Source organism: Aspergillus uvarum (assembly GCF_003184745.1).
Source record: "Aspergillus uvarum CBS 121591 unplaced genomic scaffold BO82scaffold_96, whole genome shotgun sequence".
NCBI lineage: Eukaryota > Fungi > Ascomycota > Eurotiomycetes > Eurotiales > Aspergillaceae > Aspergillus > Aspergillus uvarum.
In genome coordinates this window covers 1-110,973 of record NW_020291393.1, presented here as the reverse complement: position 1 = coordinate 110,973, position 110,973 = coordinate 1, and the positions used below count along the sequence as shown (strand labels likewise).

Below are 110,973 nucleotides of genomic sequence, written 5' to 3'. Positions count from 1 at the left end.
TCCTGCTTCAACAACAAATTAAGCAGTTCCAATCTATACAAGCGAGTAAAAAAGGAAAGGGAAAGGCCTCACGCCGTTATATATAGCAGGGAGGCACTTTAACAGGCCAAGAGGGCTTTGATATAGCTCAGATGCGAGAAAATGAAGCAATTCAGGCCGCAGTACCGAGGCCGGCCAGGGCACGCCGGCCAGCCCGCTGCAGTATATGTGGAAGTGAAGGACACAATCGTTTAAAATGCCCTCATGAAAACAACAAGAATTGATGTATATAGCCTTTTTTTGGTGGTTGAATAGCCTTAGGAAGCGGCCAGCGAGGCAGTCAGCGAGGCGGCGGCAGACCGCCGCCGGCTCGGTGTCGCGCCGGCTCGGTGTCCGATTACGTTACCTGCAAACAAATCACTAAATTGTTTTCCTTTACCAGTCACCAACCTAATATGCAGTTGAGCACCAAGAACTAGAGGAATCAAATATATTTCTACTTGCTAGTACTCATTGCGTACAAAAAAAAATCAGTACTGTACGTTCTTCAACCTCAAGATAGCAAGTCGAGCGTTATTAGGTTCTAGGTTCTGGGTTCTAGGTGAGCTACTAAAAGTTTTGGGGCGCGACAACTAAGTTAGGTAGAATACTGACTAGTAAGTTATATATGTGGGGCCTCTGATCTTTTGTGGAAAGTTCTTTGTATGTTCTTCGTCGTAACTCAGAAAGGACTACATACTCCACCCTCGCATCAAAGTCCACAGCTTCAAGTCTCTACTCATCTAGTAAACTATCTAGTCACTTGAATTCGCCACTGTCGTCTCTTGATCTGGACATCTCGAAGTACCTTTCGTGGAATCAGCCTATGAATTCAGCATTAACCATCTGGAAACAATGGACCTGCAGACCAAAGACTTCCACCACCCTTACTCGCCCTATAACATTCAAATTCAGTTCATGAGAGCGCTTTACACGTGTCTTGAGGATGGAAAAGTAGCAATTTTTGAATCCCCAACGGGTGAGTTGGACTTCGTGACTACGCAAAGGCCTTGCGACCCCCGCTAACTTGGTGGTGGTAGGCACTGTGAGTGAATCCAAGTCACCTTACGTAGCTTAGGTCATCGAAGGAAATCACCGCCTAGAATCTCTGAGAGGCTCGACGTGAAACCTGCTTCTTACTGGATTTGAAAGTGGTCAGGAGCCATGCAAATGAATCGCCACTGACATATTCCGTAGGGTAAATCTCTAAGTTTGATATGCGGTTCCTTGACTTGGCTGCGTGACCACAAGCGTTCTGCTTTTCAATATACCATTGATCACACACTTAGTGAGAACTGCGAATTTACATAACTATGCATTGCTATTGCCTCTGACCTTAGCGATAGGCAATGACGAGAGTGAGCCAGACTGGATGCTGGAATTTGCCAAGAGCGAGTTGAGTCGCTCAATGCTCGAGAAAAGGAGGGAGCTCGAGGAACGTTTAGAGAGGACAAAGGTCAAAGAAGAGAAGCAAATCACTGTGGTGAAAAATCCAGAAGGACCCCGAAAAAAGCAGGTAGGTTCACTGTTAAGTCCTAGTCGCAGAATAATGAGACTGAAGACTATCAGAAACTAAGCAAGGCATCCACTGGGCTGCCCTTGCACGAAGATCAATTCCTTCTAGATGAATATGATAGCGACAATGATCAACCAGGTCTTTCAACCAAGCACTTGCGACCTGACAGTGGACTCTCTTCCAGCACACTTGAACTGCTTAAAAGGTTCGGAGGGCAATCTACTGCTAAATGCGATGCAGACAGTGACCAAGACGATGAGATTAAGATCTTCTTTTGTTCTCGGACTCACTCTCAACTATCCCAGTTTGCAGGTGAATTACGACGCATTGCCATGCCATCGAGTATTCCAGAAGATATGGTACCTAGTAGTGATGGAAGCAAGGCCTTGGAGGAACGCATTAGACACCTCTCCCTCGGATCCCGGAAGAACCTTTGCATCAATACACGGGTATCTTCACTTGAGAATCCAACAGCAATCAATGAACGTTGTCTCGAATTGCAGCAACCTGGAGTAGCCACAAAACACAAATGCCCCTATCTTCCGTCAAAAGAAGACGAGACACGTGCTATTAGGTTCCGCGATCATGCACTTGCGACTGTGAAAGATATTGAAGATTTAGGAAACGTCGGAAAGGAGATTGGAATATGTCCTTATTATGCTTCTCGATCGGTCATTAGACATAGCGAGGTGGGTCTTCCGTTGAACTGTTTATTCAAAACACACGGCTGAAATAGGGCAGATTGTCACTCTTCCATATCCTCTCTTGCTTCAGCGATCAGCCAGAGAAGCACTTGGACTGTCAATCAAGGGCCATATCATCATCATTGATGAAGCACATAATCTGATGGATGCGATATCCAACATTCATTCCGCAACTGTGACACTTTCCCAATTCGAGTTGTCCATCTCACAATTGACGGCCTACGCCCGCAAGTTTAAGACCCGTTTGAAAGGACGAAACAGGAGCTATATTGCTCAGATAATCCGGCTCCTCGGCTCAATTACACATCACCTTCGCTCTGTGCTGGCCGGCAATGGGCCACCTGAAGGGCGTGTCCTGCCTTCAGAGCTCATGTCTGGGAAGGGCGTGGACCAGATTAACCCCTACAAACTAAGTCGATACCTCCAGGAGAGTAAACTCGCCAGAAAAGTCGATGGGTACGTCGAATTCACGAAAGAAGCAACAAGAGCCAGGGCTTCTGGGAAATATAACACACCTATACTGTTCCACATACAGGAATTCCTGCTGTCATTGATGAACCCGTCTGCTGAGGGGCGATTATTTTATCTGAAAGACAAGGATGAAATTCAGTTGAAATATATGCTTCTTGATCCGACAAACCAATTCCGCGATATCGTTGAAGATGCCAGAGCTGTCATACTGGCTGGTGGCACGATGTCCCCGGTAAGACCCCGCTGCACATGTCTAGTGAATCGTCTTTTGGATTTGTCCGTCTAACAGCTTTCGTAGATGGCAGACTACATGAATCATCTGTTCTCATATGTCCCCTCTGAACGAATCAATACCTTCAGTTACGGCCATGTCATTCCGTCGGAGAACTTGACTGTACACACGTTAGGGCGTGGCGTACAAGGCTTGAATCTCGAGTTCACGTATGGGTCTCGAAACTCCGAGGCGATGGTAAGTGATCTGTACAAAAGCTCATGGGAGAACGTTTCGCAACTAACCGGCGCACCTCTTTGATGCTTCTGGGCAATCACTCAGATACTTGACCTCGGTCGAACAATAGCGTCCGTCTGCAATGTGATTCCTGATGGCGTTGTTGCCTTCTTCCCCAGTTACGATTACCTGGGCCAGGTGTTGAACGTGTGGAAAAAGCCGATAGAAGGCGAGCGGGGCCAGAGCGTATACGAGCTAATCTATAGAACGAAGCCGGTCCTCTCTGAGTCACGAGAAATGGCTGAATCAACAGAAGAGTTGCTTCAGAGGTACGCCGAGCTCATTGATTCGAGTAGTGGTGCGCTACTATTGTCCGTGGTGGGTGGGAAGCTGTCCGAAGGGATCAATTTCTCCGATCGACTTGGACGTGGCGTAGTCATCATCGGACTGCCGTTTCCGAACATTCAGAGTGCCGTCTGGCAAGCAAAAATTGAGTATGTTGAACAGAAAGCGTTTGACCAAGCAGTTGGTTCCGAAGCCAGTCGGCGGTCAGCCGCCAAAGCTGCAGGGAGAGAATATTACGAAAACGCTTGTATGCGGGCAGTGAATCAGTGCATCGGACGAGCTATCAGGCATCGCAATGACTACGCCGCTATTGTCTTGATGGATAGACGGTATGATCGAACCAATATCAGTGGAAAGCTTCCGGCCTGGATCAAGCAGAGCATGGCCACTGCTTCTGTTAATCAGCCCGCAGGTAAGGCGATTCAGAGCCTGTCTGATTTCTTCAGAGGTGATAAGCAACGTGTAAACAGCAGAATGCGATGATTATGTGAGCAATTGAAGACCAAAGCAATATAAAAATAAGTCCCTCTTAGCACTCTGTAGTTGACTGGGTACAGATACGTACGTACCTGTAGTTACCTTACCTAAAGTAGTAGCAACTTGGAACACTATAGTACTCCGGGCCAACTACCGAAGTTAGTGGACGAAATCGCCAACTGGCACTGGCCGATCCGATGCCGATCATACTAGAGTCACGTGATATATCCGCCCCAGGACACGCCAAGGCTCATCTGAAGGGCAGGGCCCTAAGTTAGGGCAAGCAAATTAGCGCACATTCTAGCCCCCTCCCCCAAGCCTTGATTTCAACATCTGAGCCCAGCACCCACGACCGCATCCCCCCCATCGCCAAACTCTCAGACCGGTCTTGTCGAGCTCAGCACCGTCGACAAGATGCCTACCCGTTTTTCGAAGACAAGGAAAGCGTGAGTCGAAAAAGCTTTCCCCCCCTCCCCCCTTCGCCTTAATGCCTTCCGATCGTGATCTCGCGGTTTTCGTGGTGGAATGCGATAGGCATATGCTTTGTCCGGCGCTCTCCGGAGAAGTGCCGAAAATATCAAAAAGAAGGATAGGAGACTGACATTTCTGTTTTCTAGCCGCGGTCATGTTTCCGCCGGTTACGGTCGCATTGGCAAGCACCGTAAGCATCCCGGTGGTCGTGGTATGGCCGGTGGTCAGCACCACCACCGGACCAACCTTGACAAGTACCACCCTGGTTACTTCGGTAAGGTCGGAATGAGATACTTCCACAAGACCCAGCAGCAGTTCTGGAAGCCCACCATCAACATCGACAAGGTACGTTACATCGGCGGAGAGAGGGAGGATCGGAATCAGTCCGGTGAACGGTGGTCAAATCGGTGGGATTTCGATAAACAAGTCTGGATGGAGACATGACGGCATCCTCACTTGTGAAGGAATAATGGGGCACCACGAGTAAACGCTAATCCGTTTGTTTCTTTTACAGCTGTGGTCTCTCGTTCCCGCCGAGCAGCGCGATGCTTATGTGAGCGGCCAGAAGACCGACACCGCCCCTGTCATCGACCTCCTTTCCCTCGGTTACTCCAAGGTCTTGGGCAAGGGCCGTCTCCCCGAGGTTCCCATTGTCGTCCGCGCCCGTTACTTCAGCCGTGACGCCGAGAAGAAGATTAAGGAGGCTGGTGGTGTCGTTGAGCTTGTTGCTTAAATGTGGAAATAGGCGTTTCTGCTTGAAGGATTAGACTGGGACAGGTGCTGCGCTGGCTACGGCTCAGGGCATAGAGGGTCAATTATCTCCCCTGGTGATGAAAACTTCAAATGGGAGCTGCGGATCGGGCACCTTGGTCCGTGTATCTACAAAACAAAGGGTGATTAGTTGGTGACGAGCTTTAAATGGCCGCCAGACAATTTCACGACCAAATTTTATCGAACAATACCACGAAGGAGGATTAAATTTTTTTTCACTACTTTCTCTCGCCCGTTGGACTCATCCCTCGACTGTTGTCATGCTCGTTTCGACTTGATGTCATGGGCTATTCCGCTTCTCGCCGTCGATTCCCATCGCCATTCACTGATGCGTTGTCATCATCCGCACTAGACCAAATAGTCCAGTCAACATTGCCCTCTATTATCACTAAATGTGTTCGAGTAACATGAGCCTGCTCAGTTGCTTGACTATCCTGTGTGCCTTCACAATTGGACAGCAGGATACGTAGTGTTTTCTTCTACGTCTGGCAGTAGCGAAATACGTAGTTGTATTCGATCATCTTGTGGTATATCTAGATCTTAGCCTCTCGTACGGAACCCGTCTTGAGACACGCACTATTGGTCTCGAGTGTCTCGCGAATGAACCGGACCGCTTCATTGACCATTTTGGGAGTTACCTCGTGTCCAGCGTGCTCATCAATAATATCTTCAAAAATGACCAACCCATCAGCAAACCACCCACTGGATGAGACTGCCTGTTTCAACCAATTCAAAAATGCGCTTCCTCGGTGGTAGGGTACCAGTTTATCCATCCCGCCTGATAGGTTAAGGATTCTCTTCCCTGCTAAACAACGTTCAAGTAAAGGACGTAGGGAGGCCTTCTCACTTTCTGTGGTATCCAGCAGGGATTCGTTGCGGAGAGCGCTAGGTATCAACGTTGAGTTCATTTGGCTCAAGAACAAGCTCGCAGGGTCATATTTACGAACGGCATCGAGCAAGGAGACCGGGAACTCCTCAGAGCCCAAGAAATTGGAGCCAGGAGCTTCGCTGTCTGTCCAGGACGGCAGCTTGGACAATCTTGCGCGATCGGCCATGAGATTCACATAATCAGGGCAACCAATGATGACAACGCCCGCACTTATGCGGGGCTCATGCAGGATGCAGCTCCAGGCAGCGTGTCCGCCTAGAGAAACACCCAGAACCAAGTTATCGTATATCTTGCGTTCTGATTTAGGGAAGACAAAAGATGGGATATAGTCGATCAAGAGAGACACATCACGGGCAGTGCCCTCTACAGGACAGAGATTAGAGCTATTGTTGGTCTGGATCAGCATACACAGTGCGCACTCACGGAAGATTGAGAACATGTCTTGGGCATGACGAGGGTTTCCTTGTTTCCAAGCTTCGTTGGCTAGGGGATCAACCAGCCTTGTCCCATGGTTTCTTTGGTCGAACGCTACGGCAATAAGGCCTTTGACAGGGCGACTTGAATCGGAGGAAGCGTCCTGGAACTTGGAATTCCAGTCGGCGATGACTGCCGTAGCGATACTGGTCATGCGTTCTTGGGTAGCCAGTCTTGGGTGTAGTAACCAAAGACAGGCAACCTCAGCCGCTTCTGACGGTAATTCTTCGAGACCGAATACCGTCGTAAGAATTCCCGCGATGGCAAATTGCCGATGAGACACGGACGACGGCGCGCTGGTGTTGTCAAGGTCACAGCGCGGCGCTGCAGCCAGAGGCTTCATGGGGTCCGTCATGTTCTCGAATGAGTCGATGTTCCTAGAAGAACACTTTGCATATATATTTTTCTTGCTGACGCGTGGCCGCAATTGCGGTCTAGTGGATATTGGGGGTCTTTTCCTTGTGGTTCGTCTTTGTTTATTGTTCGGAAGAAGATGGAGGGGTGGAGAGATTTAATATGTTCAGGGAATGAGGAAGTGATATATAAATACTACCTTAGGTACAGTACACACCACTCACTCTTCATATAGCAGTTTCAACCTTGGGTTAAGTACTGTACTGTACAGTGGACAGTAGCCGAGGATAAGTAAAATACATTCGAATACTGTACATACCACTTGTTATCTGCGTGACGATCATCCATTCATTCCTGCAACTACTGTTCTCTTGAGAGTTCTCTCAGTTGGTATGAGATCTACCTGTATGCATCTATCTGTATGCAAGCATTTGTAGTGTATCATACCGTATGGTACTGAGGCTGCCTGGTTTGGGGGAGTGAGTAGCTTTAAGCAACATAGGAGATAGGATATTTCCGAACTGCTTGTTGAGAATTAGACAACTGTCTCGTGGAGAGAGTGAAGCTTCCCAAGCTGTACAGTCCTAGTCCTACAAGTTCTAATTTACAGACAGATTGACCAAAGCGGGTCTTTTGGTCTTTTGGTCTTTTGTCGCCATTCCAGATTCTATCCACAATTCGTATCTACTTATACTTGTAGTACGGAGTACGGAGTACTGTACCTAAGATACCGACCGTATGGGGCAAACACTCCACTCCACCCACCACCCTCGGGAGGTTTAACCTACTAGTCTAACTTTCCTCCTACAAACATCGCCCAGCATCCTCCCCTTTCGCAATCTAATCTCTCTCTTCACCACCACCACCACCACCACCACCAGCCCTCCCTCCCCTTTCTCTCGTTCCCTCCCCTTTCCTACTATTCTCCTCTTTATTCGTCAGTCCTGGTTCGAACAAGCATCATCGATTACGTCGTCTAATACCTTGAACCTCGACATTGATCTTCAGATCTAGAATGATTAGCACATATTGAGCTCCGTGGCCGCTTCCGACGGGATCACTTTGATCCGCATGTACGTCTGTCTCTGTTTACTCGTGTCAATCTTCGCTTGCTGAAACTGGTGCTTCACTGCCAGCATGACAGACCCCTTAACAGAACCCTCTGAGGCAAGGAGCTCGGAGAACACCCAAGCTCGACATTATTGGAGAAGGCCCGAGCCTATATCGCTATCAGACGGAACCAAGCTCTCTTCTTCAAATCCATCGTCTCCCTCGATAATTCCGAAAACAGACACGCAGCATTTAGCGGAGGAAGAGGAACACGATCAGTTGAATGACTTGCCACCTCTGCAGGACACGGCGGAAACCTTAACAAAAAATAAATCCAAAGCGCGTGCAGGACAAGCTAGCGGCTACCCGGAGGATTGGACGACATCCGGGAATGCTATCTCTGGTGATAATCCTGGCTTGTTGATGCCTCGAAGAATGAATGAGACGCCCGAGGGATCGCAAACGTCCGGAAGTAGGAAGCCGCAACCGCCACTGCCAGCCGCGAGCCGCCGTCCGAGCGTTCAGTTTACTCGAGACCCTCCCGAAGTCGACCCCCTCACCGAGCTACCCAGTTCTAGGCCGCCATCAGTAAAGGGGGATGACACGGATCTGGGATTGAGAGGGAAACAGTCTTTACTCACGAAGTTGAAATCATTCGCAGCCTCACCCTCGTTCGTTTCGCACTCCCGCTCAGCCAGTGGCGCAACCCTGAGCGATTTTAGAGCGACCAACAATGATCTAGCAACTCCAAGTTCGGAGCGGGGCGAGTTTCGTTTCCCAAACACCCTGGAAGAGGAGGGAAGCGACATTGATGCCGATGCGGAGGAGAGCGCAGGGGAGAACCGTGTCCACCAGCCAAAGAAGAAGAAGAAACAACGCAGACGTCAAAAAGATGAGTCGACCTCGCAAACGCAGCCAAATACACCAAAGGCTACTACTCGCCCGTCGTTTCATTTGCCCAGCTCATTTGCACCCTTCGAGAATTACCGGTCGAACTTCTTCCCGCGCCGGGGGAGCACTGGGAATTTTATCCCGCAGCAGCGGGAGGGAGTTTCGGAAGATGAGGGTCGCGACCGGTTGAACAGGGATACGGCATGGAGGCGAAGAAGTGTCTGGCTTGCGAATGCGAGGGGACTTACTTATGGCGGACGTCAGCTGGACACTCCGACGAACCCCGACGAGAGAAGACCGAGCAACCTCAGAAGACTGACAGGGCTGGCTGGCCCATCTGACAACACCGAGGGTACCGCGCCACCTTGGCGGCGCCACCGGGCTGATCGGGGTTCTAGCCTGAGCGCTCAAAAGTGGCGTCAGATCAAAGCTGGACTTAAGTTGATCGGGCAGAGACGCAAGGTGGATAATACGGTCGATCATGCAAAATCAGCAGAACTTCTGGCAGAACTTACGTCCGGGGTGCCGGCCGCCCTCATTCTAGCCAGCATGTTCCAGAGGGACGAGCATGGAAGCAAGCGCATTCCAATATTACTCGAACAGCTCAAGGTGCGGGTCACCGATAGCAAGATCGATTCACACTCCGGCGACCGTCATCTGGTTTTTCGTATCGAGCTCGAGTACGGAAGTGGAATGACCCGGATGAAGTGGATTATACACCGTACCTTGAGGGATTTCGCCAATATTCATCTGAAGTACAAGCTGCACTTTGGAACGCAGAAGTACATTCAATTACGGAACACTGAGAGTGGACAGAACCTCCCGCGCTTTCCCCGCAGTGCGTTTCCATATCTTCGAGGTGTGCGCGGCTTAGAAAGTGACATGGAAGATGAGGAGGACGATGGTGGATATGAGACGGCGGCTGAGGTAACAAGCGGCAACGAAAGGGGCGGTAAGAAGCAGCACCAGCAATTACCGCGGCGCCCATCTGGTGGCATGTCTCGCAGACAGTCGAGTGCGACAATCCCAGATGGAGAGAATCCTGCAGGCTCATCCGGGCCGGTAGAAGCTGGGTTCGCTAACAAGAAAGAGACTTACCCGGAGAGGCAACGAAAGAAGCTGGAATCGTACCTACAGAAGCTAATCCGGTTTCTTATCTTTAAGCCAGATAGCAACCGCCTGTGCAAATTCCTCGAGCTTTCGGCACTGGGTGTCCGTCTTGCCGCCGAAGGGAGTTACCATGGCAAGGAAGGATATCTTGTTATCCAGTCGTCCAAAGGCCTTGATTTCCGGAGAGCCCTGACTCCAGGCATGGTAAAAAAACGCCACTCACCCAAATGGTTCCTTGTGAGGCACAGCTACGTTGTATGCGTCGATTCGCCGGAGGAGATGAATTTGTATGATGTGTTCTTGGTAGACCCCTTTTTCAAACTCCAAACTCAGAAGGTTAGCTTGCGCAACCAAAAGGCAAAGGACTTTGCCAAGTCTGCAACGGAGTCAGCTCGACACCCGCAGCATCACACTCTAAGGCTCGAGAATTCGGAGCGAAAGCTCAGACTGCTGGCCAGGAATGAGCGGCAACTCCACCAATTCGAGGACTCGATACGGTTCATGGTCAATAACACCCCCTGGGCGAGACCGAATCGATTTGAGAGCTTTGCCCCTGTACGGCAGAAGTGCTTCGCGCAATGGCTGGTGGATGCGCGTGATCACATGTGGGTTGTGTCTCGCGCGATCAACCAGGCCAAAGATGTCATCTATATTCATGACTGGTGGCTCAGCCCTGAGCTTTACATGCGCCGACCGGCCGCTATCAGCCAGAAATGGCGCTTAGACCGTCTCTTGCAGCGTAAGGCGCGTGAAGGTGTGAAGATTTTTGTGATCATGTATCGGAACATCAACTCCGCCATTCCAATCGATTCGGAGTACTCCAAGTTCTCTCTTCTCGATCTACATCCGAATGTCTTTGTTCAACGCTCGCCCAATCAATTCCGGCAGAATACTTTCTTCTGGGCACATCATGAGAAGCTATGCATCATCGACCACACTCTGGCCTTTGTTGGGGGTATTGATTTGTGTTTCGGAAGATGGGACACACCCCAACATCTCTTGACGGATGATAAGCCAACCGGCTTCGAGACACGGGAGGGACCAAAGGACGCGGATCATTGCCAGCTCTGGCCTGGCAAGGACTACTCAAACCCTCGGATACAAGATTTCTACGATCTTGACAAACCATACGAAGAGATGTATGATCGGAATATCATTCCCAGGATGCCTTGGCATGATATCTCGATGCATGTAGTGGGTCAGCCGGCCCGAGACCTCACGCGCCATTTTGTCCAAAGGTGGAATTACATCTTGCGCCAGCGAAAACCAACCCGTCCAACGCCATTCTTACTCCCACCTCCTGATTTTGATGCCGCTGATCTGGAAGCTCTCGGTCTTGATGGGACCTGCGAGGTCCAGATCTTACGTTCTAGTAGCATGTGGTCGACAGGCACACCGGACATAACCGAACACAGCATCATGAACGCCTACGTGAAACTCATTGAGGAATCCGATCATTTCGTATACATTGAGAACCAGTTTTTCATCAGCACCTGCGAGATTGACGGTAGAAAAATCGAGAATCAAATCGGCGACGCATTGGTAGAGCGCATCACCCGGGCTGCAAAGAACAAAGAAGTATGGCGTGCCGTGATTGTCATCCCCTTGATGCCTGGTTTCCAGAACACTGTTGATAGCGAGGGTGGAACTAGCGTCCGCCTGATCATGATGTGCCAATATCGCAGTATCTGCCGTGGGGAGACGTCAATCTTTGGACGGTTACGAGCATTAGGAATCGAGCCTGAGGATTACATTCAATTCTTCAGCCTCCGGTCATGGGGAAAAATCGGTCCGCAAAAGCAGCTCGTGACTGAACAGCTGTACATTCATGCTAAATGCATGGTCGTTGATGACCGCGCGGCTATCATCGGTTCCGCGAACATCAACGAACGGTCGATGCTCGGATCACGCGACTCAGAAGTTGCGGCGGTTGTTCGCGATACGGACATGATATGGTCTAGCATGAACGGCCGTCCCTACCTTGTGGGCCGTTTCCCGCACACCCTTCGCATGCGGCTTATGAGAGAGCATCTTGGTGTCGATGTCGATGAGCTGATGGAACATTCTTTGGCGACCGAGGAAGAGCTACTAAGGATTCAGATTGCCGAAGAGGGGTCCAAGCCATCTGAGACCAACGAGGCGCCTGACTCCGAGTCTCTCATGCTGGAGAAGAGGGACGAGAGAGACATGATTGAGCGCCGCCACCGCATTCAGGACGAGTTTCTCTCTCGTTCGGAAGACATGCACAGTTTCAATCATGACGTAGACTGGGAGCAGGGGAACAATCCCAATCTCAAGTCGAATCGGAAGCTCACTGCAGACCCGAGGGTAACCTCTAACCCAGAACACAAGAAAGATGTGGATGGTCTCGGGCCAGACCGTTTGCAAGTGGCTCAGGAGGCCGGCCTCGAAAAGGGCCGAGATTCCGAAATCTTGGAGGACAAGGCCGAGGTTCTGATTTCGCCTATTGCATCGGAGGGTAAAGGCACGCTGCAACAGCCTAAACGTCCTTCACAACGCACTGTGCGGCATACCAACCCTCATAGCACTAATGATGCCAGGCAGGCACCATCTGGTCTGGTCGCGCAGGGCAATGAAGGCGCACACGTTGTTGAAGGCGTGGCAAATATTCGACACCCGGCGCTAGCTCCGGAGCATGAGACAGAAACCAGCAACAGCGGCAATCTGACGGCTTCACGAGACATTGGTGATAACGCTAAGTCTTACCTGTACGCTCCTGAAGTGAAGCATATATTCATCGACAAAGATTGTATGAGGGACCCTATACTTGATCTCTTTTACTTGGATACCTGGTCTGCCGTCGCCGAAAAGAACACCAAGGTCTTTCGTAGTGTTTTCCGCTGCATGCCTGATAGCGAGGTGAAATCCTGGAAGGAATACAAAGAGTACACTGCTTATGGGGATCGTTTTGCTGAAATGCAGAACCAACACGGTGCCAAGGTTCAGCAGCCTTCGAGTCAACGACAAACTGGGCCCCCAGGCACAGCTGCCGGCTTCCCTGGAGCAGCCGCCGGCATCAAGCACAGTGTAGCATCACACAGCCACGGTACCGAGGCCCATAAGGTGGAACGCAAAGAGCAAACCACCGTCGAAAAACCAGGGAACTGTGAGAGTGGATCGGTACAGGGCCCGAACGAGCAACCACATGAGATGGCGAATCACGAAGGACTGTCGCCTATCGATGAAAAGTCTGCCCTAAATGCAGCCGACGGCTCAGCATCCCGGCGGGTGCAAAATGGACGGACTGAGGATAGCGGCTCCTCTGGAGAGGATGTCGAGAAACACCGGTCAGATCGCCCGGCCATCGATTATTCTGACGCATTAAACAGAAACGCTACCGGTCAGTCTCGGCGGCGGAGACGACGAGCAACAACGCTCGGGTCGAAGCGTGACTTCCATGCGGATGAAGTGATGGACAAACAGCGAGCGGAAGACTTGTTAAATCAGGTTCAGGGTCATCTTATTCTCTGGCCTTACGACTGGTTAGTGCTTCACGATCCCCAAAACAGTTATCTTCCGAATTCGCTGACCCTGCTAATTCGAACACAGGCTTGAAAAAGAAGAACAAGGCGGGAACTGGCTCTACACATTAGACCAAATATCTCCACTGGAGATCTAGTGCGTGTCCCTTTCTCTGCTCTCGACTTACGGCTATGGCTATCCTCTAACTGTCAAACAGCAACTAGCACGATTCCTCAACGCTTCCTGCTTCTTCCTTCTGTTTTCGAAACGGCTTTCCATGGCCCTGGGCCTTTCTGAACCTCCGCTACCATCCGGTACTTTTTGCAGATGCTCTCCCTCGACATGTATATATACCCATCACGATATCAAGACGGACCACTGGATTAGGTGACATACACTTCTATGCATACCTAAGCAAGCGAGCCTTCTTCTACGATAATACTTCTCAATTCACCTATGATATCTCGTCCCGTGCTACTTGGTAACAAAGCGGATGCATCTGGAGTTGTCCATGTGTAGACACAAACAACAAATGAAAATGCCTATTGTAAACGATGAAAGCAGGTTATTATAAATTCCCCTGGGCTCCAGCCAAGCGTACAAGGTACACAAGTGAAGTGAGAGTTTAGTTGCTGCGATGGGGTGAGAGCTCTTTTCTAGATGCGAGAAGATCGCGCATCTGTTCAGTCTTGTCGAAAGGTGTTCGGATGACAGAGCCCAGAAGATTCCTGGTTGAAGTGACGGGCCCCCCCGACCATTTCGCAAGGCGGGTGCGGAGCACTTGGTATGCGTCCCTGAAAGTCATTTGTACGAACGCCGTGTGCAGACATGGCACGCCTATGTCCACCATATAATGTGTGGGGTCCTGAACACATAGTCGCTGTGCTAAGGCGAAGTTGCCCCTCTCCAGGGCAGTTTTCCTTTGATTCAGGAGGGAAAATTGACCACGAAGGTGAACGGGCCAATTGGCTTTGGCACCATGCTCTTGATAGGCTCTTCTTATCATGCGCCGGTCGAAGATAGCAGGAGGGTCAGCGGCGACCCCGGACTTCTGGAGGTCGACCTCTAGTCCGAACTTGTGCAAGAAGGCGAGAAGTTGCTCACCCAAGTCATTGTTTCCGAGAAACCGGCCATGGCTCATCTTCAAGAAGTTTGCGAGGAGAACGGCGAGCGCAGGGTGGGTGATCCCTGCACCGGTTTTACCATATAAGATATTACTTTGCAAGATAAGGCGACTTGCCACAAACAAATACCGGAACGATGGATATTCCGCCTGCCAATTCTTTATATGTTCATACAGGTTGTCGTATTTCTCACCACAGTGGAACGACAGCCTGAGACGGGTTTCACGGTGGCGTACGTCGAGGATGCCAGCTTGATTTGACTTAACATTTGCCGAGGTGTGGCGCAGTACTACATAGGACGGATGACGCTGAAGTTCATTTTCGACCTTTCTCAGGAGGTCTGCGTATTGGCTGACCATATATGGCCGGGTGGGACTCGGTTCTCGTACTTGTCCTGAGCGACTGGGGTCAGGAACGAGCAGACGAATAGGCATGGCAGACAAAGTCGTCCCGAGTCCGAGGCTCCGAGCCCCTGACCACTGTAGCGGATGCGACACGACCCCTTCGAGCAACTGAGAAATCTCTGCAAGAATCTGCTGAGCCTGTTCCTCCTCGACGGCAGTCGGCATGATGTAGTCCCCTAACGCTCGAATCTCCGCACTGAGTTGCGAGCCACCATCTTGAAAGCATTGTGGTTTATTCGGATCCTCCAGGTTCTTTAACCAAACGGCACGTAATCGTGGAATGCGTAACGCGCCGAAGCGTAGGCTCGTGCCCTGAGTAGGAGAGGAGGTTATTGAGGCTGCTGTAATCGATTCAGCACTAGGAGGTAATGGTTTCAAGGATTCTCCATGACTGGTAGTATGACTTTGTGGACGACTGGGCCGAGATCCGCTCTTGACGGTGCTTGGGACCTTGCGAACCGGACTTGAATCCCCGGTATAAACTCTGCGAATCAAACTTGCGCGGTTGGCGTCGCGGTGCGCATCCAGAGTTTTCTCCAGGCTATCCGGAACAATCGCACCATTGTCTCTCCTGCAGTCGACAGTCTGATGCAAACGTCGACAGGGGATTGTCAGCGGAGAGGTGTACCAAGACGCATAGTTGCGTGAAAGAAGTGATTTTCGTTGCGGGAAGCTTGTCATGGTCGAGCATCAATAAGTGTAAATAAATTACTCTTATGGGGAAACCATGATGAGGGAAATTCATGTACATCATGCCCTCGTCACGGGACTGTACATATTGCATAGATGAGTCAGCACCATACCATGTATCTTTCAATTAACCTTATGCGAATCAATCCTGAGTTTTTCAGGTTCACATCATGGATGTCACTCACCCGTTCCAGATCGGGTAAGGACTATTTTTGTTCCTGAGTCCGCCTGGGGCTTCCCTTCTTCCCCAGTCAATAATACGTAATAGTAGGTAGGGCCGGTCATGATGCTCTTCCATCCATCATTCATATTGTGTACATCCATAAGACTGAGTAGTACCAGGACCCCACTGAAAAGGAAGGTACTACTCAGTATTCACTATGTCTCAACCTTATCAAGGCAAGTCAGGTCAGGGAGGCTATATCCATGGAAAATAACCGGGATCGATCGTCGGGTTCCTACACGGGACACGAGACCCTGCACAGCATGCCCGACCATTCTCGATGTGCATCGACAATAGGCTCATTCAGGGACAAGGGACATGAGACAACAACGCGGCCATGGTACCTAACGTCTGCCGTCGAGTGACTGTGCTTGGGTCGCAGTTAAGAGATGTCCGGCACCAGCGCTCCGGTCTGGCATCTATCTCTCTCCTCGAGTTATCAGTCCAATCAAACCTACGTACCGATTTACCCTCAGGTCTACCTGCAGCTTCGGATCATGACGTCAAGGGGGAGGAGGAAAAGTGGGCGGTTTTCCAAAGTGGGGTGGTTTCGTGCTCTTGTCTCGAGGGCTCGAAGGTCGATTCCATTCTCTCTTGTCCTCTGACTCCGGTTTTCTCCCGATCAACCATCCTGGTAGGGGGAATCTTCTGTGCGTCGGGCCAATTTCCCGGCCGCGATGTCTCGCATGTCTCTCTCGAATGCATCACCAATCCCTCATCTTTTCCAGCAGGCTTCGGAGACTGAACCGGTTCCTCTCTCTCTCCCTCTTTCTTTCTTTTCGCGCGCGCTTTTTCCCTCTCTCTGCCTTTCCCCGTTTTGTTCTTCTCCTCTATATTCTCCACCCGTTATATGGTTTCTTTCCCTTTCGAGTTGCCAGCCCCGCGGAGCCTGGAACCTTTTCGGCCCATCCCATGCCATGCCTCCTATTCTTCCCTGGGTCTCTTTACCCTTCTCCGTCTTTCTACCTCACTCGTGCAGGAAGGATTGGAGGTTAGAAGCTGGTGGTAGCAAACCACCTTCCGATGGTCACCGGGCCAGCTGATTGCTTGTTGGCTTTGCTTGAGCGCTCCCACATTTTGCAGGTGTCGTCGAAGCAATCCGATGAATTTACCTTTTTTCTGTTTGATGTTTCCACTCAGTTCTACTCAGTAACTATTGTACATTGCGACAGGCTCTTTTTCTTGAATTGGGAGTCTGGCTAGGTTCAGTTAATTCGCTTGTCACAACAAGAACCTGATTGGGAGAAAGAGGGGGTGGACTATGAAGATGCTGGCTATAAGATTAATATGACTTTTGCTTCGTCTCCCTTTTGAAAAGCTCTTGCCTTTGGCAATAAAGTCGGTCATTCATCGTCATCTTCATTCATCGAGCGAGTACCCAGTGGGGTATGTACATACGTAGTCTGCCCAGGAAAGATCCCAACTCCCCAATACGTAACCCCCGCGCACCTCACCGCCTCAGGCTCCAAAGCCTTCGCGCCGGTCTCTTCAAAGTGAACTCTGCTTTCTCTCCTTCCATTTCATAGTTTCCTTTTCTCCTCTTCCTCTTCCTCTCTTCTTCCTCATTTTCCTCATCCTCAATCTCTCTTCTGCTACTTCTCGGTGAACTCGATTTGATTGTTTTTTGCTGTTCTTATTTTCTGTTATTTCCACTTTCCTGCCAGCTTTCATGGCCTAATTCGCAACTTTATCGCCGGTCTCCCCACAACACCAACAACCCACCGTTACTACTTTTAGCTTATCTTTTCCCCTCCCAGGGTAACTCGACCCCTCTTCCTCCTACAAACTTAACTCATCGTATCCCCCTGCCCCCCCCTCCTCCTCCTCCTCCTCCTCCTCCCTTCTGCTTTGCTTCATTCTATATTTATCACCGCATCTGGGTGAAAATAACAGAGCTCATTTCCATCTCCTCCCTCATTCTTCCCAAAGTAGAAGAAAAACGCATTGGGCGGGCACTAATCCGGGAAATCATTCCAGCATCCGTCGTGTCTCCCGTTCCTGTCCGCTTCCGTCATCATGGCCTCCGAACACCGGGCTTCCACCAACTTGCCCGATGACGAGCCCAATCCGGGCCCCATTGGGTCGGGCCTGAGTGTTCTGGGCGAAGACGCTTTCTTACAAGCATCCAATGCCACACCAGACCTGGCAGTTGAATCGAAACAGTTCGTCGTCTCCGATGGTCCTTCTTACTTCTCCGACGTCGCGACCAACTCACCGGCCGCCACTTCGTCCGTTGCCTCTCCTTCCACGCCTGCTCAGGCGGCTAGAGAAGCAAAATCAGGACGTGAATTACTGCGTCGATTAAGTCTGGTTGGCACGCCCACGTTGTCAGACATGGATCCCCGTGAGCAGTACCCGGGCTTGCACCTCACCGGTCGAATTATTAGTGCTGCCTTCTGTGTTCCGTACAAACTCTACATGCGATCCGGTTCAGACTGGGTATGTCAGCCCTCCAACCATCAACTCGCATATCTACTTTTGGGTGGACGCTATCTCTACACTCCGAAACCCAGCTGACTTGGCTTCAGGAATTGAAACCGCGCCCCGGAACATCTGCCCTGTTTGACTCTCTGGCCTATCTCGGCTCTCAGGACTCGAAATGGTCTCACACCCTCGTTGGCTGGACTGGTGAGGTAGAACCAGCCCAAGAGACGACGGCACCTCTGCAACAGATCCCTATCAACACCAGTGCCAAATTCCCTACGGCCGTAAACGGGTCCACCATACCTTTGAACAAAGCAGCAGCTCCAGTGCCCGTCGATGCTAACCAACGGCTGCCAAGTCACCCTCTCCTGGAAGGACTCCGGGTAGGGCAAGCCGATCGAGATCAACTCGATAGGCAAATGAGCTCCACTCGCTATGGTAAAATCGCCCCTGTGTGGCTGTCGGCTGAGTCGGATGTCCCCGAAGAACCCATCCTCTTGGAAGACCAAGGACGGTGGAGACGTTATGCCGAGAGGGAATTATACCCCCTACTTCATTACAAGCAGCATGGTCCTACGGATGGAAGGTCAGAGCGCACGTGGTGGGCCGACTATGTCCGTATGAACCGGCTTTTTGCGGATCGTATTGTGAAGGAATACAAGGAGGGTGACATTGTCTGGATTCATGACTATCATCTTTTCCTTCTGCCGAGCATGTTACGCCAGCGCATCCCTAACGTCTACATCGGATTCTTCTTACACGCACCATTCCCTAGCAGCGAATTCATGCGCTGTCTCGCCAAGAGAAAGGAGGTGCTCACTGGAGTCCTCGGTGCGAATATGATCGGTTTCCAAACCTTCTCCTATTCCCGTCATTTTTCGTCCTGCTGTACCCGTGTCTTGGGATTCGACTCTAATTCAGCTGGAGTCGACGCATACGGTGCCCATGTGGCTGTTGACGTGTTTCCCATCGGTATCGATACCAGTGCTATTCAACGAGCAGCCTTTGACTCCACCGAGATAGAACAAGCGGTGTTGGGAATTCGCAAGCTGTACGCCGGCAAAAAAATCATTGTTGGTCGCGATCGATTGGACAGTGTCCGAGGTGTAGCACAGAAGCTGCAATCCTTCGAAGTCTTTCTCGAAAAGTACCCGGAATGGCGTGATAAGGTGGTTTTGATCCAGGTGACCAGCCCCACTAGCGTCGACGAGCAGAAGGAAGAAAACAAGATTGCTAGCCAGATCTCGAATCTAGTCTCTACCATCAATGGGCGATTCGGATCTCTGAGCTTTTCACCCGTCAAATATTATCCGCAGTACCTTTCCCCGCACGAGTATTTTGCATTGCTGCGAGTGGCCGACGTGGGCCTGATCACGACGGTTCGGGATGGGATGAATACGACCAGTCTTGAATATATCATCTGCCAGCAGAACAACAATGGCCCTTTGATACTATCTGAGTTCTCAGGTACTGCGGGAACACTCTCCAATGCAATTCATATTAACCCATGGGATACGGTGGGAGTTGCGGGCGCGATCAATAAAGCTCTCTGCATGTCCCCTGAGGAGAAAGCATCACAACAGCAGAGACTATACAAGCATGTCACTGCCAACACCGTCTCGGCCTGGTCTAAGCAATTCCTCACCCGTCTGCTCACGAATTTATCTTCCTTTGATCAGTCAGTGGCAACGCCAGCTCTCGATAGACTCAAACTATTGAAGCAGTATCGCAGAGCTCGTAAGAGGTTGTTCATGTTCGATTATGATGGGACCCTTACTCCGATTGTGAAGGACCCACAAGCAGCTATTCCATCTGACCGCGTTCTCCGCACTCTCAAGACTCTCGCGGCCGATCCACGGAATGCAGTATGGATCATCAGTGGCCGTGATCAGGCTTTCTTGGATGAGTGGATGGGCCATATTCCTGAATTAGGTCTAAGTGCCGAGCATGGATGTTTTATTAGGAAGCCTCATTCCGACGACTGGGAAAATCTGGCCGAGCGAAGCAACATGGGTTGGCAAAAGGAGGTCATGGAAACATTCCAACACTTCACTGAACGAACTCAAGGCTCCTTCATAGAAAGAAAGCGGGTCGCTCTCACGTGGCACTACCGGCGCGCCGATCCTGAATATGGTGCATTCCAAGCTCGCGAGTGCCGGAAGGCGCTTGAAGATACCGTAGCCAAGCGGTGGGAAGTGGAAGTTATGTCTGGTAAGGCCAACTTGGAGGTCCGGCCGACTTTTGTGAACAAGGGCTTCATTGCCACTCGCTTGGTCAACGAGTACGGAAATGAGCCAGGAGATGCACCCGAGTTTATCTTCTGCTCAGGAGACGATTTCACAGATGAAGGTATGTCCCCCACCCCCCCTGCCGCCACCAATCTCAGCAAATACTCGGTTGCTGACTGCACTCTTCGTTCTCAGACATGTTTCGTGCACTGCAGGGATTCGACTTGCCACAAGATCACGTTTACTCCGTCACTGTTGGGGCAAGCTCAAAGCAGACAGCCGCCAGCTGGCATCTTCTCGAACCAGCGGATGTGATTGAAACGATCTCGATGTTGAACAACAGCTCTTGCTCTCAAGACTACTAAAACACTCCACGCGCCTTTCATGACCGGGATGCAGCCCCACATTTTCTTCCCCTATTATTATTTTTCATTTCATCTAGACTTTAGCTTCGCTTTCATGCTTATATAACTCCATGTTTCGTCCCGGGGCGTTGATGCGGGGCAGCGATGGTGATTGATTTGTTAGAGCTCAAGGCGATTGGGAAGAGGGCGCTCTTCAGCCATTGAGAGGAACTTTCTCGAGTTCTTCTTCTGCGGCATCTCTGACAGAGGGCCCGTTTTCTCTTCGCTTTCGAATCTAATAGCCGTTGATACTATTTCCTTCTTGAACTGCTTTATAGATGGCCAAAGCGAAGATGACGCGCTGCCCCTTCATATCCTTCTATCGTTGTCTAAAAGTATCGTGCGCTCCGAAGAATTTAGAGAGAACACAGAATGCAGTCTTAAAAACCATTACGAGTCGACGCTGAATAGCCGAGGAATCATGCCGTTCATGTTGTCTTGGCCCAATTCGGTCTTCTGTGCGAAACCTAGAAACCCGGCAGGGAAAGACGCGCTGTTCTCCACAATCCGGGGTTTTTCGGCCTATACTCCGCGCCCGCACTGAACTGACTGGTTTACCCCTCCTACTCTGACGGGCATGTCTCTTCTGGTCCAAGTTCGCATCCTCTTATGATGTTTCTGCCCTTCACGGACGTGGTGTCTTGTGCTTCGCCAGCCTTCTAGGAGAGTCCGATAACAGATTGTGAACCTGAATCATATTTATTGTCGATTAGAACATCCCCACGGGTATCGAACGGCTATGAAGACAACCTCACAGCTACCGTGCAGCGTCGATCCAGTCAGTCCAGCGCATGGAGCCCCCTCCGAGGAGAACTCCAATGTTCTCTATAGAGAATCTAGAGATCACGTGGGAGATGGTGAGGAAGATGTTATCGACACCCCACGGCCGAAGGAGCTGTCCCAGACCCCAACAAATGTGAGCCATTTCGAGGCCTTGACCACTCGAAGTTTGACGCTCGTTCGGACGAGGGAATCAGGCAAGGATTCGGGGCCCCCTCCGGACGGCGGCTTCAGGGCATGGTTCCAGGTGGGCCTTGCCCATTTTGTTATCTTCAATACCTGGGGCTATATCAATAGCTTTGGCGTCTTTCAAGACTACTATACCCAGACCCTGAAGCGACCGCCCTCTGATATATCCTGGGTTGGCAGTATTCAGATCTTTCTACTGTTCTTTATTGGGACTTTCTCGGGACGTGCCACCGACGCCGGATACTTCAAAGTCATCCTGATTCTCGGGGCTATACTCGAGCTATTTTGCATCTTTATGACTTCCCTGTGCACTCAGTACTGGCAACTGTTTCTGGCACAGGGGGTCGGCCAGGGGATTGGCTGCGGGCTCATGTTTTGCCCGACTATTGCTCTGATTCCGACGTATTTTACTAAGAAACGAGCCATCGCGATTGGCATAACAGCCTCGGGATCGGCCACAGGAGGGCTGGTCTTTCCGGCGGTGGTCATGCGGCTTCTACCCCAGATTGGGTACGGATGGACGGTGCGAACGTTGGGCTTCATTTCGCTAGCTACGTTGACACCTTGCTTGATCTTTCTTCAGCAAAGGCTGCCACCCCGTCGTAGTGGACCACTGATCGAGTTAACCGCCTTCCGGGAGACTTCCTATGCGCTCTTTGCGCTGGGAATGTTCCTGAACTTTTGGGGTCTCTACGTGGGGTTCTTCTATATCAGCAGCTTTGCGCAAGAAATCGTCCGCGTCTCTGAGTCTACCTCGATTGATGTGCTTCTGGTGATGAATGGGGTAGGCCTGGTGGGTCGCTTGATCCCCAACCTACTGGCGGACTGGTACACAGGCCCGTTGAATATGCTCATCCCTTTCAGCCTGATAACTGGAGTAGTGGCCTACTGCTGGGCGGTGGTAGGGAGCTATAACGGTCTGTACGCTTTCAGTGCCTTCTATGGGCTTGCAGCGGCCGGCATCCAATCCTTGTTTCCTGCCACATTAAGTACATTGACCACCGACTTGAAAAAGGCAGGAGTTCGCATGGGGATGGTGTTGAGTGTAGTGGCAGTGGCCGCCCTTATTGGCCCCCCTATCGCGGGAGCTCTGGTAGATCGAGACGGCGGACAATATCTATACGCACAGATGTTCATGGGGAGTGCCATTCTAGCGGGCACATTGACTTTGATTGCAGCGCGCACAAGCAGATTAGGCCTGTCCTGGCAACGCGCTTGAAGTTGATTCATGATTTCAGGAAGGGAGGAAGGAGGGAGAAGAAAATTCAACAGAGAAAAACAATCTAAGTACTGGGCTTGTCTATGATATAAGAGCTCGTTAACTTGGATAGAACATGACATATTAGGTTATCGAGTATCTAATGATACAGTATAGTACAATACAGTACATACTGTATTCGAAATTGGAAGCAAAAATTCAAGTGCACCAATCTCCCCCCCTCCCCCCCCCGCCTTCCGGGAGAGCAACAGAGCGTGCCAGGTGCCTGACTGCCTGCTCTTCTCCAACTTCATCTTCATCCCTCCCTCCCTCGCCAACTCCCTCACTTATACACATACACACACACACACACACATTCTCTCTCTCTCTCTCTCTCTCTCTCTCTCTCTTCCTTCCCTGCCACCACCGCCACCGCTCCTCCTCTCCCATAACAGCGCAACGCACAACAACTCCCTTCTTTATTCTCCATTCACCATGGCACCCCGCGGTCGCGGAAAGTTTTCCAAACCTTCGCGAGGAGGTACGTGCAAAAGCTAGACACCAAATTTTGAGAGCGAATGAAGCGGACTTTCCCTCATCAGCATCACACCACAAGAGAAGGATATTGGCCGCGACTGACCCGGTGCAATTTTCCTGCGCACACATCGAACAGGTGGAAAACATTTCAGTCGTGATGTTCAACCCATTGATAAAGATGGAAATCCTGTTGGCCTTTGGAGGGTTCGTATGCCTTTTCTCTTTTTTTCCCGGACTATCCTAGTCTACCTGGACTCGACCGCACCCCTGAATGTCCTATTCGAACCCCCCTCCTGTTGTAACCTACTCCAAATCCCATCTCCACTAATTCCGAGACCACATCACAGGATCCCGAGGAGAACAATCTCTCTTCTGCCGAGGAAGAGGAATCTTCCGAATCAGGCTCCGAAGAGTCATCCGACAATGATGATGATGAACCTTCCAACAACGCCAGACCCGGTCCGTCTTCCATACCTGTTGCGAGCAGCAGCGGTACGAACGAAATGACGCGTGAGGAGCGGCGTGCGGCCGCCAAAGCGAAAAAGCAGGCTGCCCAGGCTCGCCGGATGCACACCGCCGCTCAACCGGGTGACCTGCCCCCTTCGAACTCAGACGAATCAGGCAACGATACCGACGACGATGACGACGACCTACCAGCCAATCCCAACCACACGGCCAAATCACGCTCCCAGCTCAGCGACAACCAGGAAGACGCGCAAGAGCCGCAAGGCGATTTATCGCAGTTGTCGCGGCGGGAGCGTGAGGCGATCGAGGCTCATCAGGCGCGACAACGCTACTTGAAGCTTCACGCCGAGGGTAAGACAGAGGAGGCTCGCTCCGACTTGGCCCGCTTGGCGATCGTTCGCGAACAGCGTGAGGCCGATCGGCTGCGCAAGGAAGCCGAGAAAGAGGAGAAGGTCGAGCTCGCGAAGCAGCGCGCCGCCGAACGAGATGCCAAGTTGCAAGCTGCCAAGGGTGGGAAGAAGAAAGGTGCGCCAAAGAGAAAGTAAACGCTACGCAATAGACATCTCCAATTTGGTTTTACTTCCCGCTGCCGCTGGTGCACGTCATTTACATTGATTTTGTATAGGTTTTGGAATCATGATTGGCCTTACTTCCCCTTCTAGTCTCCTTTATCAAATCCTTGGTAGAAATATAGAGCTACACACGTGACATAAAACCATGCATTATACCTATTCAGGAGATGTACTGTCCAGTACGATAGTACTTCTATTTTCGCCACACCTCTACTAAGAGGTGGGACGACGGATGTGCACATCCATTAGGACTAGGTATCAGACAAAATACCCTGCAAATCCTTCAGGATGAAATCCGGGCTCTCCTCTTTAAAAAGAGCAGGCGAAAGATGTTATCATAAATCAGCGATCCATGACTGACCGAGTGGTTGCAGCACCAACACAAGATGACATATATGCCAGCGCTGAGCAGAAGAATTTGAAAGACTTACATACGTTGCAACTATGGTCATGAAGAGGAGATGCTCTCGAGGAAGAGCAGCTCGAGCACCAGCCCGAGCAAAAGGCAGTGCTTATGCGCCCCAGACCAAGACCTCCAGGATCCGGCCTTGCATGACCAGACTCCATCCGGCGACTAGGCTAACAAGCCACAAGATCGCAAATGCCAGGATAGGAAGCAAGAGTAGTTCGGTGTTGTGCAAGAAAGGAAGGGCATTGTATCCCAAGAACGTGATATAGGTGTAATATGTCAGTGCGGACAAGTAAAGTGTGTTGCCGAGGAACGTAGCCAGGAAATTGCTTGGACTGCGGGTGAGCAGTGGCAGAAGAAGAAACTGCACTACATAAAGATGTAGATAAAGGGGAAAGTATGCCCGGTTCGATACCTAAGATATGCGAGATTTAGTTTCCCTGCTCGAAATCCTGGGCCCTGAGACAGGTTGAAGTGACTTACATCAAAGCAGTAGCCAAACTCCAGCTGGTCCTTTTCGCCGGGCTGCGTGAACAAGCCCTGCGCCGCGCCACGCCGCCGACCACGACTACCTCGAAATCCCGTGAGGGAGACTGCGGCGCCGTCAGGGCCGAACAGGCGGGGAATCATGAGATATCCCAACGTCGAGACCAGAAGCGAGGACCCGATGAAATGAACGAAGATGAAAATCAGAGACAGCCGAACAATGGATCCAAACGACGGCGCATAGGCGAGGCCCCACGCGAGGGCTGTGAGAAGAAGGAAGAAGGAGAGCAGGTAGGTGAAAGAGGGATCCGGGCGATGCCAGGTATTCTTCGTTTCTGGAAATGGGTCAGTTCCTCCCCCCGGCAACCTGATCGGCTATGCAGAATACGAATACTCGTGACAACCTACGTTTCTTTGAGCCAGACAAGGCGTCAGTAAACAATCAACATTTCCTGTTGTCTGGGAACAGGAATAACGCACATGATAGTATATTGACTTGAAGACTTTCTTAGGCGCAATCAACAGAGAGGTCATCTCCCAAATTGCCATCTCGAAATCCATCTGCGGGAACTTGAATAGCCTAACCCACAACGAAGAAGGGAGGGGTACGATCAGTGATGGGCCGAGGATGTCGATAAAGATCGTCCTGGAAGCTCCACGCCGGGCTATACGCCGCGTACCGAAGGCTCCGAGTCCGAATTGAAATGCCTACCTTTTGAAAAAGCGCGGCATCCGTATATTGGATCTACGGCTGGCAGGCGTTGTGCCGCCGAAATTCAATGAACTGGCATGTTGGCGGGGAACAGATATATGAGGGTTCATCTTTCAGAAAGTGGACGAAGGGAAGGGGAGGTCCCAAGTCGCGGGACAGCACCACGTAAGGGGAATGAGACTCATGCAAATTGAACGTGTGACGAGCTCCAGAGGCGAAGCTAATTAAGTCACAGCAGATTTACGGGTGGAGAAGGAGGAGGATAAGGATGAAGAGGAAGAGGTAGAAGGGAGAGGAGGAGGAAAAGAAGAAGAAGAAGAAGAAGAAGAAGAAGAAGAAGAAGAAGAAGATGATGATGATGATGGTGACAGTGGAAACAACGCATGGGATGTTATGTCATCATCTGATCTGGGGTCTTCTTGCCGCGGAGGAATTTGGACCCGTTAGGAAGTCCTCCGTAACTTACTGTCTAGTACAGTACATGTACATGAACTGTACCGACTCTCCGTACTCAGCGTTAAGTGATAACTTACTGCATACTACACCTACAGTACTCCGGACAGTACACTAGGTCCTCTATAGACTGGACCTCTACTATGATACAGATTTTAACGGTTAGGGAATCGAAGAAAGATCAGACTGATGGTGACTCCCGGAGCAGGTGGGACGTATCACTTCCATAGTTTACTGTGAAGTTAACTTAGTTTAGTGGACTACGGGGGTAGTAACTTACTCCTTACAGTACTTTGCAAATCATGAACCGGTGCCTGCAGCCGTCGATTAAGTGGCCCCTGAACTGGAACCGCTAAGCTAGAGGGGTCTTTAGATCCAACACTATTCCAATTATTCTTCTTGTTGTTTGTTGTATTGATTCTTCCTTCTTCCTCTCCCTCCATCTTGCCAGGGTCCCTGACTCTTTCAAATGATCGAGCATGCTGTGTCCCTCACCTGATTATCCCATGTCGACTACAATTTCCAGTGTTTGATTGAGACGCTGGCGCATGCATTAACATGCAGTCGATGTAGCTTACGAGGTACTGTTCTGTTTTGTTCTGTTCACTTTCCTCCCCATTTATCCTTTCCTCCCCTTCCCTCCAGCGTTCGCGATCCTCGTGGCCAGTTCGCTCTCTCCACCCCCACACCCACTCATGTCTTGACCTTTGTTTGACTTTCCATATCCCTTGGGTCGTCTTGATCGCGGTCTCCGTTTCCTCGACCTATTGCCTGTCATCCATCCACTTTCTCCCTGATCCATGAAACACCCTCTTTCTTCCCGCCCCCGTCTCTCCAAATCCACATCGATCGATCCCTCATTCTTTCACCCTGACTGATGACTGAAGGAAGATAGCAGGATCGATATAGCTCGCTTTCAGTCATCACGCACTCCAATTGCAGCACTCGGCCCCTCCCCCCTACCCTCCCCCCTAACACCACCAATTCACTTCTCTTTCCACCTCTCGCACGATGTTTAGCTGTTGGTGAACTCTGACCTACACTGTGCTTCGATGACGGCGACGGCCATTTTTATGCCGCTTATCTAATGTCCGCGAATTGGTTCCCGGCACATTCTTGAAATCAGGAGAAGGATCAGAGCTTCTAAGCCCCTCTAAGGCGAACGGTGACGCTCAATAATCCACCGACCAATTGCTCCAAAACGGACGCTCTGTCTCGCTTCCACGACTGGGCACAGGTCCTGCTCTTTCTGATCTCTTGTCTTCTCTTTTCCCTTCCTCTTTACGTTCTTTTTAGCCCCCGTCGCTCGCTTCGCATTAATGCCACGAACCCCGGCCATTCGCAGAAGTCTTCTTCGATGAACAGAACCTCTCTTTTCGATAGTCGCACAATGCCTCCGCAGCACGCAAGCAGTTCACCCCCTCAAACCCCTCCGTTCGAACCAAGCGACCGCATAGCCGCGAGAAGGGGAACCCACCCGAGACCTTCCGTGCGGGAGACCTTTCTGGACGACTTCAATCCAGCTGATAATGCCAACGACAGCAATGAATCGGGCGACGAGCGCGACCCACATGATTTGTCGCTATCGCCGAAACATGCGGCCCGCACCTCAATTGTGGATAACATGCTCCTGTCGTTGGATCAGTTTGCTTCGGGCTCTCTGCTGGATGATTATCGCTTATTCAATTCGGTGTTTGAGACTGACTTGTGCGGCAACGGTTCGCCAGAGTCGATCGCGCAACGCCGCTATCGTGGCCACACGTTCTCTTCCTCCGTGTCCTCGGAGGTAGAATGCACGTATGATGAGAGCACTGGCCGTTATGCAACACAGCCGGCGAGAAGCCGTCGAAGCAACAGCAGCTCGAACTATCATACCAGCCTACGAAGATACGGCAGCACTCGCAGTCGCGAAGGAACCGGCTCCCGTGGTCAACTTTACGATTATAGGATCAATTCGAACATTGCCCCCCCAGCGAATACCCGAGCTTCTCGGAATGGAAATCGAGGCAGTTCCTCGCCCTCCACGGATCTTACTTCAATGCAAACGGGACGACTGGAAGCGGCCGGCGAGAGGCGTTCTGCGAGCTTAGACTTCGGCACGAGACAGCCATTCATCTCATTTCCGGATCTCGTCTTTGACTTGGACTCCTCATCGTATGGAGGGCTTGATGCAGCGCCGACTCCAAGCGTCCCCGGTGGACCAAGTAAATTCCACTCGTCTCCGCAGGCTGAATTTGCAGGCACCTCTAACCCCCAGCAGTCAAGGACGACACCTGTGGCATCGCGCCGGAACAGTGTCAAATCTCCGCGGTCGAACGACAGTCGAAAGACTCGACCGGAAAATCTGGGCACGGCGACGATCCGGAGTCATCATTCAGATCTGGCCAACCTCGGGGAGAGCGGACTCGAACTTCCGCCGACGATCCCTGCATCGCTCGACCCGCCCGCGCCGAGCCCAACCATTTCCTTCAACAAGCCGATCTTCCCCGCGCCACCCGACCCCGCTCCAGCAGCCAAGGAACGGCCAGGGTTCTTCCGGCGTGTGTTTGGCTCCTCAAAGGTGTCGACCGCCATTTCAAGCGAGTACCATCCTTCCGACCACGTCTTTGCCCAAGAAAACGACCACAAGGATCCCAGCGGATTTGGGCCGAACGCCAAGAGCTGGAGACAGCCATTGAAGAATAGTGCAGCAGGAATCAACTCGCACCGCGAAGGAGGAACGCACCAGGTGGTGACCAAGAAGTCTTCCTTCTTCCGTCGGCGCAAGAAGTCTGTTGCTGAAAGTGCTCCTCCCCCCATCTTCTTCCCCCCGGAGCTCAGCGGCCATCTCCGCGTACTGGAACCGGCCAAACCGGAAGCTATCTCGGTTAGCAGTGTAGGGAAAGGGATGAACCCTTCTTCCACCGCAGACCCCGGCAGTAGACCCTTGGACCGGCGCCCAGCCGCGGAGGCCCAAAACCTGGGAGGTTCGCCGACGCAAAATCAGAGAGGGAGTTTAGTCACAGCAACTCAGGGTCCTTCAAAGGCTAAATACAGCCTTTACCCGACGGTTCCACCGAGCAGCGCTCCGGAGGCATCATCACTCGGCCTCACCAGCAGTGTAGATGAGGCGTCGACCATCATCAGACCGGGCAGCTGGGATCCGAGTCATCCTGCCGACCAGCGGCAAGAACCGGAACACCCATGGCGTGGAAAGGGAGTGGACTCGAACAGTAATGATGTAGATAACGGTTCTGGTGCTAGTACTCTTCAAACAAAGCTGAAACCTGAGGAGATACCCGGCTCCTCGCTTTCGCCTGTGGTTGAAAGCTTCTCTCAGACAGGTGCCGTCCCTGAGGAGAACCTTGATGATATCGCCCTCCAGAATCCACCGAAGTTGAAAGAAGCCCACGGAGTCTTCCCTTCAGATGTGTGCAGGGATAATGAAATGGGGAGGAATACGGCTGCGGCTGCGGCTGGCTTGAACGAGTCCCCACGGGTTTCAACCTCGGAAGTTTCAAACTACTATACGGCGTCAGAAGCTCCCACCGCATTGTCAATTGAGCCAAAGCGCATAGATCCCCTCAGAGAGGAGTCTCATCGCTCAGACGGTTCCCTTGGCGACGAACCGACAGATTCCGACCGGGAGCAAGCGAGGATGTTGTTCGAAGGCCAGGAACAAGTGGTCGGGAACGAGCCTGCCGCCGCATGGCTTGGGGATCCCGACCGTGCTTCGATACGCAACGCATACATGGAACTTTTCGACTGGTCCAACCTCAACATACTGGCAGCCCTGCGAAGTCTTTGTACTCGGCTAGTGTTGAAGGGTGAGACTCAGCAAGTGGATAGGGTCCTGGATGCTTTTTCTACAAGGTGGTGTGCGTGTAACCCGCGCCATAGCTTCAAAGCTGCAGGTAGGTTCAGCCTAATTCCAGAATTGAGCGCCATGGCCGGCTAATGGGTTGACTCTAGATGTTGTGCACACGATCTGTTACTCTCTCCTCCTGCTGAACACCGATCTACATCTCGCCGACATCGAGCAGAAAATGACTAAGACTCAATTTGTTCGAAATACGATGCCCACGATCCATCGGGTGGCTACCGAAGCCGCCCCTGACGAAAGTCTCAATGGTAAATCGAGAGCCTCAACGCAAGACCCGATGTCACCCACCGACGACCATGACCGGGGTTTTGCGAGCATGGATAGGCCACTGAATCAACCGGCAAAACTAGTCAACCGACTGTCTCGGACTGATCTGTCTGCGAAGATTACAACTGATCCCGATAACGAAACTGGCCCGCTTGTCAACACGCCTTTCATTGGGTCGATGAGGGTATGGGAACAACAGGTCGAGGCTGTTCTCCGGGACTTCTATTCCTCGATCCAGAAACAGAAGCTTCCTCTTTACGGCGCGTCAACAGAGAAAGAAGGACCGCGGTCTTCAGCCAGCAACTTGCTTGGCCCTTATACTAGTGGGCTCCGCCGAAGTCCCAGTACTGTGAGTAAAAGTGGCTCTGACATCTATCCTCGTGGTCGCTCTGCAGATTCCCGCTATGGGACTGCGCGGTGGTCATCTAAGCCTCGTTCGCGAGCGAGGCTATATCCTCCGTCTACCATGGGATCCAGTAGGACCAGCTTGGACGACCAGGCATCGCTCTGGAGTCCTTCCGCATCAAGTACTTGGAGTAAGTACTCCTCCGGAAAGTTGACTTCGGCATCAGTGGATTCATTTGGGTCAGACTTTCCGCGCGGGGACTATCAGCAGTCGATAGGCTTCGCCAATGCCTTGAGTCAAGCCATTATCCGTGAAGATTCGGCCCATTCAATCACAAGTATCGAAGATGCTGAGAGAGATACCCCGCTTTTGGAGGACGAAACTCTACAGCTTGCCGGCGCCCCTTGGGCCAAGGAAGGCAGTCTGAAGCATAAACACCACCTGGACTCAGTTGATAAGAGGGCCAAGGATCGCAATTGGAACGAGTGCTTTGCGGTCATTCAACAGGGCTGGATGCGCCTTTTCTCTTTCAACGCCTCGGTCAAAGGCGCCCGGCAGAAACCTAAGCAGCGTCACCCGGGGGGTCTCGTGGTGGGAGGCGGAAACTGGACTGAGAACGCAGAAGAGACTTGGAAATTTCTCCTCCGTCAGACCATTGCCAGTGCGCTTCCACCTCCCGGCTACTCCAAATCTCGCCCCCATGTTTGGGCTCTAAGCCTTCCAACCGGTGCGGTACATCTTTTCCAAGTGGGAACCCCGGAGATTGTGCGCGAATTCGTATCAAGTGCCAACTATTGGAGCGCCAGGCTATCCAAGGAGCCCTTGATCGGTGGAATCAGTAATATCGAGTACGGCTGGAGTGATGCCGTCATCAACAGCGCTCTCATCACGGCCGAGAGCAGTCGGACGCCACCTTCTTCATCCGGGGCTCGACCCAGCATCCAAAGTTCGATCCGGAGCTCAATCGATCAACAGGGCATTCGACCTCGGTTACCAGCCGATCGGGTCCTCATTAGCGACTGGGCCCCTCCCCAGCAAAGCATGGTCGCCTCGGCCCTTCCCGAGGCTGACCAACTGAAAGCTTTGCAGGCGTATGTCAAGAATGTTGAAGACGAGCTGCAACGACACAATGAACTCCGCTCTGCCATGATCCTAGCGTTTTCGCCTCGGCACCCCAATGCTTCCAAGGCGTTGGCGAATTGGGAGCGAAAGTCTTCATACCTGTTGCGTGAAATCGTGAAATTTCGCACATATATCGATTCGTTGTCGGGTGCACTGGAGCAGAAGAATAGGATCTATGCAGCCCGCGAAGAGACTGCGACAGAGGAGTGATTGGGGTTTCTTGTTCTTCTGGCTCCTTTGGCTTGTGGCACCTAAGCTCATGTTTTTCATTATACCCTTATTTCCTTGCAGTTGCTAAGTAGTTATGCATTCCAGTCGCTTTGGAAGCCGTGTTCTCCTGCACGCTTAATCTTTTCGTCTGCCTTTGTTCTTTTACCTTCATTAGAAAATTTTTTCTTATTACCGCTATCAATTTCTTTTTTTTCTTTCTTCTTCTCTAGATTAACACATGATGGGGATTGAATTTGTTGGACAGCTATTAGAGACCTTTTTTTTTTTTTACTCTTTTTTCTTCTCTCATGCTGGTGGTTTTATCCAGTCGCTTAGAATAAAATCCGAGATCAACTTCTCAACTGCTCAGGGTTTATAAATGTATTGTACAATGTCTGGGAGGTACCACCTATTCTCCGCCGACTAAAGGTTTCAGTTTCCCCGTTGTTGTTGTTGTTGTTGTTGCTGTCGCTGTTGCTGGACCCGGGCTTGGCAGCCCAAGGTGTCCATTCAGCACCCAAACAGTAAATACAACGCTGAAAGTTAAGGCATCATCTGGTCCCAACCTTCACTTTCCAACTACTCAGCGCCTAGCCAACCTCCCTCTCCTCGCTTCTGCTCCTCCTGGGTCTGCTCCACTCCTATGTGATTTATCATATCATCTCTTTACAGGATATCACGAAAACCTATGCGATCACATCCACCAATCTGAAAGTTCCAGCCCCTCCCCCCCTTCAAAAGCGTGGGGGAATCTGCCCTCAAAACACAATGATTACCATCGGCTCGGGCGGCGAAGCTGATCGCATTGACACTGACACTGACAAAGCACCATCTCATATGATCAATCAACCCAACCCTGCGATTGTTACATCTTCCGCGCGACAGCAAGAACCCGATGATACAAACCTTTCTCTGCCCCCTTTGCCCGATAATGACGACAGTAGCCTACTCCTGTCGAGCGAGGATGGCGACCACGACCGTGCCGAGGATCAGACCTTTCTCCAGGAGAACGAAATGCGGAGACGACTGATGGACATGGAGTCAAGTTTTTTACCTGACCCTTCGACCATTCAAGCCACAACAACACATCGAACCATCGGTGCTGATGATACTTCCATGGTTGAAGCGAATCGCGGTGATGCCTCTAGTCCTTCCGGTCCGGAAAATTCTCAGATATCCTTTATGGTACCGGATGAGTCAAATATTGACATTACATCGGTCGGCGATGAGGTTCCAATTCCGCAAACTCCTAGTCCGCTTCCCGAAGAGGCCGACGATGAAGCCATGGACGCGACATCCGCAGCTTCTTCCGAGCAGCACGCCGACAATACAATAACCCGAATTGAGGGAACACACTCGTCGCCTTCGGCGGCGGCAGCTCTTAGGACAGCCAACAGGAATCCGACCGCCTCCCTGAAAGATCCTCGAGATGCCAACCAAATCTCTTTGGGCGCCATTCAAAGAGAGCACTTCTCCACACCCGAGCCCAACCAGTTGCTGCAGTCAATGGGGCAGAATTCTCACAGCGAGCCGCGCAACTTATCACCTGGGCCATCGAGGCTCTTCCAAGAGAACAGCGGCGGTGACGCAGAAGCGATCTCGCGCGCAAGCAGTCGCAGAAGTAGTAGGCCAAAGTATTTGGCCAGCCGCCAGTCGGCACATCGGCTTTCATATTCATCGGTCACAAGCACCGGCACAGAGATAACAAATAGCGACGCGACATTGGGTGCTGACTATGCCCTTCAATCGGGCGGTGCAGCACCTGGCATGACGAGTAACATCCAAGCTGGTCAGCGCAACACACTAGCCCGATCGGTGAGCTTGGGCAGCATGGCTTCAGGCATTTCTGGTTACAGCGATGATAACGTCTTTGATCGTAAAGGGCCCAGTGGAACTACAGAAGGGGGTCTCCACACTCTCAACGAGGAAGACGGGCCCTCAAGGTCGCGCCCAGGATCATCTTCCCAACACCATCACACCCATCAGCCTGCAAATCATGAATCTGAGCAATCGAGTACCCAGGAAGCTGCAGAGCCCATGACACCGAAGGCTAAACACCGCAATAACAGCTTCCCCACGGATACAGCCATTACCGAACGTATCAAAGATGTTCAGATCCCAAGCACATTCGTCAAGCAGTTTAGGGAGGATCATGGCAGCCGTGCACTGTCCCCGGACAAACGTACAAGCACCACTCCCGGCTTTACGAAGAGTGGTCGTACCATGACCCTCAAGGAGCAAAGTAGTACCATCGACCGTCTCTCAAAGGAGAATTTTGATCTGAAGATGAGAATCCACTTTCTGAATGAAGCCTTGAACCGGCGCTCTGAGGAAGGCATCAAAGAGATGATTTCCGAGAATGTCGAGCTGAAATCAGATAAGTTGAAATTACAGAAAGACAGCCAGAATCTGAAGCGGAAAGTCCGTGAGCTTGAAAAACAGCTAAAGGACCAGCAATCAGACAAAGAATCTATGGTTAATCACGACCCTGACGGCTCCGAAGATGAAGACCGAGATGCAGCACAGGACGAAGAGATACTATTCTTGAGGGAACGGATAGAAACCTACGAGCTAGAGATTGAGAGGTTCAGGTCAGAAAGCATCGTGCGTGAGAGCGAGAAGAGAAGACTTGCTGAGATGGTGAAATCACTCAGCGATGGAAGGAGCGAGGGAAGGCCCATGGGATCAGACGTGGGAGCAAGGGAAGAGAGGGTCAGTCCATGTTGACTCTGCGGACAACTTCTTCGAGGTCAACCCTACTGACGTTTCAAATTCCAGGATATGTGGAAGGACATGCTCGAGGCCGAGGCCGCAGCACGTGAACAAGCCGAGGAGGAGAACAAGAGATTACGGGAGGAGGCCTTGCGCCTAAGGACCGAGATGATGAGCTTCCCACTGGCCTCCGCGCGGCCTGGGCAGCGGGACTGGGTTGGATCGGTGGCCTCATACTCAGCCGCTTCTGAAAGAGATTTCGTTCGGAATGCTCATACTGGGAGTTCCTCCAGTTCCACACTGGTCATGGAATTGGAGCTCCTGAAACAGGAGAATGCAGAGTTGAGGAAGGAAGTGAGCGCGCAAACCTCGATGCTTACATCTCGGAATCGGGAGAAAGAGCGTCTATACCAGGAGATCGAAGAACTAAAGTTAGGCCAGCGCCGCGACGGTAGTCGATCAGTGGCGGGCGATAGTATATTCGATCGCTCGGCATCCCGAGCCCACAGGAGGCCTTCGTCTCGTGCCAGTGATGGGACGGGTCAATCTCCAGGCGACGAAGCAGAGCGGGAAGATTTGGAAGTCAGGATTGGAGAATTGCGTGACCAGGTCTCGGCCTTAAAGCTCGATAACCAGGCTGTTCGTGAGCAAGCTGAGGAGTACCTTCGAGAATTGGAGGCTGTTGACAAGGCTTACCAAGCAGACGTAGACCAAGCAGATGAAGAAATCGAGACTTTGACTCAGGAGCGCGATCAGGCCTTGCAGGAACGTGACCAGGCCTTGCAGTTGGCTGAGGAACGCAACGAAGCTTTCCAACATCTGAGATCCGAAGCCCAAGAGGAGATAGACACTGTTGGGGAGGAATTAGATCAGAAGGTGGAAGAGTGCCAACGATTGGACGAGGAACTCAGGGTGCAAGATGAAAACCTAAGGGCTTTGCAGGCCGAAATGCGATCGGCAAGTGAAGGTATCATTCGGCTCGAGGAGGATGCGCAGAACAATCTGCAGCGGTACAAGGCCGTTCAGCAGGAACTGGAAGACTGCAACCGTGAGATGGAGACTCTGGGGAAGAGTCTGTACGAATCAAACACCAAGGTTCAGCGACTAACGGTTCAAATTGAGTCGAGTCAAAACGAGATTGCGTTCCTTCGGGAAGAGCAGGACGGCGATAAGATCAGGATTGGAGACCTCGAGTCAGAGCTCAAGACATACAAGCTGGCACTTCAAAGTGAAAAGGACAAAACTAAGGAACTAGAAGAGCGTCTGGCCGAGGAGCGACACCAACGGGAAGTTGTGGGCAACAAGGAGAAACAAGAGGTTCAGCGCATTATCAATGAGCTAAATCGTGAAGCGTCTACAGCTAAGGAAGAGGCGCGCAAGCTGAGGAAAAGCCTCTCGGCACAGGAGATCGACACGAATACGTGGAGAGAGCGGCTGATGGACTTGGAGAACAACCTGCGTGAAACGCTGGGTGATCTGACCGGCAGTCGCTCTAGCCTCATTTCCAACATCATGAAACTGCAGAAGGAACTCGAATCGACTGCCCTAGAACTTGAGAGTACCCGCTCCAAGCTCGACGAGAAGGAGTCGTTGTTGCGAAACCGGGATGCGCTACTGGAGAGCCATGGTCTGGAGTCACGTAAATTGGCCGAGCTTCTTGATCGCGAACGCCAGGCTCGCCGCGCCGACAAGCAGTCCTTCGATCAGGCCCTCAAATCACATCACCAGGCGTCCCGGACCATCACGCAAAACAACTCGCGCATCTCGGACCTTGAAAACGCACGGAATCAAGATCGAAAGCGCTTCACGACTCTTGAACAACAATTCAAGGACCAGCTAAGCGAGAGGAACGCCATGCTCTTAGCGATCTGGAAGCGTCTGTCCTCGATGTGCGGACCGGATTGGGCTCACTCCAACAGCCTGATCAATGGCAATCTGCCTAGCCAGGAAGTCATCGGAAATATCCTATTTTGGCCCGGCTTCAGCCGCAACCTTTTGCTTGCTCTCAAAACCCTGGAGAACGTGGTTCTGGGGTTCAAGGCTCGCATCAAGGGCGTTGAGCGCGATTTAGCCAAACAGTATCAGTCGTTAGAACACACTTTCAGCCTGCGAGTTAAGAAACTGGATCGTCTGGAAGAATCGATGATGAACATGCGCGCGCAGCAACACAACCGCAGCCTGTCCGGAGTGTCTCCGGAGACCGCTAAGCTCCGTGGAGAAAACCGGCTCCTGAAGGCCGAGCTTAATCTGCTACAGTCTCATTCGCGCAGTCGGGGGTCGACGTTGGCCGAGGCCACAGACGGTGCCCTTGTACACGGCTCGCGCACCCATCCGCTAGCGGCCGACCCCGCCAATAGTGAGAGGTGGATCCAGCGGCTGCGTGAACTGGAGAAGAGACTCAAAGCCGAACGGGAAGCTCGGATCTTGGACCGCAGCGGGGCGCGCAAGCGTCTCGAGGAGCGTGACGCGGAGAACCAGCGACTGCGCGCTCAGCTGGAGAGACGGCATCTACATCACGACGTGTCGACTAGGACATCGTCGCTTGACGGCGATGGCGGCCATATGCGCGTGCCAGCTCAACGGCGGCTCGATAGTTCTGACCCCGGCACGAGCGACGGGTACGAGCGCCATCGCGATGACGAGCCGAGTTCAAGTGGGGAGGAGGGCATATACGTTGATATCGAGGTGTAGGCTTGCTTGCTGCCAGCCAGCCGTCTTTTTTTCCAGTTTCCAATTTCCCGCATCTCCCTCCTTTCTTGAATGATCATCCATCGTTATCTTGTTTATTATTCCCCCCACGCAAATGTTCTGCTCATTCAACCCAGCCCGTTGATAGCGATGTTGTATATTGTTTCGGTCCTCTGCGTGTGTGCGTACCAGATACCCTCTCTCCCTTGGATTTTAATTCTTTGTTGGCGCATGATTTAGACACGTGGAGCTCTGTTGATGTGGAGCAAAGTTGAACCAGAGAAGGTGGCCGGCAGAAAGTAAAGGGGGCGACGGTGATTGGGCAATTTCTGAATGAATGAAGGTGCAAGTCTGGCCGGTAAGAACAAAAGACGATCGAGACATAAATCATTCGTCCCAGTCTACAAAGATATACAGTACACGACGTAGCATCGTAAACCCCCAACTTTCTCCCCTCCCGGCGGCGCAACACGGGGCACCGACCGCAACCAAATCACCGCAAAGAGACCTTCAAAGAGAAGTCCACGATGCCAGTACCCTGATGAATGGAGCTAGTGGACAAGATGTCGACGTCGGAACAAGCATACAGCGCGGCATTCTCCTCCGTCAACCCACCACTGACCTCAATCAAAAACTTCCGCTTACCCGCCCAATCCGCCTTGAGCTGCCGCGCAGCCTCGCGCACACCCTCGGGCGTGAAGTTGTCCAGCATGATCACGTCCGCCCCGGCAGCGATGGCAGCATTCGCCTCCTCGAGATCCCGCACCTCGACCTCGACCTTGGTCGCAAAGCCCCCAACGGCCTTGGCGGCGTCGACGGCGCGCGGGATAGCGGCCGCAATGGACGACGAGGCGCCCGCGCGGTCACCGACCCCGCCGTCGGCCGCGGCCCGATTGTTGGCACAGGCCCAGACGTGATTGTCCTTCAGCATGGTCATGGCGCTCAGGTCATGGCGGTGGGGGTCGGCGCCGCCTACCAGGATGCCATACTTCTCGACGACGCGGAAGCCCGGGGTGGTCTTGCGGGTGCCGGCCAGGGTGCCGGTCCAGCCCTGGGCGCGGACGGCGGCGACCAAGGCGGCGGACTTGGTGGCAATGCCGGAGCAGCGGGCGAGGATGTTCAGGGCGACGCGCTCGCCGAGGAGGATCTTGCGGATGGGACCGCGGACGGTGGCGCAGTGGGTTTTGATCGGGTCGGTGGTGGTGGTGGTGGTGGTGGTGGTCAGGGAGCCTTCGGGAAGATGCCACTCTACTCTGTTGCATTGAAATCAATTGTTGAGGTGATCATCAGTGGGGTTTTGTGGGTGGATATGGTTTCAGAGGAGGAGGTATAGGGATCTGACGTACGTGCACCCCAGTTGCGCAAAGACTTCATTGAAGAACGGAACACCTGCAATGATCCCCTAGACCAGGAGCCTAAGTCAACGGAAAGAAACAGAAAAGGAGGAAGGGGAGCCGACTACATACTTTGCTCTTGCCTAGTAATCGGGCCTCGCCCTCCGATTCCCCGACGACGAAGCCGCCATAGTCGAAGCTGGGACAGTCCTCTTCCAACCAAGCGCTGATGAGGCGCTTGTAATTCCCGGGAAGAAGATGACTGAGGTCACCGTACTTGGCAGCCATTGGGGTCTTGGGGTGTCGTCTCGGGAGGTTGAGTATGGAGGGGAGGTAATGTTGATGAGGGGAGGTGGAAGATGGAAGGAGATGCAGGAGATGCAGAAGGAAGTTGTCAACGAACCCCACGCGGGGCAAGCAATTTCCCTCGGGTGCTTCCGGGGAAGCGCAGGAGAGAGGGGTAGATGAGTCAGGATTTATGTAATCACTCTTATCATTGTAATCACTGCACGGAGTACTGTATTACCGAGATATGTCCAGTAAGTTACTCTGTACTTCCAGAGCAGAGATCTCAATATTCCATATTCCCGGAAACGTGTAAGGGAATGACAGTATACAAACCAGCAGATATTGTCTCAAGATACCGAAGACAACTTCTCTATGCGTGTCTAACTTCGAATACGAACACGAGGTTGCTACGTCGACCCGTGGATCCTTCCTTGCACCGAGCTCCCAGAGAGATGATGACATCTGTCAACACAAGAAGAAGGGCTTGGACGCCCATCCGATTAGTGATCCCAGAGCAGCTCAATACTCTGCCAACCCACGAGTAAGTTGACAAGTGTCAATTCTCACTTGCCTTTGCTGCATGGGAGCTGTGAACAATTGCTGACGTCAAGGGCCACTCGTTAGTTTAGTGACAATCGACTTCTCTATTGCTAGTTCTTAGGCAGCAAGATTGTATTGAAAAAGGAAAAAAAGATAAAGAATAAAAAAACCAAAACAGTAAATGAGAAAAGCACGGGTTGTCTCGTCCTTAAAGAGTGTTTGGACCCGCTATTGTAATCAGATGTAAATGTACATAACTATGTGTCGAGATGATGAGCCCACACTTATGGCAGGGATCAGGCATCAGCACCAGCAACTGGGGTCTGTCCTTCACCGTCCATACGCTTATGTGGGGTAAATTGAGGTTCGGTTTGTACTTTGTAGTCACTCAATGCCAGAATACTCCGGTCACGGGCAGATGCAGCTGTGGGCTGTGCAAGTGCATACGGTGGTGTTATGCATTATGATCAGGCCGTGGAGAGGACCATGCGGTTATTCCACTCCAAGCTGCATGGGTCGTGTGATGACTGGATGGCAGTTAACTAGTAGTCTGGAATGACTTGGCCAGCTGTGAACCATATGCCAATCGTTATATAGTTAGAGCTCATATCGTACATAATATTTTGTGCTGTACATAACTTGTGTAACCTGGGAAATGCGCAGTCCAGCTTAAGTAAGGCTGATCCGCACGCCAAGCTTTTGCCCGGGACTGGAATGTTTCCGTCTCCCGCGCTTTCGGCCTCCGAAGTAAAAGTTACTGCACGGTATGTACTGTACAGCTCCCTCGATCATCCGTATTTCCGGAAAACATATGCGGTTTTTTTGCATTCGAGATTTGATGACAATACCAATGTTATTACCACAATGACAGGGCTCTCCTCTCCACACTGATGTACACTTATTGTAAGTTACAGTAATAGTTGATCTCTGTGCTGCGACGAGCCTGTGCATAGTTGTATCAAAATCACTATAGACATGAGAATAATCTCAAGTCACCTTAGTCACTGGGTGTATACATGATGCTCGACCCATCATGGCGCATGCAAGAAGAAGCAGACCTCTCTGCCAGACTTTGCATTCAATCATGAATCATCCTCTTACCTCCCGCGAAGTTAATCAATGCTTCTAGTGAGATTCCAGAATGCCTTGGCGCCTCGATTGAGCGATTTTTTTTCCCCTGTCCCATGATCCATCCCATCCCATCGAGTCGTCGACCAATGTGCCCCCCACCCCAGTGGAAAGAGAAAGAGCGAGACTGCGAGAGTTCCGAGGGGCCGAGAGAACTCTCCAGGGTTTCAGAAATGTCAAACCAACTTTTCTCTACCACGACTTTTTCCCGTGTTGAGTATCATTTGACAGGAGTAGGCTAACTCACTCAGGTTCGACTGTAGATCATGTATGCGTGCCATTGAAGCTAGTATCATTCCGCCTCCAAATGAAGGAAGATGGGAACTTTGGCTTCTCGTGAGGCCTTTTCGCCTGGTCTTTCCTTCTTCCATTGCTCAGGTCTGGTGGAGTCGGGTTCCCACTACAGAGATCCATTCTTCTCGAGACCCACGCTGCTTCGGATACATATCACGGTGATAAAGGGTAAATCGGCACACACAAACACCAAACGCCAGGGATGTCGGCCAAGGTAGCTTGAAAAAGAAAAATTTTGATTTCCATTGTGAGAAATTGAGCGGAAATTGTTCCGCACTTGAGGACAAATTACTTGTTACGTGTGCAGATAGGCACTGATCGGAGTGTAAGATGCCGAGATCCAAGGCCCAAGTTCAAATCTACCGCCAGTCAAAGGTCAACAGCGACAATCATTCAACCGATCAGTGGTCTGACTGACCATCAAACCTAAACCCCATTCGTTCCATCTCCATTGCCGCGGCAGTTCAGCGCGGGTCTTTCCATGCCTTATAGGTGATCTTGCTGCCGTACTGAGCTCCCTTCTTCAGGACCACCGTGTGCCGCCAGGCTGGTTCGTTGATCGCGTTGACAAAGCGACTAGGCTCGATACAAAACCCGGCAAATGGCCCGCGGCTCGGGTTCCCTTCCGTGGCCGGCACGTCGATGCCCTGTCCCGTGTAGAATTGGAATGCAGGCTCCGTGCTATACACCTGCAGGTTCAGATGCGAGTCCGGGTGGCGGAATTCAGCCTGCAGCTGGAGGGGCTGTCCGCGTGTATCGAGGGGCACCCGGGCGATCTCGCGTTCCATCACGAAAATATCGTCGAACTGATTTTCGGGCCCGAAGGTGAACTCTTTCGTCACCTGGCTGGGATACGGTTCGACTGGGCCGCGAGGGATCCCACCCGCAAGGGGCAGGTAATCTTGTGTCGACAGCTTGGCGATAGTCCCTTCGGTGGTTGCGCCGCTACCCAAGTTAAAATAGCTATGCTCCCGCACAAGTTGGTCAGATAAAGTGGATTCAATGGCGGGCAGCACACCCCTCCCCTCCCCTCAGGTGATAGTGCCTGCATACCTGTGGTTGGTCAGGTTGATGACGGTCTCCTCGCACTCATCGCCCACCAATTCGGCCTCATATTCAATATCCAGCACGGATCGGGTGATGTTACCCTCCTTCTCCTCGCTGACCGTGTAGAAGACCTTCAAGTCCACCGTACCCGGGTACCCGGCCTCGTTGTGAAGACTCCGATAGGTGTAAAGCAGGGTGTCCTTGCCATGCCGCTGCAGGACGGTTGGGCCCTCGAAGTTGCGTCGGCCCCAGCCTTGACTGCCGCCATGCAGGGCATTGGGGGCATCGTTCTGCTCCAGCTGATATTCACGACCGTTGAGATTGCGGATGATTCCGTCCTTGATCCGATTGGCCACCCGGCCAATGTTGGCACCGAACCAGGGACTGTTGTGTTCCTCGTATAGCTTCTGGGTTGTGAATCCCTGGACTATGTTTTGACCCCCCACGTTGAATTCCTGGATGATGGCGCCCAGAGAGGTGAACTTGACGGAAGTATTGTCACCCATATTGTTATTGTTCTCGGGCGATCAGGTAGACTTCCGGAAGTAATTGTTGCTAGTCAGGGCGAAGGCTAACTGAGAAAAAAAAAGAGAAAGATTGGGACACGTATAAGCTTATCACGGCCCACGAGATTAAAACCAAGTCAGTTGAAACTTGAAAGGGCACCCACATTCGTCTACCCCGCAATTGCCTGTTTTTCCCCGGCGCTCGACTTGGCGGGAGAGTACGGAGTACAGTAAGTGAGACCCTGTGGCTCAAAATTGCTCAATGGAAAGTGAGGACTCGCTGGGTCAGAGAGAACATTAGCCCCTCCTTATAACCATCTCAGATCGGATAAATAGCTCCACGAATGACGAAAGTCATTTGGCATAGAGCTAGTTTTCGAGGCGCTAGGTTCCTCTGCAGTAAGTGACAAGACTCGAGAGAGGGGGAAATGGACACTGAGCCCAGACATTTAGGCTAAAACACCTTGTTTGGGTAATCTTCCGGGGAAGCCAATGCCTCAGGCCGCAGCATCAACAAACAAACAACCAACCTACCAACCAAGCAACTAGTTATGTGAGCAGCTACAAAGCTTGACAAGAGCACTCGAGAGCAGTGAATCATACGGTACAGCCTTAGACAGGTATATCAACTCCATCCGCCCATAGGTTTTCTCGCCGCGTACTGTACTGTACTGTACTGTATGTCCTGTATGCACATATGAAAGACGGAGAGCGGCCAAACACCAGCTTCGGGTCGGTCGTGACGGAGTACGTGGAATTCCGTGCCGAGATCACGTCCGCTGAGTCAATATGAGGGATGCATGCACAAATATCTGGGGCACTCAAGTAGGTAAGCTATGCGACGTTTGTCTGGGAAAACCGCTGCATACGGTGCGCTACTTTTGACATCTTGTGCCCCTTCATATTAGGGGGCTCATTACCTTCTTCTGACTCCGAACTCCAGATTCACCGCCACATACATCAAACACACACTGGTACTGTATGTACATGTGCATTTGCGGATTACCGACTCGACATACGGCTGGCCCGTGCGGCAGCAGATATTAATCGCTCAGCCCACCTCATTTGGTCAAACGGCCTGCAAGAAGGACTTTGAGCCTGCCAGTGGTAAGTTACTCGATAACTTACTCGTTACGCGTATGTTCAGACGATAAATCGCGTATCCACCGATCCTAAACCCCGTCTTCACCCCGAAAAAAGCTGGGTTGTCCTTTGGTCTAGGTCGAGTCCTCCAACTTCGTCCACTGCTCCAGCCAGGCTGATTAATGATTCGGAAGCTTCCAGCGGCTCGGGGACTGATTAGTCAGGACAATGAGAGTTGGACACGACCCAAAGTGGTAAACTCCGACCCCATGAGGCGCGAAATCGGTGCACTCGGGATGGAGCCCCTGGTCGGACATATCGGACATATCGCCGGCCCTTTCTTTGCCTTTCTTTCTTTTTTTTGTTGGGCGGGGACAGTTTCCACGTCTCCATTAACCATCTCACGGAATTCATTTTCAGTCGTGAGACTAAAGAACAGAAGTAGCCTGAGCCTGGTTGTGGTACTCGTACCTGAGTGGCCTAGGGGAACTGACCACAATCAAAACGAATTGACTTCCACATTACCACATGATTACAAAAAGAGACTTAGACTCGAAGGCTTGAAGAGATTGTCGCTTTTGCGTTCGATGAGCGCGCCTGTGCGTACATAGTACATCTAGAGCTCTATACAAGGAATTGCCAAGGAGCCAACGCAGACCACGAAACAATCCTGAACAGATCATGAGTCGATCATAAGACCTAGAAAGACTACTTAACGAGCTGCTATGGATGAGAAGTAAAATACGGAAGTGTTTGCTGTCAACGCCAGCTCCAAACCCCGTTTGTGCCCTGGCAGTCAGTTGGCCCGTCTACTTTTGACCAATACTCCAAAGGTAGTCTCCATCCATCAAGAGAACCCAGGCATGCAACCTTGATGGTGGAAGGTGGGTGCAGAACCTAGTGGGTAAGGAGCAAGAGAAATGGCCCAAGGGGGAAAAGGACAAAATCAGATTGTAGTCCAGCTAAAAAAAAAAAAAAAAAAAAAAAAAAAGATGTCAGAGCCCAACAGACTAATAGCATAGTCTAATGCACATGGATCACGGACTTTGGGATGGATTATGGAGCTGGGATGAGATTGAGAAACCTCCGTAATCCGGAAGTAAAAAAAGTTTTCAAAACAAGGTTTTGGCAGGCATGGACAGTACACTCCATCGATTCGCCGGTATTGAGTGTGGGATGCCGAGACTTAGATTATATATGTATGTTTGGGTAACATACAGTACAAGGAACTTCAGTGCTCAGCGCACAAGCGGGTGGTCGGCATTGTGGATTGAGCTTTCTTTTTCTCTCCTCTGGTTCTGTGACAGTTTCGGGATCGGAGGGACGAGACACACAGGCTGCTGGAAGATGGACGAAGCCGTCAAGCCAAGATCTCTCTCAGGAGTTCGCTTGGGCTGGGCTCCATCGAGAACCAAACTGTGTGCAGGTGTTAGCGGCCCCGTCGCATTGCTGGTGGGGACTGGACCCTCCCTTTCTTTCTTTTCTCATCATGATTCAACGCTGCACCACCAGTACTCCTCAAAATCTGGTGCGGGCCCCTATCTGCATCAGAACAGCAGCATCTGGATGCGCCCAAGCGTAGAATTAGCTAGTCTGCACCTACCCCGTTGAGAAAGAACGAATTAATGCTGTGTGCTATGCTGTATTGGCTTCACTACCTCCGGAGGAAAGCCACGGAGATAAGAACGGGCTGACATCTATTAATAATGGTGACGTCCTCCACCGCCGGTTTGAGTCAGGGCGGTGTCTCAACGTCATCCGTCCAATTTCTCTAGTGCCTGCCTCAGGCCCAAGTTCGGTCACTTCTCGGTAATTTGGTTCACCTCACAATAATAAGATATATTCGGTCGCTTTATGGGGTACGAAATGGTAAAGACTGCAATATATCCAACACCCGGAGTTCAGACACCAGTGCAGAGAAAAATAAGATTGACCCGGAGAAAAATGCACGTGGGGAGTCAGTCCAAGAAGCCTAGCCACTGTTTTGGAAACGCCAACGCCAGTATCACCCAAAACACCCAAGACACCATCATCACCACAAACCCTTGCCAAGACCCAATCCAAATCCGAATCCCAAGACTCAGAAACAATATCCTTAAAATCCAAATGAAAAGGAAAGAAGGGTGAATGACCCAAAGAAAAAATATCCAAAGGATAGCTGTGAACTAGGATAGGATGGGGCTGTATGAATGCAGCCACATAAAAGAAGAGAAAATCACACTGTACAGTCTTCCAATCGCCCTCTGTCGCGATGAAGAAGGCATGTGGTCATCGAGAAAAAAGGAGTAGCACCAGGCGAGACAGTTAGAAGACACGTCATACATGTATACTGTACATGCGTCACGTCACGCTGGTGAAACTCCATCTCGCCCCAACAAGACGTTTGCAAGATTGCGGTATGTTCAAGGGACTCATTAGGTAGACGCGATCTCAGGCGGGTTCGCGTTTAGAAACTGATTGATGTCTTCGTAATCGCTTTTCGTGTCCATATACGATGAGGTCAACATGCAACTCATGGGGATCTGACGGTTAAACATGGGCGAAGGAACCTGATCATCGAAAGATAGGTTCGTGTAGTCCGAGGCACCTATCAGATCGATATCCTCGAAAGAGCTGAAATTGTTGCTGGGCCATTGTTGCGGGGTCTGAAGCGCCAAGGGGTTGACCACGCCTTGCATGGGCATGGAAGCTGCGAACGTTGGGTTCGAGGGGGCCATCTGCGGTTCGGTTTTGATCGTGGGTCCCTGTGCGCGAGATGCGCTGAAGGTCGGGGTGGGTGGCATTTGGTGCGCAAAGGGATCCGAAAATCGAGTGGGAACAGTGGGCGATTGCGCGCTATCGGAGCTTCCATCTGACGAATCTTGGCGTTGCATGTGTCCGGCATTTTGCATCCACAGCTCTTGCTGCATGGCCTCCGTGTTCTCTTCGAAGCGCTCGCCTTTCGTCTGATCCAACGCCCCGAGTCGAGTGAGCAAGTCGTGCGTCAGCGGATGGCCGTTTGGTTCGCATTGCAACGGCTCGCCGGGCCAGCCTTCGCCCTCTGTGGCTCGTCGGTACAGCTCCTGAAGTCCATGGACAAGCCATGCCTGTTGCTGTTCAAGCATCTCAACATATCTGTCACGCGAAGAGTCAGTCCCCGATTCGAACACAAGGAAATCCATAGCAAAAGCTCAAGGCCAAGGAACGCGCTCACCCCTTGGGGTACACTTTATCGTGGGCCTTCTTTCGCTCGCCAAAGACACAGATGGCATTGTCCGTCCTACACCGACCACATGGGTTGGCTCCGTCACACTGCACCGGGTCAGTGCATCAGGCCGAAGCTGATGCGTCGAGCCATGGCTTTAGCTTACCTTGGATTTCTTCAGTCTACACCGATCGCAGGCCTTGCAAACCCTCTTACGGATGTTGCCGTCCGAATGTGAGTGATCTGAAGTCGGTGACGATTGGCGCGCTGTCATTGTGTGTGTATGTGTTTGCGTCTATATATGTATATAGATATATATAGGTGGGTTGGTGTATGTATGAATGGATGTATGTATATGGTGATTATAGTTGATTCGGCGGAGTTCGTCGAATGGCAAGGCGCAAGAAGGAGAGGAAGTATGAGGAGGAAGAGAGGTAAAGATAGACGGAAGAGGGGGAGGGGCAGAAGAGAGAGATGATGATGATGATGATGATGATGATGATGATGATGATTGATGATATTAGCGGCGCCAGGTACCGGAGGTGGGGCCTTGTAGTCAAGTAAGTCGAATGTCGTTTGCTTTATCTCCCTCTCCTGTGAGAAACTCCTGCAGCGGAATGTTGTAATGATCCAAATATCGACGGGGAGTTGGTTAAGGTTGATCGATGATACAACGATCTTAGGGCAGGAAAGGTTAAACCGATGGAATCACTTCTATCTCAAGTTCCTCAGCCAATGTAAGGCACATAAGTCGATGGAACGCCGAATGAATAATTTGGATCGATCCAGAAGACTGGGTAGGGTTGCAATGAGCCAGAGTCAGGAGAACTCAGGTTGATCGAGATAGGGTTAGCTAGTATAGAGTCGGTAGTATAGAATACGACTAGTATTCGAAGGAGAGAATCCGCACGGAAGACAATGAGCTTGAAATCAAGAATCAAAGGAGCTAGAGGTAGAAACGACTTTGGAAGCTCTTTAGAATTCAAGAGTAAGAGAGAAGAGGGAGGGGGGGTAAGGGCAGTTATGGAGAAATTATCATTATTATAATGATTTGAAATGGTCTAGTCGCATCTCAGTAATCAAGAAACTCGAAGGATGTTCCAGCACGGGTCATCCGTAGTTTACAGTTTAAAAATTACAGGATGCGGCCGTAACGACCAGACCCAGACCGGCTTGGTGGAGATTTCCGCATCGATACCGCAGGTAAGAAATACAATCTATGAAGATTGCATGGCTTTGCTGGATATTGCTACGAAATCAGAACCTTCACTACATACACTGGGCTGACATTTATTGCAAATCAGACTGACATCATCTGGACCTCCCTTCTCAACGCTTCTTCCTCTGCCAAAAATTCGGGCCATTCGACCTGGCTGCACTTCTGAGGAGGAGAGTCGCCGAACTGTATGGCCGAGTATCCGTGGGATGTAACTGCAATGAATCACGCATTCATACGATCATACGTTGATACAGTCATACAGACCTAATACGATAGGAACGTCACTCAAGGGTATTCTTACCTGATACGAATCACGGATAACGGAACGGGAGCTGAGCAAGAGAAAGCCCGCGGCAGAGAGGCTGATTACCTGAATCGGTGTGTCGCGGGCCTAGCCTCGGACCCCGGGGTTGAAAAATCCCTTTTGGGGGAGGGAGGAGGAGGGGACGGAAGTTCAGGTCAGTTTGAGGTTGAGTTACTTCATCCCGAGTCCACTACTGTTTGTACATAATGATCACTACACTGTTCTGGTTCCATCTTCCGTCCCGCCGGGAAGGGTCTTATCGTCTACTGCAAATGAAGGGCAATCGCTACCGTTCTGGTGGATCACTTGGAAATCCATTGACTGCACTGGAAGCCGTATATCCGACGGTTGTTCACTCTTTACATGGTAGTTGTCAGTAAGTAGTATATCCGGAAATAAGTGACAGGAGTAGAAAGGGTGTTTAGTGTCTAGTATAGGTGTCTGTCTACCATCGAAGAGATTTTCCCTAGGAAAGTTCTCAGCTTGATTGAGGCCAGGCTCGCAAGTAAGGCAATGGGAAGTTAATCCTGTTTGTTCGTGAACGTGGGTGGTTGTCACCATGACAGTAACTCGAGTCAATCGAGTAAATCGACAGGAATCATTACTATTACCGCAAAGGTATGTATGAATGAGAATGACATCTCGCGCTTGCATAAGCTCGGCATTACGGCACAACAACCGTTCTTAGTGCAAAGCTCACCTGGGCAGTTCTCGGCAAAGACATGCCGAACAAGAGCAGGAAACCGGGAGCTTCGACAATAGTCCACTTCAGGTCGTTCTGCAGACGGAACTTACCACAAAGGGGTTGGTTGGTTGGCTGCCAAGATCGGCGATCTGAAATCTCTCATTCCTTCATTCATTCATTCATCAACAATTACAGCAAGATTAACCATTTTCTTGGATTCATTGTCTGTCTGTCTGTCTGTCTGTTGCATCTTTACTGTCTACTGTACACTGCACCTACAGGACTCGGTTGAAGTGTCGCCCAGATTATCATTATCCTCCGGAAAAGCTTAAACCGGCAGCCTGCTTTCTATAGTGTACTTTAGTAAACTACCGCATGTTGCCACAGGCCACTACTACTCGTACTAACCACCAACCAAGTCATCGGGAGGAGAGGAACAAGAACAGCATCGATAAGCTTTGATGATCTCAGACTGTCGTTTGCTGATCGGCACTTTGTTCTGCCATTTTCCTTTCCAGTCCGAGGAGAGGGGGAGGGGCAAGGGGAAGGAGAGAAAATGCTTGATCTCCTCCTCCCCCAGCTCTTCCACCATGCGATGAATGAGGCCATTCAGTCAATGACGTTAGCATGCCTTAGTTCAATGAGTCGATATCGGGTCACCCACGCTGGATGTGTCCTGTCATTCGCGCCCCCGATTGGCTCTCCCCCCCTCAGAGTATCCATTTCTTGGTACGATCACGGCTGCTGTTCGCAGCTGTGAGAAGAACAGAAGGAAAATAGAATGCGATAGTGTCGGAATTTGACTTTCGTGGTTACGCCACTATCGATACCTCGTTGATTGTTTAATAGTAGTACTATGTTCTCAGCAATAGTACTATAGACTACCTACCTAGTAGATTAACTTTTCCCCAGCCTTGCAATCAGATCAATGATCCAAAGACCTTGGTCAAACTCCTTCCTTTCTACCTGCCCCGCCTCCTTCTTTCTACCTCTATGCTTCTCCTCTCTTCTTCCCGCGGATTTTGTTGATCTTTTCCCCCAATTTGACCCGGTCCACCCCTCAAGCTCTCTCGAATGGACAGGTTCAACATGGTTCAGGTTTATTCATTTGCAATCATCCATTGACCATTTCCCCCCCAAGTTAGGGGCCACGAGGGATCGACAGACCGGAGAACGGGTAATGGCTCGAATTGCCGATGATCTACTCACTACTATGCAAAGAAAACGATTGAACCGTACCCTTTACGCAAGGACTCCCCTGCCTACAGTTACGCAATGAGAATTAAAAATTGACCCGGGTTTACCTGCGAGTCTAGAACCGGCCCCATGCAGCGTGGGTGCTTCAGACCATAGCGTCATTCCGCATTCCTTTTCCGACGGGTTCCACTCACTCACTCCCCCTCCATGGAAGGAGAGAGACGGACGTATTCTAAGATGAAGAGGCCTCAGGGAAGAGAACATGTCCGCGCGGATAAGCACATGGGCAAGCACTGGCTGCTCTGGCTGATATGTCATGTCATCACGGCCGGCGATAAGATTTGACTTCTGTTCGGTCTCACGATCTGGACTCGCCCATGGCCCATGACCTCATACTGCCTCGCAGTCATGCTGCCACAATTACTCGATGACCCGCATGTTGTTCATCTCGTCATGAGCTAAAGAGAAACCTTGTTATCGGAAGTCAGTGATGGCGAGAAAAGGTCCTCGAAGGGGCTAGAGCAACTCGTATTTTTTCAACCAATAGCTTTTCTGGTATCAACGTGTGAGACAGGAGGGTATATGAATATAAGACACGCTTTAGAACGCAGGCCGGAATGCAGACCCCGGGACCCGCACAGACCGGCCAGACCAGAATCTCAAAAGCACCACACTCGTCGCCAGGTTCTGGCTGCCGAACGATTTCGCTGCTTCTCGCGATGCGATGGCATGGGAGGATTGGACTTGCCATAACGATACCTATCAGCCTGTTGTTGATGGACTCGTTTCCTTTCCCGGAGCCAACCAAAACCTCGCTGTCGGGGTGCTACGTGTTTAGAGGGCAGTTCCACGGAGGGCGAGTGGACGATCGTGCTAGCTGTTGAGTTCAATTCTGGAAGCCAACCGCTGCCATGAACCGGCTCTGGGATCAAGGCCGTCGGATGATAAAAGGCCTGGCGCGCCTCAACCACTCGGCGGATTAACACTGATGAGATGTTAGCTTTTGGGCGTCTAGATCGAGTGGAACGAGGCCTTTACAGGAGAAGGTCTCCTCGATGTTGACCATCTCACGAGCGCTGGTCTCCATGAAGCCGCACCCATGCCTGCGGGCATACTCCAAGCCCTGAGGAGCCCCGATCACCCGACTCTCTTTCAGATCGCACTTATTACCAGCTACGATCTTGATGGGCGGCGGCATGCCCACCCTCAGGCCCGCCGCATTGTCTCCCAGTTCTTGTCGCAGGCGGTGACTCTGTTCGGCTCGCTGTTCAGTCTCGATCTCAATCATATCCATGAAGGAGTCCAGGGCGTGCAAGCTGTGCTGATTGGTGATATCGTAGACCAGCAAGAAAGCATCTGATTTCAGGTTGGACGCCGTCCATAGTCCGCGGTATTCCTCCTGGCCCGCCGTATCGGTGATAGACAAGACATAGGGCACTCCATCCACGACACGCGTGACAGAATAGGAATCCTCTGCAGTTGCCCTTCCTTGTTAGTAAACGCTCAAGTGATTGCCGGGAATGGTGCGGTGAGGGGGAGAAAGAGCGTTACCGATTGTCGGATCGTACCTGATGCCGCGCAGTGGATTAGTTTATGTTGTGCAGGTAGACGACCGGACACTTACTCATGCGTCCACTGGCTGCGCACCAGTCTGAGAGTGATTGAAGACTTGCCTACACTGCGACCAGCCCCGATCAGTGATGTGAGCACGCATTGAATTGTATTGTGTTTATGAGAAGAGCCATGCGCATGTGAATGGGGCAGCGCAGAGTTATTACCTCCGCTTTTTATCGCCCCATCCACCTCATGCATGAGTCTGTGATTCGATGGCACGTACCGCATCCACCATCTCCACAGATCGTGATGGAGATTTTCTCCGGAGAGTCCGGCATTGGTTATCGCTAGAAGGGAAACCGGGCGGTGGGGAGGGGGGAAAGGCAGGAAGCTTGAGAAATGATAGCAAGCTTGCACAATCAACCGCGAGCAAGTGGGATGGGATGATATGTGACGAGATTTGCGAAGTCATAGAAGAAGATTGGAGGAGGGAGAAAGGAGATTTAAAAGAAGTGATCGGCCGACTCAGTGGGCCGAGTGAAACGTTCAGCAGGAACCCCAGGCACGGGTTGGACTGGATCCTTGAACCAGGCCAGGTCAGGCCAGGCACAAGAGGGGATTAACCAGGAATGCAACCGGCTACCTTCCACCGTTCAATCACACCAGTAGTGCTGGGTTTTACGAGTGACATGATCTCCTTCCACGAGGGGGAGTCGGAGGGCGGGGACCAAGGGGAGGGTAGTGAAGGTACATGAATCCCTTCATGATGGGCATGGAATGGAGGATGCAAGTAGAGGGAGTAAAGGGGGTCGGGAAGGAACAACAGGAAGGATCATACTTGTACGGAGAGATGGAGTAGTCAACTAGGTACGGAGTAGATAGCATGCTGGATCTTGGAGGGAGTAACTACGCCCCTGGGCCCTAAGGGAGTAGGTAAGGTAAGGTTCTGTGACATCAACCCCCTTGGCTTACTAGCGATTCCGCAGTCAAGCTATGGTCGAGGATAGATTGATAAGGGGGAGATGAAGTAGTGCAACAAAGAACAATTGAATGGACAGGGCCCGTTGACTGATCTTTTTACTTCTACGGGATACGGAGAGGACTTGGTACTTGTTGTCCTGCACCACAATCGTACTTTTGGTCTTTGTTTGCCCCTGGAATGATGCATCGTCATCTGGTTGGGTTTGGGGCCCGGGGCCCGCCCTGGGGCTTATCTTACTTCGGACTTAGCCTGTCAAAAAATGTCAATGCAAGTAAGTGTATGGGATGGGATATCCGTCTGTGTCCACCTGCACTACAGACCAGTCTGTAATTGAAGAAGATAGACGGTTGCCTCTCTCTTTGGAGGTGGATGCATCAGATTTGATAGATCAAGGTGGTGTTGTTGGTGTTGTTGTTGTTGTTGCTTCTTCCATCCACCAGTTGCCTCCCACCGCCTTCCTTTCCTCCCAGCTGTGCGGACCATCTTCACTTTCCCTCTTCGGTCTCGTGTTTCGCTCTCTCTCTCTCTCTCTCTCTCTCTTTCTTTCCCCTCTTTGCTTCCTCGCCTGCAGCTTCAATCTTTGCCTCTTCCTCCCTCACAACCGAGAAAGTTCCAGCCGCTGTTCACTCCAAGTGGAGAGGGAGAACATCAACGACTATTTCATTGTGGGCATCTTCATGCGAGATGTCGACTAGGCTGCCAGTCAACGTCGTCGACAATATTTCTTTTCTTTTTTTGCCCCTCCTCCGCTTTCCCGACTCTATCTTAGCGCAGACGCTCGCCCTGTGCCTCGTTTACCAATAATAATATAGATCACTTCGCTTTCTCTCGCTCGGCGTCTCCCTCCCTCTCTTCTCGTGAGAGAGAAATAATCGCGAGGGCTGACGGTCGACTTCTTATATTAAAGTCCCCCCAAAAAAGAACATGGGTTGACCACTCACCGTGTCCCTTCTCTCCCCCCCCCGGTCTATTAGTATCATTACTACTGAGTACTCCTATTATTATCTGGTATCTTATTATTTTGATTTTCGAATTCCCATCCATTCTGGTTCCTCTTCCTCCGCTTCCTCTACTTCTTCCCTTTCCTCCCCCCGCTCTTCTCTTTCTCTCTTCTTTTTCGCCCTCTCCTTCTCCCGCCCCTCCTCTCTCTCCTCTGCACATTCCATCCGCTATACTTCCTGGCCTTGACTTACATGGGGTCTTTTTGAGTCCGGACCGACCTTGTTTGTCCTTTCCTGCGCAGTGCCGCGGCTTCGATGCGACTTCCCCATTGGCCTGCCGCCTGATCTCGAATCGATCGGACGTGGTCCGTCGACCGCTGGAGTCGGCTTGACCCTCCTTCTTACCACCGCCCACCCCATTTCCCACCCCCCTCTCATCCGCCATGGAAGGTTTCGACGACTCCTTCTATCAGGCACACTATCCCATACAGGACCCCCAACTGGGTCCTCCCTCCGATTATCCTCACGCCCAGCAAACTTCTCTGCTTCCGCTAGCTTACCCCAGTTCCGATCAGTTTCACCCGGGAACTTTTCCCTACCAATCGCACCCCTCAGATCTCTTGTCCAACGGTGCCCCTGGTGCCCTGATCCCATCCCATCCAAATGCATTGGCTCTGCATCAAACCGGTCTGCACGGCCACCATCCGGCCCCGCCCCGGACACCTGGTCTGGGAGGCCGAATCCCGAATGCTTCGATGCACGCTTACGATCCGATGAATGTTGCGGGCCACGGCATGGTCATGAGTATGGAAGCAGCAAATAGCTTCGCTTACGATGCCTCCACCTTCCAAACAACCGGCGCTTTAGATCCCAATCTCGATCGCCATTCTACCGTACAGCGCCCCTCTTTGCCTACCCAAGTCATTGATCTAGATCCTCCCGTTCCTGCGGCATATTCCATTCCACGGAATCAATCGGCTCTCGCCACCGCATACTGGGCTCCGCCTGTGGCTCAGGATCTAAGCGCTCCCGTGCAACCTGTAGTCGCCGCCGCCGTCAGGCCCTCGATCGAAACCCCCTCCACATCTACGGCCCGCCCCGCGCGGGATCAGAGCGGCTCGCGGCGTGCTGGTGCTGCTGCACAGGCCGAGGTGCAACGGCAGTCCTACTCGCAAGCCTCGAATGCTACCGTATCCCATCGATTCATCCAGCCAAAGCGGCCTTCACCCAAGGGTGGGTATTGCTCTCTTTGATTCCTATCTGAGTTGGAAGGCTGATGCGGATTCTTTACGCTTCTTAGCGGCCGTACCACCTCGGGCCAAGACCGAAGTGGGTAGCGGGTCTCCATATTCCAGCATTTACTCCAGCAGTGGCTTCGATATCATGGGAATATTGGTAGGTTCAAGTGCTGACCCGCCTACTCACCGCCATCGCCTACTGATCGACTTCCTTCTAGGCTCAAGTAGTGTCCCGGCCGGATGCTAAGATAAACATTGGTGCGGTGGATCTGTCCTGTGCCTTTGTGCTCTGCGATATCACCCAGGATGACCATCCCATTGTGTACGTCTCCGAAGCGTTCGAACGGCTCACTGGTTACACCAATGATGAGATCGTGGGCCATAACTGTCGGTTCCTGCAAGGTCCCGACGGTGTGGTGTACCAGGGCATGCAGCGGAAGTTTGTCGATGAGAACACCGCCTTTCGCTTCCGGTCAACCATCGAAGATCGGGCCGAGATCCAGGCCAGTATCATCAACTACCGGAAAGGTGGACAACCTTTCGTGAACTTGGTTACCATGATCCCAATTCGATGGGGTGGCCCGGATTACCGCTTTTACGTCGGCTTTCAGGTCGATTTGGTCGAACAGCCCGACGCTGTCACCCGACGAAACCCCAGTATGACCCTCTCAGGAACCGAGCTGTTCGTTGTAGCTGGACTAACATGGCTCTTCCGCAGATGGCACGTACATGATCAATTATCAACGCAGTCAATTGCCCAACTATATAGTCCCGTCTCCGGACATGTACCGAGTTAACCCGGAGCTGATTACCATGTGGGCCCCGGAGCAGGTGTCGACGATTCTCGACAGCCTGAACGGCTCTATGCCCATCTATCGAGAGTTACTGGATCGGGTTTTGGTGGAAAACACGGACGACGTCGTCCATGTGCTTTCGTTTGAGGGTGAATTCCTCTATCTGTCCCCGTCTTGTCACAAGGTCCTGGAGTACGACGCGGTAGAACTAGTTGGGAAAGGCCTGTCGACCGTCTGCCATCCGAGTGACATCGGTCCTGTGATCCGCGAACTCCGTGCCTGCATTACTCCGGAGCCAGTGAGTGTGGTTTATCGCATCCGGAAGAAACATAGTGGATATGTCTGGTTCGAAAGCCACGGGTCGTGGCACATCACCGACCGCGGACGGCAATACATGGTTCTGGTGGGTCGTTCCCGGGCCGTGTACAGTCTTGATCATGTCGCTGTCGTTGGCCGTGGGGGTTTGGCAGAGAATGACCTTTGGGCCAAGCTGTCGATGTCTGGAATCGTCCTCTATGTTTCATCGAAGACGCGGCCGGTGCTAGGTCGGTTGCCGGAAGACCTGATTGGTAAGAGCATTCAAGACCTAATGGGAGCGGATACGCGACCACAGGCCTTGCAGGCGCTCGAGGCAGCCAGAGGTGGCCAACAGGTTTCGTTCAACCACAAGATCCGTCACCGCAAGGGCCACATGCTCCAGGTGCAGACGACGCTTTTACCCGGCGATGCAAAAGAAGGAGCGCCGCCTTCTTTCCTGGTGGCGCAGTTACGCTTCCCAAAGATGTCCACGCCGGGAGCATCTGACGAACCGGGTTCATCGACGGACTTGGGGCTCGCGCCAACCGGGGTGGACTTATCCGGGCTGGTGGGGACCAACCGGTTGCCAGCGGGCAATCAGCAATTGGCCTCGCTAGAGGATAACACACTGTTCACGGAACTGGCGCCCACGCGGGGTTCCAGCTGGCAGTTCGAACTGCGGGAACTGGAGAAGCAGAACCGCACCCTGTCGGACGAGATGCAGCGGTTGATCACACGGCGGAAGAAGCGCAAGCGCAAGCAGAGCACCATTGTGGTGGAGAAGAGCTGTTCGATGTGTCGGACAAAGACCACCCCGGAGTGGCGGCGGGGACCCAGTGGCAACCGGGATCTTTGCAACAGCTGTGGACTGCGCTGGGCGAAGCAAGTGCGGAACGCGGCTCAGGCGACGGCCGGCGCGGTCCGCCCGGGCGTGACCTCATGATGAGTGATGAATTGTTTCGTTGTATTTGTGGATCCTTGGATATTATCAATTGTCTAGCGGTTGCTGCTTGAGTTTCTGGAAAGTCTTCTGAGCATTTCATTCCTGAGATACCATTTGTGAGTAGGATGGTTTGGTCTGGCTTCCAAGGGGCGTGGGCAATTTTACATGGAAGGATTGGTTAATTATGAGAGAAATGGATGGATGTGCATTGCTGCGGGCGGCGTGTTCTTTTGGTTGCGTGCGATGCCTTTGAATTGTATACTACTGGGAGGGTTTGGACTTGGAAATCAAATTGTGGCGGAACCTGCAGAAAGCCGAGGAGGAAACCGTTTTGGACTATTCGGTGACTTGTCAATACCGTTGAGTGTCTAGGTTGTGTAGCAAATGACACCTGATATATTTCAACCGTTCTATAAATCGATCGGTGGCCATTGGAGGGAGTCGAGGGAGTCGAGGGAGCTTTACATAGGATACATACTACTATACATACCAAATATACGTCACAGTACCCACCTAGTCCTTGTATATGAATTGATGGAGTCTACATGAATCGAGGAACTACTCAATCCCTCCATTGCAACCACTTCTCTAACCATCGTCTCTCCTCGCGTTCCACCTCCCATCCGGTTCGCCCATTGCCCCGAGAACCGACCCCAACTCCGCCGCGTTCCTCCACCGCAATGCGGACCTCGGCCGCTTCCATGGCCTGAACTCCGCCACCCCTCCGGATCAACTCGTCATCCACCTCCAGATAATTCAGATATTGCTCTAAGCGCCGTCGATACAGCGGGAGCACCGGCCACGCCAGGCGATCATGCGACCCGGCCAAGCCGAACACGGCACACGCGCGAGCGACCGCCTCCCGATCCCCGTCTCCACTCGCGCCCATCAACCACCTCAGGCTCTTCATCTCCTTCTCGCTGCCGACCTCCGGCGCCGTGACCGTCCCGCGATCGAGGAGCAGCGCCCTCTTCTTCCGCTGCACGCGCTTCGCGCGCTCCTTCTCCAGCTGGCGGGGCACGCGACACGTGCGCGGGGTGACGGCATTGCCCAGCGCCAGGACGACGAGGGGCGTGAACTCGCCGCAGACGATGAGGAGGAGGGTGAAAGGGATCATGCGACGGATGTCGTAGGTGGCGCGATGGAGGAGCTGGAAGCTGGAGCGCGAGATGGCTGCGGGCCTGTTGTTGTTATTGTTGTTGCTGCTGCTGTTGCTCTTGGCGATTTTTGCTGTTATCGTTGTCGTCATCGTCGTCGGAGCATTGGAGCTAGCCTTGCTCGCCACCAGGGACTCTTTCGTCACGGCCAGATAGGCGGAGGTCGGGAGATGGGCGGGCACGCCCAGGGCGCGGCGGAGGGGCACCGCGGCGCGGTGGTTGTGGTAGACATTCTTGAGGCCCGTCTTGTAGAAGGTCAGGTAGGCGCGGCCGACGGCCAGGTAGTGCTTGAGTTTGTCGGCGGGCGAGGCCGAGGGGCTGAGGGCCGTGGGGAGGGTGAGGTCTGCTGGGTGGGTGCTCGCGGGCGGGTTGATGTTGGTGGAGGTGAGCGATTGTGGAGGTGGGGTCGGGGATTTAGAGGATGGTGAGGGAGAAGAGGTGGCAGATGTGGTGGAGAAGTAATGGTGGTAGTCGGATTTGCTGAGCTGGTGCTGGTGGCGGAGGAGAAGGAGAGATGTGATGCTGCTGCTGCGGCTCAGGGAGGTTGTTGGCGGTCGTGATCGGAGGAGCACTCGGGCTTGGGGGGTACGGAGGGAAATCGGCATTGTTGCCGGGGGGACTCAATTGACCGAGGTAGCAGGAATTGAAGAGTCAGTGCAGGTGAGAAGGTCTAGAAGAGGGATGTTAATTCGTATGATTGTTGAGGGAGGAAGGAAGGAAGGAAGGAAGGGAAGAAGGCAAAGTGCGGAGTTGGGATGGAGTAACGCGGAGGAAAGAATCACCCAAGGCAGCAAGGCAGCAAGGCAGCCATCCTATGCCTAAGGCACCAGACATCGTCATCGTCATCAGATCCGTTGTCAATCGGCCAGCAGTAAGCAACTTGGAACATTATATCGACTGGCTTAGGATATTCTCTTGTTAGGGTTCATTCTCTGCTACCCTTTAGAGCAACGTTCCAGTTTGATTTATCATCAAAGATCAATTGATAATCAGTAGTTAACTGCGGACCGCATGTGACTCACCACCACGATCTATAATACAACTATAAATCATCTCACCAACGAAAACTAAACAATATGAAGACACCGCACCTCCTCAACCACCTAACCCACCACACCCATACTCATACTCATATCCTCCACGAGTCAACCAAGACATCATCCACCATGACCCCTCGCAATCCCCCAATAACCTTCACCCACCCCACGGCGCTCCTCCTCATCGACAACCAAACCGCCTTCACGCATCCAACCCACTGGGGCCCCTCACGATCCAACCCACTCTACGAGCCCAACATCCAGTCCCTGCTGGTCGCCTTCCGCGCGGCTGCCGCAGCGCAGACGACGACGCCCACTCCCACCATGGAAGTCATCCACGTCTTCCACACCTCGACGGAGCGGGACTCGCCCTTCCATCCGGCCGCCCCCGTCAACGGGCGCCAGCCGCTCGACTTTGCCGTCCCGGTGCCGGACGGCTCGGAGCCCGTCTTCTGGAAATGCGTCAACTCGAGCTTCGTCGGCACGGGGCTGGAAGCCCACCTGCGCGCGCGCGGGATCCGCCAGTTAATCGTGACGGGTCTGACCACCGACCACTGCGTGTCGACGACTGTGCGCATGGCGGCCAATCTCGGCGTGGTGGATCGCGGTCGTAGTGCTGAGGGGGCGGATGGTCTTGTCCCCGTGGATCAGCGCACGGGAGCGCATGCGATTACCCCGACGGGGGATCCAGGGCGCATCCTCTTGGTGGGGGATGCGACGGCGACGTGGGCGAAGGGGGGCTTCGATGCGGAGACGGTGCACGCGGTTTCGTTGGCGAGTTTGGATGGCGAATTCGCGGAGGTGGTCAGGACCGAGGAGGTAGTCCAAGCTCTGAGGAGGCTTACATAGTTTTCTTTACTGGGTTTTCTTCCCCCTTACAATGAGGATACATAGGGAGGAGGATTCAATAGCGTAAGTAAGCTGGGGATAAGATAATGATAAGAAAATAGTTTCGCTTGAGTGTAGCCTCTTACAACGGCACCTCAACCGCAATGATATTTTCCGACACAAAGCCTGTCACAAACAGCATCGCCGTCTTCGCCGCGGGATCCTTGGGCTCCATGGGGAGCAACAACGCGGTGCTGGCGGATCGGATGGCGCTTCCGTCATCCTCGAAAATGAGACGCTTCTCCCATTCCGGGTTCGCGGTGTCTCCGAAATGACGACGCAGGTGCCACACCATGACGCCTTCCTGAGCATGCGGGTCGTTGTGGGTTCGGCGCAGATCGACTGCCCGCAGCAGACCACCGACCACGTATCCGCTAGCGTCATTCTCGGGGGTTGTATAAGGATCGTGATAGTAGGTTGGATTATCGATTGTGCTCTCGAACGCAAACTCATCCAGCACCAAGAGGGTGCGGTTGCTGCGGTCTGCCCTTGCACGGTACATGATGCCTCCCGCGGCACTGGAGAGCAGCAACTCCTCCTGGGACTGCCCATGGCCCAATCCGTTGATGTTCAGGTATCCCTGGGACGCTACGACGGCATCAATGCCTGTATCCGCGCTATTGGACTGGATATGGTTGACATTCACATGGATAACATTGGTCCATTTCGCTAACGGGAGTATATCTTCAACCGTGCGCATGATGCCTTCTCGATAGAAGTGGTCGTTCGTGACATAAATCGAGTGCAAGCTCTCGGCGTAAATGTCGTTCGGGGTCACAATCAAGGGATGAGATATGGAGCGGACATGGCGAACGGTGCTGGATCCCAAGACATGGTGAAAGAGCTCAATCTGGGAGTGGGCCTTCGGAATGCCTTCAGCCGAGGGCTTCTCAAAGTAGTGCGGGTTCGATAAATGGTTGATCGCATAGATGTAAATGGCACCCTGGCGATCCGGATCGTCGACAAGATCAATCCCATGCGTCACAAAGGGCCCGTGGAAGTTATCAAATGCAAGTCGCCGGGACTTGAGGGTCTAGTCGTATGCCATGAGCCTCGCGAGCATCACCATCATGCCGACTGGGCACGTCTTACCTTGGTATCGATGACATGAAATGAGCCTGTCGACTGAGCCGGGCCCTGTAAATTTCCCAGTGGCGGAAACCACTTGAACCGGGGCAGGAGGGAGTCTTCACAGGCTGCAAAGATTTGGCCAGTAGGCTGATAGTAATGCATATCTTCGCACTGCATGGTGTCTTCGATCTTCTGAATCATCTGGGCCTCGATTGTCACGATGTCAGTGGCTGCCCGGAAGACTCCCACGACGGTGAGCCAGTGACAGACGGGTCCATAAAGATTGGCTGCCATCAAGACAAGGATGGCGAGATTGAAAGAGCTCTTCATAGTGGAAAAAAGATATTCGAAGCTAGGCTAGCCAGCGTGGTCAGTCTGCGTAGCCGTGACTGCGCTCCTGTTGAGCGGAGTGTGTGTACGTGTTAAAATATCCCATTGCTCGGAACAACCTTCAAGCGGAGCATTGAAAAAAGGAAGGAAGGAGGACAAGGATGAGGAGGAGGAAGAAGAAGAAGACGAGGAGGAGGAGGAGGAGGAGGAGGAGGAGGCAAGGGGGGGGGGCAGGCAAACTGATTAGCAAACCTCACCACCCAAAGAGGAATGCGGGGGGTGGGGAATTATTTGGGCGGAGAAGAAAGAGATCGAGCCAAAGAGAAAAAGCTGGTGTGTATGTGTGTGTGTGTGTGCGACAGCAGAGAAAGCACCATGTAGAGAGATGAAGCATTTATGGATGAGGTGGGAGAGCTGAGGTTGAAAATAGAGCAAGGGGAGTACAATCATATCTTAGCATAGCACTCCTTACTTTACTGACTCTACTTCCTCTACTGGTCCATCACACACTTTTTGCAATCTGAGAATTGGAGTTGAGTCTCTACTACAGCTAATTTCATTCCCTAATTCATCTCCCCGCCCCGGTTTTCGTTAGGTTGGATGCAAACCCCTTTTCCCATTCAATCACAGAGCCCCGGATTTAGCTTAGACAGAAGAGAAAGTGCGCAAATAGAAACATAAAACCCAAAAAGCACCCCAGAAGCGCTGTCCCCACTTCCATTCATCGCTAAGTAACTCCGTCCACAACCCAGAAAGCCCGTGCTTGGAAGAGTCCCTATCTTGAACCAAGCCACTCCACTAATGCTGGGACTTGGCCTCAAGGTACTCTTGATCACTGGCATCCAGGATGTCGTACTCCTCGTCTGTCAAGAGGCCAACGTCCGTCTCATCATCCAAGGTCAAACTGTCCATGTCATCCAGAACATCCTGCTCCGAGCGGTAGGACACCGAAGGAGCCGTGGTTGCAGCCTCGTGCGTGCTCGATTCCGGAGACTCCTTCTCCAGCTTGGGAAAGATCATTTGACTACCAGTAGTCTCAGGCTGAGCAGCTTCCATAGCGGGTGCCGCTTGGACACCCTCAGACGACGACGGGGTATCAGCCACCGGGTTCACGTTGCGCACTTGGATATCACACCACAAGCGGTGGCCAAATGGCATGCCGCTAGGAAGCTTGAGTCGCCAATAGGAAATGGCAGTGCCTAGACGGCTAGGTGTCTTGAGGGTCACCGTGAAGTCGGCACTCTGACCGGGCTCCAAAGGCTGGCTCAACTTGTTGCTCTCCATGGCAGCGGCGATGGAGTTGAGGCTCAATGGGTGGTTGGTGTCCACATTGAACATTGAATCGCCACCGACGAATTGCACATCCGTCCCGGCAGGCCAAGCCAAGGGACCGGGGTTAAACAGTGTCCATGTTTGCTGGAAAGGAGTGTTGGGAGCCATGGCCGTGTCATCGGGGATAGTGTCACGAATAAAGAAAGCTTGGTACCCCGAGGCGGGGTCCACAGCCAGAGTCTGTCCAGCTGGGGCTATGGTCGTGTCCACAACAGGGCTGGCATGCTCCACGGGAGCCGGCTCCTCAACGGCCTCTTTGACTGCTTCGGACGCTTCCTGGACCGTCTGCTCAGGCTCACCAAGAATGGCGGATTCAGTTGAGACAGACTTTTCCAAGCGGTCACCGATCATTGTCACTCCTTGCTCAGATCTATCGAAGGTGCTGACCCGGACGTCACGCACGGGGGTCTTGAGCATGAGCAATGGGTGGGTTCGGTTGTGCGTGTTTGTCGGATGAACCTCGCAACTGGCGCAGAAATCGGTATCATGGCACACGGAACACTTGTACCTAGTACCAGTGATAAATATGGGACAGGGCTTGGCCCGACATAGAGGACCATCACAGTAGATACCGTAGTGCACCTCGTGGTTGATCAAAGGCTCGGCGATCGAATCGTAAAGGGGGGCGAACCGGTGACCGGGGTGTTGCTGAGGGACCTTCTCGTAGCATTCGGTGCAGTAGTCCCAGTCCGGGCAAGTCAAACACTTGTGGCGGACGCCAATGATACGCTAGCACAATCGTTAGTTGACTCTAGACAACAGATAAGAACCAGACAGAACCAAGAAAAGTACCTTCTCGCATCCATCGCATATTGCCGCATGGTGATGATGACGCCCGGGGTTGCAACGCGACTGAACGATACTCTTTAGAGCAAACAGGCGGTCCTGAACCAGAGCGAATGTGTGGGCGGGATGATGACCATGTGAGTCCTTGAGAAGGCAGGTGATACAGAGATCGTAGTCATCACAGTCAGCACACGAGACCATCTTGCTCTCATCGTGTTCTATGGCTAGTTAACATCTCATTAAATTCAGGATGCAGACAGGAGGTTTACCTTTAAGGCAGTCATTACAGATACGCAGACTATTGAGCTCTGGAGCAGCCGGAGCTGAGGGTGGAGCCGAAGCCGGAGTGGGGTTGGGAGAGAGCTCGCGGACTGGTTCGGGAGCCGATACTGTAGGCGCCTCTTTGGCATCCTCAACTGCGATCTTGCGAGGAGGAATCTTCTCGGTGGTACTGTTGGTGACTTTGCCGTCTTTGACGACCCGTCTAATCAACCAATGCTCTTCATTGAGACAGGTCGCTCCGCTGCTCACACATTGAGGGCAGAGATCATAATCCCCATCATCGCAGATGCTGCAGTGATAGTGTTCGTTCGGAATGGACAAACCGCAGCGATTGCAATCGATGCAGAACACTCCGCTGGGAGAGGCATGGGACACAACCGGGAAGTGGGAACCGTCGAACACGAAGTCACGGAAGCTCGGCTGTGTAGAAGGCTCAGTCTCCCAGTGAGCAGATTGAGTCTCTGCTGGAATGGGACTAGCCACATTGTCAACCACGTCGGTGGCTGATGCGGACGCCGTGGTAGGCACAATTTCAGCCTGGGATTCAGGGAGGGGGGAACCCAAGACAGTTTCCAAGTAGCTATATCGAGAGGCATTCTGTTGTTCTGACGAACCTTCCTCCATAGGAGGTTGGGAAGCAATCTCATCGGCAGTAGTGGCCTTGATTCGCAGCTTGAGTTTCGCTTTGGCTGCCCGGTAGAGTTGTTTGTAAACGGCCGGGTTCTGGCTGTCCAGGTGCACATAATTGCCGGCACTGTCCGAGTACCTCTCAAAGATCACGTTCACATCGTCTGGAACACTAAGCAGTTGGCGGAGCTAGAGCCAAGATTAAGAGATCAGCATGCGGTAAGCGATGGTCGCAGCTTGCACAGGTGATCAGAATCCTTGTTACGAAGGGACAGGATTATATAAAGGCATGGGACTCCAAATGGACGGGACACATATACAGGGTAGGAGACATCATTCTAGCAAGGAAAATGGTTTTTGATAAAAAAGACACTGGGAGAGAGACGAGGGCAGAGAGTAGCGGAGTAAAAGGGCAGGTTTAAGGTTGATGGGGGAGGGGAAGCGGAGGAGCTCCGGTCGGAGGTCGAGTGGGGACTGGAAACTTACATTCTGGGGTAGAGTACGAGCTCCAAGCTCTTTCAGCGGGATCTTGAAGCGACGAGTGTTGTCATTATACAACACCTTGACTGTGATCAAAGTGCTGGGACCCACAGCTGAAGTGGGAGCAGTAGGAGTAGCCATGGTGATAATGATAATGTTGGTTGACGACGATGCCCGACCGTGTGGAGGAAGCTCTTGCTTGGCGTAGAGATAAGAGGGTCTGGACCTTATGGATCAGGCAGCACGGCAACGCTAACGGGCTCGGGCGCGATCAAGTAGTAAAAGTGACCTTGAAGTTCAAGTGGCACAGGACTAGAGCACCACAACAGCCCAGCTGAGATGATGTTATTGAGATAGAAAGAGAGGATGGAAGGAGGATAGGTAATAGATAGATGTAGAGCGTGGATGGATGATGGATAGATGGCTGTGGATGAGATGGTGGTTGATGATGAAAGGAGTGGGTGAGGAGTAACGAAAGGGAAAGTTTGGGAGAGTGGGAGAGAGGGAAAGTAAGTACGGGAGGAGAGAGGGATAGTAAAGATTTGAAAGACTTGGATGGGGAGGGGGTGAGGTGATGTTGAAGAAGGGTAAGTTGGGAAAGATGAGAGAGGGATGGGAAGATGGAGAAATGACGGAAGAGAAGGGGAGAAAGAGAAGAGGAGGAGAGAAGGAGGAGAAGGCGGAGTTAAAGAGGGAGAAGGAAAAAGCAGCTGGAGGTCAGCTGGTTGCTTGAAGGCAGCCCTGTCAGTCTGCGCGTCCGCGGTTGCTGGCTGGCTGCATCCGGCCGAGGCGGTGAGCCTGCTCTTTTCAAGTAGCTACAATACTATGTAAGAACCTAAGCAACTGACTTAGTTGACTACTGTAAACTAAAAAATAAAAAACTAATCCATGATCCTTGTTTAACTCCCTTCCTTCCTTTTCTTTTCCTTGTCTTGTCTTTTTTTTTTTTCTTTTAGATGGGCCCATCACTCTGTTGACATGATATACATTCACATACTGAGTACATACTATGTTTGATGGCTTCAGTGATTGTCAATTGACCTACCAGGGACAGAGACCATGTACTATGTATGTATGTACTCTGTCTCCCTTTACACTGTCCGTGTTGATCTGACAACGTCAACTGGTTCGCGAAAGTCTTGCTACCCCACCTCTGTAATCATCATTGCCTATCTGTACGGCACGGATCTCCGGTTCTCTTCCACTTACCCCGACTCGGTGACTCCACAGAACCAGTGGAATGGCTATCGAAGTACCTGCTAAGTATTCTGTACTGTACTGTACCTCCTCTGCCCCGGTGGATCCGATACCTGCAGAATAATGAGGCATTGCTGTGGCATCTCTTCGGGTCTAAATTTGGAATTCCTCGGTCCTTTTGGTCCATCCCCCTAAGGCAGTATGATTTCATCCTGACCGGGGGGAGGAGTGAACAACACTGCTGTTGCTAATGCTGCTGCCAGTCAGTGGTAGATCCTTTCTTCCGGGCCCGTTTTGACATCCAGCGCTGACGTCACGTTCAGATCGCCTGCCGGGGGATCACCCAGCAATTGTGCAATAATGCTTGCGATGCGATGCTATGGTCAGTTCTATGTAAATTCACCATTCAACAGAAAGAGTGATGCAGTAATGCGTCCCTCCCTATTTCTCCATAGTCCTCACCTCGTCTGGCTGTTCCTTCTTGGATCTTCGCTCTGGATAATTCTTGCATCATGCGACTCAGAAAAAAGCTACTATACGAAGGACACTCCTTGACAACGTCTTGGCTCTTGGCTGGCGGCGCCGAGAGCTTGCCACTTTCCTCTCTCAACTGACAGGCACCCACCGAACAAGCTTGGCCGCCGATCAGACCAGCCGGGTCTTTCCCATCACTACGAATAGGTATCAACACCACCGAGAGTAGTGAGAAACATTCAGTACACTCATTATAGAGACCATGAAAACTGGACATGCAACGAGTTCATGAGAAATAAGGGCCATGGTCATTCATTCACCGCGTGAGTACATGGAACAAATATGGTATCCGTACACCGAGAGGAGTGGTGGTGTCCCGCAGCAAGCAACCACTGGCGGACAGACCACCCGGGAAAATAACCATGAAACAAGAAAGAAGAAAGGAAGAAGCAGAAATAGAAATAGAAAATAAGGCACCGACGGGAGAAACGGCAAGAGCTATAGAATTATGAGGAAATTCAAGGGCGAGTGACGAGGCGGGGAGATCACAAGAGTCGCTAGTAATGCAGAAAAGCCTAATCTAACCACAACTGAAAGACAGCCCGAACGGCATAAACATGCTCGGCGAGCCTATACCACGGAAAGATAAAACTGGACGAGTGAGCATAGGTCACATCAAGAAGAGCCGTGGCAGAAAAGAGACATCATCACGTTTTCGAAGACAGGTCAAAAATCGGCGCGTTTTCGTGAGAATGAAGATATGAGGGAATATAGAAAAAGAATAGAGAAAAAACATGGTCATCAAGGAGGGGAGGTCAGAGATTTTAGAGTCGGTAGTATGGAAGGGATTTTGAGAAGATAGGACGAAGAGAAAGGAAGAGAAAGGAAGATAAAAGAAGAGAAAAGAGACGGAATCAAGAAGTGAAGCCTTTAGTGGGTTAATCACTGCGAGGCATAATAGATACCGCCCTGGGACTGGGCGTAATAGTAAGTTGCGCCTGGGGGTGTTAACATCCCACCCATGCCAACCACTCCACCAGGCGCGGGAGCATTCTGTATTCCGTATGACGAGTTGGGATACATCTGGTTGGCATCATAGAAGTAGACCGTCCCGCCAGCCTCATGGGCAACCATTCCTGGCTGCGACGCTTGTTCACCTGACGAAGGCGCCGCCGGCACCATATAGGAGGGCCCATGTTGTCCCTGGGGGAAGGCCGGGGCGGAAGCTCCTGGAGCACTTGCCGCGTTGAAAGTGGGATAGTCTGTACCTGAACTCGGGTAATAGACGGCAGCCGCCGGGTATGATGCAGGGTAGAACACCTGAGGTTGCTGAAATCCGTATGGTTGGAACGGCTGCGCATGGATCGCGCGGTCGGGAATGTGGGACACAGGCGTTGCAGATGTGTGAGCAGCAGGTGCGTGGGTAGAGGCCTCCTGACCATAGACGGGTCCGTTGGCAGGCATCGGCACCTGGTGATGGAAAGGCTGCTCCTGTTGGGGCTGGGGCGTGTGGAAGGGAAAGGCTGCCGGCATCTCGATGTCGGCAACTGAAACAGCCTTCTGAGGACGAGGCTGATGCATGGGAATGGGAGCCGGGCGGCTCTCACGGTACGCGGGTGGCTGCGGTAAAGAAGACAGAGGAGGCGGTATTGCCGATGAGGCGAGTACTGGACCAGCAGGAACCTGCGGGATTCCTAGAGGCGGTCGTGGAGGAGGTAGGCGGACGACTGGCTTTCCATTTTCAGTGGTAATGATGGTCGGCCGTGAGAAGACCGAGCCGGCCGGCGAGTGCCATCCCTCCTGTGAGGGCGGCTTGCCCAAGGATGATCGTCGGCTGATACTGACACTAGGGGCGTACGTCGAACTTGCATAGATGCTGGGGCGTCGCCCCGTCATAAAACCGCCACGACGTCCGCGAAACGCCTGCTGATTCGGGCGCAGAGCCCGGGGGATGAAGATGAAGGACCGCTCTATGGCGGGAAAGATGTATCGAGGAGGTTGGCCCGGAAGCGAGATCCGGACGGGTTTATCGCGACGTAGCGGAGGGCGATGCTGAGGGAGTCGAGTGTGTTGCTTTTTTGTGACTGCTGGATAAGAGATAGGCTGCTCCATACCCGGTAGGAGGACCACCACAGGCACGTTCCCGATCAACGTGGTGCTCGAAAAAGACCGATTCGGCGGGGATGACCTGGGAGCCGTGGGAACAGGTCGCTGGGGATAGTTCGAGAACCCTCCTGGCACGGTTGGGGCCTTGGCTGTCGATGGACGGTCTCCAGCGACGGTATCGTGGAGATCATGAGTCCACTGCCCTTCGCTTGCATCCGGCTTGACGACGTTGTGTCTACGGCAGGTTAGCTGGTGTGACGGGAAGCGACCGGGCTCTACGAGATCGGAGTCTGGATATTGACGCACCTGCGCACATTACCGTCCACGATAAGTCCATATGGCCTAGATTTCGATTTCGTAGAAGCCTTGTGGCCATTCGTCACGGTGTCGATAGAACGCTTATCGTGAAGAAAGAAGCTCCCTCGGGTGGGCACCAAGGCAGGGTTCTCATCCTTCTCTTTGGTTATGGCTCTCTCCTGCTCCCGGCGTTTCTTCTCTGTAATGGTCTCCCTTCTCGGTTCCGATGGTGGTGCCGATGGGGTCCTTCCCGTTAGAGGGCCAAGCTCCCCTTTCAAGTCATCAAAATGAATCTCCGTCTCCCGGGTGATGTCTTCCGATAGTTTCATGCCATTCATCATAGCCTCTGTATCTGACATCGTGCTAGCGATAAGCCGTCTGCTCGGAGATGTCGAATGGCGGCGGCGTCCCGGTTTCTGGTTTACTTCGGGCCTTCGCCCATTGAGTTGCGAAGCACGAGTGTGCGAAGATGTTTGCAGCTCGTCGTCGCTGTCGTCGCTGCCTTCTCCATCGGCGTCTTCATCATCTTGGTGACTGATAACAGAGCCTTCGCTGAGAGAGTCATCCTCCAGCTCACCATCCAGTGAGCCTTCATCTTCGCCTTCCTCGTCTCTTCTCCTTCGGCGGCTAGCACCGATGTTGTGACGTCGTGGGGCCATCTCGACGAAGCCAAATGAATAGAAAGAGGGTAGCTGTAATGATCGAGGATGATTGCGGTGTAGGCAAACGAGACGAAATATAAGAAATGACCGAAGTGTAGTGACGGCGTGCAGGAGCAGGTGTTTGCTAGTGGTGGTGGTAGTGGTGATGATGAGGATGGTGGTTGGTCGGTTGTGGTTAGTGGTGGTCGGCGGCGGGTGGGAGGACAGAAGTCAAGGCAAACAAAACGGGGACCAGGAAGAAGAAAATAATAACACGCATGTGAGAAGAGGAGGGGGAAGAACGGGGAGAAGAAAGTAAGAAGTGGGTGGGGGGAGGGGAGGAAGGAAGAAGAAGATGATGAAGAAGAAGAAGAAGAGAAGAAGAAAAGCAGAAGAAAAACGAATTAATCGGGGTAAAGAAAAAGATGGAATACTGCACCTCTACAAAGAGGGCGAAGGAGAGATTGAGGGAAAAGAAAAAAGCAACAACAGCACCTCTCAAGCTAGTTGGAGTGGCTAGTTCAGTTCAATTCAGTTGGGGGTGGGAGGAGTTGGTGGTTTTGAGCATTGCGAGATGGAGAGAGCCATGACATCTCTTTCGATGTCAACCACCTCAATCCGGTTTAGTGCCCTCCACGACCACCTCAGCGATTCTAGAACGAGTACGGAGTACTTCATAGGTTGGTAGGAATTAAAGGTAAGTAAATGGAAGTAAGTCCAGTAAGTCCAGTGAGTACACTGTAGGTAATCGCTCCAGGAAAAAGAACTGACCGAAACCAGGAACGAACCACATCGATTTGATCGACGCGCGGTCGCAACTCCCGAGTTCCCCATAGTCCATCCAAACTTCCAACCAGTGGAACTGTTTGGTCTTCTCCAAGTCCATTCGCACTTGAATGTACTACAGCAATGTACTGTACATACTGTCCAGTACATATCGAGGACCTCTTTCCTTCAGGAACATACATATGTAAATTGGTTTGGGGGAGGGCTATACTGTACATCCATACGCATCTCAATTCCAACATCCCACATCCACATCCAGACAATGTAGGTACTTCCTACACATCCTCAAAGTGGAATAAGAATAATGATAATCATCATCATCATCGTTGGTCAATGGTGGGTATGAAGGGTACTGCTGACTAAGGCCTTGGCAGGTGTACTGTATGTACCAAGCTTATCCTGCTTTAATCTCACTCGTTTGCGACCCAATCAGTCGAAATTTGATGGACTTGTATAATGTATAATAGTGAGATAGAGATTGTTGGCCCTCGACCGACCAAATTTGATGGGTTTGTGATATACATGACAACAATTGCAATGATCAGCTGATTCTTTGAGATACGAAACTAATCAGTCATTTTCATTCCAGAATCATCGTAAGGGTATAACTCCCGTCTTCCTGCAAACTGCCTTGGATCCACACCCTCCCCCTTCCCTTCTGCTACAGGTCTATATACATACATGGTACTTATGCGTACCAGCAGAAACAGTGGGGTATCAGTTCAATGGATGGAGTCGAGGAAACACTTCCTTCCCAGTGCATCTCAGACAAAGCGACATTCGACTCTCGTACCATGCAAGGCTTGACCAGCTCACAATCTCGCGCGTTATCGATGACAACCAACGGCCAGAGTACACACCCAAGGGTCTCCCTCCAGTATCGCGCTTCATCCAAGGCCAACAACCGACCCTCAAAGCCTGTCTGTCGTCCACTTGCTTGCTCTCATCGCCTCACTGACCACCATTAATCGAAGGTGGTCTTCTTGCCCTTGGATTCGACAATGGCACCACTAAGCTTCTGCACTGTGTCCTGGTCGTATCTTGTATATTCGGGCTTCGCTTGCTTGGCTCTAGGAGGTCGTGCTTGGCGAGGCTGCTCTTCGGTGGCTTCGAATTCTCCGGCCTCGGCATCGCCGGTCTCTGAGTTGTTGTTTTTCTTGCCCTCGCCGTCCTTTCCGAACCGTTTCTTGTAGCGAGTAGTGGCGTCTTCGGCGAACTCCATACGCAGCCGCCGTCCCAGAAGGAAGTTCACCCAGATCTTCCTCTGCCGGGGCTTCCTGGGCCTTTTGCGCTCTTCTGGTTCGGATTCGTCTTCCTCCTCCTCCTCCTCATCATCCTCTTTCACCAACACGTAGCCCTTCACCGCTGCTTCAGCTGCGGCAAGATCCTCAAACACCACCCAAGCGTAACCCTTGCATTTGCCGGAGTCTTGGAAGGTTGCCACATGTACGTTAGCCACAGTACCGCATTGAGCGAAATGTTCCTCAATGGCTTCTTTGGTGGCGTCAAAGCCGAGGTTGCCGACAAATATGCGCTTGGAGGGGGCATGACCGGATGCTGCAGAGCCCGTCTGACCGTCTTCCTTGGGTTTGTCGGGTCTTCCAGCAAAGCTCTTTGCATCCTTGATAAGCACGCGACGACCCGTTAGGAGCTGCTCACTGAGGCCAATTGCCTCTTCGGTCGCCTTCTGAGTGGAGAAGTCGACATAAGCAAATCCTTTGTTCTGAGACTTCCCGAACCTTTCCGCGCCCTTGGGCATATGTATGCGCGTGATGGTCGTGTCCGCGAAGGAACAGTTGCTCGTGAAGAAGGTGCGCAGATCATCCTTGGTGACAGAAAAGGCAAGATTTCCAATCCAGACACCGTGATCGGAACGCTTTTGGGGGGCAGTAGTAGGTTTTTCGACAGCGGCCACAGCTTCAGTCTCTGTGGTAGACTCGGAGGGCTTTACAGTGGCTGCTTTCTTCGCTTTACGCAGAGCTTTCTTCGATGGTGGCTCAGGGGCAGAGACGTCAATCTCGATCTCTTCAACGTCTGTCAGCTTGCGCTTCTTTTGGGTTCCTTCCCCAATGCTAGCCATGACTAAGATTTCACGAAACTGGAATGGAACTTGACAGAGCTATGCTGTAGAAGTGGATCTGAAGGTCGCAATCGATGTGTTTCAGGGGTTATCACAAGAAAGAATATGCATGCGTGAATAGTTCTTGTCGCAGTCGGAGATAACTTAATTTTTTTTTCTCCATTCCCTATCGCTTTTCTTTGCGGCGGGCAGAAACACTCCGCCTTATCAACTTTGGGCTTGGCGGAATCCTTCCAGCCCCGATTCGCCGGTCTGCAAAGGGAGTGACCCCAGTGTCAAACACTCACAATCTCACTCCTCCCTTAACCAGTTTCCCTAGCCTCCTAATTCTAGAACGCCTCAACCCTTTCACCAACAGGAACAGGGAAAATAATAGAATCCACTCTTCATTCTCCATTGTGCTTCGTGTTCGTCATGTCCCAAACACTTGACGAAACAAGATCGGTGGCTGAAAGTCTGCCCGATGCCTCCGGCGGCGCCCCTGCTCGGCAGTCCTACAAGTCTTTCAAGTGAGCATAGACCCAAAGCAGTATGGTCCTTAGGCCACTAGCTAATCTTTATCGCCAATCAGAAAGAAGTTTGCGAAGCTCAAAATGAAGTTCGAAATGCAGATGGGGGAAAGCGAGGCGCTCATTCGCGAAGGATTGCGCATCGAGGATCTTTCTAAAAGAATTCAGGAACAGAATGAGTATGCAATACATCGCCCTCGCCTGGTCGACGCCCATCGATACTGACAGTACTACAGTCAACTTCTGGAGGTTCTGCTTGAGTTCAACGACAACCTCCACGTGTCTCCCAGTCTACGATACGACTTGAGTGCGCCAGGAGATGAGACCTTCCTGCCACCTCCCGATCGAGACATTCCAGCCTCTTACAATGATCCCGCCGTCGCGGGATCCATGCTAAAGGATGCCAAAGGTCGTATGGCTGCTGGTCGGATGACTGCTCATGCCTATCGAGAATTGGAGGAGGACGTTCGGCGAAGCAAAGCGTTTGCACCGCGCCTACAGTACACGTCCCTAACACGGGTGCCCCATTCTGCAACTTTGCCCGACAATCGACCCGAGGATCATTACCCCGCCCACGAGCTTGGGTTCTTGACTCCTGAGCATGAGACCGAGTACTACCTAGCGTTGGATGCCAAATTGGGCGATGAGAGTGCCATTGAGCAGCTGGTGTCTATGCCGAATAAGTCATCCCTCGTCGAGCGTACGCGGGATGCCAATTTACGTATCCCGATTTCCGTGCATAACTGGCTCCGACGAAATCAGCCCCAGATTTTCCTTCAAGATAACGAGAACGCTTCCGAGAAGTCTGGCTCTCGGCCCTCGCGTGCGTCTAAGAGAGCCACCGCCCAGGCTCGAAAGGACGAGGACGTGTATGATGATGATGGCTCTTTTGTGGAAACTGCACCGACCACGGGGGGTGCCAGGGGCAAACGTAAGCGGGATGAAGACAGTGGATATCGGCCTAAGGGTGGCAGCAGTCGCCCAAGCCGGAAGAAGAAGGACAAGGATGATGATGGTTCTACTCCTGCCAAGCGGACATCGAAGCGGTCCTCAGGCATAACTGCTTGAGCCCACAGTATCCGTCTAGCGTCATTTGGTTTAGGAGGGGAGGAATGGCCGGTAGTATCCCATTGGGACTCAGGATTCGGGTGATACTCCTCCGTATATTAATTATCGGGGATATTATGTTGGTCGGTTTTGTACTCTAATGAAGCCTGCACTTCGACAAAGCAGTATGCGGAACTGACATCTTTCTCTGGCTACTGAGCTTCTGTTTTACGTAGACAAGATTCGTAGTCCTTTTGTATTCAAAAAGAAAAAAAAAAAAAAAAAAAACAAAGAAAGGAAAGAACCAATTCGAAAGATAGAAGATGAAACTTCAATCATCAATGGAAAGGGGTTCATACTTGGAGTGAAGGCTAAATTAGCGGGATTCACGTGCATCTCCACCAGAAGTTTGTCTGGTTTGTTCCGGTCCGGAAAGTCTTCACAGAATGACCGACGAGAATGCAACGAATGTAACCACCTCCCAGCTTTTCCGTCCGACTCGATTGGCGAAAATTTACCTTGCCATCTACATATTCGATCCTTTGCAACTCGATAACTTTTGAAGCATGGCCATTACAATACTGCCCCCGGTGGTGGAAGATGTTGACCTGCCCAATTTCGACTCCGACTCAGATGCCATGTCCGTCGATTCGGATGGCGGCGTCGAATTGGCGACAGGCAATTCATCCAGACCCAACAAGCGTCAACGGTTGGTTGAAGGCACAAATATCGTCGCCGGAGTCTTGACGCCGGGTGAGGTTGTCACTGATGATCCGCAATGGATGAGGTTTGTAATCCTGCAACAACTGTCGTCTCTTCTTTTCTGCCCACCGTGACTAATGCCGACCCCCCGGCGCAGAGGTCATGGTACCTATACAAACCCGCTATCAACTTCAATCATCGCCACTGTTGCCGGTACGGTGCAGAAGACCAACAAGCTGCTTTCCGTTCAGCCCCTCCGTGCACGATACACTCCAGAAATCGGTGACTTGGTGGTAGGGCGCATTGTCGAAGTACAGTCCCGCCGGTGGAAAGTCGACGTCGCCGCCCCATTACTCGCTCAGCTGCCTCTCTCGGCAATCAACCTACCGGGCGGTATTCTCCGCCGCCGCACAAGCGCCGACGAACTGCAGATTCGAACGTTCTTCAGCGAAGGAGACTTGGTCGTGGCTGAGGTGCAGAGTGTACATTCGGATGGAGGTGCTTCGCTTCATACGCGGTCTCTGAAGTACGGAAAACTGAGGAATGGCGTGTTCCTCGCGGTGACGGGCACGGGCGGCAGTGGCGCATCTAGCTCAACTGTCAAGGGTGGTGTAGGAAGTGCGGCAGCTGCGACGGGCGCAGTCGGCGGTGTGGTCCGGTCACGGAGGCAGGTTTGGACTGTCAGCACAGCTAATGGGGGCGGAGATGTCGATGTGATTCTCGGGGTGAACGGCTATATCTGGATTTCGAAGCACGCAGACGGTGCGACGGCGGCCTCGTCGACAACAGAAAACGTATCAATCACGCGTATGGAAGAAATGGTGTCGAGCTCGATCTACTCCAGTCAGAACGACGATATCCCGCCACAGACGAGACGCGAGATCGCCCGATTGGCGCAGTGTATCCGAGTGTTGGTAAATGGAGGTATCCGGGTGGATGAGGAGACAGTAATGAGCGCCTATGAGGCCAGTCTTCAAGTGGATCTGGAACTGGGCGATGACGAGGATGAAGATGACCGGCGCCGAGAGGGAAGAGAATACCTGGAGGGCAGCAAAGCGCAGCGTGTTCTTGAGTTGGTCTTGCAACGGAAATAAGGGTGTTTGAGGGTAATATTTTTTTTGTATACATAGATGACGATGATCACTCTTGATAAGATGCTAAGATACCCCCTCACTCCCTTCTTCTACTTCAGTTTCTTCCATTCCTCCGCTTTGCAAGATAAGATACAGTCAACTACTTCTGACCTCAGCATGATTAACTCTGAATAGCTGTATGGTTTGTACAGGAAGAGGAAATGTGATCGCCTCCAAGCGATAAGGCCTAACCCCGCATCACGTGGTGATAGACTGGGCATTGATTGGCAGAGTCTGATTGAAAGAGACAGAGACAGAGAGAGAGAGAGAGAGAGAGAGAGAGAGAGAAAGGAGGCAATCCGAATGGTGAGAATAGCTCCGTGAACTCACAAAACCACATGCCACATGCCCGAGGCCACATGCAAAGGGGCAAATAACAAACAGATGAATGGTCAGCAAGGAACCTGGAATTGCGGAGTACTGTCTGTAATGTACGGTAATGTACTCCATACTGTACAGTACAGTACATAATAGGGCCGAACCACTCACTGACCAGTTGACTTTCTCCGTCTTACTATTCGGATTTCTTTTCTTGCCGCTGGCTTTCCTTTCCGTCTATTCTTTTCTTCTTCTTCTTCTCTTTCTTCTTCTCCTCTAATCCACTTCTTTTCTCTCTTCATCTTTTCTTCCTTCAATCGAAGAAGAATCTTTCCTTCTCAAAATTACCATGTCATTTGTCTCCGAAGAACTCTTTCTACAATCAACGTCTTCTATACCTCTAGCATAGCTTCTTTCCCTCGCCCTCACCCTTCTCACCAGAGGACCCTTACTTCTCTAGTTCTAAACCCAAGGCTATAAAACCCGCCTGTCAGGGACCAAACAAGCACAGGGAGAAAAGACCAACCTTTTCCCCCTTGATTTGCCACGCCGCCCATTCTCTTCACTTCTCCGCCTATTACAATATCACCATGCCAGACTTGCGTCGTCAGGTGCTGGAGAGCGGCAAGACGATCTCTCGCAAGGCCGCCTCTCGCGAAGGCTCGCGCCGCACATCGCGCACCGCCTCCGCCCAAAACTCTCGTCCTTCGTCGCGGCCAACTAGCCGCTATGGCTCGGATGAAGAAGATGCAGGAAATCTTAGCGATGAGACCACTGCTTTGAGGTAAGTTCCCTTTCTGCCGGTTACTCTTGGTTCTTTCCTTCCCTACTGTGTGTGCTCTTTGCGCCGCCCGCCTTCCCCGGCATGACATCATCGTCAACTTTTCCGAAATTTCTTGGCCTGACTAATGCTGATTCGGACGTGATAGCATTGGTTCGTTGGATGACCTCACTGAAGATCCCGACCAGGACACCAACAACTGGACGCAGGAACTTGACGATGTCGTTGCTGACATCCTCGATCGCAAACGTAGCAGTGTCCTCAGCCGTGAGGAGGCCTACGCCGCATTCTGTCGCCTGGCCAAGTCCCACTACGTCGAAGATAACATCCGTAGCCAGATCTCTGATCTGCTGGCGGCCTTCTGCCGCAGTGTCAAGTTCGAGTCCAGTGTGCGCGAGACAACACTAGCCCTGCGCGCCCTCGAGCTCCTGGCTATCACGGCCTTTGACAACACCATCTATGAGAATGTCGAGTCACTCCTATCCCGCAGCATTCGGGACTCCACCTCGACCTCGATCAAAGCCGCCGCCATCCATTGTCTTGGCGTCTGCACTATGTTCGGTGGCGCTGGCGAAGACGGCATCCTCGACCAGATGACCTTCTTCCTCGACATTGCTGCTTCCGATGGCCAGTCTATCGACGCCCCGGATGATGCCAACAGTGTTACGGCTGCGTTGCAGGAATGGGGAATGCTCGCTACAGAGATTGATGATCTCGAAGGTGAGAGTGAGGATGCGGTGCAAATCTTCATGGACCAGCTGGACAGTGGCGACTCGGGCGTGCAAGTCGCCGCGGGGGAGAATATTGCGCTCCTCTATGAAAAGAGTTACACCGAGCAGGAAGACGACGAAGATGAGGAGGACGAGGAAGGCCATTCCAATGACGCTGACTCCGACGAAGAGTCCTTCCTATCGCCCGGCGAGCGTTCCGGCCCCAAGCTCATCAAGCGCTACAATGCCTACCACAACACCCACGAGCTTGAGCAGCAATTGCAGTCGTTGGCCACGATCCACAACAAACGCATCAGCAAACGCGACAAGAAGAGCCTGCACAGCAACTTCACCTCCATCTTAACCACTGTTACGAACCCACGGCGTGGGCCCATGTATAATTCCGCTATTGATCAAGACACGAACCGGCGTTACGGCAGCAAGTTGACCGTTAAGGTCGGCAGCCAGGGCGTCATGAACATTGACCGCTGGTGGAAATGGATCCGTCTGAACTCGCTCCGTCGCATCTTGCAGGGTGGGTTTGCAGCCCACTATTTCCAGGGAAACCGTGCCGTCCTCGATAACCTCCCCGTGATGGTGCGCATGAACTTCGCCTCTTCTTCGGATCGTAGCGCTGCAAAACGTGCCGCCAAATCCCGGAACAACCGCCGATGGGCTGTCCATGACCACTCCGATGAAGAATATTAGTTAATTGATTTAGACCTTCGCGAAATTCGCTTTCTCTTACTCTTGAACATGCCTTTTGTCCAGAATTCAGATTCCCTTTACCTGCCCCGCATCTCGATTGATCATATTTGCCATTTACACAACCTCATATACGGTAGATGACTTAACCGGCGGGCTTACCTGACTTTTGCTTGACTTATTTGCATTTTCAGATTCCTGTCCCAGCTTCTTGTGTTACTCGTTCCATGTGTATTGTGGAGATACAGAGCCAATTGTCCTTCTAGTTATGGCTATTTCCTGGCATAGTCTGTTTTGACTTGCAAAAATACATGTGGCTAGCTAGCATAGTGACTGGTAATCAATACAAACGAACATCCTAGCTAGGCCGACCCTTACAAAGGCACATATGCAGCGTATGCGCGCTGTGGGAACAAAGTATCAAGCGGTCTATCCCATAGAATCAGAAACCGAGATATTAGATCGTGTATGTATGGAGGCAGGAAGGTTGGGGAATCCTGGGGCATTAGGCCTCAAAAACCGGCACCACGCCCGTCCAGGATTTCTTGGCCCGTTCTTCCCAGTAACCCTCCTTTCCGGGCTTCAATCGCCATGTAACTTCACCGCCCTCGGACGCATTGTCCACCTGCGCAAACCAGCGCGGCGCCCACTGCTCGCCAGCCGACTCCATCGCACGACGACGGGCACGTTGCCCTTCCTCGAGTTGAACCTTCAGCTCCTCGGCACGGTCGACATCACCATCCTCGAGGGCGCGCTGATCCGGTCGCAGCCGTGAGTCCGTCGCCGGAAGCTGCTCCGCCTCGATCGGGGTGATTTCATTCAAGCTCGCCGCGAATGCCGTCAAGCCATAGTGCTTAGGGGCATTGGGGACGAGTGGGCCCGCATTCCAGACTGCTGTGCCAGTTGGCGAACCATTCTTGGTGAGCTGAAGCGAAGTCGTCCAAGTGCCGGTTAATCCCAGGCCAAGGTCACGGCCACCGGCATCGACGGTCTTGGTACTAACTTCTTCACTGCGCCCGGAGAACATACCGCCGGCTTTGAAGGTCGATATTGTCTTGTGGCCAGTCGTCTCGTTGACGACTGAGGTCTCCCCGACAGGTTCGACGTACTTTTCACCAGCAATAATGTTGCGCAGAAACGAGGTTGCCGAAGCCCAGCTGTAGTGTTCTCCAGTGGTATGGAGCGTTAGGCGAATGCGACCCTCTGTCACAATCTCGGCAGACTTCCCCCAGAATTTCTGGGTGGGCATGGGGGACTGCGTCAGACTCCATTCCGGGCCGTCGGCCTGGTATGCGAGCTGGACGGGTCGGTGGGAGACTTTCTCGGCGATGAATCGAAATCCCAAATCCTCACGTACCAGCTCGTAGGTTTCGCCGAGCATAGGGTTGAAGGGCTTACGGATGGCGCGCTCCCGGACACGATTGCTTGATAACGGCGACAATGCAAACGCAGTCACGTATACGAGCCGCTCCACCGGATCAGAGACATTGGCAGCTTTGTCAAGAAGCGTTGAGTACTCAAGGACCTCGGCCGCACGCTGCAGCAGAGAAAGAGGCTCGTTGGAGGACACAGGCATAGAAATCTGGGACAGATCCTTGCCAACATTCTTGCGTAGAAACCCGATCAGACTCGGCGGCATTACTGTTGGTGCAGTGATAGTCTCGCGCCGCGGCACCGGTTCTAGAGGCAATGGCGTTAGCGATCTGGGCCGTACTGGGAACAGTGGCGATGACTGGTCATGGCCGTCACATGTCTCTTCCGGAATTGTTTCATCATCATCACTATCCGATGGTGCATCATCTGCGACGGCGTCTTCCTTGGCCAATGTTGAGGTGGCGTTGCCATTGGTCTTCCCGTCGCGAGAATCTTCATCCTCGCTGTTATTATCACCTTGAATGGTGAGCAGGGCCGAGGCATGGCCGTCATCCACGGCATCGAAGAACTCTTGCGACATCTCGGAATCAAAACTATGCCGTGACTGCAGGGACCGGCCAGGCTGACGACGGCGATGCTTGGTCTCGGCGATCAGACTGGAGAATTCGCTGACGACGTGGTCCAAATCCCGTAGGACGGCCATCAGATGCTCGTGAATCTCGTCCATGTAATCGGGGTGGCTAGTGATGCTACCGGGCTTGCGATCGCCATGAACCGAGGACGAATCGAAGGCGCCCGGAATGGCCAGCTGGGAAGACATGGAATTCATGGTGGTGCTGCGCTTCACGGTGGGCTGGATGGTGGCACTGCTCTTACGCCTCCAAAACGGCCTTCGGCCATCATTGGGCTCTTCTCCACTCGTATCGGTCGGGGTACGGTGAGGGCTCGGAGAGCGGCCGCGGGGCCGGTCCGGGCCTAGATACTTTGGATCGGTGTCCTTAGCCAGGCGCCGGACGGCATCACGCGTGCCGGACACCTTGCTGACCAAACTCTCAACTTGCTCCCAATCTCTTTCATCAACGGCATTGGTGTGTACGCGCCGAGAAGGGACCCGCAACAGCGGCTCGGATGGGTGGTTGGGGTCTTCGGGCGAGCTTTTGGAAGAGGACGCCCGTTCCAATGCACGCTTCCAGGCAGCGAACTCTTGATCATTACTGGCGCGAAGATGCCAAACTTCTGTACCTGAGTCAATCGAGATCTCGCGCGACTGCTGGTTGCAGGCAACTGCGGCCAGGTTGAGCGGTATAGAGCCGCGCAGGGCGGACGAGTTCCGGTCGTGATAGTAGGATAGGGTAGAGGAGGTGAAGTCGAGCGAGAAAAAACGACGCGCCCATCCCTGGTGGCGTTTCCGCCTTCGCTTCTGCAACAAACCCGTGTAGGTTTGAGCCGAGTCGATCTCACTGGGTTGAGTAGGCGGCGGAGGGGAAAGCATGCTGTTGCCCCGACGGCGCGCCGGCAGGGGCTTTCCGGCCTCGGTTGTCGCTGCAGAATCAGCGGTCCCCTGCTGTGGTTGACTCGCTGCGTGCGGCACTGGAACTGACTGTGGCGGTAGAGCTGTTGGGTAGGTGAGCAGGACAAGGGTCACGGTCTTGGAGATCTGCTTGGAGAAGGTATTGTCGAAGACCAGCCCGTAGTTACCTCCCTCGTTGGCAGGGACATCGTAGGTACCGCGAACTATACGTTCGGCCTCACATTTTCCAAGCCACTGGACCTGCTTCAGCCCAATGCCGGTTAACCGCTCAATTATGGAGCCATTGGCGCGCCCGCCGGTGCCGGCGGTGATCGGGTCGGGTGATTCGGAGCTGGGAGTGTCGGCGGCCGCGGGGAGGTTTGTGTTCGACCCAAGGATGGCGGAATTGCCGGGATGTTTGAAGATACCGAAATTGATCGATTTTTTATGTGGTTGGATGCTCCATGAGATAGTGTGACAGGCCTTAACAGCAACCCAGCGGACAAAGTAGGACTGGCACGCAGTAGAGTTGGAGGTCAGCCTCAGCACGATCTGATCGGCGCGGAGAAATCGATGCAAGGCGAGGATCGACTCGGGATCAAAGGGAATAGGGGGACACGAGCGCGTCAGTCATCCATCCCTTACCTTGCTGTGGATCTCCAACTCCTCCATGGCAGCCATGACGGATGCGGGGAAGCAACAATGAGGGGGCTCGGGGCCGAAGGCAGGTCAATCGAGGATGGTAAACGAGCAAGAAGATTCGATCGCTTCAATAATAATTCGAAGGGCGACGATGTTGATGATGGAGAGAAGCAATTGTTGACTGGGGGAAAAGGGCTTAAGAACAAGGCTGACAAAGAGAATTGAGGACGAGGCACAGCTGCACGAGGGGTGGTCAGCAAGAGGAGAGATTCCCTTGTTGCAGGGTCACTCACACACACAGACTCTCTCTCTCTCTCTCTCTCTCTCTCTCTCTCTCGAACCAGAGAATTCAAGTAGAATTGAGAAGCATTGAGTAATGAAGGTGTAATTCCGTTGATTAAACAAGGAGGGACGAGGAAGAGGAAGAGGAGGTGGTAGGAGTGGTAGTAGTAGTAATAGTAGTGGTGCAGGTGGAGGTGAAAGTGGAGGAAGAGACGAGAAGAACAAGGAAGGCAGGAAGGAAGGGAAAGGGGAAAAGCTCCCCGAAACAGCAGAGACTCTGAGAGAAGCGGGAAGTCAGCCGAGAACAACTTGGCTATACTCTATACTGTATCCTCTGTATCCTGGATACTATCATACTATCACGGTGTCTACACTACACTTCTACTCATCTTCTCATTTTTGAGTCCCCTACGGTCGGTCGGTCCGGTCGGTCGGTCCGGTCGGTCGAGTCAGTCACAAGCAAACAGAAACGTCCCCCGAATCTTGGTAGAGGAATTCAAGAATGAGAGAAATCACCAATACAGTGCCAATCAATCAATTAAAAGCTACTGCGAGACATATCCCGGGACTGTATAATTTCCCATAATAGCACAAGTAAACCAATAATGCATTCCCGCACCCTGATGCAAGGACAATGATGAAGGGAAAAAGAAAAAGACACAAAAAAAAAAAAAAAAAGAAGATATCAAGAATCATACGGCAAAATGGACCAAGCAAGGCCATCAGGATCAATCAATGCCAAGGGAAACCGGAATGAATTACACGAGAATGGGAGAATCAGAATAGAATGTGTGAAGACGAAGAGGAAGAGGAAGAAAAGGTGACAATCCATCCCTCCTAATTTCCTTTCTTCCAAGCAGTTACCATCCCAAATATTACACAAGTATACACAAGAGGAGAAAGGGCCTCTCCTTAACGGCGCCTACCCGCCTGCATGTTGGTAAATAGCAGCTTGAAGCCATTGCACAAGGCCCGCATGTCGGGATAAGGGTTGCGCTGCAACTCATATCCCTGAGGGATCACCTTCACTGGCCAGTTGTGCGTCGAAGCATTCTCGCCCGCCTTGAAGCACAGGAAGAAGTAGCCGGCGTGCTTGGGGTCTAGACAGAACGCGTAAGCCGACCGGCGCGGATTGGCCTTGGTGTAAGTCTCCAGCCAGGAGTCTGAGGAGGGAAGTGTTAGCAAGACGATGAAAGAAGAAAAAAAGTGAACGGGAATAAGCACAAAAGACAGCCAAACTTACAAGTAGCATCCCGGGTGCCGTCCTGATACTTTTCATGCAGCATCATCTCGTCCACCTTCTTGGCCATCGCCTTGACATGGTTGAAAATCAAATCATCCAGATCACTGTACGTGTAGCGACCGCCCACCTTCAACGTACGACCCACTGAGAACTCGTTCTCTTTATCCAGCTCGAGAACATCGATATGCTGGAAAACACCATCTGCCACCTTCCATGTGACGGCCAGATGGTCTGGCCCTTTGGACGAGGGCCGGATAACCACGTCACCTCGGCCCTGGGATCCCAAAAACTCCTCAGCCTGCGTCGAGTTGAACGGCCGGAACAACGGGTGCTTGATGACACGCATCGTTCGGCCACCACTCTGAGTTGTCTCCTGCATAGCCTCTCGGTCCTCATGCTCTTGTCTGTCGTCCCATTCGCCTTGAAGCCGATCGCCTGGTGTCCTATGGGACGGCCGGCTGACCTGTTCCTCACGCAGCGACACATTACACGAGAATGTCTTTCGGTTCAGGAACAAGATCTTCGCCGATACTGTTTGATGCGGCTGATACAGGGCTCGCACAGGAATGTCGTAGCGATCAGTCAGCTCCGATTCCGGCACCAGCGCATCGATGCCGCAGTCCAGCTTGCCGTCAATATGGTCATCGGTCACCCGCTTGATCGAAATAGGCACCACCATCCCCTCGGCAAGCGTCTCGGTCGTCTCGCCCGTCAGCATGGTAAAGATATCATCAGTGCTGAGGAAGACGTATTGTTTCCGTAATTCTTCGTACGGTTGCTGTAACTCGGCGCGAATCGTTTCAAGCGTCGCGCGCTTGCGCTGGTTCAAGTTCTTTTCTAACTGCTCCGCATATTCCTCCAGGATCAGATCGTTTACACGGTCCTGTGCTTCCTCACGGAAGAGCTTGCGCACGATCGCTCCGGGCCCGTTCTCATCGGTCTCTGCCTTGATATCCTCCTCGTCCAGCTCCAATGCATCGGCCGCCATCTTGCGTGCAATATCATAATCTTCCGGGTGCACACGAGTGTTATCAAGGGGATCGGCATCGGGATCGGCATTCTCAAAGTCGATATACAGGAAACTGGCGCAATTGTTCCATACCTTGACGCCCATGGCTGGATATTGCGCATTGACACCCAACAGCTCGACTCGGTTGTTCACCACGCCGCCATTCATGTTCACGATTTTCAACAGATGGGCTGCTTTGCGCGGACCCAAACCACAGACGTAGGGCAGCAAATTAGCTGTTGCCGGATCCGTCACCGCTTCGTTGAGGTCGACGCCCACCAGGTTGACCATATCGACCAGTGCCGTCTCCAATTGCTTCAACAGCAAGTCTTGCGAGATCAGCTGCTGGCCAGGCTTGAACTGGATTGACACAATGTCACGGCCGAGCGAGGCGTATTCTTTGAGCGGACTCTGCAGATACTTGGCCAGAGCGACGCAGTAATGGGTCAGAGGACCGAAACTGGGGTGGTCCTTCTTCGCGCGCTCACTGTGTTGATAGAGGCGGGCCACTTCGTCGTTGACAATAACCACCTCCAAGGGGTCAGTGGCTGTCTCATCGCGGTCATCAGTGTAAGGTGCGCCACAGAGATTGCGCTTGTCCACCAGCTCGGTCAACAGCTTGTACAGGCGGCGCGTTTCCGGTGTGTTGCCGGAGACACCGATGACATCCGGACGGCGCCGACTGACTAGGCTGATAAAAGCTTCGACGTCTTTGCCATCGGCTACATTGCGCTCACGGTCTCCAACCGAAAGATCCACGAACTTTCCGTTCTCCAGCACCCGACCGTCTTCCTCAACGTAGGCCCAGTGGATGGGCTCCCGTCCCACCACACCGGAGCCGGTAGACAGGGTCAGCACGCGGGGCACGGTGCCCAGAACCATTCCCTTGGGCTTGTAGGGAGCCTGGTCCAGCCGATACGAGAATGTTTCACGGCATTCCTTGGCCACAGAGTTCTCACACTCTTGACGGAGGTTCTCCTTCACGCTGCGGTTAATCAATCGCTCCAACTTGCCCAGCGCTAGATCTAAGACGTCGCGTCGAGTCCGGTTCCATACGTCCGCCAGCTCGCTGTAATTGTCGGATTCGATGTCTGCATACAGACGTTGCCGGAAGTGGTCAAAGTTCTCGAAGCGGACCTTGACCTCGACCAGACCTTCTTCTTCGGCCTTGAGCATGCGCAGGTACATCTCGGGCCGGCGGGCGATGTCGCTTAGTTGTTGGTTTCGGAGATACTTGAATTCGTAGTAAGGATGCTGTTCATCAATGCGCCGCAGGCCCTTCTCCGTCCGGAAGCAGTCCACTACACCACTCATATAATACGCCTGTCGAACTACCTTGCGCATCTTTGGACTCATGACGATCTCCTCGGCGAACATGGTCTTGGCAGCCTTGACCACATGGGAGGAGTTCGAGAAGTCGTTGTCCACAAAGGAGTCAGCCAGTTCCTCCGGGCGCTCGGCGGGATCCTCGGTGTACTGCCGGCGGCCTTCCTTGAGGGCATTCTGGGCGAAGGCATCGGCCGTAATGCCGAATGCGCGGACGAGACCGTACGCCTTACCGTTCCGGACGCGCTCAAAGAATGTCTTGCTGGTTGCTTTCCGGCGATGAGTCTCCCCGGTGTTGTCTCCATTGGCAAGGGTCAAATCGCGCAAATGAGAGGCGTACTGAAAGTGGAGGTAGTCTTGAACATCCTGTAATTCTTCCATGCTGGTGGCAGTCGATAGCATCTCGAACACGATCTCATCGTTGATGTTGAACAGACTCTGTAAGTTATCATAGGTCTTTTGGATAGTTGTGCGTTTCTCCACCAAGGCTTTGAACTTGAGGTCATTATCGAAGATCTCCCAGAGGTCGGTCATGTTCAGGAGCTTCTCAGCCTTAGTGGTGTATTGCGAGGCATCGGCATCGAGGCCTGCCCCATCGACCGGAACTTTCACAGCGTGAATCATGTAGTCTTTCCGGTGCTGGAAGATAAAGGGAACTTCCCAGTCATCCGTCACGAGGAATTCGAGCACCTTGGCGACCGATCGTTGGAAGGGCTCACGTAGCTCGGGCTCGATGCGCTTCTTGAGAAGCATTAGGTTTGAGATCCAGACAGCCTCCTCGCGGAACTGATCTTCAGTCAAGGCAACATTGCGATAAGGCTTGCGGGCAATTTGGTGACGTTCAGGCTCATCCAATAGCCGGATCTGGTTATCCTCCTCAGTCAACATCTTCTCGGCCAGCTGCGATGGTTCAAAAACGTCCTTGAGGTCCAGATGCTTTTCCTCATCCTCTTCCTGTTCTTCTTCTTGCTCCTCCATCTCGAGAGCAAACAGGTACTCATTGCCGTCTCCGAAGGCGGCGCGCATATCATCGAGCGCATTCTCATCTAGACCAGTCGCATCTGTGACAGCCAGACCACTCTTGGATGTGCGGGCAACCTCATAGTCCTCGCGTTCACGCTGGACTTCCTCGTCGGAGAAGACATCCTCTTCGATAAAGTCGTCCATCTCGTCGTGCATGGGCCTCCGGTGGCCGGACCGTCCGTAGTCACCGGCGGGCTCCTCATCCTCATCGGAATTGAAGATATCGTCGATGCCTTGGGATGGTTGTCGTAGATCGCGATCTTTGTGTCCGCGCTTGAGACGCTTGAACTTGGGCTAATACCAGCAGGTTGTATTAGTACGCGCGACGAAGGTCTTGCCCATGGGGGGGTCGGCCGGTCATACCTCTGCTGCGGATGAAGACTGGAACCTCGGAGGTAGTTCACCGATGAGCTCCAAATCTTCTTCATCCAAGTGTTCATCCTCGCGCTCACGATCTCTTTGTTTCCTCTTCTCCCGCCGGCGCTCGGCGCGCTCTTCTAATTCTTCATCCTCATCGACAATGAATCCTTCACGAACCTAGCATAGAGAACGAAAGTTAGCGCAGGAGACAGGGAATTGCATGTCAAGGTCAGTTCTTCCAAGCACTTACTGCACGGGCAGCCTCTTCATCATCGTCGTCCTCCTCCTCTTCTTCACTGGAGTCGTATTGATTGTTGTTGGTGCCAGCACCCTCTCGGACATCGCCGTCATAGTCGTCGGCCAACTCCTCGTCATTTTCATCGTCATCAATCATCGCCTCCCCCTCAACCAGGTCGCGCGCACTCATGTTGTGTTAGGTGTCTGGAGGCTGAGAGGTGAATCGACTTCTTGCAATCTGCAAGAGATGGAGAAAGGGAAGTTGAAATGGGCCGCTGCGGGAGAATGCTCAGAAGGATAGAACCAGAGGCTTGACAGAGAGATCAAATGGAAGGTCAACCCTGGGTGGGACACGAGAGAAGAGAGTGAAGTGAGGTGAGCTGAACTGGAAATGGAGGACTGGATGGAGTGAGTGGTTGATTCAACACACGGGCAGAGCAGAGACGAGGCTGCTGCTGTGGCGCGGCTGGCTTTCTCTTTCACCGCCCGGAAAGGTGGCTGGAATGCGGACTGCGGCCGGGGACGTGAGCTGCAGGAGGTAATCGGATTCAGTCTTCCACAACAACCCAGAGTGCAGTTTGATAGACAGAGCATGTCACATGACAATATTCTTGAGAGTCCGTTGAGAAGACCAGAACAGTTCGGTGTTCTTGACATCTTGAAAATCTAAATTTACCCCCAGAATGAACCTTTCCTACTCCGTAGATGGATTTCAATTCTCAGACAGAAGCTAGTGTGGTGGAACCCCGCCAGTGAATGACTCCCCCTGTTTCACCACTATTCCTACCACTCCTACCATACGTACTCCGTAGTAGTGCCGGTGGGAGTCTTGTTTTTTAGTACTTTGAAAAATAAACTAGAAAGACGAGAAAAGAAGAGAAGTAAAATAAAAAACCAAAAAAGAAAAGAGAAGAAAAAAGAAAAGAAAAGAAAAGAAAAGGGACTAAAAGGAAAGGTGCATAAGTAGGCTGCTGCCCAAGAAGAACCAGTCTGGATAGATAAATGGGTTAAATGGATCACCGTGCTGAGTATTCACTTGGCTATTGTTGTTATTGTCAGTTTGTCTGGAGGAAGTTGATTACTACTGAGTATACTAAGTAGTAGTACTGCCTTCCACCACCTTTTCCTCTTTCACCACCACCTTCGCCTCTACCTTCTCCTCCTCCTCCTCCTCCTCCTCCTCTTCTTCTACTCTCCCCTCTCTACCAAATCCTTATCTCTCCTTTCCCTGCTGGACTTCCATCCGCTTTTGACCTCTCTCTGTGGAATTTCACCTCCCCAATTCTCCCGCCCGGGATCATTCAGCTGAACGCCCCCTCCCCACCTGTTCTTCTGGCTTTAGACGCTCGGCGCTTGTCCGGGTCGCAGCGCCGTCCGAGCCACATTCAATCACAACTGTCGGTCTGTCTAATTACACAGTTTCGCTTCCACTGCTATCTCGAACATTACCTCAATCTCTTAATTACGGCGGCCTCGTCACGCCGCCTTCATCCTCTTCACCCCTCCTTCTCCCCCCCCCCCCTCAACCCCAACCGGTCTCCGTGATCAGTCGCCATGGCCGACCAATTCAAAGCACGCACCCTGAAGCGCAAGAATGTCAAGGGGCTTGCCTTGAATGCCGCTCCCAAACCCGCCTCAAACCCCGTCGATGGTGATTCTCAAGCTTCGGGCGCTGTTGGCAGCGCCGAAACCAACCGCACCGACACCCTCGAGATTGGCCTGGAGTTTCGACTTGACCTGCGGAGTGAGGATCTCATTACTTTGAAGGAGTTAGGCGCGGGTAATGGTGGCACAGTCTCCAAGGTTATGCATGCATCAACCAAGGTCGTCATGGCTCGGAAGGTATGCTTCTCGATACCTAGTGCACATAAAACTAAGCGATGCTGATAGACGGGCTAGATCATCCGTGTCGATGCCAAGGAGAATGTGAGAAAGCAGATTCTACGAGAACTCCAAGTGGGCCATGACTGCAATTCCCCCAATATTGTGACTTTTTACGGAGCGTTCCAGAACGAAGCTCGGGATATTGTGCTATGCATGGAATACATGGACTGTGGGTAGGTCAAGCGTCTTCGGCGGAGTTCATCGCGGCTGTAGCCCTCCAACGCACTCAAGGTCGGACTGGCTGACAATAATAGCTCACTTGATCGAATTTCCAAAGACTTCGGTCCTGTTCGGGTAGACGTGCTGGGCAAGATTACCGAATCGGTATTGGCCGGTCTCGTCTATCTCTATGAAGTCCACCGAATCATGCATCGCGATATCAAGCCGTCTAACATCACTGTCAACTCACGCGGAAACATCAAGCTGTGCGATTTTGGTGTCGCCACCGAAATTGTCAACTCTATTGCCGATACTTTTGTAGGCACTTCGACCTACATGGCTCCAGAGCGAATTCAAGGAGGCGCTTATACAGTCCGCTCGGACGTTTGGAGTGTGGGACTGACGGTAATGGAACTGGCTGTCGGGCGCTTCCCGTTTGATGCCTCGGACTCGGCGGCAGGCGATCGCGCCAGCGCTGGCCCAATGGGGATTTTGGATTTGCTGCAGCAAATTGTGCACGAACCTGCTCCGAAGCTGCCCAAGAGCGACGCTTTCCCACCCATCCTCCACGAGTTCGTCGCCAAGTGTCTTCTGAAGAAGGCGGAGGAGCGACCAACACCACGGGAACTCTACGTATGTCATCTCTCCAGCGCTGCTTAGACGGTGCGCAAGACTGACCGACGTTCTAGGACAAAGATGCATTCCTGCAGGCCGCTAAGCGGACCCCAGTAGACCTTCAGGAATGGGCTATCAGCATGATGGAGCGACACAACCGGAAGTCATACCTCGCCCCTCCAGCGCCCAAATCACTCAAGGATGACATGCAATTCTCTTCTTCCTCTCACCAGGCCAGCCCCGCGGTCAAACCTCCTGTTAGTAGTAAAGCCCCCGTCAGCAAACCGTCACGCACTCCGCAGTACGCCTCCCCCTCGTCCTCGTCTGGCGATATTCCCGTAATGGGTCACGACATGCCCGCACACTACGCCCACAACTACGTTCCCGCCAACCCCTCGCCCCGGCCCCGAAGAACCACTCGCTCTCCGCCCATATCGCTGGAGCACCTCTCGCTGGAGAACCGAGAGGACGAGTATCGCTCTGGCCGACGCCCTTCCCGCACTCCCGTGGGTGGCCCTTCTCCGGGGTTGGAACCTCCCATGCATCCTATGAGCTCTCGCTCAGCTAGCTCTCACAACACTAAATCGAGAATGCCGCTGCAGTCGGCGGCTGCCCTCCCTGTGCGCTCGCCGCACAACGGTCCGCCTTCGGGCTCTAGCGGCAGTGGTTCCTGGCAGCGGTCTATGCGCGGCGACCATATGACCGGTGCTGTCTAACGAATTCATCGTTGATGCAGGACGTCTCTTTGTCTTCATACCAACCGCTCCCCTTCTTCACCCTTTGCATCATCAAGGCGTATTTCCATCATTGGCCATCAATGTCTTCTATCGTTCACCACTGTTCCAGCCTTCTATCAACCTGGCATCTCTTTTCTATCTACATACATAGCTATACATACATGTACCCTTTTCATTCAATTTCTACATCACATTCTGCCTCACAGTTTGCCTCCCCCAAACTCCTTGCGATCCATTCCCGAGACAGTGAAAACGATGTTAGCGTTGCAGCAATTCTTCGCGTTGCGTTCAGTTGACCTTGGTTGTGAATCGTGAGGCAGGGACTCTCGGATTTCATGTTTCATATTGGTTGCTTTTTCTTCCCACTCTTTCGTTCTACTTTATTTGGTTCATCTTTCCTCCTGGGACTATATTTCTATCGGGCATGGAACGACCCGACGAATGCGAATACGGAGATGGTTTTGTGGGAACTCGTACATGCGTGTCTGTAAGGGCCTGCACTACCACTCCACCGCAGCTGCAGCTGCACTGCGGCCGGAAGGCTTTTTACGGGGTGAAAGGGGAAATGCCCTACCGACCCTTACGTGCTGCGGAGACGAGTTAAGAGTCCTTGCAATCATTGCCGGGTGACTGTATCGAAGGCCAGACTCGGAGTATTTTGTAAATAGTCCCACTATAAACCATCACCGAGCGAGCAGAGACAGACATTGGAAGCGTACAAGTCAATAAGCAAAGCAGCAGAACAGAATTAAAGTAAACACCGATTCCCGAAACATGCAGCAGGTTCACAAGCCCGATTACACCTAGAACAGACAAAGCAAGGAAAGACGTTAAGCACCCGCATTTCATAGCAGTTTCCGGATGGGCTCTGGGACCCCTTCGAGCCACACCACATTCTGCGGAGGACAACCTCTATCCATATCTCCTCCCAACATCGGAGCCTGCAACCGGACTGGGACCAGCAGGAGCGGGGGCGAGATTGGGTCTTGGGGCTAGCTCAACCATCGGCGTCTTGCCCCCACGAGTACTCGTCGAACCACCGCGACTCGCAGCACCCCCTCCGCGACCGGGAGTTGATGCGGCGCTGCCGGCCTTGTCATGGTCTGCTTGGTGCCGGGCAGCTTTGCTGACGCGAGCCCGGCGAGAAGTGTTGCCGCCACGCGATCCAGGACCGCGGACAGGTAAGCCAGTCTCCTGAGAAATGGGAACGGCGGCAGCCAATGGTACTTGGTGGTGAGTTGTGACCGGGCCTCGACCGCGACCACCGCGGCCACGGCCACGGCCTCTTTTGATCGTGCCGTCCGCCCTAGATGATAAAGTAAGATTAGCAATGGCATCAAGGAAAGACCGTCAGCTTTGGGTGAGTACTCACCGTTCCACCTGCACCTTCTCGCCCTCGGGTACCAGTGGGCCACTGTAGACGAAAAATCCATCCTTGCTGGCGGCGGCCTGTTCCTGCCAGGCCAATTCACTGTCATCGACGAATGGGTCATCCCGATCATATTCCTCCATCTTCTTCTTGCGTCGTTTCTTCTTGCCGTCAGTGAGCTCAGGGCCAGTGGACCGCGCGGATGCGCCGAGGGCGCCCTCCCCATCCATTTCACTGTCTCGGTCGACGTCAAGGGTGAGATCCTCGTCCGCACTTTCACCAGCAGAAAATCCTCGTCCAGTCTTGTCGTTGCGCTCGAGGGCAGCTCCAGCGGCTGCAACCCGCGCTAAGCGCTCCTTTTGGGCCGCTAGTCGCGGATGTAGCGCCGCGAAGCCGTACTGTTCCTCTGCCAGGCGGGCGAAGTTGACAATCCTGTTGCCATTGCCTTTGAGTGGGATGTGAAGAATTATATTAGGGGTCCGACGCTGCGAAGCTTCGCTTGTGGATGTGCTACCGTCCACGCCAAAGAGAGCATTGGATATCAAGCCTGAACCTTGAGGTAATGGAGGAGGAGCTGGGTCCTTGTCCTTGACCGGTTTGGCGGGTTTGGGCGATGTGGCATTCGAAGCTGGTGCAACTCCGGGGCTGGATTTTGCATCCTTCTTAGTTACCTTGGATGCAGCAGTCACCGAAGCGGGGGGCTCCGTATCAACATCCATCGGTGTCGGCTCGGGGGACGGCGGTGGCTTTGTAGACGGGGCGGGAGCGGGTGGTGGTCGTGCCGGTGCCGGTGCCGGTGCCGGTGCCGCCGTCGGTGGTACTGGTGGCGATGCTACGGGTGCGGAAGATGGTGTAGCAGAAACTGTAGTCGGGGGTAGCTGCACCGACTGGGATGGCTCCGGGGCCGGTGCTGGTGGAGGCGGCGCAGCATAAGGAGATCGATGGGCATAAGGTGAGGTCGGTTGAGACTGTAGTTGAATAGGCACTTGAGGCGGCGTGGGTGCGGGTTTAGGAATCGCGGGGGAGGGCACATAACTGGGTGGACCTAACACAGGAGACGCATATGGTCGCGGGGTGTATATCGATGGGGCGGCCGTTGACGGCGGATCAATAATGCTGGCAATGGCGGGTGATGCACTCGCGCGGTTGGGACGGGGAGAGATGGAATGTGTAGGAGGACTGAATGCAGGAGGGGCGGACGAGGAAGTATCGAAGGCTGAACGAATCGGATCGAAGTTCTGGCCGCTGGTCCGCTGCGAAGGCTGAGAAGCAGTAGGCGGGGGAGGAGCAGGATGATGGGGTGGTGGTGGTGGTGGTGGCACGGACGGCATCATGGTCAAATAAGGTGAAGCCGCGGGCGGGGGAGTGGGAGTGGGATGAGACGGAGGTCGGGATAAGGTCGCGTGGAGTGGACGCGTGGAGTGCATAGGCGCCGGATGATGTGAAGGGACACTGGGCCGTGAAGGACTAGCCCCCGGAGTGCTGGGAGTCGGAGCTGAAGCAGCAGTCACCGCAGCATTCACTAGGGGAATGGCCGAGAGAGGAGGCGTATGGATGGCGTGTAAGGGTTGTAAAGGTACTGGCGCTGCTACTGCGGCTGTTGCTGTCACTGCATACGGCAGACCAGGCCCGGTCGGTCCAGGCACAGAGACAGTCGCGGGCGCCGGACTTTGGTCTGGAGTGGCTGGCTCTAACTTTGGCTTCTTGCGGGCTTGTGAAGACGATGAAGCAAGATGGGCACTCGTCGTTGAGAGAGACTTATCTCGGTGGCGCCGACTGCCTCGTTTAGGCTCCTTTTCGCGATTCTCCTTGTTGGTATTGGGGTCTTGATCCTCCTTCTTATCCTTCACTTTAGTCGATCGGACCGTATCTTTGCGGTCGGCTTCGTGGTCGTCGTCCTTCTTGCGACGCGACCGTCGAGGGCGAGTTTCGCGAGGGGTACCGTCGTGTGTGGTGCGGGACTCGTGTTCGTCCTGGGGCGGTATATTGGAGGGCTCCGGGGACATGATGAGCAGCAATAGACGGCTCGAGAGAGGCGGAGGGGGAGGGGGAGGGGGGAGGAGAGTTAAAGCTGGGGGTGATGGTGCATCGAGAGGGTGGCCGGGTTGAAAGAGATACGATGAGGCTGGCTAGGCGTTACTGCGCGTTATGGGGAAGGAACTTGCAGTATATTGAGTCCGGTTGACGCGCGGGAGTGGCCCCGAATCTGCAATAACACGATTGAGATGCAATTCAGATGGTTCCCGATGATAGAGATGCGCTGGAGATGCAGGCAGAGAGAGGGGTGGCGGCAAAGAAGGAGCAGAAAGTAGAATCAGGCACTCCTGCCCAAAACAATGCGCATTAAAGGAACCCAGTAAGAATCAATAGGGAAGGAAGACAAAGATAGAAAGGAAAAAGGAAGAGAAGAAAGGTAAAGGAAAGAAGAAGGGGAAAAGGTCGGGGATTGAGAAAGAGGGGAGAGAATTGAAGTATAGCAGACGACGGCGGGAGGGTAAGAAGGAGGAGAAGAGGAAGTGGAAGAGGAAAGGGAAAGGGAAAGGGAAAGGGAAAGGGAAGAGAAGAGGAGGAGGAGCCCAAGCAAAGAGGAGAGAGAAAGAGTAGGAACTAGGAAGACTACCACGACAGCAAACAGTCAGTAACTGCGGGCTGGCGACCAGGCGCCGCGTTTGACTTGTCGAATTTACTTGATTATTGCCTTATTGACCTCAATTGTGATAGAACATATCGATGTAGAATGATTGGAATGGATTGTGTAGTAGAGTCTATTATAGTTGGTTAGTTGAGTAGTTGATTATTGGAAGAGAATCGATAGTGCAGAGGGCAGGATACAAAGTACGTACCGTAGCTACGGGACTTACTCCCATCCCATTCATCCATTCATTCCATTCATTCATTCATCATCCGATATCAGATTAAGTCACCTGACACCCTGGACCTAGCCTAATCAGGCAGTCCAACCAAGTGAGCCACTAATCTAGAACAGGACTAGCTCTCCAACTTTTAGCTTTTGAGCCTCATGCTGAGTCAGATGGGCTATTCCCCTCTTGGGTGTTCTTTAATCCTTCCCGTCCACGCATTTCCGATCATTATGCCATCATCATCATCCATCCTTTCATCGTCGTTTCCCAACTTCCGCCAGGTGTCCGACTTTCATCATGGTTTTCCGTGGCGACCGGTTTATTCTCAACCTTGACTCTGATGATGATCAAGAAGAACTCCCACCCGCCTCGTCGGAGGGGGCCTCCACTCTCGCGATTCCCGGGATGATCGGTGAGATTCGTGAACGGTCCCCTGCCGCAAACCCCGCACCGCCGATGCTCAAACCCACCACCACCGGCTTTCCCGCCCATCGTCGGCGCAATAAGCCATCTGCTTTCAAACAGCGCCGAGCTCAGGACTCGTCATCGTTCATCGCATCGTCCGCAGTTTCTTCGGACATCCCCACCGAGAGGGACGAGAAGCAGGCCATCGCGGAGCAGAACGACCGACAATTGGCCGCGATGTCGCAGGCACAAATCCAACACGAACGTGAAGAGCTGCTCGAATCTTTGGATCCATCTCTACTTGAGCGATTCCTCCGTCGAGCCCGTATCGATGACGCTGATTCTACCCCTCCATCCACGCAACCACCGCAACCACCGCAACCATCATCCAAGAACCAACATCCTGAAAAACGAACCGAAGACCATGCACATAATCCAACCACCCCTACCACCACCACCACCACCACACCACCACCAGCAGCATTGAAGCAAGATGTACATGCCTCTAACCAGCATCAAAAACCATCCTCCTCATTATCCCCGCCGTCGCCATCACCACCACCACCACCACCACCAGAAAACAACTCCGCAATCGACGATCTCCCACCCGCTCAACTGCCCTCCGACCTCCATCCTGCTGCCGCAGCATCTCTTCCCCTCTCCGGAGCCGTGCACTTTCCCACCGCCCCCTCCGCATCGTCTATGCCGAATCTTGACCCTTCGTCCCCGAATTTCCTCTCCGATCTCCAAACGCACTACTTCCCCAACATCGCCCACGACCCTTCCAGTCTCAGCTGGCTGCAACCTCCCTCCGCCTCCGACGAAGACCCCGACTCGAACTCCCCGTACCACCCCGCCAGTACCGCTCAGGCCATCCACCCAGCTTACCTACGCTTCTCCTTGCTGGGCACCATCCTGCCGCCGTCGACCTCATTATCACTTCCCACAAGTCTAGGATTGCATCACCACGGTAAAGACCCCCACGCAGCGGGGTACACGATCCCCGAGCTGGCGATCCTCAGTCGCTCGACATTCGCCGCGCAGCGGTGCATCGCGTGGCAGGTGCTGGGCCGCATCTTGTTTCGACTAGGAAAGGGCCAGTTCGGTGAGAGAGGAACTCCGCTGGTTGAGGGATTGTGGGCCACGATCGAGAAGGAGGGAGTGGTCGCGGGCATGTTGGCGGAAGCGGACGATTCAGGAAATACCGAGCGTTCCCCGAGACGGGAGCAGCAGCAGAAGGAGGAGGAGGATAAGGAGGGAGAAGAAGATAAGGTTACACCCGCCAAGGAGGCAAGTAGACGGCGACACCACGCCAGCGCTACCGCGTGGGCGGTGGAAGGAGTCTGGTTGTGGCAGATGGGCGGAGGAGGGGATCGGGGGATTCTTAAAGAAGGCGCTGTTCGCTCTCAGTGACACCCCGGACTTCTCTTATCACGGGAATTAGGGGATAAGAGGCGAATTCAGCTTGGAACGGTATGAACTCAACGAGTCTACGACGGCCTTCTCGTAATATACTGTATAAATCAACTCGCATGGAGATTCACGCCCTGTACAGCGACAAGATTTTGCCTCTTTGTCCATTTCACTATAGTAGTACAACCTCCCTTGGATTAGTAGAGTATAAACGAGCACAGAATGTAAACATCTTAGCAGGTCATCAATCATATACCCTGCGGCACTGCCGTAGCAACAGGGAGCAGAGCAACTATTCTCTCCATATCATTTTTCATGTACACCGCCTCATTCTGAATCTCCAATCTGGACCCCCCAGATCTTCCACCTGGTCTCCTCGATATAATCCCTGCGCAGCCACAAGCCATCAGAGGATCCACCCTTGCCCTCAGGGTCCATGCCGTCCTCAGCCCACGAATCCAGCCAGCTGAATAACAACCGTAACTGCCATAGCCGGTCTCGAACCTCGTCCGCATCGGCGCCCCGACCTCTGGCTGCCTGAACGATATCATGCACCGTCCGCTCCAAGACAAGCTGGATGTCTACAGCAGAGGGGCGGAGCCAGGGCACGGCCGTCAACTCCGCCGTCGGGATTCCGGAACGACGGCGCCAAATGGCGGAGGAAGACTGGGGCAGTACGAGAGCTTTCTCGCGAACGCCCAGATCCTGCAGAGAATCCAAGGCAAAGATCCATTCCCAGAGGTTGTGAGCGGTTGCACTAGGGGTTCGTGGCCCGCTCAGAGGGGTGACTTGAGCCGGGACCAACAGGCCCTTGCCTGATTGTGTGGCGATTGTGGAAGACGGAAGGACGTCCTGTACGCCGCTGAGACCAGAAAGAGTCGACACGAAGACGGACGACGCGCCTGTGAAGTTGTACATAGCCTTTCGGCGAAGGTAAACTGATTGGTCGCCTTGGCGAAGCTTGTCACGCAGGTCAGGATGAGCGGCAAAGTCCAGAACTAAGGGCCAGTAGTCCGCGTGGCGAATTTCCACGCGAGTCAGTCCGCTCAAGTCGGGAAGGAGGCAGGGTGCCGTGACAGTACGATAGATGCCTTGGGCATTGGTCCATGTTATGGGGAGGGAGATCGGCCGGCGAGAATCGAGATCGCGCGGCACCAGGCAGCGTGGTTCGGCAGCCAGCACCCACAGATGGCGGAACGCCTGTAGATGGCATTTGTTGTCAAGTACGGTAGTGGGGAAGATGGGGTAGAGCGAGCAGAGCAGGGATGCAACGGCCAGGTCCGATATACCCAGAGTGTAACTGCCACCGCCCAGGAACAACAGCCCTAGCGCCATATGTGAGGACATATGGCTGCCGTACGGCGTGTCCGAATCCACGCGTCCATGTAAAGACCGCAGCCGGCGAAAGAGGGCCAGATCGCCAGTGCCGGCCATGACAGCGGCGGCTGATAGGGCCACGACATCCTGGCAGTGTCGCACGGAATTGCGCGTCAGCTTGGCGTCGTAGTTAATCGCAGGCAGACGACAGATGCGGATGAATTGGTCAAGGTAGGCGAGTAGAAGATCGCGCACTGGCGGCTGAGCTGAGCCCGCATAGCGCAGACCGAGTGTGAAACACAACCCCGCCACGATATTGAAGAACGGCATGTCATCGCTCTTTAGTCGGCGCACGCTCCTCAGGCGATACCGTCGTCGATAACCTGGTGGCAGACTTTGCACAAACCACTCATCGGTGGGCCGGATACGATCCCACATGATCAAGTGACGTGCAAGGGTGCGCAGAAGGAAAATATCTGGGCGGACGTAATCAAATCTCACCGTTGTGTCTGGGATGTCGATCTTCTGCGCCAGAATCTCGTCATTGGTCTTCATGAAGATTATTGCTAACGCAATTGTCGCGCCAGCTGTGGCTCGATCTAGTATGTGCGCAAGGTCCACGTTCTTGGTGCCCACAGCCACAGCTAGCAGTCGCTCCACAATGTGCATGTCGCGCATACCACGAAGGTCTTTTCCTTTGCCGAGGTTGATGAAACCCAGTGCCAACCCGGCTGCAAGACGGTACCCTTCGTCCCGCAAATCATCGTGAGCTGGGCTACTTTCCTCCTGCTCGACGTTCTCAATTTCGGACAACATGACTTCGCTCATACGTCGGTGCTGTGAGCCGCAATACAGCAGGCCAATCCCCATGATCCCGGCCGTTTGGGTCAGTGGCGATAGATTGAGCTCAGCTGCACCCATTGGCAGCATCCGTGTGACATGAACGGAAAGAAGGCGGGTAATAAGGGTATCCATTGTTCCCAGGTAAGAGGCCGAAAGACCTAGCAGCAAGCCAATCGATGTCATCGTATGTTTGGGGGTCAAATACTTGAAAGCCACCCACTTAGCCAGCGATTTAAGATGGCCGTTGAGGCCCAACGCCAGAAGGAAGCCGGCATGTCGGTTGGTAAGCTCCTGTGGCTTGTTGAAGAGGATCCAAGAGGTATCAATGCCCTTTGAATTTCTCGAAATAGCCAGGCCCGTGGACACCCCGTTATGGAAGAAGGCCCAACACACCTTCTCCTCACTGAAGGAGGCTCGGTCTGCGCTGATCGTTACATTCGATGGTTTCATAACACATTGCAATGAAAAGGAAGGAATAGGAAGTTTCTCGGTGAGGAGAGGCAGGCGACCGCTGAAGGCCAACATAGCGCGCCCAGTTGGGATAGAAAGCGTACGCAGGGTCACGAGTTGCACTATTTCTTTCTGCGCCTCCAACAAATCCGAATCAGTCCACTCTGGCTCGGGTACACATTCAGCCACCGGAGCCTTGGACTGGTTTAGCAACCGTGTCGCTTCAATGAAACGCTTATCTTCGCGGAAGATCAACCTTGTCACGGACAGCCGATCTGCCTCTGCAGATACCTCGAAAGAATTGGTTGCATCGATATCCAGAGCAGAGACACCAATGTGATGAACGTCGCGTACTGCTTCATGCGACATTGCAGGCTGCAGCGGTGCGGGGGCAGGCGGTGGTCCCGAATTGTTCCCACCTAGGGAGATATTGAGGTCTTCGCGATCGATGAGCTGGAGCAGCGCCGAGCCCCAGGAGGTCGAGGCGTGTATCTGTAATCGTAAGATAGTTTCGTGTAAGGGAGTGCTGACACCTTCCGGGAAGGTCTCGATGATGTTCTTCGTGAACCCCCAGCGATTGAGAAGCTGGACCCGGTCCAGTGGCGTCGAGCAGGTGTGTACCTCTGATAAGAATCCATCTAGTGCCAATGTTCGCGGGGTGAGTGCGTAGCATTCTTGCCACAGGCGACCCTTCTTTGGAGACCGATCAGAACCGATAACAAGGTTCAAGAGTGTGAAGAAAGACCCAGTCGTTCCACTCCATGCCTTTTCCAGATGCAAGAAGATCGAAGGAGGGGCGAACGGCTCGTCAGGAACGTCTAGCTTGGATATACGCGTGTCTTCGAATTCCCAACGATCCATACTAGCCATCTCCGTTCCGAAATAAGTGTCGTCTGCCCAAGTCCAGGACGTCCATCCAAGCCAGCCACCGATCTGGGCTAGGACAGGAGCAAGAAGACCCAGGGATTTATGCGACTGTTCGCTATCGCAAATGGACAGCTTATGCTCTTCCCGAAGCAGGTGCAACGCCACTAGAATCGTACATAATGCCGTACTTCGCAAGCTTTGGCTGAATGACAGCGCTGTAGGTAAAGTCCCCTCTGAACCCATAACGAAAACGCCCGGCGGACTATGCAGAAACTCTCTAGCCAGAGCGATGCAACGAGTGAGGTAGGTGTTCCGACGATAGGTGGACTGGCTTGAAGGGGATGGCGCGCCTTGGCTGAGTTCGCTGTCCTGTGCGTCTTGCTCTACAACCCAGCCCCAAGAGCTGGTGTTCATCCACGATGCCACCACACCAGCAGAGCCAGACTCCTGGTCGAGCATCGCCTCCCAACTTCCCGAATCAATGTATGTTCCGCTGCTTGACCGCAATAGCCCCTTCTTTCGTCGCGTGGGCCTGACTGGGTTTTTTGTCGGCTTACTTTCAATAAAAGGAATCGCCATTGAGAACAAGACTAGAACCATAGCTGTCCACTCCAAATCGTTATCGTCAATATCTCGCCCATGGAGCCATTTCATTACCTCCCACCATGTTGACAGAATCCCGTCACCTGCCTTTTCAGAATCTGGTAATGCGAACCGGCACATCTCGAAGACATTCTTCACCAATTCATTGCTAGGCTCCATCTTGATCTGAAGTTTATGTCGACGATTAGCCGAGTCAATGACATCAAACTTCCCTCGCACAGCAGGATGATCAAGCCCAACAATGGCAATCAACGAATCGGTCATTAAGCGTCTGACGCCGCTGTCTCTTCGACGGCTCCCAGGAACGTTTAGGTAGATTCCATATGCTTCGTGCAACATGAGGTCACGCGGCACTTCAACCGCCTGCGGTGTACCAGACGGAGTTTGGAGATGCAAAACGCCTTGGCCATACTCGCCTGTTCTTACCGTCATGAGTCTCGATATACCGCCATCAGTCACCTTGCAAGCATCCCAGACGTCTGGGAAATGCTGCACGCCTGACGCTTGGACAAGTAACGAGCGCTCATTCGACGCGGCACCCTTCTTGGACTTCTTGGTGAACATGCCATCTTTCTTTGGGATCGCAACGCGATCAACTCGAAGATTGACAACAGTCATAGACCTTGCCTCTTGATCCACTAGGCAGAGAGCCAAGGCTGCTGAGTTGCCATCCTGTGCATTTCCGAACTCTGACGGAGAGATCGTAACGATCTTCGGTCGTCGTGAGGATGACTTGAACCTCAACGGGGTATGGAAGGAGCCCGAGAATTTGGAAGAGAAGCTCTCAACTTTGGTTAGGAGTACTTCTTCTGGAAGCCCCGAGGCCGAATCTTTCAGGTCCATGTTTTCAAATCCTTCGAAGAGACTTTCATTGTTGAGTTCTTCCAGAAGCCTATCCACCGGCGCATCAATAAAGCTGCTCGTAGTACTGTAAACTGAACCGGTGCCGGGTGGCAAGGAGCCCCTCGGATTGAACCCGAAACTTCCCCGAGTGCTACCAGCACCAATGGACTGCCGAAAGTTCCCGTGAGGCATGGAGCTCGGTTGACTGCCCGTCGCCAAATCCGAGAATGTGATTCTATCCTGGCTGGATGCCAGGTCCGCTCGTGCCAATAGAGAACTCACACGTCGGGAGGTCTTCAGTGGCACCCCGATATCTCCGAAGTCTTGGCCCAATTTCGAGGCTAGGTCGTCCTCGTCTGGCCTGCCGTCCGTGGAGTACTGCGACAAGGACAGACCAGATGTGTTCCACGCATCACCCCTGGGACCGAAACTTTCTCTCGCACCTGACGGGCGGGCAGCAGGTGTGGTAGACCCAGTGGTCATTCCGAAGTGGGAGCTCCGTCTTTTGGATCGAGTCCCACCTGTGTCTCGTCTCTTGTCCTTTTTCTTCTTGGAAGCTGGCGCGAACTCATCTTCTCGATAGCGTGCTGTCCAGATTGTATAGAGGCCTGTATTGATGTTGGAAGTGACCACGAGTATCAGAGGCCCATTGGCCAAAGATCGACTCAGGCCAGATAGCTCATCTCTAGGAGATACATAGACAATCTCGTCGGCAGAGTCGAGGACATCCAAGCCCGAAGGTCGGGTATTAACACTTGTATGTAGCCATCGAGACGATTGTTTGGTGACCACCAGGCCCATCTCCGAATGGGGATCCATAAGCGAGAAGACGCGGGGCAGCTCCGCCTGTTTGTTGTTGCGAGGCCGTAGACCCGGGTGCTGGGCAGGTGAGATTGTCAAGGATGGGCGACTTTTTCTGCCTGAGGGGATCTCAAGCGTTAGTGACGCTCGGAAGTCGGGCAAGTTTGATACGAAGGAATTCGGAGGAGCCATTGGAAGAGGGCTCACAGCTTCCTCCTCAAGTACTTTTCGCTGGAACAGCAAGCCTTGGGGAGTGGCAAAGACCGAGTCAACTTCGAATGGAAGAGGGACGACATGGCTGTTTCCAGTTAAGAAGAAGATATGAGCCTGGGACTTGAATACCACCACTAATGCGCGCGACACATTGCCCGACTGGAGTCCATCCGACCTTGCAGCTTTGCCATCTCGCTGGTCAATCTTCCGTTTCGTGCTGGGATGTTTGTGCTGTTGGTGGCTTGTGTCAACATGAGATTCGCTGGAGTCTCGAGAGCCGCCAAGGGCATTGTGGATGGGCGCACGATCGGCGGCCTTTGTCACTTTCAAAAGACTTGCTTCGGAGCGTTTGATTTTTCCCGCGGAGAAATTAGCCAGCAAGGCATGTCGAATATCTTCCTTCTCAAGATCTAAGCGGAAGATTCTCTTCACCACCCCGGCTCGCGACCAAACTGCGCAACTCTTGGTCCATACGATCTCATCTTCAACCGGACCGTTGGAATCTTCATCGACACTGGTGGACCACTTGTAGAGGTCTTCGGATGGGTCGGGGGGGAGTAGACCTTCGGCGACAAGGAAGGCGACAGCCGCAGGTTCGTGGAGACCGAGAGACCGCACGGCAGCCATTATCGGCGACGCAACTGGTTGTCGTTGGGTGTAGCGGATGAAGAAGGTCTGGCAAACGGAGCCAGAAACAGGGTCATGTCCATTGTCGTCCCGGCATGTGTCAATAAGAGAAGAGAGGAACCCCACACCAGAATTGAGGAATTGTTTGGAGGGGTGGAAGGGAGATTGTGTAGTAAGTCAAGTAAGTATACAAAAGAGGTACGTACGCGCTGGACGCGGCAGCGGGATTGAAAGTTGATCTCCTCCGCCTTTTCCTCCCCCGACAAAAACAACCCGCCCATCTCCAATCCGATCCGCATTTCTGCATTCCTCTCTCCTCTCACTCCTCTGGACCCCTCACACTTCCTACCATTGGAATCATAATCTCGGGAATGGTGGTTGTCAGTCTTCTGGACTAGAGATCCAGCAAATTCGTGCCATATCAGCTCTTCCAACAAAAGCTAAGCTTCCAAAGTCTGCGCATTCCATCACAAACCCGCAAATCATCCCTCCAAGACACCTTTAGACCATGCCGTCGCTCCCATCGAAGCCTCTGGTTAGACCCAGAGATGATGGCGGCTTACAATTAAGGTAAATTTTGTCTTGAGCTAAGAAAAAAAAGACTACCTGAATTGACCGTGGCTGCTTGTCCCCCTCTAGCTATCAACTCCCCCATCGTGTTCATACGGCAGCCGGCTACCCCCTTGTTGCCCCCAATGGCTCATCGATTATCGTTTACGGCTACGAGACGGGTCTAAAGGTGGTTTGGCGCGGAGGGAAACCTTTCGCCACGGAGAAGGCTCCTGTTGCCCAGGCAGATAAGCCCCAGAAGCCCGCTCCACCGCCGAGTGACGACGCTGTTATGATCATTGATTCCGACGACGAGAGCGTCGCAGAGGTTCAATCGTCCATCTCCAAAGAAGAACCCAAAGCTCAGTTCGAGGAAGAGGAGCCCGAAGTGGATCCCGCTCATCCTTATGAAAGCATCCTGCGCCAGATCGACATCCCTCTGGGGAGCAGGGTTCTTCATCTGGCAGTACCTCACATTCTACCCGAAGCAGCTCGCTCATCACTTGACCCATTCCCTCCAACCTTAAAAGAGCTCGTTGTCATTGCTGCCGTCTGCGCAGACTACTCGACGCGCGTGGTGACCATACCTCTGGCTCCCCCTCACCCCAACCAGCCCAAGATTGGGGTCCAAACCATTTCCATCAGCGGCGGGGTGTCCCATCAAGAACTTCCCCGCGGTCTCAGCGTTACGTTCACGTACCAGGAGACCGAGAACAAGGAGCGGACTTCATCCCGCGGCCAGCAGCATGCTCCCGGACGGTGGGACCTTCTCGTCGCCACCCATTCCGCAGAGTCGGCGGGGCTGCTTTTAATTCACCGGATCCCGATTGCAGAGGGGCATCAGCTCTGCGACGATGCGATCGAGACTAAACGACGATACCTCCCGGCTCCGGCCACGAACATCTCATTCAACCCATCCGGCTACCCCACGCCGCGCCACTCTACATTGCTTGTCGCTTTCCATAGCGGCTGTGTCAAAGTTTACTCATGTTTTGCTGCGAAGCGATCCAAGGCCTCGCGCAGGTCCTCCAGCGTGCAAAGCGATTTTGAGACCTCCCAGACGGAAGGACGGTGGCACATGAGTCTTTACCCTGGATTCGAACAGAGCGTTTCGGGACTCACGCGGCGCAAGACTGTAATCAGCGCGGAATGGGTACTCGGAGGACGAGCGATCATGGTCCTGATGTCGGACGGAGAATGGGGGGTTTGGGACATTGAAGGTACTGGCCCCGGAAACATCAAGGGTCCGCTTGAGCGTCAAGCCAGTGTGCAGGGCGTCACTGGCGGCTCTCTGACGACCTTTTCTGTCAGCGGACGGCTTCTGAGCCCACTCCCGAGCGGTCATCACTCCGAGGCTAGCGGTCCTTCTTTCGAACATCGACCCAGGTTCGCACCCCTCACACCGTCGACCAAACGTATACGGGAGGATACGTTGTTGAAAGGCGGCTCGGCCGGCACCGCCAACTCGTCGCTGTGCGGAGGCATCTCCGTGTATCAAACGAATACATGGAGAGACCCCATGCCAGATGAGGCTATCCTACTACGACACGGTAACCAGACCGCCGTTATCTCTAGTTTGTTGTCTTTGTGGCGCAATGCCATCAAGGCTACTGGCACGTTTGATCCCTCCAACCGCTGCCGGGTGTCCACCCTCCAGGACGTCACCTTCATGGGTGAGCGCCTGAAAGGAATCGGTCACCTCCCTGTAGCCGCCAGCCGCACACGCGGCTCCGAACAGCCGCCATTCGACTTGATTCTCACTGCCGAACATCAAATTCTGATCCTTGCGCCGAAAGTGGCGGAGCCCGAGAACATCCCCGTCGGCACCATGACCGTCGCTGGGGTCAGTTTCTCTGAGACCGATCAGCAGCGTCTGCACAAGGGTGAACTGGACGTGGACGGGATGGACCGACTCTTGAGCGGTATGGCGAGCGCTAAACGGTCGATCGGCATGGGAAGCCCAATCAAGCGCCTCCGCAACTTTACCTGAATTGTACCAAGCAACCTCGAAAAAAAATACCCTGCAATGTCCTGTTCAATGCGACTGTGATTCGAAGCAAGTCAGCATATCTCCCACCAAGCATTCAACGTGTGACTGTCCGCGACGCCCCGAGGACCACCCCTTTCCACCAAACAGCACCTCTCATCCCGTCACGACGGTCAAACAGATAGGATGACCAAGATACCCAATACTTACAAGTTTACAACTTTCGGGACTTTTTACCGTATCCTTCCTTCATTCCCATTACCTTGCCCCTCTCCCTCCCCCTACCCCCAAACACGGCACATATCGTAGCCCACCCAAAACTTCCGCACTGCAAGGTGGAGCGCAAGGCGAGATCAATACCTTGAAATTCCTTTTCTCCTCCGGAGAAAAGGGATAAGCTCTGTATCTGACGCGGTATATCAACAACCCATCCATCTTTTTCTCGTCACATCCTCTTACCAAAAGCGGGTTCACGAGAAACAACACCCCCCCTTCCCTACCCCCAGGTCGGTCGGGGTTCTCGGATGCCTGGAGTTCTCTCTCCAACGCATTCGAGAGTCACGAACCGTCCCTCCCCCCGTGACCCCCTTATCCAGAGAGAGCGGCCGACTCCGCTCCCCTTCCCTCATCTTCCCCCTCTGATTGATATCGATCTTCGTCTTCCTTTCAGTAGGTTTATCTGTGCTGGACTTCCTCGTGAGGAGGTGTTAGGACAGGTAGGCCGGTGGATGGGATTGGATCACGGTGAGGGGTAGTAGGATCCCATCCTGCTTCTCCACCACTTGTGAAAGATGAACTTCTACATCGATAGCAATTGTGGAGGCGAAAGGGGATGTGGCTGGATTTGGATGGGTGGGGGTGGGAGTTTGGTGGTAGGTGGGCGGATGGGGACATCCATTGTAGTGGAGATTCATTTGCAGTTGTGGTGTGGAGTCAGTAGTCAGTACATTGTGATGTACAGTAGATGGCTAGATATTAAGCGATACTGCTTGAGTCCATCTCATAGATCAATACTTACATCGGATATATTGTATGTGCTGTACACATGTTTTTCTGAAAGAAACACATGTTACGCATCCCTCACAAACAACCCTCTTCTACCCGGGATTACTACTCGTTACAGTATTCATCGGTCGTCACGAATCAGCACATGCATTTGCCATGTATTCAGACCCCCTCATCGATGAGCCTAGAAAACCTGTAAGAAAGTAATCAATGGGCTAATAGATAGTATATATTTGTCTCTCTTCTAATCAACTCATCTATATATACAATACATATAGACCCTATAGATAGATAGTATAGTATGCTTGATCACCTCAGTTAATTCCCAACGATGCAAGCAGCACGAGAAAATGAACACATCAGATCGGCGAAGATGATTTCCACCACATGGAGCGGGGATGAATAGCCACAAGGAGCTATATGTACAAGCAAAGGGCAGGCACAAAGTACCAACCTAGCCTTAACCATTATAGCCCAAAGACTCCAATTCCTTGCGCACCGCGTCTTCAGTCTGGATCTTCTTCATCTGCGTATCCTCCAGCTTCTCCCCACCGGCAAGGCGCATTTTCAGCTCTTCGATCGCCCGGATCTTTTTCAGAAGCCCACGGATCTTCTTGTCCTGCGCAGTGGGTGCTCCGCTGGCGTCCAAAGCAGCCTCCGCCTCCGCAACGCTGTCGATGGCTTTGGCTTGAGCATTGGCCTTGGCGGAAGTTCCGTTGGCCTGCTGGTTGTTCTTGCGCTCGTTGTTCTGGCCCTTGGACCGGTTGCGCTCGTGAGCCTTGTCGCCGCGGCGGTCGGGGCTGCGGGTGGACTGGCCGGCAGCCTGCTCACCCTCGCCCTGCTCATCCTTCTGCTTCTTGGCCTCACGCTTCTTCTTGTTGCGGGCAGCTGACTTGGACAACTTCTCCGGGTGCTCAACGCCCGGAGGCAGAGCCACGCCTCCTCCAGGAGCGGCTCCCGGAGGCAAGAACTCCTCGGCAGGTTCGGCACCAGGCACATCACGTCTGCGAGAGCGACCGAATCCGTTCACAACACCACCGGTAGGCGCGCCTTCCCGGATATACGCGGCACCACCCTGATCTTCACGCTTGAAAGCGAGAGGAGTGAGCTGGCCGCGAGCGCCGGGAGGACGGTACGCACCCGCGGGCTTGACGGGAGCCTTCTTGGTGCTGAGGTAGGCCACGGCAGAGGGGTGAGGGGTAGGTAGAGGGCTGAAAGGGTCGCCCAATGGGTGCTGCTCCAGAGACTGGGGACGCCAAAACACATCATAGAGCTCGGTCATCTCCTCATTGTACATCAGAGCACCGCTCACGTGCCAAATACGAAGTCCGTTGTCGACCCGCAGACGGGGGCTGGTCGTGGCGGTTAGAATGAACTGACCGTCGGGAGACCAATTGCAGACACTGGAGTTAGAAGCCTCCACAGTGGCAATCTTGTGGTAGTTCTTGTCCATGTCGTAGAGATCCATCTGACCCGCAAGGTTACCGAAACCGGCCACAAGGACGAACCGGCCATGGGGAGAGAACTGGATGGTGTTACGAGGGCCGAGCGGGAAGCTGTGCTTGGGAACACCGCGGAAGTTGAAAATGGTGGTTTTGGCCGGCATGTAACCATAGACCACACCAAACTCCTTCGAGTTGGGAGACCAGGTCACATCGTGAATAGGGCCTTCCTTGTCTATGGCGACAACGTTAGTACACACTTGTCTGACTTTATAACACATGCACCAGTTACATACCCAGATCCACACGTGAGTCGAAGCCACCGCCTGCACTGAGCAAGTAGAGGGTGGTCTCGCCGTAGTAGCTCTTGCCCGAGCGATCGACATCCGTCTGGGCCAACACAATCAAGGTTGTGCCCTGCTCGTTCCACTTCAGCTGGACCTTGTCACCCTTGAAGAAAGTCTTCTGCGAGACAGGTGCTCCAAACTGAGGCACCAAAAACACCTTGACTGCGGCAGGTTGTCCCTAGAAACTCAATGTCAGGATACAATCGACGCGGTTGCTAAATGAGGTCTGCATGCATACCTTGCGCTCCGGAATGAAGACAGCAATGGAAGTGTTCTTGCCAGGCGAGATGGCGAAATCAGCGACCCCCTCAACTCGCAGCTTGTTCCAGACCTGAGAGAGGTTCTCGCTCTGGTAGAACTGGACTTCATTGGTAACGACGCGCGCGCAATGACGCTCATCGGAGGTGTACTGAAGGTTCCAGCCCGTCTGCGACTTCTGGACGAAGCTGCCCACAACTACATTCTCATCTCCGCTGGACACGACCTGCCAGACCTTCAGATTCTTCACAGCATCGCCATTGGCATCCTTGGTGGGACGTTGCCAGGTGATCAGATAGGTTCCAAGCGGCGAGAAACCCAGCTCGAAAACGTTCTCCGCGGCAATGGTGGAGACAACGTGCCCGACGGACGGATCGATGATTGTCACCCTGAGATATGGTCAGCCACGCTGTTGTTTGGCTGCTATGCAGGAAGAGCTAACATACTTATCGGGAGAGGCCCAGGCGAAATAGCGACCGCAGGGAGAGTAAGCGCTACAACGGAGGTTTCCCTCAGGCCTGTAACCCACGAACCACAATCAGTGAGTTTTCTTGAAGGAGAACGGTGCCAATGGCCCTGGGTTGATAGGACATACTTCTCGAATCCCGACAAAGGTCCATAGACTGGGGCCGCATCCAAGATGCCAACTCCCTTAACCGTACGGTCTATGACTGATTAGTGTTCTGTTCGATATGTTGTGATTCGGCAACTCGATCGACTGCAGGGATGTCGTCGTGAAGAGCATGAGGAGGGGTAGGATTCAAGCGGGATAAGACCTACAAGCCAATTGTGTAGGGGCTGCCATTTTCAACGATGTGTGATATCGGACGATACACGGAATCGCGAATTCACGAAGCTAGCGGAAGACGCGCGCCGAAGGTCGCACTGATAGTTCAAGAAATCTGACAGAATCCTCTGAAACCCAAAGTGTGGACGAAACAATGCCCGCAATCTAAATGTGGAACGGACGGGCCGATGGTGGCAGAAGATGGGGAAGAAAAGAAAAAGCCGATCGAATCGCGCGAAGGATCGAATCCGAGGATAGGTTGCTACTAGTGAAGTAGCTGGAGAAGCAGGTGGCAGAGTGAACAAAGCCTGGACGAGGACGTTTGAGGATGTTTGACAACAGGCACGCGCGCACGCACACAACAGATAGGCACAAAGACCGTGTAGACTGGGCGGGTGAAGCTTGGCAAGTAGAAGGGAGGTAGATCTTGCGCTGTGAAAAGTCCCAGAGTATTCCTTGTGCTTGACAAGTCAATGCCAGCTGGTGAAGATGGACAGGGAAGACTGAATTGGAACTGTCTGAGGACGAAGACGAAGACAAGAGAAGAGGAGGTAGAGAGTGGAAGTGGGGGGGG

The 110,973-nt window shown here is 52.7% G+C and overlaps 31 protein-coding genes across 31 annotated transcripts; 14 read left to right on the top strand and 17 right to left on the bottom strand.

Moving 5' to 3' along the window:
• Positions 1-873: 873 nt before the first annotated feature.
• Positions 874-5,183, top strand: BO82DRAFT_379138 (ATP-dependent DNA helicase-like protein; the record flags this gene model as incomplete). The annotated part of the gene is made up of 8 exons (XM_025637668.1): positions 874-997; positions 1,365-1,534; positions 1,600-2,227; positions 2,316-2,941; positions 3,008-3,178; positions 3,263-3,964; positions 4,565-4,795; positions 4,965-5,183. The coding sequence occupies 8 exons, from the start codon at positions 874-876 to the stop codon at positions 5,181-5,183; spliced, it is 2,871 nt and encodes a 956-aa protein (XP_025486263.1).
• Positions 5,184-5,735: 552 nt separating this feature from the next.
• On the bottom strand, positions 5,736-7,080 carry BO82DRAFT_436963 (uncharacterized protein). Its single transcript, XM_025641153.1, has 2 exons — positions 6,534-7,080; positions 5,736-6,473 (listed from the first exon to the last, which is right to left on the bottom strand). Exons 1-2 carry the CDS (start codon positions 6,937-6,939, stop codon positions 5,755-5,757), a joined length of 1,125 nt encoding a protein of 374 aa, XP_025486262.1. The 5' UTR covers positions 6,940-7,080; the 3' UTR covers positions 5,736-5,754.
• Positions 7,081-7,902: 822 nt separating this feature from the next.
• On the top strand, positions 7,903-13,897 carry pld3 (phospholipase D). Its single transcript, XM_025630759.1, has 3 exons — positions 7,903-13,492; positions 13,560-13,628; positions 13,690-13,897. Exons 1-3 carry the CDS (start codon positions 8,076-8,078, stop codon positions 13,694-13,696), a joined length of 5,493 nt encoding a protein of 1,830 aa, XP_025486261.1. The 5' UTR covers positions 7,903-8,075; the 3' UTR covers positions 13,697-13,897.
• Positions 13,627-15,693, bottom strand: BO82DRAFT_359519 (uncharacterized protein). Its single transcript, XM_025636600.1, has one exon. The coding sequence runs from the start codon at positions 15,679-15,681 to the stop codon at positions 14,098-14,100; it is 1,584 nt and encodes a 527-aa protein (XP_025486260.1). The 5' UTR covers positions 15,682-15,693; the 3' UTR covers positions 13,627-14,097.
• A 2,220-nt stretch (positions 15,694-17,913) lies between these two features.
• orlA (putative alpha,alpha-trehalose-phosphate synthase subunit Tps2) lies at positions 17,914-21,362 on the top strand. The gene is made up of 3 exons (XM_025636599.1): positions 17,914-18,352; positions 18,442-20,686; positions 20,761-21,362. The coding sequence occupies exons 1-3, from the start codon at positions 17,930-17,932 to the stop codon at positions 20,928-20,930; spliced, it is 2,838 nt and encodes a 945-aa protein (XP_025486259.1). The 5' UTR covers positions 17,914-17,929; the 3' UTR covers positions 20,931-21,362.
• Positions 21,363-21,390: 28 nt separating this feature from the next.
• On the top strand, positions 21,391-24,849 carry BO82DRAFT_387609 (putative MFS monocarboxylate transporter; the record flags this gene model as incomplete). Its single annotated transcript, XM_025638321.1, has 6 exons — positions 21,391-21,427; positions 21,824-21,996; positions 22,078-23,031; positions 23,068-23,138; positions 23,826-23,877; positions 24,021-24,849. 6 exons carry the CDS (start codon positions 21,391-21,393, stop codon positions 24,681-24,683), a joined length of 1,950 nt encoding a protein of 649 aa, XP_025486258.1. The 3' UTR covers positions 24,684-24,849.
• BO82DRAFT_359510 (unc-50 family protein) lies at positions 24,817-26,624 on the bottom strand. The gene is made up of 4 exons (XM_025636598.1): positions 26,318-26,624; positions 26,082-26,185; positions 25,603-25,940; positions 24,817-25,534 (listed from the first exon to the last, which is right to left on the bottom strand). Exons 1-4 carry the CDS (start codon positions 26,425-26,427, stop codon positions 25,223-25,225), a joined length of 864 nt encoding a protein of 287 aa, XP_025486257.1. The 5' UTR covers positions 26,428-26,624; the 3' UTR covers positions 24,817-25,222.
• A 1,536-nt stretch (positions 26,625-28,160) lies between these two features.
• BO82DRAFT_407499 (Sec7 domain protein) lies at positions 28,161-32,577 on the top strand (the record flags this gene model as incomplete). The annotated part of the gene is made up of 2 exons (XM_025639635.1): positions 28,161-30,663; positions 30,722-32,577. 2 exons carry the CDS (start codon positions 28,161-28,163, stop codon positions 32,575-32,577), a joined length of 4,359 nt encoding a protein of 1,452 aa, XP_025486256.1.
• A 5,893-nt stretch (positions 32,578-38,470) lies between these two features.
• On the bottom strand, positions 38,471-39,830 carry BO82DRAFT_396423 (nicotinate-nucleotide diphosphorylase (carboxylating); the record flags this gene model as incomplete). The annotated part of the gene is made up of 3 exons (XM_025638840.1): positions 39,444-39,830; positions 39,324-39,379; positions 38,471-39,230 (listed from the first exon to the last, which is right to left on the bottom strand). Exons 1-3 carry the CDS (start codon positions 39,597-39,599, stop codon positions 38,471-38,473), a joined length of 972 nt encoding a protein of 323 aa, XP_025486255.1. The 5' UTR covers positions 39,600-39,830.
• A 1,974-nt stretch (positions 39,831-41,804) lies between these two features.
• BO82DRAFT_359507 (aldose 1-epimerase) lies at positions 41,805-43,383 on the bottom strand. The gene is made up of 2 exons (XM_025636597.1): positions 42,615-43,383; positions 41,805-42,524 (listed from the first exon to the last, which is right to left on the bottom strand). Exons 1-2 carry the CDS (start codon positions 43,112-43,114, stop codon positions 42,026-42,028), a joined length of 999 nt encoding a protein of 332 aa, XP_025486254.1. The 5' UTR covers positions 43,115-43,383; the 3' UTR covers positions 41,805-42,025.
• A 3,228-nt stretch (positions 43,384-46,611) lies between these two features.
• On the bottom strand, positions 46,612-47,655 carry BO82DRAFT_297186 (Zn(II)2Cys6 transcription factor domain-containing protein; the record flags this gene model as incomplete). The annotated part of the gene is made up of 3 exons (XM_025631937.1): positions 46,612-47,311; positions 47,391-47,488; positions 47,548-47,655. 3 exons carry the CDS (start codon positions 47,653-47,655, stop codon positions 46,612-46,614), a joined length of 906 nt encoding a protein of 301 aa, XP_025486253.1.
• Positions 47,656-49,455: 1,800 nt separating this feature from the next.
• On the top strand, positions 49,456-49,915 carry BO82DRAFT_217974 (uncharacterized protein). Its single transcript, XM_025630758.1, has one exon. It carries the CDS (start codon positions 49,627-49,629, stop codon positions 49,879-49,881), a length of 255 nt encoding a protein of 84 aa, XP_025486252.1. The 5' UTR covers positions 49,456-49,626; the 3' UTR covers positions 49,882-49,915.
• A 1,241-nt stretch (positions 49,916-51,156) lies between these two features.
• On the bottom strand, positions 51,157-52,848 carry BO82DRAFT_217971 (putative RAS small monomeric GTPase). Its single transcript, XM_025630757.1, has 5 exons — positions 52,624-52,848; positions 52,411-52,459; positions 52,338-52,354; positions 51,825-52,259; positions 51,157-51,771 (listed from the first exon to the last, which is right to left on the bottom strand). The coding sequence occupies exons 1-5, from the start codon at positions 52,676-52,678 to the stop codon at positions 51,446-51,448; spliced, it is 882 nt and encodes a 293-aa protein (XP_025486251.1). The 5' UTR covers positions 52,679-52,848; the 3' UTR covers positions 51,157-51,445.
• Positions 52,849-54,706: 1,858 nt separating this feature from the next.
• Positions 54,707-57,916, top strand: lreA (GATA transcription factor LreA; the record flags this gene model as incomplete). The annotated part of the gene is made up of 4 exons (XM_025632775.1): positions 54,707-55,500; positions 55,529-55,658; positions 55,720-56,158; positions 56,220-57,916. The coding sequence occupies 4 exons, from the start codon at positions 54,707-54,709 to the stop codon at positions 57,533-57,535; spliced, it is 2,679 nt and encodes an 892-aa protein (XP_025486250.1). The 3' UTR covers positions 57,536-57,916.
• Positions 57,619-58,002, top strand: BO82DRAFT_217910 (uncharacterized protein). The gene has a single exon (XM_025630756.1). It carries the CDS (start codon positions 57,701-57,703, stop codon positions 57,905-57,907), a length of 207 nt encoding a protein of 68 aa, XP_025486249.1. The 5' UTR covers positions 57,619-57,700; the 3' UTR covers positions 57,908-58,002.
• On the bottom strand, positions 57,917-59,576 carry BO82DRAFT_359499 (uncharacterized protein). The gene has a single exon (XM_025636596.1). It carries the CDS (start codon positions 59,295-59,297, stop codon positions 58,098-58,100), a length of 1,200 nt encoding a protein of 399 aa, XP_025486248.1. The 5' UTR covers positions 59,298-59,576; the 3' UTR covers positions 57,917-58,097.
• A 282-nt stretch (positions 59,577-59,858) lies between these two features.
• BO82DRAFT_297216 (cysteine hydrolase family protein) lies at positions 59,859-60,578 on the top strand (the record flags this gene model as incomplete). Its single annotated transcript, XM_025631939.1, has 1 exon — positions 59,859-60,578. The coding sequence occupies one exon, from the start codon at positions 59,859-59,861 to the stop codon at positions 60,576-60,578; it is 720 nt and encodes a 239-aa protein (XP_025486247.1).
• Positions 60,579-60,699: 121 nt separating this feature from the next.
• Positions 60,700-62,194, bottom strand: BO82DRAFT_396417 (serum paraoxonase/arylesterase family protein; the record flags this gene model as incomplete). The annotated part of the gene is made up of 2 exons (XM_025638839.1): positions 61,710-62,194; positions 60,700-61,650 (listed from the first exon to the last, which is right to left on the bottom strand). Exons 1-2 carry the CDS (start codon positions 62,016-62,018, stop codon positions 60,700-60,702), a joined length of 1,260 nt encoding a protein of 419 aa, XP_025486246.1. The 5' UTR covers positions 62,019-62,194.
• A 489-nt stretch (positions 62,195-62,683) lies between these two features.
• On the bottom strand, positions 62,684-65,668 carry BO82DRAFT_359497 (ZZ type zinc finger domain protein; the record flags this gene model as incomplete). Its single annotated transcript, XM_025636595.1, has 4 exons — positions 62,684-64,079; positions 64,143-64,354; positions 64,406-65,234; positions 65,532-65,668. Coding segments are annotated over 4 exons (2,441 nt in total), but the record flags the coding sequence as incomplete, so codon positions are not given.
• A 2,137-nt stretch (positions 65,669-67,805) lies between these two features.
• Positions 67,806-70,426, bottom strand: BO82DRAFT_217841 (uncharacterized protein). Its single transcript, XM_025630755.1, has 2 exons — positions 69,609-70,426; positions 67,806-69,537 (listed from the first exon to the last, which is right to left on the bottom strand). The coding sequence occupies exons 1-2, from the start codon at positions 70,256-70,258 to the stop codon at positions 68,139-68,141; spliced, it is 2,049 nt and encodes a 682-aa protein (XP_025486244.1). The 5' UTR covers positions 70,259-70,426; the 3' UTR covers positions 67,806-68,138.
• A 1,070-nt stretch (positions 70,427-71,496) lies between these two features.
• On the bottom strand, positions 71,497-73,246 carry BO82DRAFT_359494 (putative RNA binding protein Rnp24). Its single transcript, XM_025636594.1, has one exon. The coding sequence runs from the start codon at positions 73,104-73,106 to the stop codon at positions 71,991-71,993; it is 1,116 nt and encodes a 371-aa protein (XP_025486243.1). The 5' UTR covers positions 73,107-73,246; the 3' UTR covers positions 71,497-71,990.
• Positions 73,247-73,402: 156 nt separating this feature from the next.
• Positions 73,403-76,586, top strand: BO82DRAFT_387594 (exosome non-catalytic core subunit RRP4; the record flags this gene model as incomplete). The annotated part of the gene is made up of 6 exons (XM_025638320.1): positions 73,403-73,615; positions 73,678-73,794; positions 73,852-74,661; positions 75,228-75,449; positions 75,522-76,436; positions 76,583-76,586. The coding sequence occupies exons 1-6, from the start codon at positions 73,521-73,523 to the stop codon at positions 76,584-76,586; spliced, it is 2,163 nt and encodes a 720-aa protein (XP_025486242.1). The 5' UTR covers positions 73,403-73,520.
• Positions 76,587-77,405: 819 nt separating this feature from the next.
• Positions 77,406-79,014, top strand: BO82DRAFT_297188 (IFRD domain-containing protein; the record flags this gene model as incomplete). The annotated part of the gene is made up of 2 exons (XM_025631938.1): positions 77,406-77,599; positions 77,745-79,014. The coding sequence occupies 2 exons, from the start codon at positions 77,406-77,408 to the stop codon at positions 79,012-79,014; spliced, it is 1,464 nt and encodes a 487-aa protein (XP_025486241.1).
• Positions 79,015-79,516: 502 nt separating this feature from the next.
• On the bottom strand, positions 79,517-83,020 carry BO82DRAFT_396411 (oxysterol-binding protein related protein OSH3; the record flags this gene model as incomplete). Its single annotated transcript, XM_025638838.1, has 2 exons — positions 82,541-83,020; positions 79,517-82,408 (listed from the first exon to the last, which is right to left on the bottom strand). Exons 1-2 carry the CDS (start codon positions 82,574-82,576, stop codon positions 79,517-79,519), a joined length of 2,928 nt encoding a protein of 975 aa, XP_025486240.1. The 5' UTR covers positions 82,577-83,020.
• A 444-nt stretch (positions 83,021-83,464) lies between these two features.
• On the bottom strand, positions 83,465-88,417 carry spt6 (chromatin-remodeling histone chaperone SPT6). Its single transcript, XM_025641152.1, has 4 exons — positions 88,031-88,417; positions 87,784-87,957; positions 84,063-87,714; positions 83,465-83,982 (listed from the first exon to the last, which is right to left on the bottom strand). The coding sequence occupies exons 1-4, from the start codon at positions 88,205-88,207 to the stop codon at positions 83,732-83,734; spliced, it is 4,254 nt and encodes a 1,417-aa protein (XP_025486239.1). The 5' UTR covers positions 88,208-88,417; the 3' UTR covers positions 83,465-83,731.
• Positions 88,418-89,571: 1,154 nt separating this feature from the next.
• On the top strand, positions 89,572-91,391 carry ste7 (MAP kinase kinase Ste7; the record flags this gene model as incomplete). Its single annotated transcript, XM_025631940.1, has 4 exons — positions 89,572-89,859; positions 89,917-90,074; positions 90,156-90,693; positions 90,750-91,391. 4 exons carry the CDS (start codon positions 89,572-89,574, stop codon positions 91,389-91,391), a joined length of 1,626 nt encoding a protein of 541 aa, XP_025486238.1.
• Positions 91,392-91,851: 460 nt separating this feature from the next.
• On the bottom strand, positions 91,852-95,287 carry BO82DRAFT_396408 (uncharacterized protein). The gene is made up of 2 exons (XM_025638837.1): positions 92,785-95,287; positions 91,852-92,718 (listed from the first exon to the last, which is right to left on the bottom strand). The coding sequence occupies exons 1-2, from the start codon at positions 94,785-94,787 to the stop codon at positions 92,325-92,327; spliced, it is 2,397 nt and encodes a 798-aa protein (XP_025486237.1). The 5' UTR covers positions 94,788-95,287; the 3' UTR covers positions 91,852-92,324.
• Positions 95,288-95,889: 602 nt separating this feature from the next.
• On the top strand, positions 95,890-97,575 carry BO82DRAFT_359486 (RPAP1 family protein). Its single transcript, XM_025636593.1, has one exon. It carries the CDS (start codon positions 95,940-95,942, stop codon positions 97,458-97,460), a length of 1,521 nt encoding a protein of 506 aa, XP_025486236.1. The 5' UTR covers positions 95,890-95,939; the 3' UTR covers positions 97,461-97,575.
• A 40-nt stretch (positions 97,576-97,615) lies between these two features.
• On the bottom strand, positions 97,616-104,024 carry BO82DRAFT_347931 (anaphase promoting complex subunit 1; the record flags this gene model as incomplete). Its single annotated transcript, XM_025633810.1, has 1 exon — positions 97,616-104,024. One exon carries the CDS (start codon positions 104,022-104,024, stop codon positions 97,788-97,790), a length of 6,237 nt encoding a protein of 2,078 aa, XP_025486235.1. The 3' UTR covers positions 97,616-97,787.
• A 508-nt stretch (positions 104,025-104,532) lies between these two features.
• On the top strand, positions 104,533-106,563 carry BO82DRAFT_407477 (uncharacterized protein; the record flags this gene model as incomplete). The annotated part of the gene is made up of 2 exons (XM_025639634.1): positions 104,533-104,594; positions 104,664-106,563. The coding sequence occupies 2 exons, from the start codon at positions 104,533-104,535 to the stop codon at positions 106,561-106,563; spliced, it is 1,962 nt and encodes a 653-aa protein (XP_025486234.1).
• Positions 106,564-107,886: 1,323 nt separating this feature from the next.
• On the bottom strand, positions 107,887-110,540 carry BO82DRAFT_217712 (translation initiation factor 2A). The gene is made up of 6 exons (XM_025630754.1): positions 110,393-110,540; positions 110,208-110,277; positions 110,059-110,130; positions 109,593-110,001; positions 109,304-109,532; positions 107,887-109,242 (listed from the first exon to the last, which is right to left on the bottom strand). The coding sequence occupies exons 1-6, from the start codon at positions 110,415-110,417 to the stop codon at positions 108,026-108,028; spliced, it is 2,022 nt and encodes a 673-aa protein (XP_025486233.1). The 5' UTR covers positions 110,418-110,540; the 3' UTR covers positions 107,887-108,025.
• Positions 110,541-110,973: the final 433 nt, after the last annotated feature.

Coding starts and splice junctions, on each gene's coding strand:
- BO82DRAFT_359519 (XM_025636600.1), bottom strand. CDS start 15,681: ATGACAAGCTTCCCGCAACGAAAATCACTTCTTTCACGCAACTATGCG.
- orlA (XM_025636599.1), top strand. CDS start 17,930: ATGGCCTCCGAACACCGGGCTTCCACCAACTTGCCCGATGACGAGCCC. Junction 18,353..18,441: donor TGCGATCCGGTTCAGACTGG/GTATGTCAGCCC, acceptor ACTTGGCTTCAG/GAATTGAAACCGCGCCCCGG. Junction 20,687..20,760: donor AGACGATTTCACAGATGAAG/GTATGTCCCCCA, acceptor CTTCGTTCTCAG/ACATGTTTCGTGCACTGCAG.
- BO82DRAFT_359494 (XM_025636594.1), bottom strand. CDS start 73,106: ATGGCTAGCATTGGGGAAGGAACCCAAAAGAAGCGCAAGCTGACAGAC.
- BO82DRAFT_359499 (XM_025636596.1), bottom strand. CDS start 59,297: ATGCCGATTTCCCTCCGTACCCCCCAAGCCCGAGTGCTCCTCCGATCA.
- BO82DRAFT_217974 (XM_025630758.1), top strand. CDS start 49,627: ATGCCGAACAAGAGCAGGAAACCGGGAGCTTCGACAATAGTCCACTTC.
- BO82DRAFT_217841 (XM_025630755.1), bottom strand. CDS start 70,258: ATGGCCCCACGACGTCACAACATCGGTGCTAGCCGCCGAAGGAGAAGA. Junction 69,538..69,608: donor GTGGACGGTAATGTGCGCAG/GTGCGTCAATAT, acceptor AACCTGCCGTAG/ACACAACGTCGTCAAGCCGG.
- BO82DRAFT_396408 (XM_025638837.1), bottom strand. CDS start 94,787: ATGTCCCCGGAGCCCTCCAATATACCGCCCCAGGACGAACACGAGTCC. Junction 92,719..92,784: donor GAGAAGGTGCAGGTGGAACG/GTGAGTACTCAC, acceptor TTTATCATCTAG/GGCGGACGGCACGATCAAAA.
- BO82DRAFT_359507 (XM_025636597.1), bottom strand. CDS start 43,114: ATGGGTGACAATACTTCCGTCAAGTTCACCTCTCTGGGCGCCATCATC. Junction 42,525..42,614: donor ATCAACCTGACCAACCACAG/GTATGCAGGCAC, acceptor GCGGGAGCATAG/CTATTTTAACTTGGGTAGCG.
- spt6 (XM_025641152.1), bottom strand. CDS start 88,207: ATGAGTGCGCGCGACCTGGTTGAGGGGGAGGCGATGATTGATGACGAT. Junction 87,958..88,030: donor ATGAAGAGGCTGCCCGTGCA/GTAAGTGCTTGG, acceptor TCTCTATGCTAG/GTTCGTGAAGGATTCATTGT. Junction 83,983..84,062: donor CGGCACCCGGGATGCTACTT/GTAAGTTTGGCT, acceptor TTCCCTCCTCAG/ACTCCTGGCTGGAGACTTAC.
- BO82DRAFT_217910 (XM_025630756.1), top strand. CDS start 57,701: ATGGAAGGATTGGTTAATTATGAGAGAAATGGATGGATGTGCATTGCT.
- BO82DRAFT_359486 (XM_025636593.1), top strand. CDS start 95,940: ATGGTTTTCCGTGGCGACCGGTTTATTCTCAACCTTGACTCTGATGAT.
- pld3 (XM_025630759.1), top strand. CDS start 8,076: ATGACAGACCCCTTAACAGAACCCTCTGAGGCAAGGAGCTCGGAGAAC. Junction 13,493..13,559: donor ATTCTCTGGCCTTACGACTG/GTTAGTGCTTCA, acceptor ATTCGAACACAG/GCTTGAAAAAGAAGAACAAG.
- BO82DRAFT_436963 (XM_025641153.1), bottom strand. CDS start 6,939: ATGACGGACCCCATGAAGCCTCTGGCTGCAGCGCCGCGCTGTGACCTT. Junction 6,474..6,533: donor AGACATGTTCTCAATCTTCC/GTGAGTGCGCAC, acceptor TCTGTCCTGTAG/AGGGCACTGCCCGTGATGTG.
- BO82DRAFT_217971 (XM_025630757.1), bottom strand. CDS start 52,678: ATGCCGGACTCTCCGGAGAAAATCTCCATCACGATCTGTGGAGATGGT. Junction 52,460..52,623: donor CTGTGGAGATGGTGGATGCG/GTACGTGCCATC, acceptor GTCGCAGTGTAG/GCAAGTCTTCAATCACTCTC. Junction 51,772..51,824: donor CATCGAGGAGACCTTCTCCT/GTAAAGGCCTCG, acceptor ACATCTCATCAG/TGTTAATCCGCCGAGTGGTT.
- BO82DRAFT_359510 (XM_025636598.1), bottom strand. CDS start 26,427: ATGAACCCTCATATATCTGTTCCCCGCCAACATGCCAGTTCATTGAAT. Junction 25,941..26,081: donor GTCAATATACTATCATGTGC/GTTATTCCTGTT, acceptor ACCCATTTCCAG/AAACGAAGAATACCTGGCAT. Junction 25,535..25,602: donor AGTTTGGCTACTGCTTTGAT/GTAAGTCACTTC, acceptor CGCATATCTTAG/GTATCGAACCGGGCATACTT.
- BO82DRAFT_217712 (XM_025630754.1), bottom strand. CDS start 110,417: ATGGCAGCCCCTACACAATTGGCTT. Junction 110,278..110,392: donor AGCCCCTACACAATTGGCTT/GTAGGTCTTATC, acceptor AATCAGTCATAG/ACCGTACGGTTAAGGGAGTT. Junction 109,533..109,592: donor TCTTCATTCCGGAGCGCAAG/GTATGCATGCAG, acceptor TTGAGTTTCTAG/GGACAACCTGCCGCAGTCAA.